Source organism: Nomascus leucogenys, chromosome 5 (assembly GCF_006542625.1).
Source record: "Nomascus leucogenys isolate Asia chromosome 5, Asia_NLE_v1, whole genome shotgun sequence".
Taxonomy (NCBI): Eukaryota; Metazoa; Chordata; class Mammalia; order Primates; family Hylobatidae; genus Nomascus; species Nomascus leucogenys.
The window spans coordinates 67,520,243-67,664,421 of record NC_044385.1 but is presented as its reverse complement, the minus strand read 5'-3'; the positions used below and the strand labels follow the sequence as shown (position 1 = coordinate 67,664,421).

The 144,179-nt window shown below is 39.2% G+C and overlaps 2 protein-coding genes, 1 non-coding gene and 1 pseudogene across 11 annotated transcripts; 3 read left to right on the top strand and 1 right to left on the bottom strand.

Moving 5' to 3' along the window:
* The first annotated feature begins 33,494 nt into the window (after positions 1–33,494).
* On the top strand, positions 33,495–34,163 carry LOC100579959 (tubulin beta chain). The gene has a single exon (XM_012506977.2). The coding sequence runs from the start codon at positions 33,510–33,512 to the stop codon at positions 33,882–33,884; it is 375 nt and encodes a 124-aa protein (XP_012362431.2). The 5' UTR covers positions 33,495–33,509; the 3' UTR covers positions 33,885–34,163.
* A 7,374-nt stretch (positions 34,164–41,537) lies between these two features.
* NAA16 (N(alpha)-acetyltransferase 16, NatA auxiliary subunit) lies at positions 41,538–107,957 on the bottom strand. 9 transcript variants are annotated; one of them, XM_030813322.1, is made up of 20 exons: positions 107,605–107,957; positions 102,596–102,680; positions 100,347–100,451; positions 98,432–98,589; positions 96,075–96,209; positions 93,701–93,854; positions 90,144–90,263; positions 87,629–87,724; positions 81,877–81,983; positions 63,908–63,980; positions 60,759–60,928; positions 60,153–60,305; positions 56,655–56,783; positions 51,121–51,334; positions 49,480–49,673; positions 46,230–46,338; positions 45,707–45,805; positions 44,766–44,909; positions 43,707–43,804; positions 41,538–43,143 (listed from the first exon to the last, which is right to left on the bottom strand). In XM_030813322.1, exons 1-20 carry the CDS (start codon positions 107,656–107,658, stop codon positions 42,946–42,948), a joined length of 2,595 nt encoding a protein of 864 aa, XP_030669182.1. In that variant the 5' UTR covers positions 107,659–107,957; the 3' UTR covers positions 41,538–42,945. The 9 variants fall into 9 exon arrangements, 6 of the variants coding, with proteins under 6 accessions (XP_030669182.1, XP_030669183.1, XP_030669184.1 ...); XR_004030156.1 differs by lacking the exons at positions 46,230–46,338; positions 81,877–81,983 and adding an exon at positions 55,940–56,083 and having other exon boundaries at positions 42,879–43,143; XM_030813323.1 differs by lacking the exons at positions 41,538–43,143; positions 43,707–43,804; positions 44,766–44,909; positions 46,230–46,338 and having other exon boundaries at positions 45,713–45,805.
* Positions 64,468–64,570, top strand: LOC115835273. The gene has a single exon (XR_004030264.1). It is a non-coding gene; the product is annotated as a U6 spliceosomal RNA (small nuclear RNA).
* LOC100579277 lies at positions 107,901–131,184 on the top strand (annotated as a pseudogene).
* The last annotated feature ends 12,995 nt before the right edge of the window (positions 131,185–144,179 follow it).

Sequence of the window (144,179 nt, the reverse complement as noted above, 5' to 3'; positions counted from 1 at the left end):
TGGCTAATATAAATAAAGCTGCTATGAACATCCTTGTACATTTATTTTGGTGCACATGTATACTCACTTCTCTTGGGTTTCTATCTAGGGGCAGAACTTCAGAATCACGGGATAGGCATATGTTTCACTTTCATAGATACTGCCAAACCGTTTTCCAAAGTGCTTGAATGAATATACACTCCCACCAATGTCTAAGAGTTCCAGCTGCTCCATATTTGTGCCAACATATGATGTGTTAAACTCATTAATATTAGCCATTCTGGTGAGTGTGTACTGGTATCTTACTAGGATTTTTCTTCTCCTCCTCCTTCTTCTCCTCCTTCCCCTCCTCCTTACTGTGGCTTTAATTTACATTTCCCTAATAAGTAACAAATTAGCCACCTTTTCACATGCTTCAAATATTTTTGAATAAGAGAAAAGAGCAGTACAGATAAAGTTGAAACCCCCGATCACCCCTTCCCAGTCCAAGTCACCTTCCTCCCCAAAGACAGCCACTACCGTGAATTTGGTAAATACTCTCCATCCATATTTTTATACCTAAACTATATTTATGTTTCCGTAAAAAACCTACAGAATTTCTTTCTGTGGTTTTTCTAGTTTACATAACTGCTTTCATGCTGCAATATGCTTTATTTTCATTCAATATTGCTTTTGCACATATTGAGATATGCACAGATCTAGTTTATTCATTATCTGCCAAATAGAAGTCCATTGAATGCCTACAGCATGATTTATTCATCTACTCTCCAGTTGATAGGCACTTGGGTTATTTCCAGTGTTTCTCTCTCACAGATAATGCTGCAGTTACCATCCTTGTACATATCTCCTGTGCATGCATGTGAGTCCCCTTCTGTATGCATCTTGATTCCTTCCCTAGAAGCAGATAAAAGGCAAAACTTAAACTCATCCCCTTTTCTGTCCCAGGGCCTCCTCTGGTCCTCAGCCACCTGACCATAGTGACAGAGATGATGAGTGACCATCTTGTCCCTCACTGAGAAGGGACAGGGAGCTGTGTCTTTCATCAGCCCTGAGCCTAAATCTTTTATTAATTTTTAATTATAATTGGCATATAATAATTGTATATATGTATGGGTTACAGTGTGATGTTTCAATATATGTTTACATTGTATAATGATCAAATCAGGATAGTTATCATAGCCATCACTTTAAACATTTATCATTTCTTTGTTGTGACATTCAAAACCTTCTCTTCTAGGTTCTTGAAATACATACTGCGTTGTTATTTACTATAGTCACCCAGCTGTGTGATAAAACACCAGAACTTATTCTTCCTGTCTAACTGTAACTTTGTACCCGTTGACCAACCTCTCCCTGTTCCCTCCTCCTCCCTACCCTCCCAGCCTCTGGTAACCACTATTCCACTCTCTACTTGTATGAAATCAACTTTTTTAGATTCCACATATGAGGGAGATCATGTGGTGTTTGTCTTTCTGTGTCTGGCCGTAGGCCCAAATTAACCATCACATCCTTATAGTGGGATTTACACACATTCCAAGTTCCAGAAGGTCATTCAGTCACACAGATCTCCTTCCAGAAAAAGACGAGTTAGCCTTTGATTTGAAACAGGACAACCACGGCTTCTTGTGTTTTTAAAGACCAGTTCTTTTTCTTAATTGGCATCTGTCTTAGTCCACTTGTGCTGCTATAACAAAATACTGCAAACTGGATAATTTATAAAGAACACAAATGTCCCTCGGTGCAGTGGCTGATTCCTGTAATCCCAACACTTTGAGAGGCCGAGGCAGGAGTATCATTTGAGGCCAGGAGTTCGAGATTAGCCCGGACAATATAGCAAGATGCCATCTCTACCAAAAGTATTTTTTAAGAAAATAAATTTTAAAAAAGAAATGTATTTCTCACAGTTCTGGAGGCTGGGAAATCCAAGAGCAAGGCACCAGCATCCAGTGTCTGGTGAGGGCCTTCTTGCTTTGTTCTCACATGGTAGAATGGACAGAAGGGAATTAACCCACCCCCTAAGGCTTTTACACTGGCAATTAAGTTTCAACATAAGAATTTTGGAGGACAGTGGAGACAATAGCAGCATCTCTTCCCCCGCACACTCCTGACCACTCTCTCCTTGAAACCTGTCCTGAGTATCCAGCTCCTGGCCTCATCATTCTTCTCAGGCCCCTGCTGAGTCCTCCTTCTGTGTGTGATCATTAATGTCAGTGGTTCCCTACTTGACCTTTTCTTCCCACTCTACACTCTCTTCAGGCCATCTCCTCCCCTCTCAAAATCTTACCTAACATGCAAGAGCTTTCAAATCTTTATTTCCAGAACTGACTTTTTTTAACTCTCAAGTTTCTTATACCCAATCACCTGATGTTCCTCCACAGACACTCTGTGGAAAAACTTCTAGTTGTTTCCTAGTATCAGGTCTCCCCATCCTGTTTAGTAATGAATAGGTGGACCCATGGATTCCTGAAATAAAGACTATATTCCCAGCCTGTTTTGCAGTTAGATGTGGTAATGTGACTAAATTTTGGACAGCAGGCTGTAAGCAGAAGTATCCTGTGAAACCTCGGGAATGCCTCCTTACAGGAAGGGGACAAGCACCCTCATCCTTGCTTCTTCCTGTTCCATAAAAGACAGACCCGAAGCTAGAGTTCATTCACATCATGGGGTGGAAGCCACTTATTGAGGATGGCAACAAAAGGTGAGAGAATCTTGGATCCCTGATGCCATGAAGCTGCTATACCCACTGTCCCTGGATTACCAACAAGAGAAAGGTAAAATAAAATGTCCACCTTGTGGGCTGGGCATGGTGGCTCACACCTATAATCCCAGCATTTTGGGAGGCCGAGGCAGGCAGATCACCTGAAGTCAAGAGTTCGAGACCAGCCTGGCCAACATGGTGAAACCATGTTGCTACTAAAAATACAAAAAATTAGCCAGGCATGGTGCGGTGTACCTGTAATCCCAGCTACTTGGGAGGCTGAGGCAGGAGAATTGCTTGATTCCTAAAGGCGGAGATTTCAGTGAGCTGAGATCACGCCATTGCACTCCAGCTTGGGCAACAAGAGTGAAACTCCGTTTTAAAAAAAAAAAAAAGTCCATCTTGTGTAAGCCACTATTTAGGGGATTTCTGATCTTTACAACTGAACCTAACCCTGATACCAAATGCCTCAAACAAATCCTGTCTGGAATCTCTCAACCCTGGAATTGTGAGTTTAATAGACAGTCGTTTCCTTATGGCTTAAGCAAGGAAGAGTCCTGTTTCAGTGACTGTATTCTTTTGCTAGGGCTGCCGTAGCAAAGAGTCACAAACTGGGTAGCTTAAAACAGTAGAAAGGTTTTCTCTTACCAACTTTTGAAGGTTAGAAGTTCAAAATCTAGGTGTTGGCAGGGTTGGTTCCCACTGAAGTCTCTAAGGGAGAATCTGTTCCAGGCCTCTCTGATATGGTTTGGCTGTGTCCCCACCCAAATCTCATCTTGAATTGTAGCTCCTATAATTCCCACGTGTTGTGGGAGGGACCCACTGGGAGATAACTGAATCATGGGGGCAGTTTCCCCTATATCATTCTAGTGGTAGTAAGTCTCACAAGATCTGATGGTTTTATAAGGGGAAACTCCCTTCACTTGGCTCTCATTCTCTCTCTTTTCTGCCGCCATGTAAGACAGCCTTTTGCCTTCCACCATGATTTGAGGCCTCCGCAGCCACGTGGAACTGCGAGTCCATTAAACCTCTTTTTCTTTATAAATTACCCAGTCTCAGGTATGTCTTTATCAGCAGCATGAGAACAGACTAACATAGTTTCCTAGCTTCTGGTGGTCTGCTGGCAGTCTTTGGCATTCCTTGGCTGGTAGATGCATCACTGCCATCTCTGCCTCCATCTTCACATGGTGTTCCCCATGTGTCTTTAGCTGTGTCTTTTCTCCTCATTTTAGGAGGACACCAATCATATTATATTAGGCCCACCCGAATTCAGTATGACCTCATCCTAACTTGATTACATCTGAAAAGACACTATTTCCAAGTAAGGTCACATTCACAGGTACAGGGGTTAGGATTTGAACATATCTTGTGGAGTGGGACACAATTTATCCACAATAGTGAAATAAACCCCAAATTGACCTATAGTAACTAAAATCATATTAAAGAAGGATAAAGTTACCCTACATGGTTTCGAGACATACTATAAAGTTACAATAATTAAAACAGTGTGGTATTTGCCAAGGACTGGCAAATGGACCATTGGAACAGAATAAAGTCCAAAAATAGTTATATACATATTTGATTAATTGATAAATAAAACTGTCCATGAAATTCAATGAGGAAAGAAAAGTGTTTTTAAAAGGTGGTGCTGGAATAACTGGCCATCTGTACAGAAAACATTTTACTGTAACATCTACTATATACCCCCCAATAAAAATTAATTTAAAATAGATCATAGACCTAAATGTGAAAGCAAAAACTATAAAACTTTCAAAATAAAACAGAAGAATATCTTCATGACCTTGATGTAGTAAAAGATTTTTTTAGACAGGTTACAAAAAGCACTAATTATTTTTTAAAATTTGAGAAACTAGACCTTATCAATATTAAAAACTTTCACTGATCCAAGAGACCATTAGAAAAAGACAAGCCACAGACTGGAAGAAAATATTGTAATACATATATCTGACAAATTAATCATTTATTTATTTATTTTGAGACAGAGTCTCACTCTGTTGCCCAGGCTAGAGTGTAGTGACACGATCTTGGCTCACTGCAACCTCTACCTCCCAGGTTCAAGTGATTCTTATGCCTCAGCCATCCAAGTAGCTGGGATTACAGACATGAGCCACCACTCCCAGCTAGTTTTTGTATTTTTAGCAGAGATGGGGTTTCTCCATGTCGGCCAGGCTGGTCTCAAACTCCCGACCTCAGGTGATCTGCCCACCTCAGCCTCCCAAAGTGCTGGGATTACAGGCATGAGTCACCACACCCAGCCAGGATTTGTTTTCAGAATATAGAAAGACCCATCTACAAAGTAATCACAAATAGACAACCTGGTGAAAATTAAAAATGGCAAAACATTGAAACATACAACTCACAAAAGAATATATATTAATGACCAATAATCATATGAATAGTCAAATATACAATTACCCTATAAGCTAGCAATTCTCCTACATATTTATCCTCAAAGAAATGAAAAACAATATAAAAAGGAATATTTATTCATAATAGCCAAAAGTTGGTAACAACGCAAATGTTCATCAAAAGAAGAATGAACTCACAACTGTGGTATATTCATGCAGTGGAATACTGCTCGGCAATAGAACAAACTACTGACACACACATGGATAAATCTTAGAAACAGTATGTTTGCAAGAGTGCTGCGGTAGGTGGAATAATGACCCCTCAAAGACGACCATCCTAATCCCTGCAATCAGTATGTTACCTTACCTAGGAAAAGGGACTTCATATGATGAAGATTAAGGATCTTGAAATAGGGCGATATGCCTGGATTATCCACGTGGGCCCAGTCTAATCACATGAGTTCTTAGAAGTAGAAAACCTTTCCTGGCTGTGGTCGGAGAGAGAGATGGCTACAGGGGAATGGTAGAGATACAACATTGCTGGCTTTGAAGACAGAGGAAGGGGCCATGGGCCAAGAAATGCAGGTGGCCTCTAAAAGCTGGAAAAGACAAGAAAATAAATTCTCCCCTAGAGCCTCCAGAAAAGGACACAGACCAGCAGATACCTTGACTTTGGTCCAGCAAAGTCCAACTCTGTTGGGCTTCTAATATAAAAAACTTTATTGTTTATTAAATAATATGTATTTAAATTTGTGTTATTTTAAGCCACTAAATTTGTGCTAATTTGTTACAGCAACAACTAGAAAACTAACAGAAGTACATACTATATAGTTCCATTTATATGGATCCAAAGTCCAGATCTGTAAAACTGATCTGTGGAGCTATGTGTCAGATCAACGGCTGCTTCCAGGGTAAGGTGCTCCCCAGTGGAAAGGGGCACAAGGGAGATTTCAGAAGTTCCACCTTGATTTGGGTGATTGTTACATGGCGGTGTGCCTTTGTCAGAACCCATTGAACTGTACAGTTAAGATTTATTACGCACATAACTGTATATAAATATACCTCAGTAATACTTTTTTTAAAACAGGGGCAGCTATGCAGTTTGCCTTCCCTGATTATCAGGATCTTCTACCCATAAGCTCTATCCTGTTTCCTTTTTCAAAAGCAAGCACATGTGCTTCTTTGCATCCAGACCCATGAAATCACCATCTTCAAGCCAAAATGCCACTGTTCTAACCATCCTAAAAAGTCCCAGAAAAGCCTAAGATTTCTCTGGCAAATGGGTGTCCCTGGCACAGTCTGTAGGAAGGAGAAGCCACCCTGGCACCTGACACATATCAGACCCTTCACATTCACCCTCTGTCCTCCTGATGAACCCATGATGTCAGTATTAGGATCTCCACTTTACAGGGAAGAAAACTGAGTTATATTTCAAAAATAGCTAGAAGAGAGGGCTTAAAATGTTCCCAACACATAGAAACAAATACACAAGGTGACAGATACCCTAAATCCCCTGACTTGATCATTACACATCCTATGCACATAACAAAATATCACACGTACCCATAAATCTGTATAACTATTATGTATCAATTAAAACTTTTTTAATTACAAAAAAATGAAGAAAACTGAGCTTCAAACAGCAAAGAACCCACCTGACATGACCCAGCTAATGGGATACCGTGCTTTGCACCCCATCTGTCTGACTCCTTAGTTGACCTCTTTCCATGACCCCAAGTGACCTTCCTCCCACACTGCCTCCCTAACTCCTGCTAACTGCCTGCTTCCTAGCAGGGACCACCAGTGATTTATAACAAATGAGGGACAAATGTAAGCAGAATGTTCCAGAGGAAAGAGCCCTCCTTAAAGAAAGCCTAGCATGGCTAAGAAGATGGGAGTTTTTAGAGAATGAAAAAGATCTGTAATTTTTTTTTTACAGATTTCTGTGAATATAACTGACTACAACAAACATAATTGGGTACATTCACAAGGTAGTGAACATAACCAACTCCCCGCTCTAATGCCCTCTCACTCTTTCCTGTCCCCTCCCCATTCCCAGGCAACCGATGATCCATTCTCTGTCACTATGGATTGATTTGCAGTTTTTAGAATTTTATATAAATGGAATCATGCAGTATGTACTCTTCCTATAATTAGTGTTTGAGATTTCTCCATGTTGCTGTATATATCAATAGTTCACTCCTTTTTATTGCAGAATAATATTCCATTGAATGAATATATCACAATTGTTTATCTACTCACCTGCTGATGGACATTTGGGCTGTTTCAACTTTGAGCTATTACAAATACAAGGACAGGCAGATGCTATTGTTTTCTCCTGGGTAAATACTTAAGAGTGGAAAGGCTGGTCGACTTTTTAACTCTTAGAGAAAGAAAAGCACTTTATTTTATTATTATTTTTTTTGAGATGGAGTCTCACTCTGTCGCACCCAGGCTGAAGTGCAGTGGTGTGATCTCGGCTCACTGCAACCTCTGCCTCCAGGGTTCAAGCGATTGTCTTGCCTCAGCCTCCCAAGTAGCTGGGACTACAGGCATGTGCCACCACACCCGGCTAATTTTTTTGTATTTTTAGTAGAGATGGGGTTTCACCATGTTGACCAGACTTGTCACAAACTCCTGACCTCAGGTAACTCAGGTATCTCAAACTCCTGACCTCGGCTTCCCAAAGTGCTAGGATTACAGGCGTAAGCCACCACACCCAGCCTAAGAAAAGCACTTTAATGTGATTTTAAGCCAAAACAACCACAGCACTTCTTGAGCAGCCTCAAAACAGGAGTTTCCCCACAGCTGGGTTTTACAACTTCCTGCTGCCACCATCTGGGAATCAAAAAGACAAGCGGTGTCCTCAGGATCCACTCCCCGGGCCCAAGGTCTACCCTGCCCTCTCTGCTCTCTCCAGCAATGCTGCCCACACCACACCACACCACACCACACCACACCACACCACACCACACCCACAGCCTGCAACCCATTCAAAGACCATTTAACTCACTTGGTTACCGGTGATGAATTTCTGAGTGGTTCAGCCACACCCATAATCAATGGGAAGAAGGAGAATAGGACTTAAACCTTTTTAGTCCTAATGTGACAGAGGAAAAAAAAATATTTCAAACGCTAGAAATAAGCTAGCACTCCCTTTGCAACCCAAACCAGCTTTGCAAATTGTGATCTATGTCACTGGTGTTTTTGTACCCTGGTGCCTGCCACTTGGTAAGTATTTAATTTACATTTGTTGAGTGGATGAATGAGTGAACGATCACCACACACATTTCTCTAATTAGCAACAGTAAAGGTGCAGTTGGTTCCTAGTAAGAGCACTCTGAACTAAGGGTCAGAAGACCTGGACTCTGATATTTGCCCGGCCCATAAACTAGCTGTGTGCCAGGATGTGCAACCTTTCTGAGCCTCGGCTTCCTCACATATAAAATTAGAAAACAACCTGGCGACTTTAGCTTTTGGGAACATTTAAATAAGAGCCACATGCAAAAATCCTTTATTAACTATCAGTGTGTCACAAATATACAATATCAACATTTACAAATGTATTTACAAATGTATTCACAAAAATAACTATACAATATGCCTTTTTACATTGTCTTCCAAAAACACAAATCTGTCTCATACATTTAGGGCTGTGTTGTTCGGTTAAGGAAGAGCAAATTTACGCCACCCCTAGTAAGCCAAGACACGGATGCAGAGAGGTTAATTGAGTCTCTGAAGATCACCCAGGGAGTCATTTTTTGGGCAAATTTGAGTCTGTCTCTCCCTTCTGAAGATACACATTCCTCTTTCTCTCCACGTTTCCAGTAGCATTTTTCTGTACTGATGTCTCTGACACTCCTAAATGTGGAGATAGACTTTGTAAGACTAAGTGGAAAGCAAATGCAAATTTCTCCCTTGCACCAGTGAGGATGGTTCATTTGTGTGCTTGGTTATTTTATAAATGGTGTTAAACTTTCTCAGATAAAGACCACCTAGTTCCAATACATAGTCCAACACTATTAGAATACAATAAAGTTAACAGATTGTCAGGCCTCTGAGCCCAAGCTAAACCATCATATCCCCAGTGACCTGCATGTATACATCCAGATGGCCTGAAGCAACTGAAGACCCACAAAAGAAGTGAAAATAGCCTTAACTGATGACATTCCACCATTGTGATTTGTTTCTGCCCCACCCTAACTGATCAGTGTACTTGGTAATCTCCCCTACCCATCGCCACCACCCTTAAGAAGGTTCTTTGTAACTCTCCCCACCCTTGAGAATGTACTTTGTGAGATCCACCCCCTGCCCCCAAAACATTGCTCTTAACTTCACCGCCTATCCCAAAACCTGTAAGAACTAACGAGAATCCCACCACCCTTTGCTGACTCACTTTTTGGACTCAGCCCGCCTGCACCCAGGTGAAATAAACAGCCATGTTGCTCACACAAAGCCTGTTTGGTGGTCTCTTCACACGGACACTTGAGACACAGACTATTAATGCAAGAGATTATTTTCACCACTGTCAGAAAAAAAAAAAAAGATATACAGAAATCTAAAATTCTTCGCTCACCTGACCCTTATTTGTCCTCCTCTGCTCCCACCTCCACATTGCCCATCTGCTCTACCCAGAGCTTATTTTAGATGAACATCTGCTTTGGTTTGGAGTCGAGGTTGGGAATGGAGCAGTAAATCATGACTTTGTAAGGACCAGGCAGTGGAGTCTCCATCTTCTACTATCCCACAGCCCTGTTTTGTACATTCCAGTGTGATTACTTTACTCTTCCCTGTGTTCTAACACAGGTGCTCATGGGGTAGAAATGATTAAATGAACACACACATAAACTAGGCTGACACACTGCCAGCATCGTGTGAGTGGGGAGAAGTAGAAGAATGCAATATTCCTTGCTAAGTAGCATCTTTTTCCAGATTCTTGTGGCAGAGAAAACTTCAAGATGATCACACTAATTACAATGAAATATGAATAGGGTAGTGATCATGTTTTCAATAATAAGAAACAGACTAGCTACAGGGGGTCCCAGGGCTATGGAAGCAGCACTCCTCATGACCCCATCCTGTCACACTTAGAGTGGGGGAGAGGAACCCACTCATTGTACAGCTAACCTCATGGCTTCCTGAATGAGATGTTTATCCTCTTGATTGCTCTTCAGAAAGATGACCTTTTTGAGAAGGAAACATAGTTAACTTACTAACTTCTTAAACATTTAGAGTTTGGGTAACTTTGCATGAAAAAGAAGCAATGAAATATTAAGCTTTATGTTGTCAAGGTAGTAGAAAATCTTAGCGTTCAATAAAATCTACCATAAGTAAAGTTGAATATGGTAACTTATGTTAAATGCAGGGGGGAGGTCAGTGTGAGTACAGAACCTTTAAGCTCTCATTAAATGTGGCCCAACATCAGCAGCTGTTCTTTGGATCATCCCTAGTACACGTGAGCATCACTAGCACCAGGAATTTGTTCTCTAATTTCACTAAAAGGAAAAAAGACTCCCTGGAGAGTAGCAGCTGATTGAATGTCTTAGAGAAGGAAAAAAGATTACTTTGAAACTGGAATATCCTATTGTTTCCAGAAAGCAAAGATGTTTTTTGAAAATGTCTGGAGTACAGCAACTTGGGGTAGGCTCCATCTGCCATGTAATGACAATTTAAGTATCATCATCTGTATATGCAGTGGAAATCAGTGATTCTCAAACCTGAGAGAGTGTCAGAATCCCCTGGAGGGGTTAAAACACACACATGGCTGGGTCCACTGCCGGTTTCTGATTCTGTGGGTCTGGAGTGGGGCCCAGGAATCTGCATTTCTAATATGTTCCCAGGTGAAGCTGCAGCTGCTGATCCAGGGTCCACATTTTGAGAACTGGTATCCTAATTGAATTGAATGAGTATAAAGTATCCTAATTGAACTGAACGAGTCTGTGAGCACCTGTAAGTTCATTATGATACTCAACAGAGAAAAGTCTATATAAAATTTACAGAAAGGTAGTTATGAAAACATTATTACATATGTAAATATATTTGGAGGTTTGTGTCTCCTCTTAAATACATGTTGGCTTACAAAGCATAGTTCTTCTGGAATCTGTGTAAGCAATAAGTGAACACACACACACACATAAATCCACAAGTTAATGAAACAATTCCAGGAAAAGCAGAAACTGTACCAAAAACAGAGAAATCTGATCAGCACCAGCTGTACACTTATAACAAGGTAGAAAGGGATCCAGTTGTCAATCAACACATATTGCATAATAACCAATCAAAATCTTTATATTCCAAAATGATTAACTAGCCAAATGGCCCAAAGAAGAGAGCTAACTTGGTTCCTCTTCTCCTGGAAAAGAAAACCTCCAAATGATTCATTGTAATAAGATACTCATAAGGCAGTAACGTGTTTTCAATTAAAACATCAAACAAGGTGAATATATCATAATGGCAGAACAATGAGTTTGTCAAAGCCATCGGAAACCTAAACCAACATAATTTCTGAGAAATATACCAAATTTCAACAAACCAAAATCTGTGAGAAAGTCATCGACTTAAAATTCCCATTGATTAAACAAGGTGCAACTTAAGTATAAAAGGCACTTGGCTAATGATTCAGGTTTTGCCTTACACTGGACTATGAAATCAAATTGAGGTTTCAACCAAGAACCTCACAGATCTTGAAACTGCAGAAGATCTAATTTTTGTTTTGTTTTATTTTTACCTTTATAATCTGATAAGATTACTGCAACTTTAGGGGGAAAAACAGAAATAAAATTGGATCAAATTGCTGTAATTTCAAATATGTAACTGAGAAGGCATAAGGATAAGAATAAGAACAGAGTAAGAATAAAAGCCTGTATATCTGCACAAAGCTAGCTAGCACATGAATGCCAACAGTCGCTATTTATAATAACCAAAAATTGGAAACTACCCAAATGTTCATCAACAAGTGAATGAGTAAGAAACTTGTGGTATATCCATAGTATGGAATACCACTGAGCAATGAAAAGGAATGAAGTGTTGATACATGCAGAAACACAGATGAATCACAAAAATATAATAAGCAAAAGAAGCTAGACATAAAAGAGTATTGTAAGATCTTTGTGCTATTTAGTATCTGGTTAAGTAGCTTTTTAGGTGTTTAAAACATTTATGAGAAGTTTGTCTACTGGACTGATGACTTAATCAAATATTTAGAAACATTTATAAGATGACTTCTAGTCAATATTGATAAGTATGAGGGATTATAATTGGTAAAAATTCAAGCATTTTTATTTATTATTGTGGAAGTCCTACATACAGATGTAAGGAAGTATAAACTTTAATGAATAGAGGAATGCTAATTGTTTAAAATGTTTATAGGAATATGCATTGTTACATTAAATAAGGCATAATAGAAGAGACTGGTCCTAGCTTGCACAAAAGCCTCTTACACATTCAATAATGCATCAACATACATCACCCCCCATCTTTGTCAGTATAGGCACATGCATATGGCAGGGCTGTAATCAATGTTTACAGACCATCTGTGGTCTGTTGTGTCCACTTAATGATTTTTCACATATGTAATTTGACCTGTAGCATAGCCCACAGCATTGTCAATTTTTGAGATATTGATAAGGCATTCCTAGTATACCACAGTTTGACAGGCTTTTTCTCCACCAAGGGGCTTAAGTTCAAAAGCATGGAAGATTTTTGTTACCAACCGTTTCTTTCTTGCATTGTGCACTAGTGATAGCCGGACCCAGCTCAGAATCCCAGCTTCACCCCGTCATAGCCACGTGACCTTGCCCACCTGGCCTTTCCCAGCTTCACTTATCCCAGGGTTATGGAGAGGATTACAGAGGCACTGCAGCGCCGGGCACATAGTAGCCAGATGTGTTGAACCCTGGATCTAACATAGTTTTCAGATGTTCTTCACTCTCACTAAATATGCTCTTAAGGGCAGCCAAGCCTTTCAATTTGAGTGTAATATTAACAGAGCTTCTGCTTGGGTTGCTTTTTATATTCTAGACGTAATCTGCTCTTCTTCTTTGAGAGTTCATTCAAGCTTACATTTTTCACACCTCAAACCAGTATTTTTCCCACTTTTTTGTTTTTGTTTTTGTTTCTTCACTCCTATGCTTGCCATCTCTGCTACTCCTTCCTGTGGACCTTCTAATCATTTGTGCTGTCTTTTCTATTGGGTACATATCTTTTCAATGTTTTCTTTAGGCATAGATTGGTGCATGTATTTTAAACAGAGTTGTATTTTATATACTGTTTATAACCTATAACCATATGATCAGTTTCCATATCTTTAAATATTATTTCTCATCATTTTAATAGGTATGTGGATAAACTGCAATTTAATCAGTTCCCCATTTTTTAACATTTAGATTTTTACTTTTTCACTATCATAGATACACTCTGATAAATATTCTAAGATCTATATTTTTAGACTCATCTATGATTATTTCCTTAGAATAAATTTATAGATATTAAATTGCTGGGTCAGAGAAAAATATAAAATTCTAAGTCTTTGAGTGTGTATTTTCACATTACCTACAGAAAAATTATACCAAATTATGTTATATCTTTCCGCAGAAAACATAAGGCAATCTTACCATGTTGATGAATTTTGTGTGGACACTCTTGTACTGATCAATCTTTAGAAATATTAATATTTTCAGTAAAATATTAACATTATTTCCTGACTATAAATAAAATGCTGAGCTCACATTTTACCAATCTGATACAAAAAGAAGTGAATACTCTCTGAAATGTCACCTTTATTAAACCAGTGCTCTGTAAGGGCACCTTACAATGTGGTACCTGGTGTTTGTTTTTTTAACTTTTTAAATTGATACATAATATTTGCATATATTTATGGGGAGACATGTTTCATAAAAGCTCATTCAGTTGATTTGGAGATCAGCGTGTGCAGTGACCTGGGGGCATTCCTATCCCCTTGTTGCTCTGATTTGCCTGAGCAATGCCGACTAAGCACTTCGTTTCAACCACAAGGATCTGGGCTCTGCATAGCTATACCATGCCTTTTAGATTAAATCTGATTTCTTCCTTCAAGTGAACACTTTACTCTTACAGCCAACAGGGCACAGAGTTCAGAGAAAGAAGATCATGTTCTATAGTGTTTATTAATACCCTAAAAGCACGTACCCATCTGTTTCCAGTTTGAAAGAAATCAAATTTAGGCTTATAGAAAATCAGGCACTGTGAATCAATCAATTAATTATTGTTGAGTGTTGACAATATGCAATAACAAAATTCTTGTTATTACATAAACAAAATCAGAGGGTAAACTTAAAATACACTGGTAAATATTCTACTTTCTTTTAGGTTTAGTTACTTTTTCTGGAATATTGGATGAATGCTGGTTGAATTTTTTTTCCTAGATGCTTATTTTCCCTTAACCTGGAATAAGAAGACCATAAAATATCCTGTTTTTCCTCAAAAGATGCTTTTTAAAATGATGAAATTAAGTGTCTCATCATATAAGTATTGGCCTTATGTGTTTCTTCTGTGAAATACCAATTTATGTATTTGTATGTAGACTGAGTGGCTTATAAACAATAGGAATTTATTTTGCATATTTTCCTGTTGAGTTGTGTTCTCTTCTTACTGATTTATAGGAGTTCTTAAAATTATTTTGATATAGAATTTTTGTTAAATGTGATACATCCTCTCTGTAGCTTATCTTTTGACCTTATTTAACACGTTGTTGATGAACACAAGTTTTTAATTGTTATGTAATGAAATTCATCACACTTCCATTCTATAGTGGGCTTTTTTGTGTCCGATGTTTAAGAAAGCCTTCCCTACCCTCAAGATCTAAAGATATTCACCATTTCCTTCTGAAAGTTTTAATTGCTTTTGATATTTGAATGGTTAATCCATCCAGAGTTGATTTGCATGTCTGATGTAAGATAGAAATCTAATTTACTCTTCATATGGATAGTAACTTTCTCCAGTGCCATTTATTGAACTCCTCATAAATAACTCTGGAAATGCAAATCAAGCCCATAAAAAGACACCAATTTACATCCATTTGATTGGCAAAAATTAAGTCTGGCAACACCAAATACTAAAGTGGATAGATGAATAAGGTAGCTTAAACATTGCTGGCAAGAGTATAACTTGCTACAACCGCTTTGGAAAACAGTCTGGCATTATCTTGTGAAGTTGACATTCACACACCCTACTAATAACCCTGCATTTCATTCCTTGGTAGAAACCAAGGAAGACTCCGGCATGTGTGCACAAGGAGAGAGAGCCCCTTATGAGAATGTTCACCACAGTGATGTTGATTACAGCAACAAATGGTAAAGCCTACACTCTGGAGTCAAGAAGGCCAGATTAATAAATTATGGTATATTCACACTGTGGAATACTATGTAGCAGTGAAGATGAATGAATCACAGCTAACTACAACAATATGAATGACTCTTCGTCATAAAAAAAAATTAAGTGGGGAAAAAGTCCCAGAAGATTATATATGGCATGATATCTGCAATGGACTAAATTTTCGTGCTTCCCCCGCTGCACCAAGAATTCATATGTTGAAACCCTAATCCCAGTGTGGGCCTGTGGGAGATAATCAGGTCATGAAGGTAGAGCCCTCTTGGATGGGATTAGTGCCCTTATAAGAAGAGGCCTGAGAGCTAGATAGTGCTGCTTTCACCTTTTGAGGATACAACAGGAAATGGCAGTCTGCAACTCAGAAGAGTCTCCCCAGGGCCCCACCAGGCTGGCACTCTGATCTTGGGCTTCCAGCCTCCAGAACTGTAAGAAATAAATTCCTATTGTTTATAAGCCACTCAGTCTACAGTACTTTGTTATATCTGCCCACACTGACTTTAAAAAATCTTTTTTATAAAAGTCAAAAGCAATTAAAATTAATCATTATGTTATTGACATGCCTATATGTGTGCTAGAAATATATTTTAAATCAGCAAGGAACAAAACCACAGAACTCAGAATACACTATGTCAGGCGAGCAGAGGTAGAGGGAGCCCAGAACTTGGGGCTCCCAAGCAAGGGCTGTGACGTGCTATAACACTCTCTTTGGGGCTCTGCAGTTCCTGGCGTCTCCAAGCTTGCAGGCACCACTGTTTCCACCTTGCCCAGACACTAGTCTGGATACAAGCAGAAGCCGCTTGTAGTATGTCTGGTCCAGCCATAGCCTCGCACAAAGTCATTGCCTGTGCCGGTGCCTGGAGCTGCCCACCCTGCTGCAGCTGGCACACCTGGCTGTGCACAGTGGCCAGAACCCGTGATTGCTCATTCACACATTCCCTGCCTCTCTGTGCCTGGCTTGACTTTGGCAGGAGTGGGATCCAGGCTGGTAGCACAAACCAAGCGCAGCCTGACGTGCCGAGAACAAACCCAGTGGATGCAAGCAAAACCCAAGCAGAGGTGCCACTGGCCACAGAGGTTTCCGGCTGGTGAAGCGATATCCTAAGGATCCTGTGACAATCCCAGGAGGCACCAGAGGGGAGCCGGAAGTGACTGTGAAGAGAAGGAAGCTGGTACAGAGTGCCTTACCGAGCACATTACCACTGTGAGAGGCTGGGCCTGAGCTCAGGTAGGAGACTCTGGGAGCTGCTGTGGAGCACTCAAGGCTATCCCACCTGACCGGCTGGGAAGCTGGGGTGTTCATCCTCTAGATCTCCTTTGTCATCCACCGAGGGCTGGTCCCAGGGCATTACCTCCCTGCCCCTCGTCTCCCTCACACTCAGGCACAGGGGAAGCTCTCCCGGGGACAGACATGCGTATTTACAGTCAGACACCCGCCAGCATGTCCTGATATGAGCACTGCCAATAGGAGGTGGGTGGGGCACTGAAGCCTCGGCTACCAGGCAAGTCAGGACACGTCCACTTCATTGCTTCTGTCAAAATTGAAGAAGGCGCTACTCAAGTTGTCCACAGATAGATGATTAAAAAGGCGTTTGATGGACATCACTCCATAATTTTTGGCATAAAATTGAGAAAAGTTTTAAGTTATTGAATGATACACAAATTACTGCTAATCTTCTCTGCCTTTTTATTGATTGATTTTTAATACATACTTAAACATTTTTTTACTGCAGATATTTAAGGTTGACAACATGGGACGTTTTGATATAATGAAGTGGTTACTACAGTCAAGTAAATTAATATAGTCATCATCTCATATAGTTACCTTTTTTGCATATTTATTGGAATTAAGTTAATTAATATATATTGATTACAGCTATATCTCTGTAAAAACAGGGATAATAGGAATAAGTGATAGTCATCAGTATGTAATATTTAATCATTGGATACATGAACTAAAAGTTTAAAAGACCAATAAAATTTTACTTTTATGTTGAATATTTATGAAAATATGTAGTATATTTAACTTGTTTTTAACATGCTTAGAGTCTTATGGTCACTGAAAAATTTTAAATTTCTAATTTCAGTTTACATGGGAATTTTCATTCTGGAGAACCATGTAATTCTGATCAATTAAGGAAATGGAGAATTTGTAGTGGAACTATAGGTTTAAGGAGAAAAAATAATGTGACATGTCCTATTGTAATTCAAAAAAACTGAAATCATACCAACCACATTCTCAGATCACAGCACAGTAAAAATAGAAATCAATACTAAGAAAATAACTCAAAACCATACAATTACATGTATGTAACCAAGCTGTTAATAAAGTGCTCGTTTGTTTTTTTTATGGATGATGAATGGGTGGATTTAATGGATGAATTGAGACTCCACTGGATATGGGTAAAACAGTGATGTAATTATTTTATTTTAAATTGTAAGTATATGTGGAACCCAGGAAATCACCTCTTTTGCTACTAATCCTATATGCTTACAATGAAAAAGTTTAAAAGTCACCCCAAAAATATTTTAGGGAATCGACTACTTTAATTCCCAATCCCAAATTCCCGGAAAGAGGATCTGATTGGCCCAATGTGGACCAGAGAGCTCCCCCTGGTGGGATCAGTTGTGGCCAGGGAGGTGGTGTCACCAGGCTTGCTGCCCACCATAATGAGTCGAGAGTGCATGATCCAAACAGTGCCCAAAGACGAGGCAGGTAGTCCCAGGCAGGCACCCCAAGAAGGCTTGACTATTTAAGAAAGCTTCCTACCTAATATGCTAGCATTTCTTATACATACAACTCCAGTGTACTGATTTTTGTGCTGAAACCATTCTTTTAATATATATTTTATATATTAATATTATATATATTATATTATCTATATATTGAATATATTATATTATATTATATATGTAAAATATAATATATGATATATATTATGTACGCAATATATAATATATGATATATTATATACGCAATATATAATATATGATATATTATATACGTAATATATAATATATCATATATTATATATGTAAAATGTAATATATGATATATCATATATGTGATATATAATATACGATATATCATATGCGATATATAATATACGATATAGTATATGTGATATATAATATACGATATATTATATATGTGATATATAATATAGGATATATTATATATGTGATATATAATATATGATATATTATATGTAATATATAAAATATAAATATCAGCCTGGCATGATGGTGCAGGCCTGTAGTCCCGGCTACTCAGGAAGCTGAGGTGGAAGAATCGCTTGAGCCCGGGAGGTCAAGGCTGTAGTAAGCTGTGACGGTGCCACTGTACTCCAGGCTGGGTGACAGAGGTTACCCTGTCTCAAAAATAAATAAAATAAAATAAAACTAGATTATGGTGATGGTTGCGGAACTCTGTGAATATGCTAAAAAAACATTGAATTGTGCACTTTAAATGGGTGAGTTCTATCTTAATACAGCTGTTAAAATAAAAGTGCTAAGCAGATATAATGAAGCTCATAAAGAGAGTACAGAAGTGACCAAAATGCTGGGAAACTCTGAATTGGAGCGTGACATTCCTCAGGGCATCTCGTGTACCTTTCTGGAGACAAACTGTCTGTATGTGTTTCCTTTCTATTCTCTGTTGTGTTACTCATAGTCACAAGCCTGATCAACATGGTGAAACCCCATCTCTACTAAAAATACAAAAATTAGCCAGCCATGGTGGAGTGCGCCTGTAATCCCAGCTACTCAGGAGGCTGAGACAGGAAAATTGCTTGAACCTGGGAGGTGGAGGTTACAGTGAGCCGAGTTCATGCCACTGCACTCTAGCCTGGACAACAGAGCGAGACTTCGTCTCAAGAAAAAAAAAAAAAACAACTCTTTTAGGCACATTGATTTGCAGAGATACTTGAGGGTGCCACCCATGAGGCCAGCCCCCACTGCTTCTGTTTTTCTCTGCACACAGTGAGAAGCAGATCGGGCTCTGTATTTGAACACTTGGAGCAGGAAGTGGCACATGAACCTCTCTCATGACATAAATTTCCTCCTTCCATTCAGGCACTGGCCCAGCGCGTATTTTAGATTCCTTCTTTTGCATCCATCAGCACCTCTACCACTCATTTCATAAGCCAACCTATATTTTGCTCTTATATTTTTAATCTGATTGAGTAATACAGCTACCAGTCTAGGCCAAAATTGGACTGATTTACTTGTGACTATGAGTAACACAACAGAGAATAGAAAAGAAACACATACAGACAGTTTGTCTCCAGAAAGGTACACGAGATGCCCTGAGGAATGTCACGCTCCAATTCAGAGTTTCCCAGCATTTTGGTCACTTCTGTGTTCTCTTTATGAGCTTCATTATATCTGCTTAGCACTTTTATTTTAACAGCTGTATTAAGATAGAACTCACCCATTTAAAGTGCACAATTCAATGTTTTTTTAGCATATTCACAGAGTTCCGCAACCATCACCATAATCTAGTTTTATTTTATTTTATTTATTTTTGAGACAGGGTATCCTCTGTCACCCAGCCTGGAGTACAGTGGCACCGTCACAGCTTACTACAGCCTTGACCTCCCGGGCTCAAGCGATTCTTCCACCTCAGCCTCCTGAGTAGCCGGGACTACAGGCCTGCACCATCGTGCCAGGCTGATATTTATATTTTTTGTAGAAACAGGGTTTTGCCACATTGCCCAAGCTTGTCTTGAACTCCTGGACCCAAGCAATCCACCCGACTCGGCCTCCCAAAGTGCTGGGATTACAGGCGTGAGCCATCTTGCCCAGCCTATAATCTCATTTTAGAACATTTTTATTCCCCACAGAAGAAAGTTCGGATCGTTAGCCACCGCTCCCGATTCTTCACACCCCGTTCTATACACACACCCCTCAACTCTGAGGAATGATTAATCTACTTTTGTCTCCATAGATTTGCCTATTGCAGATATTTCATACAAGTGATTCATATGATTTGTAACGGGCTTCTTTCACTTAAATAAGGTTCTCAAGATTCATCCATATTTTAGCATGTATCAGTACTTCATTCCTTTTTATTGCCAAATAATATCCTATTATATGGATATGTCACATTTTATTTATCCATCCATCAGGTGTTGGAAACTTGTGTTATTTTCACTATGCGGTTATTATGAATAATGCTGCTATAAACATTTGTGTTCAAGTTTTTGTGTGGACGTAGGTTTCATTTCACTAGGAGTGCATTTACTAGGTTAAATGATCACTCTTTGACTAACATTTTGTGGAACTGCCAAACTGTTTATCAAAGTGGCTGCACCATTTTACATTCCCACCAGCAATGCATAAGGGTTCCAGTTCCTCCACAGCTTTGCCAATACTTATTATTTGTCTTTTTTATTATAGCCATCCCAGTTGTTGTGAGGTGGCATCTCATTATGGTTTTCATTTATTTCCTTGAAGATTGGTGACATCAAGCATCTTTTAATATGATTATTGATTAGCCTTTTGTATATCTATCTTCTTTGGAGAAACACCTATTCAGATCCTTTGTCCATTTGTTTTGTTTTTTGTTGTTGTTGTTGTCTGGTTTTTGAGATGGAGTCTCGCTCTGTCACCCAGGCTGGAGTGCAATGGCGCTATCTTGGCTTACTGCAACCTCCGCCTCCCGGGTTCAAGCGATTCTCCTGCCTCAACCTCCCGAGTAGCTGGAATTACAGGTGCACGCCACCAGGCCCAGCTAATTTTTTGTATTTTTAGTAAAGACGGGGTTTCACCATGCTGGCCAGGCTGGTTTCGAACTCCTGACCACGTGATCTGCCCACCTCGGCCTCCCAAAGTGCTGGGACTACAGGCATGAGCCACCGTGCCTGGCCTTTGCCCATTTGTTAATTGAGTTATTTTTCTTTTTATTATTGAGTTGTAAGAATTATTTATATATTTGGAGTACAGGTCCCATATTAGATACATAGCTTGCAAATATTTTATCCCATCTTATGGGTTGTCTTTTCATTTTCTTGATGGCATCTGATAAGGTTTGGCTCTGTGTCTCCACCCAAATCTCATCTCAAACTGTAATCCCCATGTGTCAGGAGAGGGACCTGGTGGGAAGTGATTGGATCATGGTAGTGGTTTCCCCCATGCTGTTCTCATGATAATGAATGGGTTCTCACAAGATCTGATGGTTTAAAAGTGTATGGCAGTTCCCTCCTTGCTTTCTCTCTTTCTCTTTCTCTCTCTCTCTCTCCTGCTGCCACGTAAGATGTGCCTTGCTTCTCTCCTTTGCCTTCCGTTATGATTGTAAGCTTCCTGAGGCCTCCCCAGCTCTGTGGAACTGTGAGTCAATAAAACTGTTTTTCTATATAAATTATCCAGTCTCAGGTAGTTCTTTATAGCAGTGTAAGAATGGACTAACACAGGATCATTTGCACCACAAAAGTCTTACTTTTATTTATTTATTTATTTTGAAACAGAGTCTCGCTCTGCAGCCCAGGCTGGAGTGCAGTGGTGCGATATCCGCTCACTGCAAGCACTGCCTTCCGAGTTCACGCCATTCTCCTGCCTCAGCCTCCCAAGTAGCCGGGACTACGGCGCCTGCCACCACGCCTAGCTAATTTTTTGTATTTTTAGTAGAGACGGGGTTTTACCGTGTTAGCCAGGATGGAAAAGTCTTACTTTTGATGAAATCCAATGTATACATTTTTGTTGCTTGTGCTTCATATATAAGAAACTGTTGCCTAACCCAAGGTCTCGAAATTTACTCCTATATTTTCTTCTATGAGTCCTAATAGTTTTAGCTCATATATTTGGATCTAATTTTGAGTTAATTTTTATGTGTGATATGAGGAAAGAATCTAACTTCGTTCCTTCACATGTGGTTATCTAGTTAACCCAGTACTATTGGTTGAACTTATACTTTTATTTACCTAATTTTTCCTTAATTCAACTAATCTTTTTCATGTAAAAAAATATTTTGAAGAAAACTTTCTAGCACTACTATAAATGTAAAATGAATATAATATGCCATAAAAAGAAGAGAATATAAATACTAAAAAACAACAACAACACTATGGCCAGGGGTGGTGGTTCATGCCTGTAATCCCAGCACTTTGGGAGGCCAAGGTGGGCAGATCACTTGAGCCCAGGAGTTCAAGACCAGCCTGGGAAACATGGCAAAACCCTGTCTCTACCAACAAAATACAAAAATTAGCCAGGCGTGGTGGCGTGCGCTTGTGGTCCCAGCTACTTGGGAGGTCGAAGTGGGAGGATTGCTTGAGCCTGGGAGGTGCAGGTTGCAGTGAGAAGAACAAAAAAACCACTGTAAGACTTTAGTTAGAGTTGCAAATGACTGTGGAAGGCCTACTTTCTTTGTTAAAAAGGGGGATCAACAACAGTTAGGGAGGCATTAGGGATATACTATCACCAAACTAAGATATTTCCAGTGACAAGAATTGAAAGAGGGAATTAGAAAGGATGCTTGTCTCACTAAATGATTTCATGTGAATTAGGGCCAGGTCCCCACGGCACTAAGCATGGCTCCCTCCTTTTGGGAAACAATTCTCTGTAACACTGGCTTGTGCACTAAAGGAAAGAGCCTGGGCTGGAGAGGCGGCCCAGCATGGGTTTGAATCTCAGGCTCGCCATTATTGTCTGAATCTGGGCAAGTTTCTTAGCCTCATTGAACCTTGTTTGCTCAGCATAGACAATCTTTTCCTAATGGGTGGTGTGAGGATTCTGTGTTACAGTAGACAGAAGGCAGGCCAACATGGGGTAAGCATATGGAAAAGTCAGTGCCCTCTGGGTGTTCTTGATACTTCCAGAGAATCTGATGCCCAAGCAGTGCTCCCCAGAATATGGATGGAGGCCTGAGCCACATAAGAATACCCTGGGGGAGATATCCCCCATCCAATTTGGTGACTACGCTGCACACAATTTGGCAACCACACCCATACACCTGCTGTGGATCTTAACGGCTGTCCTGACAGATCGGCCTTGGCAAATTTTCCCAGCAGAATCTGAATCCATTCCACTCTGAAGACACAACCTCTGATAACCACTTCCAAGTTTCTCTCAAAGCTTGGATAATTTGGTTTTATCCATAATAGGAGAAAAAAGCTAAAAGCACGGAGAATCCAAACAAAAAAGCTGAAAGCATGGAAATCCAAACACATCACCAAATGATCAGCCTTCCCAGAGGCAGTATGGCAGCCTCAGCCTGTCCCACTGTCTTCCCCTCCCCAGCCTCTGCTGGTACCTACTTTCTGCAACCAAGGCCATCCTGGGCTGCAGAAAGGAAGGAATGGAAAATCCTCACCAAGAGTAATCTCCCTGAAAAACCACAAGCCCACTCATGCCATGAAGAACTACTGAGCCCCTCCCATGGCCACAGTGAGGATGTTGAGGGGTATAGATGCATGAGGGGATCCAAGAACCTGCATCTAGAACCTCACTGCCTGGCAAGGGAGAGGAAGCACACATCAAGCTAAGCATTTCCTAAGAGAGGCTTCCTGAGGCATGACATCTGATGTGGTTTGACTCTGTGTCCCCACCCAAATCTCATCTTGAACTGTACTCACATAATTTCCATGTGTTGTAGGAGGGGCCCAGTGGGACATAATTTGAATCATGTGGGTGGTTTCCTCCATACTGTTCTTGTGATAGTGAGCAAATCTCATGAGATCTTATGGTATCGTAAGGGGTTTCTTCTTTTGTATCTTCCTCATTTTTCTCTTGCTGCTACCATGTAAGAAGTGCCTTTCACCTTCCATCATGATTCTGAGGTCTCCCCAGCCATGTGGAACTGTAAGTGCAATTAAACCTCTTTTTCTTCCCAGTTGTTATATATAAAGTTTCCGTGCCCCAAAGAAATAGCACTCAAATATAAAATTTTCTTTTAATTCTCAGCAAGGCAAGGTACTTCTATAGAAGGATGCGCCCTTACAGATGGAGGAATGGTGAGTGCACACCTGGACAAGCAAGGGAAAGGGGTTCTTATCCCTGATGCACATGGGCCCTGCTGCTGTGTCGTTCCTCTATTGGCCAGGGTTAGACCGCACAGGCTAAACTAATTCCAACTGGCTAATTTAAAGAGAATGACGGGGTGAGTGCTTTGGCGGGAGTCAGGGCAGAGCAGGTAGCAACTGGAATGAGTTAGGGTGGAGCAGGTGATCGGAATGAGTCAGGGTGGAGAAGTTAATCAAAAAAGATTGTTTTACAAGGAAGTAGAGATGGTAAAACCCCATCTCTACTAAAAATTCAAAAATTAGCTGGTAGTCCCAGCTACTTGGGAGGCTGAGGCACAAGAATTGCTTGAACCTGGGAGGTGGAGGTTGCAGTGAGCCGAGCTCGCACCACTGTACTCCAGCCTGGGTGACAGAGTGAGACTCTGTCTCAAAAAAAAAAAAAAAAAAAAAAAAAAAAAGAGAAGGATGGCTCCATAGCCCATCACCAAAGTCCCCAACCCTCTAGTTTCAAATATCTCAAATGTGGGTGTTCACAATTATAAGTATTCTGTACTGTTCCTTCCCACCCTGACCCCTTTTCCTTTGGGAAATTAGTAGAGATCTCTCATGTGTTCAGCCAAGAGTCAACATACCCATTTGTTGCTGGCAGCTGGAAATCGGCCAGATGTGCATTATTTTTAGCACAAAACCAGCAAATTCTCCCTAGCAGGGCTTTCTCCCCTCCCATCCCCTACACACTCCCAGAGTGAGTTATTAAACATTTACCAGGTCAGGCATGGTGGCTCATGCCTGTAATCCCAACACTTTAGGAGGCTGGGGCAGGAGGATTGCTTGAGCCTGGGAGCTTGAGATAAGCTTGGACAACATAGCAAGACCCCATCTCTAAAAAAAAAATTTTTTTGTAATTAGCTGAGAGTGGTCGTACACACCTATAGTCTCAGCTACTCTGTAGGCTGAGGCAGGAAGATCGCTCGAGTCCAGGAGGTCGAGGCTGCAATGAGCTAGGATCATGCCACTGTGCTCCATGCCACTGTGCTCCAGAGTCTTGCTCTGTCACAAAAAAAAAATAAAAAATTACCAGCATATGAAACTAAATCCCTTCCTTACACCTTATACAAAAATTAATTCAAAGCCGGGCGCAGTGGCTCACGCTTGTAATCCCAGCACTTTGGGAGGCCGAGGCAGGTGGATCACGAGGTCAGGAGATCGAGACCACGGTGAAACCCCGTCTCTACTGAAAATACAAAAAATTAGCCGGGCGTGGTGGCAGGCGCCTGTAGTCCCAGCTACTCGGAGAGGCTGAGGCAGGAGAATGGTGTGAGCCCAGGAGGCGGAGCTTGCAGTGAGCCGAGATCGCGCCACTGCACTCCAACCTGGGTGACAGAGCGAGACTCCGTCTCAAAAAAAAAAAAAAAAATTAATTCAAGATGGATTAAAGACTTAAATGTTAGACCAAAAACCATAAAAACCCTAGAAGAAAACCTAGGCAATACCATTCAGGACATGGGCATGGGCAAAGACTTCATGACTAAAACACTAAAAGCAATGGCAACAAAAGCGAAAATTGACAAATGGGATCGAATTAAACTAAAGAGCTTCTGCATGGCAAAAAGAAACTGTCATCAGAGTGAACAGGCAACCTAAAGAATGGGAGAAAATTTTTGCAATCTACCCATCTGACAAAGGGCTAATTTCCAGAATCTATGAAGAACTTAAACAAATTTACAAGAAAAAAACAACCCCACCAAAAAGTGGGCAAAGGATATGAACAGACACTTTTCAAAAGAAGACATTTATGCAGCCAACAGACACATGAAAAAATGCTCATCATCACTGGTCATTAGAGAAGTGCAAATCAAAACCAAATGAGATACCATCTCATACCAGTTAGAATGGCGATCATTAAAAAGTCAGGAAACAGCAGATGCTGGAGAGGATGTGGAGTAATAGGATCACTTTTACACTGTTGGTGGGAGTGTAAATTAGTTCAACCATTGTGGAAGACAGTGTGGCGATTCCTCAAGGATCTAGAATGAGAAATACCATTTGACCCAGTGATCCCATTACTGGGTATATACCCAAAGGATTATAAATCATGCTACACTAAAGACACATGCACACGTATGTTTATTGTGGCATTATTCACAATAACAAAGACTTGGAACCAACCCAAATATCCATCAGTGATAGACTGGATTAAGACAATGTGGCACATATACACCATGGAATACTATGCAGCCATAAAAAATGATGAGTTCATGTCCTTTGCAGGGACATGGGTGAAGCTGGAAACCATCATTCTGAGCAAACTATCACAAGGACAGTAAACCAAACACTGCATGTTCTCACTCATAGGTGGGAATTGAACAATAGGAACACTTGGACACAGGGTGGGTAACATTACACACAGGGGCCTGTCAGGGGGTGGGGGGCTGGGGGAGGGATAGCATTAGGAGAAATACCTAATGTAGGTGACGGGTTGATGGGTGCAGCAAACCAACATGGCACATGTATACCTATGTAACAAACCTGCACATTGTGCACATGTTCCCTAGAACTTAAAGTATAATAATACAAAAAAATTACCAACATATACTTCTTCTTGTAGATACTTCTCTACATTTTTTCTCTACACTGCCCTTTACCATGAACATTTTACTTGTGAGAAATGCCAAGCAAAGACACTAAGTGATTATACAAGACTGAGTGTAAGTCACAGCCTCGCTCTTGTGACTTCTTGCCTCTACACCGCATGTCCTGACTTAAGACGCCTCCTCCCACCCACACCCCCAGGTGTGATCAGCACCCCTACACTACTTCTCACCCTTTCCCTTCACCTCTTCCAACTAGATTTTTTTACTCTTTAAAAAAAATTTTTAATTTTTAATTATTATGAGTACATAATAGTTATATATATTTATGGGGTACATGTGATGTTTTGTTATAGGCATACAATGTGTAACTAGATTTTAAGGGCAAGAAAGCATGGTACAAGAGATGAGGTAGGTATAGCTACCTACAGCTACAGCTAGCTACCTCATCTTTTGTGCCATGCTTTCTTGCCCTTAAAATCTAGTTACACATTGTATGCCTGTATCAGTGCAGCAGTGGAAGTGGAGCTAGCTACACCATTTTAAAAATATACTTTTTAAAAAGTAGAGAGCAAAAGTAGCCTATGCCCTGCAGAGCCACACTTGTCATGGTCCCCATTATGAGTCAGGACCCTCTAAGCTCATTTTGAGGATTTCATAGCATGTACTGAACAGGGTGAATTTGGACAGTGGTAATGACAACTCTGAAGACCAATAGGAAATGAGAGATGAGACCGAGTGCAGTGGCTCCTGCCTGTAATCCCAGCACTTTGGGAGGCCAAGGTGGGCGGATCCCTTGAGCCCAGCCTGGGCAACATAGCAAAACCCCATCTCTACAAAAAATGAGCCAAGCATGGTGGCGTGCCCCTGTGGTCCCAGCTCCTTGAGAGGCTGAGGCAGAAGGACTGCTTCAGTCCGGGAGGTAGAGACTACAGTGAGCTGTGATTGTGCCACTGCACTGCAGCCTGGGTGGCAGAAGAAAACCCTGTCTCAAAAAAATAAATAAATAAATAAATAAATAAACGAGAAAGGAAAGAAGTATTATAATAGCAATAGATCATTTATATTTCATATTTCAAACAATAGAGACTACAGGTATGAGAGAGCAACAGACTAGATTTTTACCTATTTCCCCATATCTCTGAATCTGATTTCTTTTTTTTTTTATTTTCTGAGCACCTAAGTGCTGTGAGAAATCTAAAGATGCAAAAGCTTAGAATGCCTGGCTTGAAGTTTCCAGACTGGCTCTAGTTTTAGATGATCAAATTTTGTATCAAAATATGAAATATGCACATCTTTGCATTAAAAAAAAATATGGTCAGGTGCAGTGGCTCACACCTGTAATCTCAGCATTTTGGGGGGCTGAGGTGGGTGGATCACTTGAGTCCATGAGTTTGAGACCAGCCTGGGCAACATAGTGAAACCTCATCTCTACTAAAAATACAAAAAATTAGCTGGGTGTGGTGGTGCATGTCTGTAGTCCCAGCTACTCCGGAGGCTGAGATGGGAGGATCACCTGAGCCCGGGAAGTCGAGGCTGCAGTGAGCTGCGATCGTGCCACTGCACTCTGGCCTGGGCTACAGGAGTGAGATCCTGTCTAAAAAAGAAAGAAAGAAAGAAAAGTTATGAAATGTTACCTAAAGCCATTGAATTTTTATCTTTATCTTTTTATATAAACACTCACAATTTTTTTTAGAGATAGAGGTCTTGCTATGTTGCCCAGGCTGGCCTTGAAGTCTTGAGCTCAAGGCTTCCTCCCACCTCAGTCTCCTGAGTAGCTGGGACTACAGGTACACACTACTGCACCCAGCTTAAACATTCATTATTTTTCATATGCTTTTTGAGGTTTAGTCTGGCTCTTTGGTCTTTGGTTCAGGAAACATTGTCAGGGGTCTTTGGGGCTGTGGGAGGACCCACCTGGAGCCTCTGATTGCAACATCCAGCCCATAAACAAATTGCTTTTAAGATGCAATTGCCTCCTTGGGCTCAGAAGGTTCTAACCAGCTACCTTTCAGATAAATAAATAAATAAAAATAAATTTTAAAAAAGAGGCTCAAATGCTTACTAAACTAAGGATAACAGCTCCTAAGTACAGAGTGCTGCCAGATGGACTACAATCAGACCAAATTCTAACTGCATCACCCAGGAGACACAGTGGATAAATGACTTGACCAAAGTTATCCAACATGAGGGGCAGCACCAAACCCATCTTACTCCAAAACCCATGTTCTTTCCTCCATGCCCTAGTCCCAGATCATGTGCTGGGAAGAGATTCAAGAACTAAGAAGATGCTGCTTTCAAATACAGCAGTGAATGGTCTCCCTTGATCCTCCTGCTACTAACCCCCAACCCAACACAGCCTCTCCACCCTCTGCAAGCTCTTCATCTCCTATCTTGTCACCTCCCAGAGAAGAGAGTCTCAGTCCCAGCTGCCCATTAGAACCCTGGAGGAGCTTTTAAAAACAAACTACACCCAGGTCCCGCCCTGGTCAGGTCAATTGAATCAGAATATCCGAGGGAGAGTCCTGAGCATGATGTATATTTTTTAACTCACTTAAAGAGATTGGAATGTGCAGCCAGCATGAAGAATCACTGTCCCAGAGCCAAACATTGGTTCTCTGCCAGGGCCACACTGGTTTTTAAAAGAAATGTCATTGCCCAGCTTCTATCCCAGGCCAAGTAAATCCAAACCTCTGATCATCATCTTTTAGAGTATTTCTATCTACAGTTTAATGTAGGGTGTTGGTAGAATTGCTAGACTTTGTAAACCCATTTTCTTTAGTTGGCTCATGGAATATAGTTAGACCATTACTACACACTGATAATTAAGAAAAAAAAATAATCTCTGTGAAGGACCCGGTTATGGATTTCTTAAGCTCCCAGAGATGTTCTCACAGTGTTCAGTTTCCTTCCAGGTATTAGAGCACTGGGAGCCTCAGAGGTCCCAGGAGAGGGGCTAGCCACGGAGTTCCTATTGTCTAAAAAAATAATAATAACTCAAGGCACAATGGAAAGCCACCTTGATCTGTAGAATCCATTAGGATCCCAAGTCCTTGTAGGATGCCAGAGCCCTGGCAAGGTGAGGTGGAGATACAAAATGAATAATAACAATGATGATGGCAACTGAAGTGCTTTACATACGTTTAGTCCTCACTGCAGTCCTATGAAGAAGGTACCACTGCCCTATTTTGTAGATAAGGAAACTGAGGCATAGAGATGTTAGAGGCATTTGAACCAGAGCGACTCCATCTTGAGCACGTGCTGGGTAAAATAAGGCTAAGACCTGCTGGGCTGCATTCCCAGCCAGTTTGGCATTCTGAGTTACAGGATGAGATTGGAGGTTGGCACAAGATACAGGTCATAAAGACCTTGCTGATAAAACAGTTTGCAGTAAAGAAGCCAGCTAAGACCCACCAAAACCAAGATGGTGACGAGACTGACCTCTGGTCATCCTCACTGCTACACTCTCACTAGCACCATGACAGTTTACAAATGACATGGCAACATCAGGAAGTTACCCTATATAGTCTGAAAAGGGGAGGCATGAATAATTCACCCCTTGTTTAGCATATAATCAAGAAATAACTATAAAAATGGGCAACCAGGAGCTCTCAGGGCTGCTCTATCTATGGAGTAGCCATTCCCTATTTCTTCACTTTCTTAATAAACTTGCCTTCACTTTACTCTGTGGACTTTCCTCAAATTCTTTCTTGTGGAAGATCCAAGAACCCTCTCTTGGGGCCTGGATCCAGAACCCTTTCCGGTAACAGAGAGATTCACTAACATGCCAAAGATCACACCTCTGCTAAGTGGCAGAAAAGGAATCCAAAGCCAGGCAGTGTCGCTCACCCTGGCTCAAGGAGCTTACAGTCCAGTCGCAGTGATAAGACATGAATCCAGATAACGCCCCAGCAAGTTAGTGTGCCGGAAATGAGGTATATAAGTGCTGTAAGGTAGCTCAACACATACGTGAAGCAGATTAACTCCATCAGAGGCAGCAGACCAGCCTTAAAGGTTTAATGCAGTGGTCCTCAATCTCTGCTCCTGGAGGGTCTGGGAAGGTTTTCAGCTAGATACAAACGTTTGCCAATGAAATGGAATAATGGCAGCCTTACTCTATTGGTGGGAAATAAGCAACTAATGAAGTTTTTTTCCATTTCAACTTTTTCTGCCACAAAATATTCCTGAAGCTTTTATTCCTGCTACAATGTATGTGCTCATAAATTGGGGGAGAAAAAAGTACAAATTAATATTACTGGAAGTCACCAACAGACAGTCTTGCTTAGTTCTCTTAGTGTGTTGTCAATGGTTGCCATTTCACATTATGTAGATAAGGTAGTTATCATTTTTTCTTTTTTAAAAAAAATTCTTTTTTATTTCCCTGTTTGGAAAATACAGTTATCATTTCTGCTAACGAAATGACTCCTCTTGTAAGTAGAGATAAACAGATCAGAATCTTATGATGCTCTCAAAGTATACTCTGACTCCAGGTGCCTCTCCCTGACTCAAGTGAGACCCTCACCAAAGTGGTACAACATGCTCCTAATTAAACCTCTCCCCCACCACTGATGATGGAGGAAGATGAGAGTGGCTAAGAACTCACCGAATGAGTTACTCAGCTATCCTGGCAAACTGGCGGACAATCATCACTTTTGGGAGAGGCTGGGTCAGGTTCACATGACTCTCAGATCCCCCAGAAACTGAAGCTGAGGATGTGCAGTTGTGCTGAGACACATTCCTCAGGACCTGCAGACAGATAGATGCCTTGCAGCAAAGCCAAGACGTAGACCTCGGGATGCAAGGGGGAACCTAGAACCCCCATGTGCAGGATAACTGTTGGAAGCTAAATTCACATATACAGGGTTGCCATATTCTTCTATGCGGAACAAGTCACACTGCTGCATTAAAAGTCTTGGTTTACTTTTGTCACATTTTCAAAACTCCCATTGTCTAAACGCAGGAGCCCAGGATGAAGGCTGAGTTGACTAAACGGTGCACAGAACCATGACTGGTCCTACTCCTTCAGTTAGGAGATGGCTGCTCAGGCATAACTCTTGGGGATTGTGATTTTGTAAAATGTAAATAGTTGTTCTTTGTTCCGTTTCCTGGCACACAGTCCCTAAAACTCTTGAAATCTCTAAAGTGTTGTGTCAGCGTCTTCTTTATGCTAATGAGACGCCTGGTGGGCGGGGAACGCTGGTTACCAGCCACGTGATTAGAGGGCTGGAACTTCCAGCCATCCTCCACCTCCAGGGATCGGGGAGGACTGAAAGTTGAGTTAATCACTAATGCCAAGGATGTGATCAATCATGCCTAGTAAAGAAGCCTCCATAAAAACCTAAAATGCCAGGGTTTGGAGAGCTCTCAGGTTGCTGAACACTTGGAAGTGTTGAATGAGGCACCCAGAGATGGCAGGGAAACTCATGCCCCTTCCCACACAATTCACTCTGTGCATCTCTTCATCTGTATCTTTTGTAATATCTTTTATGATAAATGGGAAATATAACTGCTTCCCTGAGTTCTGTAAGCCATTCAAGCAAATGATGGAACCCAAAGAAGGAGTCATGGGAAGCCGTGATTTATAGCTGGTCGGTCAGAAGGAGCAGAGGTCTGGACTTGGGATCGGTATCTGAAGAGGGGACGGTCTTGTGGGACTGAGCCCTTCACCTGAGGGGTCGGATGCTGACTTCAGGTAAACAGTGTCAGGATTCAGTTGAATTGTAGGACACCCAGCTGGTGTTGGAGAATTGGTTCGTGTGTGGAAAACACCTGCACATCTGGTCACAGGACTGTTCTGTGTTGAGGGCTCAGTGAACTGTGGCAGGGCGGGGATTTGTGGGGTAACCAAAATGGGTCTGACACAGTCTTGGACTCTCAGAGCCTTCTGGTTTGTGGGTCCAGAATCATGGGATGCTGTAACCTAGATAACCCGCCTCACGCTACAGGCAAGGAATAGGGGGCCAGGGAGGGCGTGACTTGCCTGCGACCAGTCCCCATTCTTTCCACTCTTGTATCAGGGCCCTCTCCCACACAAAACTGCACTCAGACACACTGGCCAGGTCATGGGCTTTACACATAGCAAAGGCTGTATCTGGGATTTTTAACCTCTGCAGAAGGCAATGATCAGGACATATTGGATCAGAAATCTATATATTACACAAGGAGGAAATACAGACACTTCCAACACACGGCAACAATCTCATTTCCCTGAGACAATTAAAACAAAAATCAACTCTGGCCAATGTACGGTCCTTCTTTTCATTCTCAAGAAATCAGAAAAGTAAAATTTGAGTTGGAAAGCTTGCCCTCCAGTGGAGAAATAATGAACTAACCATGCACTTCAAAGTTTCAGAAAAACAATTACCATATGCTAACCAAGTGTTAACTGGAAAATAAAAAAAGTATAAATAAAAGCCAAGGAAAGAATATGAGTACCTGCTGTGAGCTTAGCCTGGACCCTGCCTTTAGAGAACCTATTTTTGAGAACATGATGGCTGCCTCTGACCCCCACCACGGCTGATACCTCACCGTGGCTGCTGTCTTCCATAGTCGGATGTCCATGAAGGAGGTCGATGAGCAGATGCTTAATGTGCAGAACAAGAACAGCAGCTACTTTGTGGAATGGATCCCCAACAACGTCAAGACAGCTGTCTGTGACATCCCACCTCGTGGCCTCAAGGTGGCAGTCACCTCCATCGGCAATAGCACGGCCATCCAGGAGCTCTTCAAGCGCATCTCGGAGCAGTTCCCTGCCATGTTCTGCCGGAAGGCCTTCCTCCACTGGTACACAGGTGAGGGCATGGACGAGATGGAGTTCACCGAGGCTGAGAGCAACGTCAACGACCTCGTCTCTGAGTATCAGCAGTACCAGGATGCCACTGCAGAGGAGGAGGAGGATTTCGGTGAGGAGGCCGAAGAGGAGGCCTAAGACAGAGCCCCATCACCTCAGGCTTCTCAGTTCCCTTAGCCATCTTACTCAACTGCCCCTTTCCTCTCCCTCAGAATTTGTGTTTGCCGCCTCTATCTTGTTTTTTGTTTTTTCTTCTGGGGGGTCTAGAACAGTGCCTGGCACATAATAGGCACTCAATAAATACTTGTTTGTTGAATGTCTCCTCTCTCTTTCCACTCTGGGAAACCTAGGTTTCTGCTATTCTGGGTGACCATGTATTTCCTTCTGGTGCCCATTCCTTCCATCTGTCCAGTTAATATTTCCCTCTTAAAAATCTCCAAGAAGCTGGGTCTCATCCAGATGCCATTTAGAACCAACCAGGTGCTGAAAACTCAAGTAGATAATGGCCACCATCCTATGCCCAAAGTAGAAAATGGTAGAAGGTAGTGGGTAGAAGTCACTATATAAGGAAGGGGATGGGATTTTCCATTTTAAAAGTTTTGGAGAGGGAAATTCAGGCTATTAAAGTCACTAATTTCCAAATATGTCCATTTCCCATCTCAGCTTCAAGAGAGGTGTCAGCAGTATTATCTCCACTTTCAATCTCCCTCCAAGCTCTACTCTTTGGAGGGGTCTGTCCCACTCTGTCAAGTGGAATCCTTCCCTTTCCAACTCTACCTCCCTCACTCGAGCTCCTTTCCCCTGATCAGAGAAAGGGATCAAGGAGGGGGGGAAAGAGTCCAGCCTTGGTCCCTAAGCCTCCAGAAATGTCCTCTTAATCCCCACTTTTTCTTACCCCCTAAAAAGAATGAACATCCCTGACTGTAGAATGGTGTATACTGCCACATCAGTGTTTGAGTCAATCCCCAGAGGAGAGGGGAACCCTCCTCCATCTTTTTCGCAACATCTCATTTCTTCCTTTTGCTGTTGCTTCCCCCTCCACACACTTGATTTTGTTCTATCCTACATTTGAGATTTCTATTTTGTGTTGAACTTGCTGCTTTTTTTCATATTGAAAAGATGACATCGCCCCAAGAGCCAAAAATAAATGGGAATTGGAAAAAAAAAAACAAAGAGAACCTCTTGTCGAGGAAACAAGACTTTAAACACACACAAGGCCAGGAAAATGAGTAAGACATGGCATGATTGCTGAGCATCTGACAGAGAGGAAAGAACACTCAATTCAAAATTAGAAGGAGTGGGTTTGGATCCTGCTTTGTACTAAGAAACTGTGTGGCCCTGAGAGAAGCTTACATCCTATCAGCTGAGTGTCATGGAAAATGGGGATGATAATACAACCTCTTTCACAGGGAAATGGTGAAGACAAATGAGAGATCAGAGAAAATACTTAGTGAGTGTTCATCCATGACATTTATGAATATTTATTTTGCACCGAGCTCTGTGATTCCTACTCAAGACAGACATGGTTGGAGACCTTACAGAACTTACAGTCAAGCTAAATAAGTGGTCATCACAGGGCACCCAAATAGCAGGCAACTGCTAGCCCACATATGTCCTTGCAAGATTTGAAAACAAACTGCAAAACGATGCCCTTTCTGAACATGCTTAAAAAGCTCATGCTTCCAGTAGAGAGGAAGAGACTGAAATGGTACAGGACGTGATCAAGCCAAGTAAGTACCCTAAGACCTGAGGGAAAGAAATTCAGAACACAGGGAAAATTACCCTTTTGGGGAAGAAAAATGTGACAAGATGAAAGGAGGAAAACATTCTGCAATTGGAAATAAGTTTATAGATGTAGTACAGGGAAGATTAAGAATTTGTATCTGATGGCTTCTATTTTTTGTTTAAATGGGAAGTGAGGTTATAATTTCCTTATCAATTACCCAGTCTGTGGTATTCCATTACAGCAACAGAAAACAGACTAAAACAGATGGAGATGAAAAGTATTGATACCAGGGAGATCAAGAAACTGAGAGGCCAGAGTGTTGAGTGGTGCACCAAATAGATGCTGAAACCACCTGGAATTTCAGCATGATTGGAGAGAAGGGAAAGTCTGTGAGTCAGAGAGGTGTATAAATGACAGCAACAAAGAGGTGTCAAGAGTACAGCCCAATAGCATTACCCTCAAAGGAGCATGGATCTATTTGTACAATGGTGGAAGAGTGATGGGCTAGAAATGGTGGAGAGTGAAATGCTCTGAATGCTCTTTCCAGGGAGATGGTGAGAGAATAAACAGTCTCCACTTGAAAGGGCTGCATAATGGGTAGAGATCTGTGACGATTTTCAGTTAAAATTAAAAGATAAGGGGAAATGGTGAAGGCAGAGAAAGAAGACGTATGGAACTGTGAAAACGTAGATTTAGTACAAGGAAGATTAAGAATTTGCATCTGCCAAAGCCATGCAGTTGAATATTTTTAGAGGGTAAATTGCAAAGAACACAAGGAAAGAGTATAGAGGGGGGCTGACCTAAGGAAGAGAAAACAACAGATGGGGATGAGAGGATGGGAGAGGAAAGGGAACCAGAGAGCGCTTACACCTTGAGTGGAACTCAGATGGTCACAGGTCTGCCAGAAGTATGAATCCCTACAGATCCCTGGTGGATTAGGAGTAGGGGGTGGAGGATAAGGGATAGGGGAGTAGTTCTGAATAAGCTACGGGGTGGGTTGATCATATGGCTGTAGGTTCACAGGCTCCCAGAGGCTGGGATTGAGCCGAAGCCAATATATGATCCTGTTCAGGGGCTATGAAGCCACTTTAGCTACTTTAACATAAAGAACTTTCACTTATCACATGGCTATCCTAAAGATGTAAAGTCACAGAGTGCTGCTAAAATATTAACAGACACCTGTCTTCTAGAACTAACATCTACACATTCTAGGAAAGAAGAAAGGGCTAGTAGGCTTTTCCTACCATCAAAGATTAAAGTAATTTTCTTTAACAAGCTGTTAACCAAATCTATTAATGAGACTATCCTCAAAAGAAAAACTCAGATCTCATGATTATCCTCTCAGAGAATAGGAGCCAGGAGGCACTGAAATAAATTGTAATTCTTATACTAAGCTTCTTAGTTACTTAAATTTGCTGTCCAAATGTTTTCATTATACTGCTTATTAAGGAACTTAAAAAGACACACTGCAGGCCGGACGTGGTGGCTCATGCCTGTAATCCCAGCACTTTGGGAGGCCCAGAAGGGAGGATCACGAGGTCAGGAGATCGAGACCATCCTGGCTAACACTGTGAAACCCCGTCTCTGCTAAAAAATACAAAAAAATTAACCAGGCGTGGTGGCGGGCGCCTGTAGTCCCAGCTACTCGGGAGGCTGAGGCAGGAGAATGGCATGAACCTGGGAGGCAGAGCTTTCAGTGAGCTGAGATCGTGGCCACTGCACTCCAGCCTGGGCGACAGAGTGAGATTCCATCACAAAAAAAAAAAAAAAAAAAAAAAAAAAAAAAGGCCCCCTGCAATAGTAAATATGGAAACAACCCAAGTGTGCATCAACAGATAAATGAATGAAAAATATGTGGCATATATATCAATGGAATATCGGCCTTAAAAAAGAGTGAAATCCTGCCATTTATGCCAACATGGATGAATATGGAGGACATTATTCTAAGTGAAATAAGCCAGTCACAGGACAAATTCTACATAATTCCACTTACCTGATGTTATCTGTAATAGTCAAGCTCATAGAAGCAGAGAATACAATGGTTGCCAGGGGTTGTGAGTGGGGGAAGTGGGGAGTTGTTCAATGGGTTAAAGTTTCATTTATGCTATAGATGAATAAATTTGAGAGATCTGCCGAACAACATAGTGCCTACAGTGAACAATATTATATTATGCACTTCAAATTTTTTAAGTGTTAAGAACACTTCGTGTTGTGTTGTTACCACAACAAAAAGGACACAAGGGAACTTTGGGAGGTGCTGCATGTATCTATTTCTTTGATTGTGGTGATGGCATCGCAGTGTTTGCATATGCCCAAACTTAACAAATTGCACACATTTAATATGTGCAGTTATTTGAATATGAATTATACGTCAATAAAGCTGTAAAAAAAAAAAGTGACACATTGCCACCAGGTCACCTATTCCCATCTCAAGACTTCGGCCCCTCCTAGTCCTTCTGGAACACTCTTCTCCTAAATATCTGATCTGCAAAGCTGGCTTCATTTAGATATCTGTTCAAATTTCATTTCATTAGACAGGGCTTCTTGGACCATCCTACTGAAAAACAGTAAACTCAATCACTCTATTTTGTGTAGATATTTTAGTATTTTATTATTTTTAATTATTATTAAACAGATGGGGTCTTGTTAGATTTGAACTGTTGGGGCTCAAGCGATCCTCCCTCATCAGCCTCCTGCGTAGCTAGGACTCCAGGTGGGTGTGCCCACATCCAGCTTGTGTAGACTTCTGTATAAATACTAGCTCAAGCTAATTGTACTGTCTTCAGCAACTCTACTCTCTGCTTTGTTGTGGTCTGCTTTACCTTCCAGTCGAGAGGGAAAGGGGCGTATTAAGATCCTCAACTACATTGTTGGCATTTCTATTTTTGTCTTCAGTTGTCTGTTTTTGCTTGATATACTTCACTTTGTGAAACATGATCTCATTCTGTCACCCAGGTTGGAGTGCAGTGGCAGGATCACAACTCACTGCAGTTTCAACCTTGTGAGCTCAAGTGATCCTCCAATCTCAGCCTCCCAGGTAACTGAGATTATAGGCATGAGCTACCACACTCAGCTAATTTTTTTGTAGAGACAGGATCTTGGTATGTTGCCCAGGCTGGTGCTTGATATACTTAGAGGCTGCAAGTACACGTAAGTTAATGATGGTTTCTATCTTTTGGTTTTTGTTGTATTTTTTAAAACCAATGTACAATGTGTCATATTTTGCATTAAATTCCATTTGGACTATTACCTCAGCTTTATTCTAGTTCATATCAGCCTTGTGTTGCTACCCTTTTATTTCAGTTTTTGCTTTCAAGTATGCATCTTGCAAAGAATTTTTAATACAGCTTGAGAATCTGAGTCTTAATTGGCTAACGTCTAATTAACGTTTATTGTAACTAGCGCTACGTCAGAATTTTTGCCATCTTATTTTCTAATTGTATTTAACAATGCTCCAAAAGTATTTTCCATGAAGATCTTGGTATGTCAAATCTCCTGAGACTTATATGCATGAGTATTTTTAATGTGCTGTCACAGTCTAAAGTTAATTTAATTGGATTTAAATCTTAAAGTTATTTTTCTTCAATGCTTTTTAAAAACCTTCCATTTTCTTTTTTTTTTTTTTTTTTGAGATGTATTTTCACTCTTGTTGCCCAGGCTGAGTGCAATAGTGCAATCTCAGCTCACTGCAACCTCCGCCTTCCGGGTTCAAGTGATTTTCCTGCCTCAGCCTCCCGAGTAGCTGGGATTACAGGCATGTGCCACCATGCCTGGCTAATTTTCTGTATTTTCGGTAGAAATGGGGTTTCTCCATGTTGGTCAGGCTGGTCTCGAACTCCCAACCTCAGGTGATCTGCTGGCCTCAGCCTCCCAAAGTGCTGGGATTCCAAGTGTGAGCCATCACTCCCAGCCTGAAACCTTCCATTTCCTTACGTTCAATGCTTTAGATAAATCTGATGTCACTGATTGTCTTAGAGAGTAATCTGTTACATTTTTAGACGGTTGATATTCTTGAATTTCACTATAACCACGTTACTATCTACACTCACACTCTGCTTATCTTCACAGAAATGATTACTGCTTGATATTATATATTTGTTTCCCTCTCACCCAAATGGAATATAAACCCCAGGAGAATACGGGCCTAATTTTGTTCATTACTGTATCTGTCATACCTAGAACAATGTCTGAAATATAAGTACTCAACAAATACAGACTGAGTGAATGATTCTTTCCCTCTTATCACAATTTAATAGAATGTGAGCAATTTCAGTGATGTTGTCTATTTTTCACTGTTATTCTCGACATATAGGAAACCGCCTGGCATGTAAAAGGCACTCAGCAAAACACCTGTAATCCTTATCATATAGAAAAGTACCTGGCACATGAAAGACACTTTGTTAGGATGAACATACTGAATAAAAGGAGAGTTCTATAACCTAGCAAAAGTGTCAGGATGCTTGGATTAAAATATACATAAAATTCATCCTGGCTTTAGGCAGGAAAAAAATGGATTTCACAGGTTATTTCTAATATTTCACTTTGCACAAACTTTTGTAGCTTTAGGGCCCACAAACTACAGCCTAGTCTGAAAGTCAAATCTGGCCCATACCTTGTTTCTAAATGAAATTTTATTGGTAAACAGTCATACCCATTAGTTCTGGCTAGGCTGCTTTTACAACAGCAGAGTTGAATTGTGACAGAGACCAGTATGAGACCTTCAAAGCCTACATATTTACTGCCTGGTCCCTTACTGAAAGTCTGCTGGCCCTTGTTCTAGCTAACAACTCAATCCGAGATCTACTATGGTTCTTGACTCTGTAGACTCTTGCCCATTAAATTCATTCAGTTCCTCAAGAAACAAATCACAGGAAACCTGAAGCCAAATTCTTAAATTATCACCCTATGCCTGGAATCTTTGTGCCTTCTCCCATCTGTTCTGGTAAACTTGACTGGATCACCTGGAATAAACTTTTGTTTTTTTCTCGTGAGACTAAAGACTTCTCTTAAGTGTCTGGCTTTCGGATGCTTCTCCTTTGGGGTTGGCCTATTCTCCTTTAACTTTCTGGAGACTAAAAGGGCCTCTCCCAAGGTTGGGGGAATGGTAAAGGTACAGGGTGGAGACACACGACACACCCTGCCTTCCTTATCCTAACGAAGATTCCTGCCCATGTCCCAGGTTTATGATGTTTATTTTATACTCAAAGTGGAACGCAGACAGGAAGGAGAATGGAACCAGTATATACTGACCAATACACTACTGTTTTCACTAATTTCAGTGTCCCTTTACCTTGCCTTCCATGCATGTACCTCAAATTTTACTACTCACATCTCAACTGCATCTGCCCCAGAACTCTCAAACTCTAAATGGCTCCAATGAAATATTTTTTAAAAGGCTGTTGCTGAACGCACAATTTCCACATTATGAGTGGCATATTTTATGCAAATGTCATTTTGCTGAAAGTAACATGAATTATGTGTCAGGATACTTCATGACAAAGATGAACTACAGATGTTCCTCGACTTATGCTAGGGTTATGTCTCAATAAACCTGTTGTGAGTTGACAAATTCATAAATCAAAAATGCATTTAATATACCTAACCTGCTGAACATCATAGCTTAGCCTCGCCTACCTTCAATGTGCTTAGAACACTTACATTAGCCTACAATTGGTCAAAATCATCTAACACAAAGCCTATTTTATAATAAAATATTGAGTATCTTATGTAAAAGTATTGTATTGTATATCATAGCCCAGGAAACGACCAAAATTCAAAACTCCAAGTACAGTTTCTACTGAAGCATATCACTTTCGCACCATGGTAGAGTTGAAAAATCTTAACTCAAACCATCCTAAGCCAGTGATCATCTGTAGTTACAGAATTATTAAAATACTAAAAGACAAGCTACTGCAGCACAAAAACATACTTTGTAGGTAGTTACTGAGAATTACATTTTTCATAAAACCTGAAAAGATTAAGGTGATTAAGTTACTTCCTCAAAGAACATTTTGCAGAAAATACTGGTAATGTGAAACAGTAACAAAACACAAACATAAATAAGCAACTGTGTACAAAATAATTTATTATAGCATTATCTAGGTGGGCATTATTTTACAGTGAGTTTTTCCCGTCTCAATAAGTATGAATCTAAATAGATTAGGGTGAAAAGAAAACGTGTGTCTAAATAAAATCTCCCTTTTTGAATGTATATTTGTCTTAATAAAGGGAAGCATTAATATTACAGACATATTTACAAGGTTCTGAACATGAGTGATTCCATTACTGTTTTCTGTACAAGATAGAACAAAAAGCTATCCACCCGCCCCCAAAAAATACTGTTTAACAACACTATGTTTTAAGAGTTAAACTAATGAGTTTCAAATCTCATTTTGCTGAGATATTAAAAATGCATTTAATAGTCAATGCATGGCTGTAAGAATAACAATGTTTCATTTTAATTTGTTTTCTGCCCTATAATGCTCCTTGAAGCACACCTCAGTATAAGCTACTTGTTAACACTCGAAGTAACTTAGTTAAGAAAGTATTAATTCTTGCCTGTGTGCTTTTAAGACTGGGAGAGAGAGATATGCAACAATTTTACCAGTGAATTTCCACAAACCAGCCTTCACATTCTGAAATCACCTACATAAAACTAGAGTACCCTTATTTAACCAGAAAATACCATTTTCGTGAATACTACAAAGGAAATAGTAAACCATGAAATATTACAATGAAAAAAGGACGAATTAAATTTTAAAATAAACTTCAGTATCTGCCAAGAGGAATTCCTTTATTCTGAGATGGAGTCTTGCTCTGTCGCCCAGGCTGTAGTGCAGTGATCTCAGCTCACTGCAACCTCCACCTCCCAGGTTCAAGCAATTCTCCTGCCTCAGCTCCATTACAGGTGCGTGCTATCACGTCTGGCTAATTTTTGTATTTTCAGTAGAGAAGGGGTTTCACCACGTTGGCCAGGCTGATCTCGATCTCCTGACCTCAGGTGATCCGCCAGTCTGGGCCTCCCAAAGTGCTAGGATTACAGGTGTGAGCCACCACGCCCAGCCTCCATATTGTTTTCAACATATAGTTAACACTTTAAAACTGATGTGCTTTAATTAAAAAGCAAGCAAATAAACAATAAAACAGACAAGGACTCAATGCACAGATCCTGAAATCAGAATCTAAAGAAAATAATACAGTGGAGTTGTATACAACTTAGCTTAGTAAGAAATTACCATAATTATACAGAAGCAACAGGAGCTACCACAAAACTGTGAGAATGAACAGGTAATTTTAACAGATGGTTATGTAAATTGGCAGGTCAGGTAAAGAACAAAATAAGCTTACAGAATATGCCATTTAAAAATCCTAACCAAATATTTCATTTCATACGTATATTAAAATGCACCCTGGAAAAGAAACCCTGATCTCAATTCAGCTTTGAGTCTATAGGCATCTACTTTCTAGAAGATTTCAAATTTCATTTGCCAAGACATCATAATTAGCTGTATGGTTCAGTACCACATTAGGATTGTCGACTTCATTCACAGCAGGCAAGAAGGCAGATGTAAAAGGAAGCAGGTTATGACAGGCCATCCTATATTCTTCATATTGGGAACTACAGTTCCCAAAGCTGCCATCAAGCAGTGCTTCAGAAACCTTTATTAATGTCTAGTGAAACAAAAGGAAAACACAAATTATTTAAAAATAATAAGCTCGCAGTTAATAACCACTTTAATCAAAAGATGCAATGTGTTAATCAAATTGAGAAAGCTGCCTCAGTCTAAAATAATGCCTTACAATCTACACAGTAAGCAATCACCTCAAAAAAGGCACATTAAAAAATCAACCCCGAAAAAGGCAGTAAAATTCTAATAACTGAAAAAGAGAACATTTTAAAACTGTGATCACTAAAAATCAGTGTCCTTTACTAACAACAGCTCACATTTACTGAGTATTTAACAACGTGCCAGGCACTAAGCACTTCACGTTTTATTATTTCAGTTAACTCTCACATGGATTCTGTGAGAGCAGTAGTATTTTCACCCTCATCTTAAAAATGAGGAAAAAGAAGCTAAGAGACATAACTTGCCTAAAGTTACACATCTCATAATTGATAGAGCTGGGATTAACATCCAGGCATAATTCTGAAGGCCTACTTAAGAATTATGCTGTAAAGACACGTTTTGTTAGATCACTGTGTAAGCATAAATTAGCCAATGCAAAAAACTTACCTTTACATCTTTATCTTTTATAGCTTCATCTAGTCTAGTGGCTACAGCAATTGCTTTCTCCTGCCTTGACTTGTCCAGAAAATACATCATTTTAGCACCTGAAATACCAAGGCATTTCAAAATGAATAAACACCTATACTTTACATTTTATGTGATATCAACTGGCCAGTGACTTAAAATATGGTTTTAAGTGTTTAATCAGTGGTAAGCTGGAGCTGGCTCCTATCAGCTCAAGAGAGTCAAGTGTGACATTTCTTCCCTACCTCCTATTCAGTAGCATCCCATTGATAGGCCATGATCAGAGTATCTATATCATGAAAATACACTACAAATCAGAGCTTTTTCCTTCACAAAAAGATGGTTATTAAACATTTATCAGATGAACAGTGACTTAACAACTTCCTCCCCTTAGAAATAAAATTCAGAATGTAAATATGGACTGCCCTGTGGCATCAATCAGTATTTCAGCCAAAACTATGAAAAAAGATACTCTAAAATAAAACATCTAAGGAATAAATTACTGTCATAGAGGAGGAGAGTAGGGGCGGGGAAAACAGGAAAATGTTTGCATATTCAAAAAGAAAGTAAAATTTTAAAAAATGAAACACAGTTTATATTTCTCCTATAAATTAGAAGAAAAAACATACTCCAGCCTGGGCGACAGAGTGAGGCTCCATTTCAAAGACAAAAAAAGAGAAAAAAATCATTTATAACCACACACCCCAAATCAACATTAAAGCTTTCGCAGACACTTCCTTTCAGCCTTTTTCCCATGCATAGTTGAGATTATATTGTATGTTCAATCCCGCACATTTATTATAAAAGTATTTGCCCGTTATTACAAACCCTTTGAATAAACATCACTTTAAATCTGGTATTACATCCTATGAATCCATCCCTGCTTCCCCTATTATTGAACATAACATTAAATTTGTCCACATTTCTCTCCTCATACTTACACATAGTACTGTTCATTTGCTTTAAATTTTGGGGGTGTCAAAACTTTCTCTTTGTTCGCTTTTTCCATAAGTATTTTAACCCTGGGGGCTACATACAAACCTGAAAGTAGATGCTGAAGAGAGGTAGTGTTACGTTTCAGAAAATCCTCATTAAAACTTTCCAAATCCTTGTTGACAAATATTTTCTGCATTTCTTGAGATAGAACTTTGCTCACAATGTCTGGAAGATTACTATGATTAGACACTATAAAAACAAAAACATTTGGATTTTTTGTTTTTGATCTATCCTTTGAAAAGAAAAACCCATTGAAAACCCTTTATGGCTGGGCGCAGTGGCTCACGCCTGTAATCCCAGCACTTTGGGAGGCTGAGGCGGGCGGATCACTTGAGGTCAGGAGTTTGAGACCAGCCTGGCCAACATGGTGAAACCCCGCCTCTACTAAAAATATAAAAATTAGCCGGGCGTGGTGACACACAACTGTAGTCCCAGCTACTCAAGAGGCTGAGTCAGGAGAATTGCTTGAACCCGGGAGGTGGAGGTTGCAGTGAGCCAAGATCGTGCCATTGCACTCCAGCCTAGACAACAGAGCAAGACTGTCTCAAAAAAAAAAAAACAAAAAACCTTTATTATTAAACTTGATTTTACATAGTACAATTATTATTCTTCCTTTGGAATATAAATACATCCTAGCCTAAAAATGTACTAATTTCTACCATCTCTTGGCTAACATGTTTATTTTATAGACACATGTTCATTTAACTACTATGTAAATCATTATTATTTATTTTGCTTTAAGTTATTGCAAATCTCTTTAATGTCCACCAGCTTAATGTAAGACAACTTATATTTGCTTCTCTCAGTGGCATCCCATTGACAGCTTGGGCCATGATCAGAGGATCTGTATCATGAAAATACAAATCAGGGCTTTTTACTTCACAAAGAGAGGGTTATTAAATACTTATCAGATCAACAGTGATTTAACAACCTCCTCCCCTTAGAAATAATTCATAAATGTAAATATGGTTCTTTTTTATACTTACCAGATTTAGAAAATCTAATTAAACATTCATGTAACCATGGGTTATTACTGTTGATGGCAAAAGCTCGTTTGACAGACTGCAGCATTAACAGAAACTTTCCTGTGTCAGAAAAAATACAAAAGTAATAGCATTAATACTTACACAGTATTTTCCTCACTTTATTTTAGTCTCACTTAAGTTCAACAACAAGACGCTACCTTTTTTATAACACTTGTAAGCAAAATTAAAGTTGACGCTGGCTATCAAAGTCAATTATGGCTTTCTAAAGAAAAGCTTGAAAAATCATAAAAATTGCTTCAGGTAGACAATTTGTACGGTTGTTCAAACTATTCTTACACTGGATTTGATAGTACTATTGTAATTTATTACCCACCTAAGTTTTGAGTAGCCAAGGAAAAGAGCCTTTGTAGAAGGCTAAAATGAAAATCTAAGAAACAAAAATAGATCTAACTGACAAAGATGACACTGAATATGGTCACAAATATAATTAAAGATTAAAAACTGAACTCAAACTATTTATTACCTTTTCTAAAATATATTTCAAATGCTAACAGATGAGTGTCAATGTTATCAGCAACAAGGTTCTTAAGAGGTATAAGGAATTTAACGGCTTCCTCTAATGGATTTTCTACCTATTTTGAAACAGAAAGGAAAATTATTTAAAAAACATCAGCACAAGTCAAATTTCCCCTAATATTTTATATTAACATATGTCTAAAGTAATTTAGACAGCTTTCTTTATAAAACCCAATAACAAGAAAACATTTAACAATCATCTGTAAATAAATTCAAAGTACATAATCAATACTTTTCAAAACAGAAATAGCTTTTTTTCTGGTTACAGAATCAAGATCATTTTATTAAAACAAAAAAATACATAAAGTTATTCCACAGACTTAAAGAGATGGTACATCATGTACTGACAATCCCCTATACACTATAAACATTTAAAGTAAGGAGACAAAATGGCATCAAATAGTAAGGAGATGGTAATAAAATTTAAAATGCTTATAATACAGTTGACCCATGAACAATATGAGCATTAGGGGAGATGACCCCCCCCCCATGCAGTTGAAAATCTATGTGTAACTTCTGACTCTCCCAACTTCACTACTAATAGCCTACTGTTGACTGGAAGCCTTACCAGTAACATGAACAGCTGATTAACACATATTGTGTATGTTAAATGTATTATATACTGTATTCTTACAATAAAGTCAGCTATAGAAATTAAAATGTTATTAAGAAAGTCATTCGAGACCACGGTGAAACCCCATCTCTACTAAAAAAAATACAAAAAATTAGCCGGGCGTGGTGGCGGGCGCCTGTGGTCCCAGCTACTCGGAGAGGCTGAGGCAGGAGAATGGCGTGAACCCGGGAGGCAGAGCTTGCGGTGAGCCGAGATTGTGCCACTGCACTCCAGCCTGGGTGAAAAAGCGAGACTCCATCTCAAAAAAAAAAAAAAAGTCATAAGGAAGAGAAAATATATTTGCTACTCATTAAGTGGAAGTGGATCATCCTTGTCTTCATGTTGGGTAGGCTGAAGAGTGAGGGGCTGGTTTTGCTACCTCAAGGATGGCAGGGGTGAAGGAGGTGGAAAGGGAGGCAGAAGAGGCAAGCACATTCCATCTAACTTTATGTAAGTACATTACAATTTTTTTGCTTTTTCATTTATTTAAAAATGTTTCTGTCCAGTACCAATCTTTCCACTGTTTGCTTTGGTTTCAATGCCTGTATCACAGAAGGGTCCATGTCATAAAAGTCAAAAAATAGTCTTGAATAATTGGAACCCTTCTGCCAGAATGTCTAATGTCCATCTGTTTTCTGGCACTACTGCTTCTATGTCTTCTTCCTCATCAACTGGCAATGGTTTGGAAGCACTCATCTCCATCAAGTTGCCTTCTATTAATTCCTCTGGTGTGGCATCTATTAGCTCTTGAATTTCTCCAGGTTCCCTAATCTTGAAGCCCTTTACCGCCATCTCCACTTTTTTTATTTGTTTGCCATATCCACAATCTCTTTTATGATTTCCTTGATTGGCTGTCATAAATCCTGTGAAGTTGTACACAACACCTGGATACCAGCAGGGATTTATTGTTTCGGGCTTGATGGCTTTCAAGGCTTTTTCTGTTAACAATGATGGCATCCTTGATGATGTAATCCTTCCAGACTTTCATAAGGTACTACTGGGGTTCTCTTCCATAGTGTTGAAAATCCTTTCCATAGAGTACCAGGCGTAATGAGCCTTAAAGGTCCTTATGACCCCTGATCTAAACTAGAGGCAGAATTAGAGACATGTTTGGGGTCAGGTAGGCCACTTCTACACTTTCGGAGTTGAATTCATGAGGTTCTGGATGGCCAGGGGTTCTGTCCAGTATCAAAAGAACTTTAAAAGGCAGTCCCTTACTGGCAAGGTACTTTCTCACTTCAGAGACAAAGCATTGATGGAATCAATCCAGAAAAAGGTTTCTCACTGTCCAAGCCTTCTTGTTGTGAAACCAAAAGACTGGCAGCTGTTATCTTTTCCCTTCAAGGCTCAGGGCTTAGTAGCTTTATAGATAAAGGCAGCCATGGTCATAATCCCAACTGCATTTGCACAAAATGGTGTAGTTAGCCTATCCCTTCCTGCCTTAAATCCTGGTGCTCGTTTATTTTCCTTATTAATAGATGTCCTTTGTGGCTTTTATTTTTTCCTGTGATAGAGCACTTTTTTTCTACATTAAAAACCTGTTCAGGCAGATACCCCTTCTCCTCAATGATTTTCTCAATGGCATCTGGAACTTCTCTGCTGGCTCTTGGTGAGAAGTTGATTCTTCTGTTATCTGGACATTTTTTAACCCAAGCATCTTTCTAAAATTATCAAACCATCCTTTGCTGGACCCTCAAAGTTCAAACCTATGTTGTTCAAAGGCCAACTGTACTAGACTTACAGTGAATAAACTAGAAAACTAAATATTTCCTTAAATCTGATCCCAAAACAACTATTAACACTTGAGAAAATCCTGGAGGTGCTATCTCTTTGTAGCTAAAACATTTCTAGTAAGACATATAAGGTGAGATGATTCCATATGTAATGGACAATTGTATTGCTGCTGTAACAAATTACCAAATATTTATTGACTTAAAACAACACACTTATTACGTTATAGTTCTTATAGGTTAAAAGCCCAACACAGTCTCACTGGGCTTACAATCAAGGTGTCAGCAGGACTGCATTCTCCTTTGGAGACTCGAAGGGGGAATCCGTTCAATGCCTTTTTCAGCTTCTCTAGACTGCCCACATTCCTTAGCTTGTGGCACCCTCCTTCCATCTTCAAAGCCAGAAACAGCAGGTTGAGTCCTCCTCACATTGCATCATTCTGACCTCTGCTGCTGGTATCCTCAACTTTTAAGGTCCCTTTTGATGATATTAGGACCACATGGACAATCCAGGCTGATCTCTCTATCTTGAGGTCAATTCATTACAACCATAAATTCCACCTCCCACCTTAATTCTCCCTTGCCATGTAAGGTTACATATTCACAGGCTGGGGGGATCAGAACAGACACCTTTGCAGGGCCATTACTCTGCCTGCCACAATTGCAATTCTATGTATAACTTGCATTAGCCAAAATTTGTATATTGTCACTCAAAGATAATTGACTGCTATTGTAAAAACCTTGAAATATTTCAAATGGCTTCTTACAGATTTAAATAAATCATGTTAACTGTCAGAACGGAATCAAATAGCATAAATTTTACCAAATAACAAAGATAGTAAAACCCATCTCACCCTTTCTAATTTTTCAGGTATAAGTTCTTCCTTAAGGCCACTGGCTTCTTCTTCTTCTTCATCTCTTTTTTTCTTTTGATTTTTCTGTTGACGTTCTCTTTCTGCATGCTTTCTTTCTTCTTCTAGTTTAGCCTTTTTCTGAGCTCTTCTCTGCTTGCTAAGCATTTTCTTCAATTCTTTGGCTGACAAGTTTTCTACAAATATCCAAATGAACAAAAATTCTGAGTCAATGTTTGCATTTTCCTCATATTCTTCTGTAATACATACTGTTAGTATTGTTGTCCCTTGGTATCAGTGGGGGATTGGTTCACGACCCCCACCTCCACAAAGTCCACTGATAACTCAAGCCTGCGATATAAAATGACACAGTATTTGTATACAGCCTATGCACATCCTCCTGTACACTTTTAATTAGATCGCTTTAAATCTTTCACCTTCCTTTTGCTTTAAGTTGCATATAATGACTTCACTTTTTCATAAATTATATTATGGTCTATAGGTATGCCTAAAATAATGTAAATGCTATGTAAATAGCTGTTACACTGCATTGTTCAGGAAATACTAATAATGACAAAAAAAAAAAGTCTGGACATGTTCAGTACAGATGCAATTTAAAAAAACATATTTTTGGTTTGTGGTTGATTGAATCCACCCATGTGGAACCCACAAAAATGGAGGGCCAGCTGTATACTTTTTTTTTCTGTTTTTTTGGCTGGGCAAGGAGGGATGCAGAGGCAACCCATATAAAAGTTTTTAGAAAGTGTTTCCCCAGTGACTAGCACAAAATCGGGCACACAAAGGACAGCCAGTAAATGTTGCATTAATTAAAATTGACCAGTTGTAGCCCAGTTCTGCCTCCTACACAATACATGACTCCAGGCAAATCACTTTGTCCTTCTCCGTATCAAGTCTTTCAAGAATAAGTGAGATAATACATATAAACACCTGCGATCTCTAAATACTATATAAATATTAGAAACGAACAGTTACCTAGGAATATCTGAGATAGTTATCTAGGCCCATTTCATGCTAACTATTTCTCAAATATTCCTAGATATTAACATTCTAGTGAATAAAAAACTGTACAGATATTCTGATATTCTTATTTTTAATAAGGTAGGAACTAGAAATTTTAAGATTATGTATTTTTCCCTAAGGAGCTCAAAGCTATTTTCAGTTACAATTTTTTAAAAAATAAAGAAAAAAACCAGTCCACAGACATTTCTATGTTTCCTAAACTCATCTTTTTAAAATTTTTATAGAAACAGAGGTCATGCTATGTTGCCCAGACTGGTCTTGAACTCCTGGCCTCAAATGATCTGCCTGCCTTGGCCTCCCAAAGTGCTGTGATTACAGGCGTGAACCACCATACCCAGTTCTTAAATTGGTCTTTCTGAAGACAAAAATAAAAAAAATTCCAAGTTGTTCCATTAAAGTAATTTAGAAGCATCAGCTACAGAATATCATCCCACTTTTTTTAACTCTCTCTGCAACATTTTTGTTTTTTGGCATATGGGTTATCTAATGTTTGTCTTCAACTCCAACAGACAATATATTAATATTTTTCTATGTATTGTTTACGCTAATGGCATTCTGAAATTTAGTGTCCTTTTAAAATCTTTTAAGTTCCTATTCAGTTACCTGAGTTTATTTCTTGTTGTTTGCTTTCATTGGTTAAGGGATTATCATACAATTTCAAGTATATTTCAATCGCTGATCTAGCAGCCTTGAAATAAAAGGCATGTCTTCTGAGTATATCTTCTAATCTCAAAAGGTCAACATAGGCACGAAGGGTCATCTTTCTCATGCAGTATGTATGGAAGTCGAATTGGTCATCAGTTATCTCAAAAAAATGCTTAAAAACAAAAATCACAAAATTAACCTTTACATTTATGTCAATATTGTCTACCTTTTGAAAAAAAAAAAATGTAAAAAGCCCAAAAAACAATTTAAACAGTCACAATTTTCACTTAGCTGCCCTCTCCAATGTTTAACACTATAAAGGATATGAATTTTTTTTGGCATTCAACTTGAACTTTCTCTTCCTACAAACCATGCCCATTCCCTACAAATCATGTTTTGTGATGATACTCAACTTCTACGTAAGTCAAAAGATCAGGTTATTTTTTAAACCTGAAAATTAGTATGTATTAATATTTTAGTTTTAATGAAATACTCTTTCTCCATATTCCCTAAAAACCAGCATGGCACAGTTAAACAGAGCTCTGAATGAAGACTAAATATGTGTAGGTTCACACTAAATATTTACAAATCTGACTGCTCTACTCAACTCTACCCTTTTCAAGGGCAATCCTTACCCACTGCCTGCCACAGGGCCTAATACATAGCAGACATTCAATAAGCACAGTATCTGCCCACTCAAGAGATAAGCTTCTTATTAGGGATGCGACCTTGAATAAGCCTTTTAATTTCCTAGACACTTAATTATTTAATCTAAGTTAAGAATAAAGAAATCCATACAGCCAATTTCTTAAGGTTAAGGATCAAATAATGTATTTTAAAGTTCATTTTCAACAGTAAACTGTTATATAAATACAGAACTTTATGGTTTTCTCTTACTCAATAAGCTCCCATTAACTACCTACATTCCATTTTAGCAGAAGTTCTAAAACTGGAGTCTATGTATAAACAAGCATAAAAACTTCTTCCTAAGGAGACAGCTCAAAGCTTTCATCCAATTTTCAATGGATCCATGGCCAAAAGAGGTTAAGAACTAATCCCTTCCACGAAGGTTAACACTAACCCTCTGCCCCTCCCCCAACAAAACAATCTTATAATACTGTTTCCCCTGCATGCATTTCCATCTCTGACTTCTCTCTTTTTTCATACTTCAGTTTTTCTAAAATCATGTAGAAAAATGAGTGATTCAATATACCAATATAGATCAAGCTTTCCTACTAGTTCATGTTCCCTCTGTCCTGGGGATAGTTAAGTCACTCCGCAGAGGACATATTAGTAATTGTCCATAATCATCTGATAATTATCTTGGTAATTAGAAACACACTACATACAGAATTACATTAAGTACTTGAGACTTTAAGAGAAAAATTATAATAAGAATAAAAGTACATAGTATGGAGGGCAAGAAACAGAAAAAGTGAACATTTCACATTAGTTTATGACTAAAAAGCCATGCTTTAATGATGTTATATTTGAAAACTGCATCTTTCCCACCAATAAAATCAAATAGTAAATATTAACACGAACTTTTTTTTAAATCAAAGGATTACATATTTCATAAAGTTGTTAGTGGTTTCTCTTAATGTAAATCAAGTTATAACTAGCACAAGAATATTTTAAAAATTCAATACAGTTAACTAAGGAAAAATGGCGGCGCTAGAAGTCCTGGAACACATAATCAGATGAAAACATCTAAGAGATTACAGGACATTCTTTTAGGTCGAGAAACATCTGAAAAAAGGCAGATGACAAACTTCAAGAGATATTCCTAGCAGCATTAATAGACAGAGATTTTAAGTCAAGTCTTGGAGGGGGCCGTATGTAACCATAAATATTTAAGCCACCTCTTTATCAGTAACAGCCCATAGGCTGCCTCTCTCCAGTTAATGTCTTCCATAAATTGGGTGACCAACTTATCCTAGTTTGCCAGAGGCTCTCTCAGTTTTCCCACTGCAAGCACTGTGTCTTGCGAACCCACTCAGCCTCAAGCAAATCTGGCTTGTTAATCACTCCATAATAAACTAATGGTGATAAACAGAATATGGCTAAATTAAAAACAAGTGGGACACTGCAGCTACAGGTGATTGTAATATTTGCTTTTGGAAAAAACAGTGTATTGCAGAATACTATATAGAAACAACTAAATAATCTTGGGTTGAATTTTTTTTTAACTTTTTGTTTTGGGTTATAGATACAAAGTAGTAAAGGTCCTGTATACCCTTCCCTCAGTTTCCCCCAAAGGTTACAGCCTACATAACTACAATACAGTATCAAAACCAAGAAACTGACATTGGTACAATGTGTGTATAGTTCTATGTGATTTATCATTTGTAGATTCATGTAACCACTACCATAAGAAACACAGAACTACTCCAACACCATGAAGCCCCCCCTTGGGTTGATTTTTTAGTCTCTAAATTTGTAAAACACAAAAATATGCTACACAACACCAACAGATAAAGTTAGTTTCCCTGTACCTTTTGGCCAAACATGAAGGGCATGACAAAAACCACTTAGCTCACTGCAGAAAACTACATATTCAAATCTTAACATACAGCTCATGCCCTTAACTCTCTCCCCCAAGCAAGAATTAAGAAAAGCCGTTCACAGCTTTAGAGTGTAGTGTTTTTATTTTTTTAAGGAATTCCTTATTATGCCCTCTCTTCTAGACCAGATTCTCCTTCCCACTACCTCTCAGAGTTCCCGGATGTGACTAATAAGAGCTTACACAGAGAACGGCAACAAAAACCTCTGGATTTAAAAAATAATAACTAGGTCAACTAGGAAAATAAGCAACTCAATTTACTTAATAGAGAATCTGTTGTTACAAAGCATGTTATCAATTTGATAAAGATTAAGATACAATAGAAGATAAAGTTATGATCTTCCTATAGTTTAGATCTATCAGAAGTCCTAGGTCTTATCAAGAGTTAGAAATATATATATTGTTGCCCTGTTTCATATCTAAGTCAGTATTCTAAAATAATGATAATCCAATCACCAGAAGTCTAATAGTAAAAGAAAAAAATGGAAAGAAAGAAAACTCAATTCTTGAAAGATAAAATAGATTAAAATGTTATTCTGAACCACAAGTTTAAATCTAATATTTTGAAGAAGGTTGTTTTGTTTGTTTTAATACAAGTCAAGTTTCAAACATCAGATTGGGTTGGACTACAAAACCTTAAAATATAAACCCTAAAATCTTATGGGGGGGGGGGCAAGATGAAAACAGAAAAGATACTACACTAGCTTATTCTAGAATTCTAACTTTTCAAATCCAATTACTAAGAGCTCAAAGCAGTATGTATCCTGACTGAAACTGCCTTCAACAAAAGAACTCTTGAATGACTTCTTCAAAGCAGAATAAAGACCTAACCCTTATTTGAACTATTTCGCAGTTCACTAACCTTCTATTTAGAAGGTAAACTGCAAAGTTTTATTTCTGAAAGGTGTCCATGTCCTTATTAAAATATTTAAAACCCAGGCATAAGGTAACTCATGTAGATACCTATTATAATAAATCTGAAGCTTGTAATTACTCCTAAATCCTTCCAATTAGATACCATTAAGAATTTCAGATATTAGAAAATTTAGATTATATTAAAAATTAAGAAGCATTAATCATCCCATCAACCTAGTCACCCTATTTATATGAAATACATTTCTACTACATATAAGCACACATGTAGAATATACATAATAACTATAAAAGAGTTGTCTTATTTGCTTTTAGTAGGGATATATTCATTTTAGACTAGCTTACAATTGGTGTAAGAGTAGATTCTTTTCTTGTTTATGTTTCTACTTCTTTCTAATCTCAAATGTTAACAGTAAACCCTAAAGTTTCTAGCGATAATAATTATGTAACATGACCAGAGGGTGATGATTTCTGCCATTTTAATCTGTGACAACCAATGATTTTCCTGTAGTTTCTTTCTTCAAAAATGCTTTTTACCAATTAATTTCTTGAACTCTGTCAGTAGATTTTCTGACATTACAGAATTTTTTTTCCATGCAACTCAGCCGAAATCACTAAAAATTTAAGGGAAAGCATAATCTAAATGAAACTTAGTCATGGAAGATCCACTTATCATATTCTAAAAATTCTCAAAAATTATTTAAAAAAATAAAGCAATATAGTCATCAATGTTAGAAGAAATGGAATTTAAGTTCAAGAAGTTCACAACTATAATGATCTTTAGGATATTCAAATTCCATTTAAACAAAAAATTTGGTAAGTTTCTAGTTACGGTCTTGCTGAAATTACTAATTCGTAAGTGCCTAGCAGCCTCTTCATAGGGCAAACAATTTACCTCTCACTGGGAATGTCCTAGTTAATAAAAATGTATCTTTCCTTAATAACAAGCAGAATGCTCTTAAAATAATGGTCCTCTAGGGAGTGTAACAAGCTAGTGATCTGTGTTTTTATGAAGGAAACAAGAGCCTGATTTAAACTAGAATGCTTGCGTATTTCACCTATCATCCCAAGGGCTTTATATTTTTCAAGGAGAAGATGAGGAGGATTTTCCCCAGAGATACAGCCATCAAGCCCAGGCTTAAGAGGGCATGAAAAACAAACAAACAAAAAACAAAAACAGAACAAAAATTAGGTTATTTCTAAAAATGCTTGGGTATAATCCTAGTTCCAGTCCCCATCAAAAGCCACCCCCTAAAATTTAGCCTTCCTTGTGGGTAATCTCAGAAGTTTCACATGGGAAAAAGGCCAAAGTGACTGCCATGGTGCAGACATCAGGCTCACCTGACTACGATGCCTGTGGTTCTATACTGCGTCAGGATGGGAACAGTGGTGCCGATTGCCCCCAACAACTGAGGGCTGCTGAGGACTGCCTCAGGGGTGCATTTGCGGCTCTTTTCCTCCTGTGGTCCATGTGGAAGGAGAGTGCTTCAGAGATGACAAAGAACAGGAAAACAAAAATTCACACAAAGGAAAAGAAAAGTCCCCTCACTAAGGCACATCACACACATAATCCTAAAAGCAAGCAATAAAATAAGCCTGCAAACTGGCCATAGATTGTTATACAGAATACTGAATGTGAGAGCAAATATCCTGGGAAGACGAACTGGAGAGAGGCTGACTGCGGACCAGATCCTGATGTTTTAAAGGGGAAAGAGGTTGCCATCAGCTGTGTGTCCTCTTAGGGTGGTGATGAATATCAAATAATGGCCTAATTAGGGAACAGAAATTTTGAATTTATGTTAATAGCAATAATCGTTTACTAACAATCTTTTTCCTTCAGACAAAAATATAGACATGTCAAAAGCAAAATCACTTGAGGATCAATAAAGCAATCCATTGTTTACAACTTCTGAACGTAAAGAAGGTTAAAGATCAAGAATTTTTTTCACAATGAAGTTCCCAGAGAAGTTAGAAGAGGCAGATGATCCTGTGTAGAAATCTACCTGCTTTTTATCACCTTACAGAGAAAACTGAAGTCAAAATTCTAACAACTTACCCTTTCTACTTCATGACATTTTTTCAAGGCATCCCCGTATCTCCCCAGACGCTGATAAGCTGAAATGCATTCTGTCTGAAACCACATACACTGCATTTCATTTAGATTTTCCATGGCAGATGTTCCTTCCTGAAATAGAAGCATTCAAAACTATAGAGAGCAAACAATGAAACAGATACTAAAAATCATTTCCTCTTTACAACTAGGGCTACAGTACTATTATGACAATAGCAGCAATTAGCAAATATATCAGTGTGTTTCCAAACATGGTTTTATATTACAATAGTCTCTCCTTATCCAAGGTTTCACCTTCCATGGTTTCAGTTACCCACAGTCGACCATGGTCTAAAAATATTAAAGGGAAAATTGCAGAAATAAACAATTCATATGTTTTCAACTGCATGCCATTCTGAATACTGTGATAAAATCTTGCACCATCCCACTCTATCGAACCCGGAATGTGAATCATCCCTTTGTCTAGCACATCCACACTGTCTGCTACCTGTCACTTAGGAGCCATCTCAGTTATCAGATGGAAAACGCACATATATATAACGTCTTATTTACCCAGCTCTGCTGGGGTATTTAACACTCTTCATAAAAAAGACTCCAAATTACTAAATCTTAGTTTTTAAACACCAAATTTTTTATTTCAACTACTTAAGAAAGTAGTCATATGAAGTATTGTCTATCTTCTGCCTTTCAAGCAAAAGCTATTTCAGCCTTCCTTGCTGACTCGGGGTCACTGTTATGTATGTTCAGTATTTGTCAAATCTGTTAGTAATAGTTGCAGGCCTGTTTTTTGGTTTCCCAGTGTCCCTCCTCCATTGTCACTTTCTTTGTGCCCATGTGTCTGCTTCTATCAGCATCACCTGTTTCATGCCAACTCTTCTACTTTAATATTTCTCCTCTGCAGTCGGCTGACAAAACCAAATAACTGAATTTGTTAATTCAGGCTCAATAAAAATTCTGAGAGGAGTGTGAGACATAAATTAACGAATTTTAAGTGCAAGGATACTCAAGTTTTGTCACAGTTTAGAAGAGACATTTAAAATATATTTTATATGACCCCAGGAAAGGATGGCAAAGGTACACTTATATAAATGATTTCAGTCTACAGTTTTTACTCACATTTTGTGTATCAGTTCAATTTTCAGAACACATTAAAAGTCTAAAAACTAGTTATCTCTGGGTGAACAGAATTATTGATGTATTTTCTGTCTTCATTATGGTTGTGTTATATTTTCCATTTTGTTAATGGTCACATATTTTTATAAGAGGAAATCTGTATTACTTTTCATTTCAAAAAGTTTATCAACTAGAACTGTCCAACATGCATCAGCAACTTTGTACAAAAATTCTAAACTGAAAAATCTGCGAGAAGGAAATATGCGCCCTTCACTTATTTATCAGTAAACAGATATATCCTGATTATTCAGGGTCATTTGCAGTTTTCTTCCCCTGCCTCATTATGTTGTTCACCACACATTATGGATTTGCCTGGCTAACAAACTAGTGTGGATAAAGTGAACAAGCTTGCCATACAGCATGGCAACTTGTCAAAAGTGGATGATCAGAGGCAGTTATGATGAGCAAGCTGAGCCACAGATTTTGGTGACTACTCTCCTTAAATAACCAACTCCTCTCACCTTCTTTCTCACTCTCCTGTGCCTTTAAAGACACTTCCCGGTGTCACTGGGTTTTTTGTTTTCTTAAAAATCACGGAACTTCTTTAAGTTTTGCATAGATTTAGTATCGCTTATCAGAAATGTCTGGAACCAGAAATGTTGCAAAGCTTCTCGATTGTGGAATATTTGCATTATACTTACCGGTTGAGCATCCCAAACCCAAAAACCCAAAATCCAAAATGCCCCAATCAGCATTTCCTTTGACCATCATACCAGTGGCTCAAAAAGTTTCAAGTTTTGGAGCATTTTGGAATTTGGATTTTAGATTTGGGATGCTCAACCTGTATACTTCATATTTAATTGCATTTTACTTCCTATCGCTACCTTGGCCTTCCATGTGGTACTTTTCTCTGAAACCATAATTGGTTTTATGTTGATTCCTTGTACTCTCTTCTTAATTTCAAACCTGTGATACAGTGGAAAGGGCATTGAAGACTTTGAACCTACTGCTATTTACTATGTGGTAGCTGGGACTATAGGCACATGCCACCATGCCCACCTCAATTTTTCTTTTATACTTTAGGCTTTTGGTGTCAAGAAATGCTTCCTACTTCAAGCATAAAGAATGCTTCTTTATCCTAAAGATAAACTCCTATATATTTTCTTCTATAAGTGTAAGGTTTGCGTTCCATATTTGATCTTTAATCCACTTGGAACTGATTCGTGTACAGTGAAATTTTTGATTATATTAGATTATATTATAATTAGTTTATCCTAAAGATAAACTCCTTTATATTTTCTTGTATAAGTGTGAAAGGTTTGCTTTCCATATCTGATCTTTAATCCACCTGGAACTGACTCGTGTACAGTGGACAGAGAGGGATATTGGCGGCTTTTTCTCGAACAGGAGTAAATAATTGTCCCAGCAATATATTTTCATCTCTGATTTTTACAGTATCTCTGGGTATATCCCATTTTCCAAATATGTGTGAAATCTGTTTCTGAGCTTTCTACTCTGTTCCATTAGTCTACTTATATATATATATATATATATATATTTTTTTTTTTTTTTTTTTTTTTCTGAGACGGAGTCTCACTCTGTCGCCCAGGCTGGAGCGCAGTGGCGCAATCTCGGCTCACTGCAAGCTCCACCTCCCGGGTTCACGCCATTCTCCTGCCTCAGCCTCCCAAGTAGCTGGGACTACAGGCGCCCGCCACTACGCCCGGCTAATTTTTTGTATTTTTAGTAGAGACGGGGTTTCACCGTGGTCTCCATCTCCTGACCTCGTGATCCGCCCACCTCGGCCTCCCAAAGTGCTGGGATTACAGGCGTGAGCCACCGTGCCTGGCCGTCTACTTATATTTTTAACCATAAACATGTATTATAACAGAAAGTCTATGTGGAAAAGGATATAAAGGGATGGTGAAGGAGGGAAAAGGGATGGATGTGTAGCCCATCTCAGGAAACTTAAATTCCTGAATGTCACAGAGACTAGTTCAGAGCAATTAGTTCCACAAAGGAAGAACTCTATGAGCAAGTTAAAAGTAAGACAGAATTAAAAAGCAGTCACAAATTACTAGGGGGACAAAGGATTTGAGATATAAATCAAATTTTACACGTAAGTGCTAAAGTATAGCATACTGTTTATATATGTACCAAGATATTTTGCTCTTGCTATTGTTTTTTAACCATCCCCTGCTAGAAACACATACACAGATACACAACCACAGTAAGAAACCATTCTTAGGATATGGGTTAAATGAGATTTTAAAAATAATAATAAAAATGAATTTTTATAAACTTCCACTGAAGTTCTTCATAAACTGTCTTAATTTAGACAATTACATGCTCATGCACGCTATTTCTTACCCTTGTGAACTTGGAGCACATTTCCTCTGCTTCTTTTATCATATTTGCGCGAAGCATGTATTTTGCACATTTGGAATTGATGAATCTATCAGCTGTGTCCAAAGACTGTGCTTCATCCATCCACTTTGCAGCTTCATTGAGATTACCTATATGCTATAAAAGATAATTAAAGGAACCACAATTTATAATCAAGAGAATATGAGTACAATAAAATGGAAAATAATTTACAAATTTACACAGACAAAAAAGAAATGTCACCATTTCTGTCAAATTTACTTAGAAATCAAAATTACAGTTCACATTTACTAAGAGCTCAAATGATTACACATCTGGAAAATAATTTACACAGACAAAAAAGAAATCTGTCACCATTTCTGTCAAATTTATTTAGAAATCAAAATTACAGTTCACATTTACTAAGAGCTCAAATGATTACACATCTAATTACACATTGATTATACAATTAATATAACATGAAACTACACAGAATTATTAGAAAAAGATTATCAGGGTGCCCTAGAACTTGTTTCCACAAAGAAAAAACTCCAAGGATTCTTACAGTAGCTGAATTCTTCAACTACTCAAAAAACAGGATTCAGATTTTACCTTGTAAATTTTTGCTTTCATATAGAATAATTCTATTAGAGTTGGAGTACTAGCAATTGCAGCATTAATATAATCCAAAGCCAAAGAATACTGTCCAAGTTTATCAAAGTGCTGTGCCAGGTAATACTGAACCCAGAGTAGTGTTGTCGGGGGTTCCTTCTCCCCATTCTCTGCAATCAAACAAATATTAAATTATTATAGGAAGAATGTAAAGCAAATTGCATACTTTCCTAATTCATAATGAAATGACTATTGCAATAATAATAAGCAAGAAAAACTCAGCAAAAACTACTAATTTCAAAAGAAAGAGGTATGACTTCATAAAGTTCAAAAAGTGGCAGCCATGTAGAGAAACAAGATTGTACTTTGACAGGCTTCTAACCCCAGTCTCACTACAAAGAAATAATGCTGGGGAAAGGACATACATCAATCTAATTCTGTGAACTCTCAGCCTGAAAGCAAAAGGGCAGCAAGACCAGGAAAAGTCAAGGAAAATAACTTGGCAAAGAGATTTCCTAACTACCACTGCAAGATTTCGGCAGAGGTAAGAACTGCCAAACTGCCATGGCTTACCATTTTCCAGGCCTCAATACTAAATCAGGGATACCCAAAGTTGAAGACTATGACCTATAGGAAGAAGATACACCTGACAAAGTAGAAACAACCCTACCATCTGACAAAAACCTAATTAGAAAAAACACAGCCCAGTCCTCTTAAAAAAGCAGTCACATATATACACTTACCTGAGTTTTATCCTGTTCCCCATCCTGTACCCTCTAACTACAGAGGAGTAGAAAAGAAATACCAAGCTCTCAAAATGGATTTCAGAAGGGAAGACATACTGGTGTAAAAATGAGGAGGAAAGAGTGAATATACCCACACTACATCAAAACAAACAGGTTTCCTAGCGTAGCTGACCAAATGACATGCAAACATACTATAGCACACATTAAAACACAAATAATAAAATAAAGGCAATGAGTTAAGCATCTATTCTGTTCCTCTTATATAAACTATATTTCAAGGGAACCAAGTATTTGATGAAGGAAAGTTCTTTATAAGAAAAATTCCAGCTAACGAATGCAGAAGAAATTATTAGAATCAACAAGGGATCTAGGCAATGATCCTCAATTGCTGAGAGGCCAATGAGGAATTTTTGTCTTGTTCTGTCACCAAGGCTGGAGTGCAGTGGCATGATCATAACTAACTGTAGCCTGGAACTCCTAGGCTCCAGTGATCCTCATGCCTCAGCTTCACAAGCAGCTGGGACTACAGGTGAGAACCACCGAACCTGGCTAATATTTTAATTTTTTGTAGAGACAGGGTCTCACTTTGTTGCCCAGGCTGGCCTCCAAATCCTGGCTTCAAGAGATCTTTCTGCCTCAGCATCCCCTACAGTGTTGGGATCACAGGTGTGGAGCCACCATGCCCCCCCGCCACCCGCTGTCATGAACCTTTTTAATGAGTATAACAGGCTGACAACATCTGAATCTTAATCTTAACATCAAAAAAGAGAGACAACCAGAATGTCTCAAGCTTCCTGATATGATACAACAGGAAGCACAAAGCACCACCCGTATTTAAACAGAACCTGAATCTAATCCAGTAGGCAAACCTAACTATAACTTACAAGAAGTATGAATGACAGTGAAATACAGCAAATGATACCATGAGAAAGGCAATCAACCAAATCCAGAATATGGGATATGTAAGACAAATGACCTTTCAACAAATGACTGTTTTTTTTGAAAGGAGGGGAGAGTTATTGTTCTAGATTAAAATAATGAGACATAACCATCAAATTATGGAGATATAACAACCAAATATTTGGTGTGAACCTTAACTGGATCTATACTCAAATAAACCAAACACAAAGACTTCTTTTGGATAATGGGGGAAATCTGAATGTGGACTGGCTATCAGATATTATGTTACGAGGTTTTGTGTGACATGGCACTTGATGACTTCTTCTGTTTAAGTGTTTTAAATAGAGATGCACACTAAGGTACTTACAAATCAAACAGTAAGTCTGGAATGTGCCTTAAAAAAACTCAAAGAGGGTGTGGCAGCTCACACCTGTAATCCCAGCACTTTGGGAGGCTGAGACAGGCAGATCGCTAGAGCTCAGGAGTTCAAGATCAGCCTGGGCAACACGGCAAAATGCCATCTCTACAAACCTCCCCCAACCCCCTGCAGACACACACACACACACACACACACACAATTAGCCAGGCATGGTGGCACATGCCTATAGTCCTTGCCACTCAGCAGGCTGAGGTGGGAGGATCACTTGAGCCCAGAAGTTCAGCTTGGGCAACACAGTGAGATCCCATCTCTTAAAAAACATTAGAAAAATACTCAAAGAGTAATGATATGTAAGAGACACATAAGGAACCCGCAAGTTACTATGTGCATGACTGAAAACATTCTAGTGTTTTCTAAAGTAAATTGCCTTGATTTATATATGCTCCTACAAATACAGAAACAAAGGACCAAACTAAAGAGGATCAAAAGTAATAAGAGGGTAGAAAAAGCAGAGAATTTAGGGATTCAGGAAAAATAGGTTCCAATATAAACTAACTACATGGTCTTAGGCAAGCCATTCAACCTCTCAAGTCTGTTTCCCCATGTTAAAACAAGGTTAAGCCCAGGTGCGGTAGCTCACGCCTGTAATCCCAGTACTTTGGGAGGCCGAGGCGGGTGGATCACGAGGTCAGGCATTCGAGACCAGCCTGGCCAACATGGTGAAACCCCATCTCTACTAAAAATACAACACTTAGCCAGGCGTGGTGGCAGGCACCTGTAATCCCAGCTACTCAGGAGGCTGAGGCAGGAGAATCACTTGAACCCAGGAGGCGGAGGTTGCAGTGAGCCAAGACTGTGCCACTGTACTCCAGCCTGGGTGACAGGACGAGACTACATCTCAAAAACAAACAAACAAAAACCACACAAGGTTAACTCCCATCTCACAGGATTACGGAAAATTTAAATTAAGTAAGATTGAAAGTGCTCTCATTTCACTCACCAATTTGAAAGCCATTTATTAAGTAGCCATTAGGTAGCACACACATAATATACATAAAAGAGCATTACTGTGATTAAAAATGAAATGAGTAATCAAATTCCAATTCAATCTAATTTAAACTTACCATATGGGCTAAAAAAGTCACACGTTTTAAGAGAGGCTTCATAATTAGTAACAAGTTCCTGGATTATAGAAACCTGTTAAAGAAACATATTTTTAAAATTTAAAAATATCTTATTGAAGATATTTTTACCTATTATGGTTTAAATTACATTTGGAAAATATACAGCTTATTTCAGAACTATAAATTAATTAAAATACTAGGGTATCTGCTTTGTCCCCATTCCTAACATGAATATTTCCCCCCTTTGGAGAAGGGGTGGAAAAAAACACAAAATAATGGACATTGCTATATATATGGACCACTCACAAGACAAAAAAAAAAAAAAAATGGACCACTGCTATAAGGGACAAATTATCCACTATATAAATATTCAGATTTTCTAAAATGTCATGCATTACAAAAAAGAGAAATGATTCAAGGTTTGAAAATAAGTGAAATTAAAAATGACTCTTCTGCTTATTGTTGTTAGCAACCTACAATATAATAATTGTATTGTACTTACTATAATTACGGGGTTTCTTAACCAATTTACTTATCTACCTACTACAAAATAAGGTTTGGTGCTCACTTCAGCAGCACATATACCAAAATTGGAACAGTAAGAGATTGGCATGGCGCCTGTGAAAGGATGACACACACATTCATGAAGCGTTCTATATTTTAAAAGGAATATTTCTTCACTGTTTTGTGGAAACTGGGGCTTTGACATCTTTATTTTCAGAAAAACAATTATATTTCTCTTATTTCCCTACACCTCTTTACAAACTAACCAAAATTCACTATGGTTCCCCTGACACTGAAGTGGTCATGTGTCACAAACTCAACAGATTTCTGCATATATGGCTACAAAAGAAACCTCTTCACGCATACCATTTAATATCAGAAGGTATAATTTAGTTAGCTTTATTTTGAATCCGGATTACTCCTCATGCCACAAAGACACAGGACAGTGCCCATGAAACCACTGATCGTCCTAGACACTAGTCAAAACACAAGGCCGAATTGTAACACTTTTCAGGCCTACATGATAGCTTTCTCACATGATGCTGCAGTAATAACAGAAAAAGGAGAATGTGAAAAAAATTTACACATACTATGACTTCACTAAAACATGTATGTACAGATACCACATACTCAACGAAAATATGACCAAAGACATTAGGGTAGTGGAAAATGAGTATATTCTGTGTTTTTTTTTTTTAAAAAAAAGATTGTTTAATTTAAAAACAGTGGTTCTGAAAGTGTTATGTTCAGATCATTAATAATACTGTCAAACCTTAGTGTCACCATCACGTTGCAATTTGTTAGAAATATTATTCGGTACAATCTGTTCTGGGGCGTGTGTGTGTGTGTGTGTGTGTGTGTGTGTGTGTGTTAGAGACAGGGTCGCCCGCTGTCACCTAGGCTGGAGTGCAGTGGTGTGATAGTCGCTCACTGTAGCCTTGAACTCCTGTGCTCAAGCAATTGTCCCACCTCAGCCTCCCAAGCAACTAAGACTACAGGCATGTATTACCATGCCCTGATACATATTTTTTTTTTTTTTATGAGACGAAGTCTCATTATATTGCCTAGGCTTGTCTGGAACTCCTGGGCTCAAGCGATCCTCCCGCCTCCACCTACCAAAGTGCTGGGATGACAGGTGTGAGCCACCATGCCTGGCCTGTACAGTCTGTTTTTAACAAGCCATCTGTAAATTCTGATACACAATTAAGAGTTTGAGAACCACTGATAAAAAAAATTGCAAAAAGACTTTTATTATAAAGCAAAATTAAACAGACATTTTTAACCCACCATAACCTCCCCACCAATCTCACCTAGAATATCTGTAACTTAAAAACCTTTTTTACAAACTCAGAAATTTAGTACTCAAGTTGTTAAACTTATAAAGGCAAATAATTTTTTTCAGGAACTTGCGCCTTCTACTGGTAGTTGCTAAAACTGCAACTAGAGGTGGTTTTTAAAAGGGCGGACCTTTAGGCATCTCTAGGGTGAAACCTATGTTTTTTTTTTGTTGAGATGGAGTCTCGCTCTGTCACCAGGCTGGAATGCAGTGGTGCAGTCTCTGCTCACTGCAACCTCCGCCTCTTGGATTCAAGCAATTCTCTGCCTCAGCCTCCCGAGTAGCTGGGATTACAGGCACCCAGCTAATTTTTGTATTTTTAGTAGAGATGAAGGGGTGAAACCTATTTTTAAAGAAGTCAATTTTAACAATAAAGGGTACCACAAAACATACACTGAAGTTACATATAATCCTTCATAAAAGAATATAAATACTTCTGAATAAAACAGATCTCCAGATTCAGAACTTCAAAACAAAATCTGATTACGGGGGAAAAAAGATAATGGAAAATTCACAAGAAATCTCCTACATTTAAAAAAACAACAAAAGGGACTGACCGTTCTGGTTCATTAGGCATACTTCTTGAATATATTTTATATATATATATATAAATTTTTGTTTTTTTGAGACCAAGTCTCACTCTGTTGCCTAGGCTGGAGTGCAGTGGTGTGATCTCAGCTCACTGCAACCTCTGCCTCCCAGGTTCAAGCAATTCTCCTGCCTCAGCCTCCTGAGTAGCTAGAACCAAAGGTGTGCACCACCATGCCTGGCTAATTTTTGTATTTTTAGTAGAGAGGGGGTTTCACCATGTTGGCCAGGCTGGTCTCCAACTCCTGACCTCAGGTGACCTGCCCACCTCGGCCTCCCAAAGTGCTGGGATTACAGGTGTGAGCCACTGTGCCAAGCCAAAATTTATAGTTACTTTATTTTTATTTCTTGAGATGGGGTCTCACTCTCTCACCCAAGCTGGAGTGCGGTGGTGTGAACTCGGCTCCCTGCAACCTCCACCTCCCAGACTCAAGCCATCCTCCTGCCTCAGCCTCCTGAATAGCTGGGACTACAGGCATGCACCACCACACCTGGCTAATTTTTGTATTTTTTGTAGAGATGGGGTTTTGCCCTGTTGCCCAGGCTGGTCTCAAACTCCTCAGCGCAAGCAATCTGCTCACCTTGGCCTCCCAAAGTGCTGGGATTACAGGCATGAGCCACCACTCCCGACCTTATGGTTACTTCTCATTCAGTAATTAAGTGAACAATTTCCTAAATTTTCTATGAAAGTTAATCTAAGAAGTTTTACTCAAGTATAAGACTTATTTCGCTCAAGTTTACTTACCATTTATATTTAATTAGGTAGTGTGTAATCTGACAAATATGTAATAGCTATTCTTCTTTAAAATGGTGTTTTGCCTCCGTTATTTTAAAATCAAGAAAGCCAATCCACTTAAGTATCTGAGATCACAACAAAAACATAAATGGCCACCTTAAATTTTATGGCCCACATTTTTCTTACAATGTGAAAAATTTTCCAAGTTCAGCCACCTTCTCCTGATTTACTTTCTTCTAACAGCCACATTAGATCAAGATGGAAGAAGCTTTTTATCTTTAACAAAATCTAACCTAAGATAATACTATAACTGTTATAATTTCCTAAAGTATGTCCTTGGTGACCAGCTTTTCTTATGTAAGAGTTAAAAGAACTCTTTATTAACCTTAAAGACAAAGTCCCACAACATCGTATCCGATACACATTTTTTTCACAGTAAAGAGACAAATCACAGGTTTAAAATGTCACTGCAATATGAAAGTTACTAATTAAGTACACTAGTTTATCAATAAGGACTAAAATTGCTGAATTAGGTTCTGATACAAGCACAATTACTAGTGATAATTTTGGTGCTAAAGGGGCTAGTTACAGAGGTAAACTGTCCAAGAACAATGACAATAAAATAAAAGTAACTACAGAGACGAGGTGTGAGAAGGGTGGGACTTACCATCTAATTTAGAGAGTAAGGGAAAATTACCATTTCTTGAACATATTCAAACCAAGTACTTTACAAACTTTATCATTTAATTAAAACACACACCAATGCTTTACATATTTTCCCCAACTTTATGAAAATACAAATATTCATATATTCAAAGCACATGAGCACTGGACTGATGTCCAACTTCAATGGAATCAAAGTGTACCAACCCAGGCAAACCTGGATGTTGACTCACTGAATGTCTTCACTTAAGAGCCTGACACTCACAAACGAATGGCTAAAAAACAAGTACTTTCTATCAGCGAATATGGAAGTCCCAAATTAATGTACACCTCTTCTTAGAGCCTTTAAACATTTTGGGGCTGGGTGCGGTGGTTCACGCTATAATAATCCCACAGCACTTTCGGGGGCTGAGGCAGGCAGATCACTTAAGCCCAGGAGTCCAAGACCAGCCTGGGCAACATGGTAAAACCCCATCTCTACAAAATAATACAACAAAAAGTTAGCTGGGTGTAGTGGCCCGTGCCTGGAGTCCCAGCTACTTGGGAGGCTAAGGCAGGAGAATCGCTTGAGCCCAGAAGGTGGAGGTTGCAGTGAGCCAAGATCGTCCCATTGCACTCCAGCCTGGGCAATGGGAGTGAAACTCTTATCTTAAAAAAAAAAAACTGATTTCCTTTTTTGGCCAGGGAAGAGGGGAGACAGGGTTGTTACCCAGGCTGGAGTGCAGTGATGCACTCTCACTGCAGCCTTCACCTTCCAGGCTCAAGTGGTTCTCCCACCGCAGCCTTCCAAGTGTCTAGAATGCGCCACTGTACTTGGCTGATTTTTGTATTTTTTTGTAGAGACACTGCCTCACTACATTGCCCAGGCTGAGCTCCTGAGCTCAAGCAATCCTCCTGCCTTGGCCTCCCAAAGTGCTGGGATAACAGACATGAGCCACCACGGTGGCCTGGCACATTTTGGTTTTATGTTTGACTTTTTTTTTTTTTTTTTTTGAGATGGAGTCTCGCTCTGTCACCCTGGCTGGAATGCAATGGCGCGATCTCAGCTCACTGCAACTGCCGCCTCCTGGGTTCAAGCAATTCTCCTGCCTCAGCCTCCCAAGTAGCTGGGATTATTCCACCACGCCCTGCTAATTTTTTTGTATTTTTAGTTGAGATGGGGTTTCACCATGTTGGTCAGGCTAGTCATGAACTCCTGACCTCGGGTGATCCACCCACCTCGGCCTCCCCAAGCGTTGGGATTACAGGCGTGAGCCACCACACCTGGCCATGTATGACATTTTAAAAAGTATACAGACTGTTACCTTTAGTTGAACAAAAATTAAACCAAATTAAACTAATTTTACTAATTATCTTTTTGAATAAATACAGCTTTTTATCCTTCAAGAAAACCTGTTTTTCCTCACTAAATCAGCAAAATAAAAGACAAACATATGTAACGTAACACATAGCACACATAAGATTAAAAAAAAAAAAAAAAAGGACCAGGCACAGTGGCTCGTGCCCGTAATCCCAGCACTTTGGGATGCCTAGGTGAGAGGATCACTTGGGCCATGAGTTTGAGACCAGCCTGGGCAACATAGCAAGATCCATCTCTACAAAATAAAAAACTTAGCCAGGCATGGTGGTACATGTCTGTAGTCCCAGCTACTTGGGAGGCTGAGGTAGCAGGATCACTTGAGCCCAAGGGTTTGATGCTACAATGAGTTACAATCTCGCCACTACACTCCAGCCTGGGTGATAGAGCAAGACCCAGTCTCTAAACAAAGATTTAAAAAAGAAAAAGAAAAAAAAATTAGAAAAAAGACCAAACTAAACCTAAAACAAGAAGGACACAATAAAGTGAAAATTAATGAAATAGAGGAGGAAAGTCAACAAACCCAAAACTTGGCTCTTTAGATCAAGAAAATTGGCAAACCTTTAGCTAGACTGACAAAGTAAAAAAGAGAGAACACTCAAAATATTAAAACCAAAAATGGTAAGGGGGGTATTACCACTGACTTTATAGAAATAACAGACTATGACACACATATGCCAATACTGTATAACACAGATGTAGACAAATATCTAAAACCATGAATTTCCAAAAGCCAGTCAAGAAGAAATAGAAAACCTGAATAAACCAGTAATGAAGAGTTTGAATACATAAAAAAAACTACCCACAAAGAAAAGTCCAGGCCCATATGACTTCACTGGCAAATGGTAAGTTCTACCACACATTTAAAAAAGTAATAATACCAATTCCTCACAAACTTCCAAAAAAAAAAAAAAAGGAGAGAACACTTCCCAATTCATTATGAGGCCGGTATCACCCTGATAGCAACATCTGATAAAGACATGAAAAGAAAACTAGACCTTTATCTCTTAGGAATATAAATGCAATATCCTAAACAGAACATTAGCAAATCGAACCCATCAATATGGAAAAAGAATTACCCACCATGACCAAGTAGGCTTTCACCCAGCAATGCAAGACTGGTTTAACATCAGCCAGGAGTGGTGGCTCACGCCTGTAATCCCAGCACTTTGAAAGGCGGGTGCATCACCTGAGGTCAGGAGTTCAAGACCGGCCGGTCTAACATGGTGAAACCCTGTTTCTACTAAAAAATAGAAAACCTGGCCGGGCATGGTGGTGCGCGCTGGTAGTCCCAGCTACTTGGGAGACTGAGGCAGAATAGCTTGAACCCACGAGGTGGAGGTTGCAGTGAGCCAAGATCGTGCCACTGCACTCCAGCCCGGGTGACAGAGTGAGATTCCATCTTGAAAAAAAAATAAAAAATTGGTGTAACATCTGAAATCAATTAATGTAAATATACCATATATCAATATATTTTTTTAAAAATCTACATAATCATTTTAACACAGAAAAAGCACGTGACAGAACTCAGTAACAGACTTTCATGATAAAAATGCACAATAAACTAGGAGTTGAAGGGCACTTCCTTGACATTACAAAGGACATATATGAAAAACCCACAGCTAACACAATACTTAATGGTGAAAAATCTAGATGCTTTTCCTCTAAGAGCAGGAACAAGACAAAGAACTCTCACCACTTCTAGTCAATATTGTACTGAAGGTACCCAGGGAAATTAGTCAAGAAAATGAAATAAAAAGGGTATGGATTGGAAAGAAAGAAGTAAAACTTTCTATTTGCAGATGACATGATCTTGCACATAGAAAATCCTAAGGAATCTATTAAAACATCTATAACAATGAATAAACAAGTTCAGCAAGGTTTCAGAAGACAAAATCAACATATAAAAATCAACTATATTTCCATATATTAGCAAAGAATAATCCAAAAATGAAATTATAAAAACAATTTCATCTAGACTACCATCAAAAAGAATGGCATGCTTAGGAACAAATTTAACATAAGATGCATGAGACTTGTACAGTAAAAATTACAAAACACTGGTTGAAAGAAATCAAAGACCTAAATACAAAGAAAGACATCCCATGTTCAAAGATTGACTTAATATTGTTAAGTTGAGGATACTTCCAAATTGATCTGCAGATTCAACAAAATCCCTATCAAAATCCCAGATGGCTGCTTTGCAGAAATAGAAAAGCCAATCCTAAAATTCAAATGGAAATAAAAGGAACCCTGAATAACCAAAATAGTCTTGAAAAACAAACATAATAAAAAAATAGTCTTGAAGAACAAAGTAGGAGGAGTCACACTTCATAATTTCTTTCTTTTTCTTTTTTTTTTTTTTGAGACGGAGTCTTGCTCTATTGCCAGGCTGGAGTGTAGTGGCTCAATCTCTGCTCACTGCAACCTCCGCCTCCTGGGTTCAAGTGATTCTCCTGCCTCAGCCTCCTGAGTAGCTGGGACTGTAGGCGCCCGCCACCACGCCAGCTGATTTTTGTATTTTTAGTAGAGATGGGGTTTCACCACGTTGGCCAGGATGGTCTCGATCTCTTGACCTCATGATCCACCCACCTCAGCCTCCCAAAGTGCTGGGATTACAGGCGTGAGCCACCGCGCCTGGCTCACACTTCCTAATTTCAAAACTTACCACGCTGCTACAGTAAGCAAGACAGTATGGCACTGACACAGATGGACTTTTAGCTTTTCTTGTATACTGATGTTTAACATGTTAAAGAAACTTTCTAGCTATTTGAGAAACTGTCCCTCCAGAGTCTAGCCAATTCTTAAAGATAACAAAGGGCCCAGCTAGGAGTACGTCTTTAATATGCAAGCTATTCAAAATCCAGAGCTGTATGTCCTCTATCTGGCCCTTATACCCCAAGAGGCACTATTCCTCTGCCTAATCATCCCAGGGCCAGGTGCCAGGCAACTAGAGACCACCCCACCAGTCTAAAGTATGCCAAAATTATTCAAACTAAACTGTTCACCCTGCCCTACCCTAAGGAAACCTTGATGAAGGCAGTAGCCTAATCCTTCCCCTCCCTCCTAACCACCCTAGTGTCTTCCCCAAGTGGCCCAGCATGGCATGGCACAGCATGCCTCGTCTCTAGGACCTGTATGATAAACTTTGTTTTTTCCTGAGCCTCTCCAGTGTCTCCTATTGCGGCTGCACCTGAATAACAATCTCACAAAAGAATAATACAAAACAATAGACAGTCATACATATCAGTGGAACAGACTTGAGAGTCCAGAGGTGAACCCTTGCATTTATGGTTAATCTTTTTTAGACAAGGCTGCCAAGATCATTCAACAGGGAAAGAACAGTCTCTTCAACGAATGGTGCTGGAAAACTGGATAGTCACACACAAAAGAATGAATTTGGACTCCTACCACACCATATACAAAATGAACTCAAAATAGAGTGAATGCCTCAATGCAAACTCTTAGAAGTAAACATGTTTATAAATCTTCATGACGTTGGACTTGGAAATGGTTTTTAGATAAGACACAGAAAGCATGAGCAACAAAAGGAAAAAAAAAGATAAGCTGGACTTCATCCAAATTAAAAATTTTTGTGCATCAAATGACACCATTAAGAAAATGAAAAGACAACCCGTAGCAGAACAGAAAATATTTTCACATAATGTATCTGATGAGAGACTTGTATCTAGAATATATTTTTAAAACTTCTGGCCCAGCGTGTTGGCTCACGCCTGTAATCCCAACACTTTGGAAGGGTGAGGCAAGCAGATTGCTTGAGTCCAAGATTTTAAGACCAGCCTGGGCAAATGGTGAAACCCTGTCTCTACCAAAATGAGCCAGGCATGGTAGCGCATGCCTGTAGTCCCAGATACTCAGGAAGTGGAGGTGGGAGGATCACCTGAGCCCAGGAGGTCAAGGTTGCAGTGAGCTGAGATCGCACCACTGTACTCCAGCCTGGGTGACAGAGTGAGACCCTGTCTCAAAAAAACAAACAACAAAAAAACCTAAAAAAAACCCACAAAAACAAAACTTCCTTAAACTGAACAATAAAAAGAGAAATAACCCAATTTAAAAATGGGCAAAGAAAATGAATGACATTTCCCCAAAGAACATATACAAAGGCCAATAAGCACATAAAATATCAACAGTAATCAGGAAATGCAAAGCAAAACCTCAAGAAAATTACCATTTCACACCCCCTATGATGGCTATCATCAATAATAAGTGTTAATGAGGATGTGCAGAAATCAGAACCCTCATATACTGCTTGTGGGAATGTAAAATGGTGGAGGAAGTTTGGAAAAAGAGTCTGACAGTTCCTTTAAAGTTTAAACATAGAGTTACCATTTGGCTCAGCAATTCCATTCCCAGATACACACCTAAGAAAAATGGAAGCATGTCTACACAAAAATTTGTACACCAAAGTTCACAGCAGCATTATTCAAAATAACCAAAAGGTAGAAACAATCAATGTGGTACATCCATACAATGGAATGTTACTTGGTCATAAAAGGAAATGAAGTACTGATTCATGCTACAATTATGGATGAAAATATTAAGTAGGGCCGGGCACGGTGGCTCAAGCCTGTAATCCCAGCACTTTGGGAGGCCGAGGCGGGCGGATCACAAGGTCAGGAGATCGAGACCATCCTGGCTAACACGGTGAAACCCCGTCTCTACTAAAAATACAAAAAATTAGCCGGGCGTGGTGGCAGGCGCCTGTAGTCCCAGCTACTCGGAGAGGCTGACACGAGAGAATGGCGTGAACCCGGGAGGCGGAGTTTGCAGTGAGCCGAGATTGCGCCACTGCACTCCAGCCTGGGGGACAGAGCAAGACTCCGTCTCAAAAAAAAAAAAAAAAAAAAAGAAAATATTAAGTAAAAGAAGCCAGACCCAAAAAGACTATATATTAGATAAGTCCATTTATATAAAAGGTCCAGACTGGGAAATCCATAGACAGAAAGTAGGCTAATGGTTGCCTATAGCTGAGAGGGACATGAAGGTTGTGAGAGAATTACAGCTAAAGGATATGGAGTCTCTTTGGGGGATGACAAAATATTACACTGCAGTGATGACTGCACAACTCTGTGAATATACATTGAGCTCTATACTTTTAATTGGTAAATTTTATGATATATTAATTATATCTCAATAAAGCTGTTACCAAAGCAAAAATACTGGTGGGGAAGCTACTGACATCTTGATGGTAGAGGTCAGGGAGTTTGCTAAACATCCTACAATGCACAGGACAGCCCTACGTTACAAAGAATTATCTAGCCCAACATGTCAACAGTAGAATTCTTTGTCAGGAAGGCTGTCCTGTACCTTGTGGAATGTTTAGCAGCATCCCTGGCCTCCACACACTGGATGCCAGTAGCACACCTCACCTCACTGCAGTGACAATCAAAAACCTCTCTAGACACTGTAAAATGTCCCAAGGGGAAAAAATCCACTCCCCAACACCCTCATTAACAAGTACTGCTCTAAAGAGGACTTTCCAAGATGGTTTTAAAACAACAGATGAACTTCCACAACAGAAATAAAGATCACCAAATCTGGTTCCACTAAATTGTTAACATTTCCACGTTAAAACAAAAACAGAAAAACAAACACACGACAGGAAATATTTCAGGCACACTGCTAGTTGGAATACAAATTGATGTTTACAACCTTATGAAAAACTAATTTATCTGTGTTTATCAAGAACCACAAAAATGTTCATGTCCTTTATCCACTGAATGACTCTGAGAGAAGAAAATATGAGAAGAAAATAATCCTAAGCAAAGCTAGTATAAAGATATTTAATAATAACTTGAAAAACCAAATTGAACAATGGAGGGATGGTTCTAAAAGGTTATGTAATAACTAAAAGGGATAATGAAGATTATATAACAACACAGTAAAAGCTTATGAAACTGCTGGGGCAGGGAGATAGGTGTAGGTTCACACCTACAATCTCAGCACTTTGGGAGGCCAAGGCAGGCATATCTCTCGAGTCCAAGATTTTGAGACCAGCCTGGGCAACACAGTGAGACCTCATCTCTATAAAAAAAATGTCTAGGCTGGGTGCAGTGGCCCACGCTTTTAATCCTAGCACTTTGGGAGGCCAAGGCGGGCAGATTGCCTGAGCACAGGAGTTTGAGACCAGCCTGGGCAACATGGTGAAACCCCGTCTCTACTAAAATACAAAAAAATAAAATAAAATTAGCCGGGCATGGCGGTGTGCGCCCGTAGTCCCAGCTACTCGGGAGGCTGAGGCAGGAGAATCACTTGAACCCAGGAGGCGGAGGTTGCAGTGAGCCAAGATGGTGCCACTGCACTCCAGCCTGGTGACAGAGCGAGACTCCAAAAAAAAAACCAAAAACAGAAACAAATTTTTAAAAAGAAACTGCTAGGGGGAAAACGACGAACAAAATTTATGGTCAAAATGACTACAGCTGCATAGATACACCACAGTTAAATTCACAGTAAAAAAAAAAACTGTGAAAGGAATTCCATTTAAAATGCTCTTAGAGCTAGGCGTGGTGGCTCACACCTGTAATCGCAGTGCATTGGGATTCTAAGGCAGGAGAATCACTTAAGCCCAGAAGTTTGAGATCAGCGTGAACAATACAGCAAGACCCCATCTCTACAAATTAAAAAATTAACTAGGCATCATGGCACACATCTACTCAAGAGGCTGAGACGGAAGGATCACTTGAACCCAGGAAGTCAAGGCTACCGTGAGCTATGATTGGGCCATTCATTGTTCTCCAGCCTGGGAGACAGAGCAAGATGCTATTTCATTTATTTATAAAATAAATAAATAAGTGTGTAAATGCTCTTAAATTGTATAGTCATGTGGCAGTTTATAATTGGGTTTTGTCTGGGCTTCCCTTCCACTTTTTAAGATCTTTCCTCTGTTTTCCAAACTTTTCTATATTGTAATTATAGCACTTTTTTGATGAAAAATTACTTCTAAACTCTTGTGCCAAGTTACTCAGCACTTTTACTATTTGAGAACGTGGAAACTGATGGAAGACTGCTACAAACTTACACAAATGCCAACAGAAAAGTGAGGAGACAAGATTCCTTATAAATATCATCAATGTGAAAAGGTAATACACAACACACATTAGTTGTGTACCATATGAAATGGCTGGTCAAACATCTAACTCACTGTCCCACTGGACAACTTATCTATGGGCATTATAGAAATAATTTGCTGGCATTATGACTCAGACCACCAGCAGACTATGGTACATATAAAATCTTCTCATTAAACTGCTACATATGTTGTGAATACTATGTTAGTTGTTTGTTTCTAGTTTTGATTTTTTATTATTGCTGTTATGCCAACTCTGGAACAGAAGGATTCTGAGACCCAATCAAAAAGATTACTAGGCAAGGTTCTTTATTCACACTTAGAAGAAATGGACACTATTTTACAGAGCCAGTAAGCAATTATTCATAATAAAACTTTGGTCTGGGCCGGGCGCAATGGTTCACGTCTGTAACCCTGGCACTTTGGGAGGCCAAGGATGGCGGATTGCCTGAGCTCAGGAGTTCGAGACCAGCCTGGGCAACATGATGAAACCCTGTCTCTACTAAACTACAAAAAATTAGCCAAGCATGGCAGTGTGCGCCTGTAGTCCCAGCTACTCGGGAGGCAGGAGGCTCGCTTGAACCTGGGAGGCGGAAGTTGCAGTGAGCAGAGAGCACGCCACTGCACTCCGGCCTGGACGGCAGAGCAAGACTGTCTCAAAAAAAAAAAAAAAAGAGAGAGAGAGGCCGGGTGCGGTGGCTCATGCCTGTAATCCCAGCATTTTGGGAGGCCAAGGCGGGTGGATCACGAGGTCAGGAGATCGAGACCATCCTGGCTAACACAGTGAAACCCCGTCTCTACTAAAAGTACAAAAAAATTAGCCGGGCATGGTGGCTGGCGCCTGTAGTCCCAGCTCCTCGGGAGGCTGAGGCAGGAGAATGGCACGAACCCAGGAGGCGCAGCTTGCAGTGAGTGGAGATTGTGCCACTGCACTCCAGCCTGGGCAACAGAGTGAGACTCCACCTCAAAAAAAAAAAAAAAAAAAAAGTTTGGTCTGATACAATGTGAGAGACTAAAATATAAATAGACAGATGAAAACATCTATGCACTTCAAGTACTTAACAGTTATTCTCTAAAAGTAGGAGGTGTTCTTATTTTTTTTTCCGTAGACAGGGTCTCAAGTCTGTGGCACAGGCTGGAGTGCAGTGACCTGATGACAGCTCACTGCAACCTTAACCTCCAAGGCTCAAGAGATCCTCCCACCTCAGCCTCCCAAGTAGCTGGGAGCGCAGGTACATGCCACTATGACCAACTAATTGTCTTCATTTTTTGTAGAGACAGAGTCTTGTTATGTTGCCAGGCTTGTCTTGAACTCCTGATCTCAAGCGATCCTCCCACCTCAGCCTCCCAAAGTGCTGGATTACAGGCATGAGCCATCACGGCTGGCAAGTTGTCCCCTTTTTCTTTTAATCACTCGTAAGAAGAAAACACTACATATTACCAGAACATTTAAAGGTGGTTATTACCTATAAATACACAACTGATATTTTCAATGAGATGATATCCACAAAAAATTAAGTTAGAAATATTCTTACCATTATCTTCAGTAAAAATGATACTATTTCAGTAAAGCATGAAAGATACTGGAATCCCTATGCTATATATAGCAACCTAAATATCCAGGACTTGAACTCATCTCTTTAGCAAGCAGACCTAATAGACATCTACAGAACTCTCCACCCCAAATCAACAGAATATACACTCTTCTCAGCACCACATCGCACTTATTCTAAAATTGACCACATAACTGGAAGTAAAGCACTCTTCAGCATTTTATAAACGAACACATATCACAACAAACTGTCTCTCAGACCACAGTGTAATCAAATTAGAACTCAGGATTAAGAAACTCACTCAAGCCGGGCGCGGTGGCTCACGCCTGTAATCCCAGCACTTTGGGAGGCCAAGGCAGGTGTATCATGAGGTCAGGAGATCAAGACCACAGTGAAACCCCGTCTCTACTAAAAAATACCAAAAAAAATTAGCCAGGCACGGTGGCAGGCGCCTGCAGTCCCAGCCACTCTGGAGGCTGAGGCAGGAGAATGGCGTGAACCCGGGAGGCGGAGCTTGCAGTGAGCTGAGATCACACGACTGCACTCCAGCCTGGGTGACAGAGAGAGACTCCGTCTCGGGGAAAAAAAAAAAAAAAACTCACTCAAAACTGCACAACTACATGGAAACTGAACAACCTGCTCCTGAATGACTACTGGGTAAATAACAAAATGAAGGCAGAAATAAAGATGTTCTTTGAAACCAATGAGAACAAAGACAAAACATACCAGAATCTCTGGGACACATTTAAAGCAGTGTGTAGAGGGAAATTTATAGCACTAAATGCCCACAAGAAAAGCAGGAAAGACCTAAAATCGACACCTTAACATCACAATTAAAAGAACTAGAGAAGCAAGGGCAAACAAATTCAAAAGCTAGCAGAAGGCAAGAAATAACTAAGATCAGAGCAGAACTAAGATACAGACACAAAAAACCCTTCAAAAAAATCAATGAATCCCAGAGCTGGTTTTTTGAAAAGATCAACAAAATGGATAGACCCCAAAGCCTCACTCATAGACTGGCAATTTTTTTTAAGTACTTTTCAAAACAAGTAAGCAAATGTATATCATCTCAGCAAGTTATCTGTTACGGACAGGACACCTATATTTGAATGGATAATAAGAAACCAAACAAGATTAACTTTAACAAAATCTAACTTAAACGGGATATAAATATGTTTTTAGTAACATTTTATTCTTATTTACAAAAGACAAGAACACCTTGATATCAGAGTTTATAGAAGATTCTATTTCAAAATTAAAGAAAGCTGGGAAAATGAGAATTTCTCCTTTTCTTCACCAAAGATTTCTCCAAAACCTCACTGACAAAAGTAAAATGAGTGCCATTTCAAATACCTACCTATGCTTTTAAAAACCTTATGGAACTTAGTCGGGCACAGTGGCTCACACCTGTAATCCCGGCACTTTAGGAGGCCAAAGTGGATGAATCACTTAAGGCCAGAGTTCGAGACCAGCCTGGTCAACATCATGAAACGCTGTCTCTACTAAAAATACAAAAAATTGGCTGGGCATGGTGACAGGCACCTGTATTCCCATGCTACTTGGGAGACTGAGGCAGGAGAATCATTTGAACCTGGGAGGCGGAGGTTGCAGTGAGCCAAGATCGCACCACTGCACTCCAGCCTGGGCGACAGAGTGGGACTCCATCTCAAAAAAACAAAAACAAAACAAACAAACAAAAAAAGTTATGGAATTTGTCTGACAACCACTCATTGCCTTTTACTCTACCCAAACTCTAGTTTGCCAAAAAAATTAAAATGCTGGAGACATTTAAGAAATACATTTCTTGCAACTGTACTACATTCTAAACTAACTTCAAAAGACAATTTCATTTTCATGCTACCAACATGAATTACTCTTTAATATTTGGAAACTTACAAACAATGGCTGTTTATCAGACTTCACCTCCTTGAAATCCTTCCTCGAAAGTTAAAAATCCAGCTAACTGGATTTTAAAAACAGGTCTCACTGCTGGTTAGAAATGTGCAGTTTTTAAAATGGTTTCATGGGGTGCAGTGTACACTGCTCAGGTGATGGGTGTACCAAAAATCTCAGAAATCACCACTAAAGAACTTATCTGTGTAACCAAACACCACCTATTCCCCAAAAAATAGTTTTTTTCAAACTACAAAAAAAGTCAAACACAAAACTTACAAAATTTAATTGAAAAATAAGTACTAAAAAATAAAATAAATTAAATGGTCTCATGAGTAATCACAGATACATGTGGCCAAAATTATTTGAGAAACAGTTCTTAGACTTGCAAATTTTTTCTCACTATACTAAATTCAGATAACTTGAGCTCAATTTTCTGCAGTTTAATTCATCTTGCAAACACACTTGGTCTTCTGGCATTTCTAATAAAATAGCATTCCTGTTTCTTGCTTTAAAATTAATACTAAAGAGATGGTTCCTATATGAATTAGTGTATTCTCAGTGCCTTATTCAAAAATATAATTTTCATGCTTTATATAAAACACCAAAAAAAGTTTAGCATTTTTGTAATGGCAACTTTGGATCAATATTGGAAGAATTTTTAAAAAGTAAAAAGCCTATGCCTATGAACAACACCCTGTGAAAGCCCTGCGATAGCTTGAGAAGCAAATCCTTTAATGTGCACTGTAGTCAGTAGCTGCTGCAAGATTGTTATAAAAGAAGTACTCTAATTCACATACATAAGATTTCTTTTTATTTCTGACATTTCATCTAACCTTTCTTCTCTGTCACCCTCACCAAAAAGAACAAAAGAATTTTACCCCAATGTTAAATAATCTAGAGAAATTATTGGCAGGCACCGGGTACACGTTTACACAGGAATCAATCACTATCTCTCAAAAAACTGACAGCAGAAACACTGCAGTCAAATAGACGATACAACAGACATTAAAGAATTGTTAAGGGTTTTTTTGTTTGTTTTTGTTTTTTTAACATAAATGATGTTTTTTTCTAACTGGGTACTAGATATCATCAGTTGTTTCTTTTGTTTATGAAACCTGCTGCCACAGGTAGGAAAATGCCAATCAGCTATATCTATAACTGATGTTTCCAACATTGTATTATTCACAATTACTGCTAATTTACAAATTATTATGAATCAAAGCTAAATAAATATGACAGAAGCTTAACTAAAAATTTTTTGGCATTTCTAATAAAATCTTTTCCTTATCCAGTAGTAACTTTAAAAAACTGACTATAGAAAAGACAACAAGATTTTAGACTTTAATAAGAAGGAACACTTGGAAATAAAAGTATAACTTGCTTTCTATTAACTTTTCATTATCTTTCTAATTTAAGACCAAGATTTAAGTGCCTATTTTCTAAATTTTTTTTTTTTTTTTTTTGAGACAGAGTCTCGCTCTGTTACTCAGGGTGGAGTGCAGTGGCGCGATCTCGCCTCACTTCAAGCTCTGCCTCCCGGGTTCACGCCATTCTCCTGCCTCAAGCTCCTGAGCAGCTGGGACTACAGGCGCCCGCCACCACGCCTGGCTAATTTTTTGTATTCTTAGTAGAGACAGGGTTTCACCATGTTTGCCAGGATGGTCTCAAACTCCTGACCTCGTGATCTGCCCGCCTCGGCCTCCCAAAGTGCTAGGATTACAGGCGTGAGCCACCATACCTGGCTTATTTTCTAATTTTAAAAAGCAGAAAGACAATTCTTTATTCAAGAACTAGCTAAACCTATATTTATTAAAATGTAGCCTACTGATTAAAACTAGTAATTTGTACCAGTAATTTGACCAAATTGCATTTTACTGTTGCACTAACTCAATTATCCAAGCTCTAACTTTAAAAGCATGCATAACTAATTTAAAAATCCATAATTGTACCATAAAATAATAATTACAGAATAAATATATACCTTTGGTAACAATGTCAAATTTAAAATCCTACTAAAAAAAGTATACCCATTAAAAATAAACAACCTTTATAATCTTAGTGCTTTCATAAACTCTTTACTTTGATATTACTTATACTATAGGCATGTAATTTCAGTACATTAGACTGAAAGTAAAGTAACATTACTAAAACAGAGAAAATGATTAAGTAATAGCACATTATTTACATGGACATCTTTCTACAATTTAGTAAAAAGACTATAGCAAATCTGAATAAATACCAAATTTTACCTTTTCTGTATTGTAATATAAAGATTTCAAAGTAGTAAACAAGGGTGGGCAGCCTTTACTGAAGTTAACCCTCAGGAACTTATCCATTAGTTCTCTAAATCTTTCACCTAGAAACAAAAGCGTACTTTGTTACTCTTTGGTTCACGCAAACAATTCTTAAAATGATTTTCTGAATAAAAATAAAGCTCCCTCAGAAACAATTACGCTCCTATCCAATTTATAAACCCAAAAAGTCATAGTTTTAAGTAAAAGTTATCAACTATCCATTCTGAATTTAGCACAATATCAAATATCTTTCCTAATCTCTCACTGACTAGCACACTCAGTCTACAGCTTAAAACCCTGCAGATATGCATAAAGCACTCTGCAGCAGACTACTGCAACCAGCACTATATTCAAGTGATAGCCGAAAGATCTTTTTAAACACTAAGCTGGTATTTACAAATGTTTTCCCAAATCAGCTTGTCATTTACTTCAACTCTCATTCATTCATTCATTCCACAATAATGTGTCAAGCACTTAATACATGCCAGGTACTGTTCTAGGTATTGGGGATATAGCAGTGATTAAAATTTAAAAAAGAAAAAATTTTTTTTTCAATAGAACTTAACATCTCAGTGAGTGAGACCAACAATAAAAGTAAAGTAAATTTATGTTAGATATTAGACTGAGCCATGGGCATTCTAACATTACAGCTAAAACAAATACCCTATTTGCAACATCAAGTAAATAATTCTTTCATTGCTAAACCCCTACAAATGATTTTTGTCGTCACCTTTTGAAAGCAGAGAATATTCAAAGAATTTTAATTTTAAATACAAAGATACAAGAACTTTTTGACAGTATGGACTAATACCTAAGGACATAGATTTACCTAATCATTTGGAAAAAAAAAAAACACATGTATGTCATGAATGATTTAGCCTCAAGTAAGATGACTGAAATGACCTAAGGTTTCTTAATCACAACACTGCACAACAAAATCTAACAACCCAAAATGGTTATTTTTATTTGTTGTGACTGACCATGTTGAACAAAACATGCATGCATACTCAATATAATTAGATGCCATAAAAAAATTTAACTCCATTAACTATAAAGATTGTATTCAGATAATCTCTAATCTCTTATTAGATCATACACAAAAAATACTGGTCTTTTGAAAAATCATAGATTACGAAGACAATATAAAACTTCATCCTGGGTTAAATTATACACCATTGCTTCTTTAAAAATCAAAAATAGTTTCAGAGACCGAATCTTTCCAGTACTTCCTCTGGTATACAACGAAATTAACAATATTGTGGTAGACAATAAGAGACACTGCTTCTTAGAGGAATGCAGACTTCTCCACTTATTTGTGTGCAACCTTGGGCAAATAACTTGTCCATTAAAAACCTCAGTTTTATCACTGTAAAATGAAGGCAATACCATCACTGACCTCAAGAGTACATTTGTATGGCTCAAACGAGGTAACAATATAACAGTAAACAAAGTCTTCCACATAGTAATCACTCAATAAATGTCTCTTATCTTCTCACACATCTGACAGTTTTTATATTTCAAATATATATATAAATATATTTTTATATTTTATTTATATTTTGTTTTCTATTCTTGCAATCACCGCTGAGAAAACAAGCCTTTTATCTTCATGGCAGAAGCCACTCTGAACTCCTCCTTGGTCAACTTTCTCAGTCTATTCAGATCATATTGACAAATTTGGTTAGATTGTGTTAGGTATGAAAAAGAATGAGGAAGCTCTTTAAGTGCTGATCCACGACTAATCTCCAAATACGAGGTTAAGTGAAAAGAAAACCCAGGTGCACAGCAATCCATCAATCCATGCTACTACTGCACTTCCGCAAAAAGCACAGCGGGGGTGGGGGGTGACCTTAAACAAATCTCCCACACATATTTTGGCTCACACATGCACAATATATTTGTAGAAGAATACACCATCAGCTGATCACAATGGATGTCTTCAGGAAAGCAAACTTAGTTGCCAGGGGACAGACAAGAAAAAGACTTCACTTATAAACTCTTTTTACCTAATTTGCAACTGTGTGAATGTATCACCTACACAAGAAGCCTACACAGCTACCCAACTGCTCAGTCACACACCATACTCCCAGATTACTTACGATTTTTCCATCTCATTTTTTCCATCAATTATTATGTGTCTGTTTAGCATTACTGCTCACAAAACAGGTTACCTGAATAATTCTCATCTAGATACATTAGCATGATGTCCCGAAAACATGATGTCCGTATTTACATGAATTCCTAAAATAATTAGTGTAAACAGCAAGAATAGACTGTTTCTTATTCACTGGAAATCCGTTCTATATAATGGACCAAAATTTAATTAGTATTCTATGTTTAATACTCTGGATTATTTCCTTCCCTCTCTCTACCCTTCAGCCAGTGCATAATAGAACATGATGAACTGAACTGATTATTCTGAAAAGTAACTTTATCCCTTCATTATTTTTAGAGTGCTTAATATTTTTGGGTGTTAGAAAATTTCCTTATTGTTCTGTAGGTATGAAGCCCTTTTATCTAAAAAATGGAAAGGCTTTTTCAAAACTTTCACCTTGCGTTCTCAAGATGCATCACATTTCTTGAGGAAGATCTTACTGCTTTTGATAATGCCAAGATGGCTTCTAACTGCACATAAAAGCACTTCTAGACAGGCAAAAAAAATCATGGAATATTCGGCTTTGCACAGAGAAAATTAAGTATCTGCATAATTTTATATATATTCACTGGAGCTTTGTAAATACACATTTGTCAGAACCTCAAAGCGATGATGACTTTGAAAGCCTATGCCATCAGACTCCTCCACTGAGGCCTGTTTTGTAAAAAGATTTTTATGGCATTTCAAAGACAGCATGTCCTAGAGAGTCTAGGATGGTTCCACTTTAACCTAAATCACACTTTACAATAAAAAAAACTCTAGGCTCTTCCAGTAAAAATTTATTTCCTACCCTATACTGCCACATATTGAGGGCTTTTAGCAAACTTATATTGTCTATGGAAATAAATGTAGACAGTATAAATCTGAAGCCCCATGTTCCAAATGAGAAAAAGAGAATAAAGAAGTCTTGTTCATAATCTTAAAGCTAAGCGAGGTTTCTGTCTTTCCTAATAAGCATATGAATGCATTTTAAAGCTCCTAAAGAAATATCCCCCCCACACACAATATATTGTGAAACACAAAATATACCTTGAGACCAATAAAAGGAGGAGAAGTCAGACACTAAAGACCACATATGGTATGATTCCATTTATTTGAAATGTCCAAAAACAGGCAAATCCATAGGTACAGAAAGTAGATTGGTGGTTGCCAGGTGCTGTGGCTGAGGGGTGACAGGGAGTGAAATAGGTATGGGGTTTCTTTTTGGGGTCATGAAAAATTCTGAAAGCAGACAGAGATGATGGTTGCACAACATGATTAATATATTAAAACACTGAATTGCACACTTTTTAAAAGTGAGTTTTATGGTATATGAATTATACTTCAAAAAGCTATTATTTTTTAAAACAAAGAGGAGAAGGAAGAAATACAGAAATGTAAGCCTAAGCATCTTCCACAAAACACTTTTATTAGGGAAAATACTCCTCACTACGCATATGCTCCCATCTTTGAAATTCACAAAGTGTATATTAAAAGCTCTGAGAAGTCCTATAGAAACCTGATAGCTGTGTCTAACCCAGTTTCCCAAACTTACTTGGCTGAAGAACAGCAAAAGCACACCAACACCCTCCCCACCAAGCCTATTAATATCCACTTGGACTTAATGTTCCCTGGAAAACATTAGAGAAATCTGCTCTATTCTACAAAAACAAAACAAAAAAAATGGAGGATCAGAAGAATACTACTCTTCATACGTGGAATTGAAATGCAATAGCATAAAATGAATTTTTAAAATCAATTTCTATCTACTGTCTAATCAAACACATTTCTAAAAGGTATTTCACAAGTCAGTCAACTAAAAATTTTTAATTTTCATCAATATTTTGGTAAAAATAAACTTATAACCCAAGTATTTATACAAATATTTGCCACTGTGAGAATAGAAAATATACTCCTTGCCTCTCCAGAATACTTTTAAGTTATATTAGCTTTCTAGAGTCTGACTTGTGTCAAAAGAAATACCAGAAGTCCCAATATACAATTCATAATCTACAGCACTTACAACTAAAAATAAAGACTTCAACAAAAACACATAATTTTTTAAAAACTCAACAAAGAGGCTGGGCGCGGTGGCTCACACCTGTAATCCCAGCACTTTGGGAGGCCGAGGCAGGCGGATCACGAGGTCAGGAGATCAAGACCATCCTGGCTAACGCGGTGAAACCCCGTCTCTACTAAAAATACAAAAAAAATTAGCCAGGCATGGTGGTGTGCGCCTGTAGTCCCAGCTACTCGGGAGGCTGAGGCAGGAGAATGGCGTGAACCCGGGAGGCGGAGCTTGCAGTGAGCTGAGATTGCGCCACTGCACTCCAGCCTGGGCAACACAGCCAGACTCCGTCTCAAACAAACAAACAAAAAACTCAACAAAGATATTAGCTACCTGAAGAGCTAATACACTGTCTACCTCCTATGTAGCTCAAAAGTAAATGAGTTCAGCTACATACAATAACTCAACTCAAGGTCATGAATATACTATTGTACAATAAAAGCAAATCACAGAATATATACCAGAGTACTCCTATTTATATAAAGTACAAAAGCTGTTTTTGTTTTCAGGAATACAAAATACATGGAGCTCTAAAAATAAAAGTAATGGCAAGATAAAAAGCAAAACTCAGGAAAGTGGTTAACTCTGAGGGAATGATGACGTTCTGTTCTTAAAACACCATGGTGGGTGCAAACAGCTCACAACTATTTCTTTGAATTTGTGCTCAAAAAAGAAGATATAAAACTTCAAAACTATAGCTTGAGCCCAGGGGTTTGAGGCTACAGTGATTGCGCCACTGCACTCCAGCTCCAGCCTGGTAACAGAGCAAGATCTTGTCTCGGAAAAAAAAAAACAAAAACAAAACAAAAACTTCAAAACTTTTACCACTCAAATCATTATACCACATATAATTTGTCACTAATTATAGGGAATTTACCTTCTAAATATGGTGCTTTTTAAAAAGTCACATAAGAAAAGCAGTTTTTCTAACAATACATATTATTTGTATATATTTAGGCAGTACATGATATTTTGTTACCTACAGAGAATGTGTAATGATCAAGTCAGGGTATTTAGGGTACCTATCGCCTCGATTACTTATCATTTCTATGTGTTGGGAACATGTCAAGTCCTCTCTTTTGCTATCCTGAAATATACAATATATTGTTGTTAACTACAGTCCCCTTACTCTGCAAACACTGAAACTTATTCCTTCTATCTAACTGTATGTTTGTACCCATTAACCAACCTCTCTTCATCTCCCCGCCACACCCCCCTTGCCAGCTCTGGTATCTATCATTCTACTTTCTACCTCTATGAGATCAACTTAAGAAAAGCAGTTTTATATTTCTATAGATAACTTCAAATATTAAAATCAACATTTAACTACACATTGAAGTATCACACGCTTATTAACATATAAATAATAAACTCATAACTGTTCATTCCCAACTCCAAGATTGCTGTAAACATAAACTCTATACCAGAAACACGTTTCTAAAATATAAATAACACTGAGTAATTTTGACAAATAATTAGTATTATAAAAGACATCTTAATATTACCTGGGACAAGAGTCAAAGGTAATCTTCTGGGTGTAATTGCTTTGGGGTGCTGCTTACTAATTTCTTCATAAATCTGAAGCCTCTCTTCTAAAGTGCCTATTATCAGTAAATATGGGTGAGATTTATAGCATCAAAACTTTTATCTATGGTAAAATGCTAACAAACTTCTAAAATTTTGTTATAAATAAAATTGCATTAACAATATTAAAGCTGCTTTCAATTTTGGTTAAAATGACATTTAAAACTCTGTGGTGGCAAAATACTATAATCAGTTAAGTCACTGTTTTAAACTCATCTCCGGAGAAATCCAAAACTTCTCTCATCGCAAGATTCTAAATACAACCCAAATCACATATACAAGCCATCACAGACTCAAGATATACTGCACTTCTCTATATTCCTTTAGCATACAACTCATGGAAAAGAAAATCTTTTTATAACGTATCTCTAATAACATATCCTACGTAAACACGCTGAATCAAAGAAACGTACATATATCCCCATAAAAGCCTATAATGTCTGTTGATCAGGCTCAAAGGAGCAACAGTTTTAGGATTACGATTGCAAATGTTTAAAATATAAAAAGATAAACTAAACTTCCATGTTAACTTTAACACTTAAAATCTTCCATGAAACTCCATTATCCTTCCAAAAGATATAAATTACACTTCTAACAGAAAGTTGTATCTTCCCACCCAAGAGCCACCTAATTTTATAGTACCACATAAAGGATGTATCTATACATTAACTACATGTTACTCTGAAATAACAATAAGCAAGCAAACAGGATCTGGGTATAGTTTATCTTTCTAAAATAATATCCTGCATAATTCACAGAGAGATTTATAAGCAATAAGATAATTAATAGTGGAATTTTAAGAAAAAGCAAACAAACCTGTTTTTGAACTATCAAGTTTTAAGTAGATTTTAATCCAAATTCTGTGGTCTAAACCATAGAAAAATAACTATCCTAAGAATAACCCTGGGTGCTAGCAGACAAGGTATCTCTGTAGTAAATGTAGTGTTTATAAGTATTGATATTCAAGATTAATATCAAGCATCAAGATTGTAAACACCACATTTGAAGAGGTGTGATCTTGTTTAGACGCATTCCTTCCCCCAGTAATATGTTTTGGAGCTCCAATGTGGTTGGATTTTAAGACCAAGGATAAGGGGGGGGGGGGGGGAGAACCTCGCTCTCCGTTAATGATTTGGAGACTTCACAAAATATTAAAGACCCTTACACTAACACATAAATGAACTGCATATAAGTATTTTAAACATACTCTCATGTTCGTGCCTAATCTTAGAGAACAACAAGCGCCAAGTATGAAAAAAAATTCTCCACTACCCTAGATATAACAAGCCGTATAAATCCTACTTAAAGTCACAAGTTGGAGCTCCAGAACTTACCACAGGGAAGGAAAGGTCATAAGTTACCTAAAACAATAAAGTAGTATAATTAGTTTTGTAATCAATACATTTTATAGTAACCAAGAATCCTGACATATGGAACATATTATTCATTTTAGTAAAACATGAAAATATTTTTATAAATCGTAATGTTAGTAGTTTAAAGAAAAATCATAGTTAACCCACGTTTTCAACCTTCACACAAGTGAGTTTTGCTGTTTTCTTCAGATTATTACTTTAATCAATATTGTGATTTTCATCATTTTCTTAAAATAAATTTTTAACAATTTGTAGTGTTAAATTTTAAACATAAAAAGAACACCAGAATTAATTAATACCAGTAAGGATACAACAATTAAACTTTTCTTGTAGCTTATACTACTATAAATGAATGTGGGTAGCTACCTATTTACCAAACTTTTTAAATTTAAAAATTCTAAAAAAAAAAAAAATTGCTGTTTCACCATCTTTGAGCCAATTTCATAATTTTTTCAGGAATATATTTATTCATGAGTAAACATGATTTTAGGAATATTAACAGTTCCTACCAACACTTAATTATGAAAACATTACAAAAATCTTGGACCAACACTAGATTTCTGAAAAGGGTCAAAGTTACCAAATTTCAAAGGAAAATATGTAACATTTTGCTCTACACAAATTAGCCTAGTTTGAAATCAAAGCAAATATCCTCAACAATAATTATATGGCCCAATTCTTATATTTAGAGGTTGAGGGTAATGAATCTCTAATGATTTTAAAATATTAAATAGTTACTACACTTCCCAGAAAGGGAATGTTCATTTTCTTCCCTCGTCTCTAAATTGGTATGGTTTGTTTTGTTTTGGTTTGGCTTTATTTTTGCCTCACCTTCCAATACCATCACAGGTAAGGGTCAAGGAACCTAACATATCTGCAATCACTTACACTTAAGTGTAACTATTTGAATTCATTTTTACTCCCATGTTTAACCTATAATTTTACTAAATGGAAAAACGAGTACTAATGCTAAAATTATTTGTTCTCAAGTATTATTACAACTTCACATTTTATTATACTTCAATCAGTAGTTATGAGGAAGAGGAGAAAAATCATTACATACTAATTTGTAGAGCTTTTTCCAAGCCTTCATAATAACACCAATTTTCTGCATTCCGATCAATCAAGTTTTTGAACACTTCACTGGCTTCTTTTAATCTTCCCAATTTCAACAGTATTTCCCCTGAAATTAAGTTTAAAGACATATTCATTTTAAACATTAAATATCTATCTGACCCCAGGGACTTCACTAAACATTATCAGTGAACAGATGGTTAAAAAGACAGAACTCTGTATGCTTCCTCTTTGGGCATGTTGCAGTTTATGTAACTAAGCATAGCTTGCCTTCAGAAGTGAACCTTCATTTGTACCTTTATTTCTGGCTCCCTCTTACACTCCAAACACATACATAGGACATTAATTTGTTAGTAAAAAAACTTTTGCATTACACACATCTTATACTCTTTGAAATAACTAAAGACACACACAAACACATCAAAATTAGACTGGCAAATAATTCTAGTGAAACATTCCTATCTTCCTACTACGAGATTTAAATATATCTTTCCTATCAGTTCATATATTAATTCTCCACTCAATTCTCATTGTTTCCTTTCAAGGTCACTAAAACTGGAGAAGTTTAACTCAGTGAAATTATAACACTAACCGCTTTATAACATGAAACCACACAAGCCATGTTCATGTACAGGTCAGCTCAGCGGGTCGGTAAAAGGTCAAATCCTTTTACTAAGCCACACAAATTAAGAGGAGGTGTGGAGAATGAGGACCCAAGACCTCTCAAATATGATGGAAACACACCTAATCCAAGATAAAGGGGAGATTCTCAAAAAAGAACATACCTCAGCTTCCTGCCCTCAAGATTACCCATTCCTCAAATAATCTATTTCAAACAACCCTTTAAAATGTCTTCAAGTCATACTATTTCTCCTTTCATCATGTTGGAGGAGGCAGTATATTATAGCAGGTCTTATGTACTATTTTTTTTTACTATTTTTATATTATATATCACTCAAACTCTAGAATAAGACTGAACTAGGAATAATTACCAACTCCACCACTAACTAGCTTTGTGATGTGGAGAAAGTGGGTAGTCAGCACCCTGCCTGTCACAAAATGAATACATATAAATGTCTGCTACTTAAAACTTTAAACATGCCCCATTCCTCCACGATTATCTTCTGGCCAATTTTTACCCTGCTTATCCCAGATATAACAGACAACAGCATATTTTTCATTTTCAAAAAACATCTGTTATTTGCTACTACCATGAAGCAAAGGTTATTACTAGAGGAATGCATAGGACAAATATATATATATACCTACATATTCATAAATAAGTGGAAATCTCCAACTTTTAAAGCTTTTTAAAGGATCGTAAAAAGTTAATGACCACAAAGAAAACTGTGTGAATATCAAAGGTCTCTGGACCTGCAAAGTTCAGTGAAACACTAAAAGTAATACCATGATCTGTCTCTGTAGATAATAAAGCATGGGCTACGTATTCAAATTAATGGCCCCCAAATTACCCTCACTAACAATATAAGGATAAATGTGACTATGAGGCAATCTGCAGACTTATTTTTGTTTTTTGAGACAAGGTCTTGCTCTGTCATCCAGGCTGAAGTGCAACTGGCACAATCACAGCTCACTGCAGCCTCAACCTCCCAGGCTCAAGCAATCCTCCCTTCTCAGTCTCCCAAGTAGCTGGGACCACAGGCATGCACCACCACACCCAGATAATTTTTTAGTTTTTTGTGGAGATGGAGTCTCACTATGTTGCCCAGGCTGGTCTTGAACTCCTGCACCTCAAGCAATCCTCCCGCCTCAGCCTCCCAGTGTTGGGATTACAGGTGTGAACCACCGTTCAAGGCCTATACTAACTTGAATTAGTTTCACTGTACCATATTTACTTTTCAAAAACTGCATTCCCTATTTGTTTTTATTTTGAAGATTAAATAATTTAACCTAACTGCATTCCCTATTTGTTTTTTTTTAAGATTAAATAATCTAACGTATGGATTATATTGAATGCATTTCCTATCGATGCTACAGGACAAATACCAAGAAAGAGAAACAGCAATCTGAGTTAAGATTTAATCAGGAAACGACAATAGTATTACAGAAAGGAAAAATAATTGCCTTTTTTCCTCTTTGTTACCATCAATAAGTAACAGAACAAGATAGAAACCAGAATATTTAATTATTTACTCATATTTTATCAATAACTTTTAAAAGTGTCATTAATATGAATTACAATAAAAACTAAATCACTCATGTGCTATACATTAACCAGAAAGAGTATAATAGTTAAAAGTAAGATACTCATGAAAAAGGTATGGGAAAAAGAACATATACTACTAAGTGAAAGAAGCCAATCTTTCTCAGGCAAGAGATGATTTCACAAAAATAAAGCCGATCTGAAAAGGCTACATACTGTATGATTCCAACTACATGATATTTTGGAAATGGCAAAACTATGTAGAGGGTAAAAAGATCAGTGGTTGCCAGGGGTTTACAGGAGTGAGGGATGGAAAGGTGAAACAAAGGGTGTTCAGGGCAGTGAAACTGCTTTGTATAATACTACAATGGTGAATACATGTCATTATACATTTGTCAAAACCCACAGGGCATGACAGTGGGAAAGGCTGTGGGTATACAGGGATATATGGGAACTCTGTACCTTTTTCTAGATTTTACTGTGAACCTAAAACTGTCTTGAAAATGTCTATTTTTTAGAAAAAAGTAAGGGCTCTGAAGTCAGAAGGATGTGTTGATGTGCTTGGAAACTATAACTCTACCACTTAAAAAGCTGGATGACTTTGGGCAAGTCCTTAACCTCTGTAAGTCTCAGTCTGTTCCACTATAAAATGGGGTTAATAAATAGTATCCATCTTAAAAGTGCTAAAAAATTAAATGAAATAAAGCAATTTAAGCAATTACCATACTCAAATAGAATAAGAGTTTTAAAATCTATATTAGCTATTATTTTTATTAAGCTTCAGACTCCAGAGGTCCTACAACTGTATGGAACTTTAGTTCTAAACTATTATTTTAGCTGGACATTCAATTTAATACAATATTGCTCAGGGAAAGGGAATTAATGAGCAAAGATTTGTGAAAATTTTTGTTTGCCCCCTTGTTGATGAATGCTGTTAAAACTATAGGGATCCTGTCTTCATAATTAGCCCATAATGAAAATAAATGACCTTTGTGTTCATGATGATCCCAATATCAGTTATGGTTCTCATTGTATTTAATTAACTATATATGGATATACAGAGATACATATTCAATATGAAGGCAGTACTGCTTACGGGAATGAAATCTGGATTCAAATCCAGCACTCTCCCGTTTACTAAACTGTATGATTTGGGGCTACTCAATCTCTCGGTTCCTCAGTTCCTCCATCTCCAACATAGATACAATAACTACAACATAGGGTTGTTAGGAGGATTAAACTAGTTAATAATGGCTTAATAATAAAGTGTTTGGAACCTTGTCGGATACATAACAACTGTTACGTAAGACTTAGGAGAGAATAAAATACATAGTTTTTTTGTTTTCTGTTTGAGGCCATTAAAAAAAGGCAAGCCAACTTACCTTTAATTTCTGCCACCAGAAGTTTATCACATATTTGTTTCTCATATGTTTCTATATGTTCCAAAGATTCCTGAAACAGATCTGCCTCTCTCATCACTTGATTCTGGTATAATATCAGTTCACTATATTCATAATCTATTTTGTTTGGAGGAACCTGAAAAAAAATGACCAAATTATTTGTATCACTATATAAAGCAGTTACAGACCTTTAATTAAACTGCCTTCTCAGGAGTCATTCACACAAACAAGAAAGCAACCCACAAGCAGATACAAACAGAAGAGTGATTAACAACACCAAAAATGAATGCATTATTTAAAACAAATAATAGGGTGGGACTTCTGTCTATCCCCAAGTGACACAGGTCAACAAATCCTACATACAAATATAAAAATGGTTGAAATACTACAGAATCTACAAAAAAAAAAAAAAAAAAACCTACTAGGGTTAATAGAAGTGTTTACCAAGGTCACAGAATAAAAGATCAATGAAGAAAAATCAATTACAGGTATACCTTGGAGATATTGTGGGTTTGGTTCCAGACCACCACGATAAAGTGAGTGACACAATTTTATTGTTTCCCAGTGCATGTAAGTTCCATTGGCCAGGCACGGTAGCGCACATCTGTAACCCCAGGTCTTTAGGAGGCTGAGGTGGGTGGATTACCCGAAGTCAGGAATTTGAGACAACCTGGCCAACATGGTGAAACCCCGTTTCTACTAAAATACAAAATTAGCCTGGCGTGGTGGCACATGCCTGTAATCCCAGCTACTCAGGAAGCTGAGGCAGAAGAATCACTTAAGCCCGGAGGTGGAGGTTGCAGTGAGGTAAGATTGCGCCACTGCACTCCAGCCTGGGCAACAAGAGTGAAACTCAGTCTCAAAAAAAAAAAAAAAAAAAACTAAACTAAAAAAGTTATATTAACACTACACTATAGTCTATTAACCATGCAGCAGCATCATGTCTTAAAAACAACATTGTCAGGCACAGTGGTACATCTGTAGTCCCAGCTATCCTCCTGCCTCAGTCTCTGGAGCAGTCCTAGCTAGGAGTTCAAGTCCTAGTCGTAGCCTAAGAGTTCAAGACTGTAGTGCATAGCCACAGCACTTCTGCATGGGCAACACAGTCAGATCCTGTCTCCAAAAAAAAAGTAAAGAAAAGAAAATAGAAATTGGCCGGGCACGGTGGCTCACACCTGTAATCCTAGCACTTTGGGAGGCAGAGGCAGGTGGATCACAAGGTCAGGAGTTTGAGACCAGCCTGGCCAACATGATGAAACCCCGTCTCTACTAAAAATACAAAACTTAGCCAGGCCCAGTGGTGGGGGCCTGTAATCCCAGCTACTCGGGAGGCTGAGGCAGGGTAATTGCTTGAACCTGGTAGGCGGAGGTTGCAGTGAGCCAAGATTGCACCACTAAACTCTAGCCTGGGCGATAGATGAAGACTCTGTCTCAAAAAAAAGAGAAAAGAAAAGAAAAGAAAAGAAAGGAAAAGAAAAGAAAAAAGAAAAGAAAGAAATTGCAAACACCTAAATTTAACCATCAAAATGTCATAATTTTGTGTTTAAAGGAAAGTTTTTTATCAAGTCCACCAAACGTGATACAGTACTATCTTTTGGTCAGAACTTGATTCTTGGATAAAAACAAAGAACTAGTCTAATCAATTCTCTGGTGTGAGATAAAAAGCTAAAAACCTAAGTAAAGACGGTGGCCTTACTACAAAGTTTATTTCCTCCCTTAAGAGAGTAAAAATAGCGGATTAAAAAATATAAAAACCCATAAATAGGAGATACTATTTAAGATTTCAACAAATTTCTAGAAAATAGAATGCAAAGGAGGAGTAAGTGAAATAGGATGGAAGAAGCTCAAGTCTAGAGTATCTATAAAGAGGAAATTACTATGGAGAATGCCTATTTGTCCTGGAAAACTCCAGACAGGGTCAAGATTATGAAATGACAGATAAACAGAGGAGTGGAAAAGAGACTCAAGGTTGGGGGATTAACTCTAAGTGAAGTGACTCAATCCACACCATCTCCATCAACTTGCAGCTGAATCCACATGTAGAATATTTTCCATTGAAACGTGGAGGCAGGCGTGGTGGCTCATGCCTGTAATCCCAGCACTTTAGGAAGACGAGGCAGGATGATCATTTGAGCCCAGGAGTTCGAGACCAGCCTGGACAACATAGCAAGACCCCGTCTCTTTAAAAAAAAAAAGAGAGAGAAAAAATCCTACATTTTAACTGTTTCCAATTAAGTCAAAAAGTTTTCCAGTTTTCCATAGGTTTCAAATACTTTAATTCACATTTGAGAGCAGGGACAATTTAGAAGTCAACTACTCCATTTGGGAAGGTAGAAGGAAACATTAAAATTCTTACTTGCTGAGTTTGTCTAAATTCTTCCAATAGTTTTAGGGCCATATCATAATCTTTCAGCAAATGGTATGCAATAGCATATCCAATCCAGGAGGCACGCTGTGTGGGGCGCAACTGAAGAAGCTGGTATCTTGTCTCCTAAAAAAAAAAGTTTTAACTTGTTAAACATTCTCTAAAACATTATTTCATCAGTTTTAAGAAAACAATCTAATCTTTAACACATTTCTAATGAACTATATCAACAAAGATCAGTTTCAGAATAAAATAGAAGTATTTTTTATGTTTCTTACCTAAATTACTAAAGTTCTAGAATATCCTGTAATACTCACTGTGAGGCTGTCATTGAAACATCTTTGGGGCCCATGCCTTTGGACTGCCTTATTAAATTATCTTTAAATAATGAGAATTGTTTTTGGCAACTAAACATTCTGTAAGAAGACTAAGATGGTTTTTTATTAAACTACATTTTGCTACTTACAAAACTATTATATGAATTACATGTATTTACAGTATAAACACATTGTAATAATTGGCCAGACACAGGACAGACACAGCCAGGGGAAACACCCAAACATCTGATTATCCCTTATTTTTACTGTTACTTCTCTGTCATTCCCAAATCCTTTATTAAAGTCTAGCTCAGTATTATTTTCTCTGCCAACTCTTGACGTTACCCTGGGCAAATGCAACACTAATGTGTATCACCCATCCCACAACCTATCCTCTAAGTCCCAAGATTTTCTAATCATTAATGATTTTCTCCTCCACTCCATTCAGAGGCCCACTCCCACAGCCATATCCTAGAAGTTACTGCCACGCAGAAATCATAAATTTAGGTATCTCACTCTCTACCCACAGCTCCCATGCTGCCAACACTATCATTTGGTGACATTCCTACCCTTGTTCTTTGACACCACCAGCATCTGTACTTCCTGGGTCCTTCACACTTTCACCACCAGCTCTCCTTTTTTTCTTTTAGAGACAGTCTCCCTATGTTGCCCAGGCTGGACTAAACTCCTGAGCTCAAGCGATCCTCCTACATCAGCCTCTCAAGTAGCCAGGACTAAGACACATAATACCAAGCCTAGCTCTCTTTTAACTTAATTTACTTCAGAATCCACTTTAGCAACCATTGTTTTGCCAATATTCTGAATTTCTATGCCTCATTCCTAAAGATAACTGATTTTAACTCCAACCGCATCTAAGCTGCTAAACACAGCTGAAGAAAAAAATACACACTTTGAAGAGTGGTGCCATTATTATTATAATAAGTTCAGCAGAGCCCTTAAAGTGGCTGCAAAAATCTAGGCATGGGGTATGAGGGCTTATATGGCAGTAGAGAGCAAAAGTAAGAAGTATATAAATAATGGATTTAAAGATAACTGTTAGAACCTAGTGGCCTCCTTCTCATAAGAAAGTAAGAGAATTCCATGTTGGACATACTGATTCTAGGATACTAAGTGGAATAAGCACATGGAAATGTCCAGGAGAGAGTTGAAGATGCAAATCTGAAGAGGTCTCAACTACAGAAAGACTGATTTATGGCAACCCTTCTCACATTTTTAAAGTATTTATTAACCAATAATTTTTAAAAGCTACTTTTATGTTTAGGTTTCAATTATAAAAGCCTTATTAGTTTACCAAATTTGTAAATATCAAACCCACAAATAATCTAGTACAGCAGCTGCACATAGATATTCCAGTTAAACAGTTATGGCCTGGCGTAGTGGCTCATGCCTGTAATCCCAGAACTTTGGGAGGGTGAGGTGGGAAGATCACTGGAGCCTAGGAGTTCAAGACTAGCCTCGGTAACATAGCAAGACCTTGTCTCTTTTTTAAATACTTAATGAATTAAGAATGTTTTAAAAACCAGTTTTTTTTGTTTTTTGAGAAAAAGTCTTGCTCTGTTGCCCAGGCTGGAGTGCAGTAGCATAATCATGGCTCACTGCAGCCTCAACTCTTAGGTTCAAGGGATCCTCCTGCCTCAACCTCCTGGATAGCTGGGACTGCAGGTGTGAACTACCATACTGGGCTAATTTTCTTATTTGTAGAGACGGAGTCTGGCCTATGTTGCCCAGGCTGGTTTCTAACTCCTAGCCTCAAGCGATCCTCCCATCTCAACCTCCCAAACTGCTGGGATTATAGGCGTGGGCCACCGCACCCCACCAGTTATTCTTTTTGGATATTCAAGTAGAAAGTGCCACAACTATGACTGAGGAGGAAGGTCCCAAGCGACATACACCTTCTAATGAACAATCAAATCTACTTGATCTTGGCTTATGCTCACCTCATTCTGAATTGACACGCTCTTAAATTTTATCTACTGTAAAATCATGTACATTTAAGAATGAAGTACTTACTCGGTAACCTTCAAGGTCTCTCATTTGGATCTGCAACAGTGAGAGATCCCTCAAAATTTGCAGGTTATCTTTATCTAATTTGAGGGCATTCCGGTAACATTTTATAGCTTCATCATATTTTTTATCAGAACGCTGCAAGAGTCCATATACATGCCAACCTATTAAGTTAAGGAAACAAAGACATACACAGACACTAGAATATACTATGCTACATATCTAATATAAAACTTACATTAAGGAAATGGTATTTTGCCTAGGATTTGTTTCAGAATGACCTGGAGTCTGGGGGAGGGGAATGGTGAGGGGAAGTTAAAGACAAAACCAGAGCAGGCTGGGTTGATAATTGTCAAATTGCTGAACCTGGGTAATGGCCACATTGGGAGGGGGTCATTATTCTGTTCTCTCTACTTGTGTACATGTTTGAAATTTTCTGTAATATTTTAAGTAACCTTAAAGAATTCTTGGCAAAAATTCTTCACATTTTCTACCCTCTATCCCATCACTTTCCTACCCCAGCAACCTCAACATTCACCTATTCTTCATCATGATGTCTTGAAACAGTATACAAAAACTGCAACTACTTTTTGAAACAAATTTACAGTCAACCAATTCTAAAGTAATGTGTAACTATCACCTACTTCCCTAGTTATATTAAAGGCCACAAAAAATAAGTTGTATTTCTTATAAATTAAAGTCTTAGCATATCTTGGAGCCAAAAGCCCCACAAAACTATCATACTTACATGCCCTTCTCTTCACTCTGGGGTAAGCACTGGCATAAAGAAATAAGAATTTAGTAATTTGAGAAAACTCTAAGCTAAATATGTGAAAACACTACTAAGATTATTCGTGTTCAATACCAGTACATGGCTAAGTGAATTAAATGTAACAAATTAAAATGCAAGGGCAATATGTGAAAAAAAAAATGCAGATAAACATACAGATAAGCAAAACAAATGAAAATCAATTTCAATGATCCATCCTTTAAAAAAAAATTTTTTTGGCCGGGCACGGTGGCTCACGCCTGTAATCCCAGCACTTTGGGAGGCCGACGAGGGTGGATCACCTGAGGTCAGGAGTTCGAGACCAGCCTGACCAACATGGCGAAACCCCATCTCTACTAAAAATACAAAAAGTAGCCTGGCATGGTGGTGCACACCTGTAGTCCCAGCTACTTGGGAGGCTGAGGTGGGAGAATCGCTTGAACCCAAGAGGTGGAGGCTGCAGTGAGCCTAGATCATGCCACTGCACTCTAGCCTGGGTGACAGAGTGAGACTCCCTCCCCCCAAAAAATAAAAAAAACAAAAAAACTTTTTTTTTACACACTGGGATATTACCCAAAGAAAAACACAATTATAAAGATCAAATTAAGTAACAGCTATGTCTCTGTGTTAACAGAAACCAAGCTCAAGAACCAATATCATACTTAATATTAAGTAAAATCTGTTTTAAAATAAGTTTAAAGTTTTTCTTCTCAAATGTCTAAAAGAAAGTTTAAGACACACAAATTTTAACATATGATTAACTAAAAGTCAGTATTTGGAATAATAGGAAAGTATTACCCAGTTAATTATGTTTAAGAAAAAAATGGGCTTCAAGTGACATACAATTATCAAAGTAACTTTTCTCCAACACTAAGCACAACAGAAGTAAGCACATTTTATAGAGATTTCCTTTAAAATACTTCAATAAATAAACACAGGGTAGGGAACAAATGAAACTAATACAGGAGGAGGGGCACGAGCAAAAAAGAAACTAATATTACAAAATGTTGATAATGATTATAGTTGAGTAATGGATACACAGAGTTCATTAAATTCTCTCTTCTACGTAGGTTTGGAATTTTCATAGTACAAATTTAATTTGAATTAGGAAAAAACTAGCTAAAACATAAACTAACTATTGCAAAAGGATACAGACATGACTCTTGACATCATTACGAAGTCCTTTACGAACAAATTCATAAGCTTCTTCTTTTTTTCCTAAACAGTTCAGTGTTAATCCTTTCATAGCCAAAGTCTCTGAAAAATAATTTTTAAACTCTATTTACAAATGACAGAAAATTATTCTCTTAATAGTACTTTAATAGTTGAGATCTGAAGGATTACTATGGCTCCAATTCATCTTTTTAATCTCACAGTTTGAACTTCTCTCCAAGTAGAAAACGTAAAACTACATTTAAATATTTACTTAAAGCTTAGCAGCCCAAGTCCTTTTCTGAAATTCCTTAGTTTCAAGAGTTGCTAAAATGGTTTCTGCCCTTCACAAGACTCTGTAAAAGTGGTTGATATTATTCTGCTGAAAAAATTAACAAAGCAGGCCAGCTGCAATGGCTCACGCCTGTAATCCCAGCACTCAGGGAGACTGAGGCGGGTGGATCACCTGAGGTCAGGAGTTCGAGACCAGCCTGGCCACCATAGCAAAACCCCGTCTCTACTAAACAAAAATTAGCCAGGCATGGTGGCATGTGCCTGTAATCCCAGCTACTTGGGAGGCTGAGGCAGAATTGCTTGAACCCAGGAGGCAGAGGTTGCAGTGAGCCAAGATTGTGCCACTGCACTCCAGCCTGGGCGACAAGAGCAAGACTCTGTCTTAAAAAAAAAAAAAAAAAAATTAACAAAGCAGACATGAGTCTTATGGAATTAAATCCACCATAGCAGTTCCACAGCTCTTACCTAAGGTCAGTTCTAATCAATCATCAATCTGATTTACAACCACACAAAAACACTCAATCTACCTTAATAAAGACAAATACATAATTTAAAAATCACTTTATTCAATACTGGAACAGACTTCACTTTTGATAGCAAGTTTATTCTAACAAATTCTACTTAGGCTAATTAACATCAGTTCACATTTCAACAGCACAACACTGGATGATGGTAGTGGCAACAAAAAATATGTAAGGAAGTTAATAAAAGATGGTTTAGGATGAAATAATTCTCTGAATTACCCACAAGAAGGGAGTTATGCAAGAAGAATTATTTTCGAACTCTATGGTATTCAGAACATGGTGATCCTGTGGCCCAAACCCCCCTCCAACATCTTTTATCTGTTTTACATATTGAACTTTCCCACAGGCACCATTTGGATAAAGGTTCCACAGCTAAAAAGCTTGAAAACAAGCTTTAAAATTAATTCTATGAAACGAAGATTTCTTTCCATTTCCTTCAAAGAATCTTTTAAATGTTGTTAGAAAAGTGAGCAAGGTCAGCCTATTTTCCCAATAAGATGATCTCAACCATTATCCAAGTCTGATACTGAGTAATCTCAACCAGCTTTGCTATACTATAGGATCGTAATTTTCATGTCTATCCTGATCCACCCTTCTAACACTGGCTGTTACTGAAAAAGGACACAACAAGAAAATACAAACTTTATTAACACCGGTGTTAGAAAAACAACTCAAAATATACAATCTAATGGTAAATTAGTAATATCATATGGAAACGTCAGTACATATTAAAAAAAAAAAACACATCTACCAAAGAATAAAGTGCAGGTGACCATATCTTCATACTTTTATATTGCAAATTTGGTCCTAATTTTACACACAGGAAACCAAGGTATAAATTCTATTCAAAGTAATAATAAAGGAAATCAGGTCCATAAAAATACTGATACATACTGTCTCCAATTTTTTCCCCAATAGATAAATGAACCATCCTAATCTTATCCTTAAGTATATATACTTGGCCAGGCGCGGTGGCTCACGCTTGTAATCCCAGCACTTTGGGAGGCCGAGGTGGGCGGATCACGAGGTCAGGAGATCGAGACCACGGTGAAACCCCGTCTCTACTAAAAATACAAAAAAATTAGCGGGGCGTGGTGGCGGGCGCCTGTAGCCCCAGCTACTCAGAGAGGCTGAGGCAGGAGAATGGCGTGAACCCGGGAGGCGGAGCTTGCAGTGAGCCAAGATCGCGCCACTGCACTCCAGCCTGGGTGATAGAGCGAGATTCCGTCTCAAAAAAAAAAAAAAAAAAAAAAAGTATATATACTTAAGGATAATACAGGTAATCTAGAAGACTCATATAAAGCATTTAAAAAATGCTGAACATTTATGCACTCTAATAGAGAACTTCGAGGCCTTGAAATCTGGGAAATAATCTTCTTTCACTGTTAATCCCTGGTTTTAGAATTTGATTTCTCTCACATGAGACAATACCTCCATGTTCAGCAAATTTTGGGTTCGACAGAATCATCTTGCAAAACTTGAGGCCATTTTTGTACTGCTTCTGTTCATAACATTTCTGTAAAGAAATATGAACAAAAGTTATTTTATCAAATGAATACACAACGGAGCAACTTTTCACAGCATCATATATTCTAAATTCAAGATCCAAAATTAGGTCTAAAACGTGATGGAAAGGATATCACTTACAAACATGCAGTGTACTTTTGTTACCTATTCTTGTCAAATTGTTCTAAAACCTACATATTTTCATTTTTATAAAAGACCATGAAAAAAGACATTTAAAAAACAGGAAATGTGGCTGAGCAAGGTGGCTCACGCTTGTAATCCCAGCACTTTGGGAGGCCAAGGTGGCAGATCGCTTGAGCTCAGGAGTTTGAGACCAACCTGGCCAACATGGTGAAACCGTCTCTACTAAAAATACAAAAATTAGCTGGGCGTGGTGGCACATGCCTGTATTCCCAGCTACTCAGGAGGCTGAGGCAGGAGAATCGCTTAAACAAGGGAGGCGGAGGTTGCAGTGAGCATAATTCCAATGCTTTGGGAGGCCAAGGAGAGAGGACTGCTTGAGCCCAGAAGTTCAAGACCAGCCTGGGGAATAAAGCAAGACCTCATCTCTACAAAAAAATTAAAAATTACTCAGACGTGGTGGTGCACATCTGTGGTCCTAACTACTTGGGAGGCTGAGGTGGGAGGATCACTTGAGCCCACAAGGCTGAGGCTGCAGTAAGGCATGACTGTGCCACTGCACTCAGCCTGGGCAGTAGAGCAAGACACTATCTCAAAAAAAAAAATTTTAAGCAAAAACATACGTGGCAACAGAAAAATACCAGAAACTGCACTAAAAGCCTTTGCTACTGCAAGAATGAAACCAAAGTGCATGGGTGTGTGCACACACACACACACAAATACTACCACTTATTGAGCAGCTACGATATGTCTGTATAAAATCTGTAATCTCTTACTTAATACCAATTCTTTAATGTAGGTGTCATTACTTCCACTTCAGAGATGTCGAAACTGAAACCCCAGAGGTTCAAACACTTGTTTATAAGCTGCTCAGCTTAGCTGCAAACTCTGGTCTCACTCCAAAGATAAGCAACATCTTTATTTCTGAATGCCACCAGCCAGGGTACGCAATTAACATCTCTCCCTGGCAGCCACTGATGCAGAGAACACCCCATTGCTTTCCACTCTTCCCTGGCTTACATTGTTCAGTCACACTGGGTATTACATTACTCAACATGCCAAGCTTATCCCCACCTCAGGCCTCCTACACTTGTGTTCCTTCTGCCCGAAATGCTTTCCTAAATCTTCCCATGGATGGTTCCTCATTATCCAAGTCTCACATGTCCCCTACTTGCCCACTTTATCAAATACTCTCATCCTCCTTCCTTCCCCAACATATTCTCTACCATGTTACTCTATTTTCCACACAGCGCTATCATTTCCTGAAATCTTATTTATGCTATTATTTAGTGCCTGTCTTCCCCACCATCATATAATGGATCCTTAGAACAATGATCTCACCTATCTTTCTTATTTATTTTTTAGAGACAGTCTCACTCTGTTGCCCAGGCTGGTGTGCAGTGACACAATCACCATAACCTCAAACTGCTGAGCTCAAGTGATCCTCCCACCTTAGCCTCCTGAGTGGATAGGAAGGACTACAGGTGTGTGCCATCACGCCTGGCTAAATTTTTTTTTTTTTTTTTTTTTTTTTTTTTTTTGGTAGAGATGAAGTCTCGCTATGTTGCTATGTTGTTCTTTTGCTCCTGGACTCAAGTGATCCTAGCTCCCACCTCAGCCTCCCAGAGTCCTGGGATTACAGGCATGAGCCACTGCGCCAGCCTTAGCCTATTTTAAATACTGCTGCATTGCCATGGCTAAACAAATAAGAAACTGCTCCATAAATACAGCCTACTAAGTTCAAAGCAAAATGCCACTAGCAATGGATGAGACCATCATTAAGCCTTGCAGCAGGGGCTGGATGTGGAAGGAATTAGAAAAGTCTTCATGGAAAAAAAGTTTATATTGAGGCCTCTTGACAGCCTCTGGGGAAGGGAACTAGGTGGTTCTGAGATATGGATAGAAGAGAAACCTAAATTTTGAAACGTGAATATACTGCCTATTCCAAAAATATTTTAAAATAAAAAATGACAATCTGAGTTTGACTACAGGAGTCTGTCTCACAAATGACAAGAAAAAAACAAGTGGAAGAAACTACTGAGAAAGACAAATAGAAATACTAGTTTTTCTGACTTACCAAGTTATCTGAAAATAATAATCATACTGCCAATAACAGTAATAATAGTTAACACCTATTGGAAGCATTTACTATACGTCCAGACACTGTTCTTATTTTTTTCCTTCATCCAATGACAGCTTATTTACTCTTTATTTAAATCCCAGGAAAGCCTATGAGAAGCATGATATCCCCATTTAGATAGAGAAACTGAGGCATAGTTATAGAGTTTATTAAGTGCCAGAGCCACAACTCTTAACCAGGTAGTCTGGCCCCGGAATCCAAGTACTCAGGTAAAGACAAGTCTACCTGTAATCTCAGCTACTCGGGAGGCTGAGGCACGAGAATCACTTGAATCTGGGAGGCAGAGGTTGCAGTGAGCTGAGATCTTGCCACTGCACTCCAGCCTGGGCGACAGAGCGATACGCTCTCGCAAAAAAAAAAAAAAAAAAAAAAAAAAAAAAGACAAAATCTACATTCACTCAGGAACAATTATATACTAAGTAGAAACGACAGATTCTGGTCTCAACTTTGCTACTAACCAGACAGAGAACCTTAGCCACTTGGTCATTTACCATTCTTAGGTTTGTCTCTTTCTAAAAGAAGGCATGGAATAGCTCCAAAATTCAACAAACTGTAATGCTAATTAATATCCAGTCTGGGGAATAAGACATGCAGATACAAGCCACGTGGAGCATGTAAAAAACCAGCTGGTTACTTTGTGTGGATGTGTTTGAGTTTTTTCAATAGAAAAAATTTTACTGTTGGGGCAAAGCACTTTAATCCACTAAACTTTAAAGATAATTTTATTACAGAGACTTCTGTTTGCTATGGAATTTGTTGTAGCCAAATTTTACCCACATTTATTGCAACTGCGAAATGATAAAATCACTCGTTTATGCAGAATCCTCCTAAATTCACGCAACCTTGTCAGAAACATTACATACCTAGATTTACAAATGTTTAGCTTGGCTGAGCACAGTAGCTCACATCTGTAATCCCAGCAATTTGGGAGGCTGAGGTGGGATGATCGCTTCAAGCCAGGAGTTCGACAGTCGCCTGGCCAACAAACCGAGACTTCCATCTCAAAATAATTGGTTTTTTTTTAGTGGTTACCATTTCCAAATTTATTTGGGGATAAACTCTACCTTTTTTGTAATTTGAGAATAATAATGTAACTTTTTCCTTATGACACTGATCCATGATTTGAACTATAGAGAGAAAAGGAGTGCTGTCATCTTTAAAGTATGATGCCAAATGTCCTGAAATCCAACTAGCGATTTATAAATGATATTATCATTAATGTTTCAGATTCCATGGGCAAAAAAAAATTAAAAATAAAAATAAATAAATAAGTTACTTCTCCAATTCCATGCTGTGTAAAATAAAAGGGCATGAGAAGTAAAATAAAAAAATACAAGGCCCAATGAAGCAACCTGCCACGTGCTTTCATTATTCATATTTTTAATGTTCTCACATTTGTATCTTATTATTGGTTCAAAACTAAGCACCACATAATATTTAAAATTTTTATCCCATCTACTATGTATCCTAATCTGAAGACTAAGTGTGAAGTTTCTATCGGCTTGAAACAGAACAGCTACTATGAATTATCTGCCGCTGTTAATACTTAAAATTACTCTAAAATTAGTATTTTATTTATAGTAAAGTTAAGCAACAACTAACAGCCATATAACCAACCCAGCTTTCAATAAATTCACCTTTAAACCTAAATGCATGTTTAGCAAATAAAAGCTTTTTTTAGGTGAAAAGATAAACTACAAAAGACAGTTACCTACTAACAATATTAGTTTAAAACCTAGGGTAGCCAGAGGATACTGAGGAAAGCAAAGGAATGCTGCCTCTTCTCCTTGAAGAACAGAACCTGGAAAGCCACCAGGGACGCTGGCACACAGCCCACAGAAAACTGCCCACCCGGCTCCGCAGCGGTCATCACTACGGGGCCATTATTCAGGCTTCCGCTCCGCAATAAAGTAAAAATGCTCCCCTCAAATGCAAAACCAGCCAGTCCACGCGGCTTTAATTACTCAAGCAAGGCCTGTGCGACTAGAAACCAAAGAGCTGTGTTGAAGTTGGTGACAACTCAGAAACGCACTTCAAGTCAACTATTCACTTCCAAAGAGGGTAAATAAAGTGCACTACAAACAGGCAAACTTTTTCCCAAAGGGAGGTGGTGCCAGGCTTGGCTTCCTAGAGTTGCCGGTTTTATTTCCTCGTAACCAGGAAAAATTACACCATGGCATCGATCCCGCTTTAATAGGTATGCGGGTGCGCTGTGCAATCTAATTAAACGCAAAGCAGAGAATACAGAACGCAAAACACCTCGCCGAGGGGAGACTGGCAAAATAAACCAACCGGGGAGGATCCCTGAGGGGCTGCTGCGAGCCCGGCGCGGCAGAGAGCACGGCAGCCACTACCGGCAGAGGCGGCTGTGCCCGGGCACTGCGGAGGGCGGCGTGAAGTTTCTGGAAAGAGTGCGGCGGGGGTGAGGCGAGCCGCCGCAGACCGAAGAAAGGAAGCGTGCGGAGGAGCGGCTCGGCGGCCCCCGTGGGCCGGCCGGAGCGGGAAAGTGGGGACCCGCGAGCTCCGAGGTAAACAAAGAGCGGCGGGCAGCGGAGGCCAAGCCCGGCCCGCGCCGGCCGCCGCCAGACCGCTTGCCCTTAAGGCCCGAGGACCCGAGGACCGGGGGGCGGCAGCGCGGCCTACGGCCACTCACCAAGATGCGTTTGAAGAGGTTGCTCTCCTTGGGCGGCAGCAGCACGTTCGGCATCGTGGCCGGCGGGGAGGCTAGGTGCCCGGGCGCTCCGTTTCGCGGGGGTGGGCACCGGGACGAACCGCTGCTGAGAGTCGGGCTGCGGGCGATTGATTAGTTCATTGGTCTACAGTTGCAGTTGGGCAGCCTGGTTGTTCGGCACCGGTGGCAATGGAGAAGGAAGGCGGTCTGGGCAGGACACGCTTTCCCTGGCCTCCGCTTTTTGGCCAGCGGCGGCGGCAGTTCCCGCGCGCTGCAAGATGGCAGCCAGGGTCCGCCTCCCGAGCCGGACCCTGTGCGCGTGCGCGGAGCGCCCTGCGGCGAGGGGCTGCGGGTGACTACGGGGGCGTGGCGGGGACCAACTGCGTGGATTTGCCTTGGGCTGCGGCTCCCCTTGCCGCAATCTCGGCACCCCGTGGGGCTCAGGCGAGCTGTCACCAAAACCTTGGAGTCCCATGGGGTGGTGAGTCACCACCCTCATTCACCATTGCTCCTACGCATCAGAACGCCTAAGACTCCTACTTATTGTCTGCTTCTCCTTGCAATAAATAAATAAAAATGAGAATTTTCTTTTAAGTAGAAAAGAGAAGACACTGACTTGTATTGCACTCTTGATAAGCTTGTGGCCCAAGATAATGTTAGGTATGACTCTGAAGAGTCAGAGTTTTTTGCATTTCTCCCCATTTAGGAATTTAAGTGTCCGACGCAAAGTAGACTTTTGATGTAAGATGAACTTGTTTTCCTTCCTTTTCCTCCTTGATTCAGACTCTAAGGAGAAGCCTTCTCTTTCCAGTGCAAACCAAACAAATATTTACAATTTTTGTTTTTGTTTGGTTGGTTGGTTGGTTGGTTGGTTTTGAGATGGAGTATCGCTCTTGTCGCCCAGGCTGCAGTGCAGTGGCGCTATCTCGGCTCACTGCAGCCTCCGCCTCCCGAGTTCAAAGGATTCTCCTGCCTCCACCTCCCGAGTGGCTGGGATTACAGGTGTGCGCCACTACGCCCGGCTAATTTTGTATTTTTAGTAGAGACAGGCTTTCACCATGTTGGCCAGGATGGTCTTGATCTCTTGACCTCGTGATCCGCCCGCCTCAACCTCCGAAAGTGCTGGGATTACAGGCGTGAGCCACCACGCCCGGCCGGAATTACAGTTTTATAAGGCCACTGGTCTTCTCAGTCTACCTGCCCTTTCTCTTCAGATGGTTCCCCTTCCTACAAGCCATATAATAATGGGAGAAACAGGCTTCAAATTCAGGATCTTCCAACTCTGGGATACTTTCTACAACAAATAAAAGGCAGCAGATTGATGGTAATGTGTGAGTCTAGAAAGGTACAACGGTGGCAAGAATAAACCATACAGTGTAGGGTTAGTATTAAGGTATGTGTAAACATTAGGTACATAAGTTTATTTATACATGTGCTGAATCTTAATGGGTACATATTTATGAAACTATAAAGTAATTGATGAGTAACTGCATTTAGTCGGCTGTAATCAGAACTGGGCTGCCCTTTTTTATTTTCCTTTTTTTGAGACGATGTTTCGCTGTTGTTGCCCATGCTGGAATGCAATGGCGCTATCTCAGCTCGCTGTAACCTCCGCCTCCCAGGTTCAAGTGATTCTCCTGCCTCAGCCTCCCCAGTAGCAGGGATTACAGGCATGCACCACTACACCCGGCTAATTTTGTATTTTTAGTAGAGACAGGGTTTCTCCATGTTGATCAGGCTGGTCTCAAACTCCCGACCTCAGGTGATCTGCCCACCTCAGCCTTCCAAAGTGCTGGGATTACAGGTGTGAGCCACAGTGCCTGCCTATTTGATTTTCCTTCTTTCTAGCCTAAGTTGGTTGGAGATGAAAGAATCATAGGAGTCTTTTTTTTTTCTTTCAATCTCCTTCGTTTCACACAGGATCATAGGAGTCCTTTAAAATAGGGAAAGTACTGTCATTAAAATTGGGGGTCCACAGCAATCCCTTTGCTGGGTATATACCCAAAAGAATATAAATCGTTCTAGCATAAAGACACATGCACAGCCAGGTGCAGTGACTCACGCCTGTAATCCCAGCACTTTGGGAGGCTGAGGCAGGCGGATCACCCTGAACTCAGGAGTTGGAGACCAGCCGGGGCAACATGGCAAACGCGCGCGCGCGCACAAACACACACACACTCACACACACACACACACACTAGCTAGGCATGGTGGCAAGTGCCTGTAGTCCCAGCTACTTGGGATGCTGAGGTGGGAGGATCAATTAAGCCTGGGAGACAGGTTGCAGTGAGCCAAGATCATGCCACTGCACTCCAGCCTGGGCAACAAAGTGAGACCCCTGCCTCAAAAAAAAAAAAAAAAAAGACATATGCACGTGTATGTTCATCGCAGCACTGTTCACAATAAAAAGACATGGAAATAACCTAGATGCCCATCAGTGGACTGGATAAAGAAAATGTGGTACATATACACCATGGAATACTACACAGCCACAAAAAAGAATGAGACCATGTCCTTTGCAGCAACACAGATAGAGCTGGAGGCCATTATCCAAAATGAATTAATGCAGGAACAGAAAATCAAGTACCACATGTTTTCACTTACAGGTGGAATTATAAACACTGAGTACCCATGGACACAAATAAGGGAACAGTAGACAGTGAGGCCTACTTGAGGGTGGAGAGTAGGAGGAGGGTGAAGACTGAAAAACTATATATAGGGTATTATGCTGATTACCTGGGTGACAAGACTATTTGTACACCAAACCCCCACAACATGCAATTTACCCGTGTAACAAACCTGCACATGTACCCGTTGAGTCTAAAATAAAAAATGGAAAGAGAAAAATAAAAGTGGGGGTTCAAGGGCCTATGTGTACTCTGCAGAGCTCCCAAGCTGCCCAAGCTGTTAGAAAGTAGGCAAGTATAGCTGTTTTGGGAGCTTGCCTGAGTTGCACCTGAACTAGTGGCAGTCCCCCACCCAGAGAACTGAGCAGGCACACAGAAGTGCCTCCTCTCAGCACCCTCATACTCAACCACTGCCATAATTCCTAGCCACAGTTTGCTTACCACGGCATTACTAATTCCTGAAAACCTTTGGCTCCCAATTTATCTACATCGTCATTTATCTACATCATCGGAAGTAAAGGGTTACTCATGGGAAGAGCCAAACCTTCAGTGCTTCAGTCAAGCCCTCACTCGACCCTCATAGGACATGGACTTTTCTAGACCTATGTCAAAATGACAAATTAGATTTTTAAAAGAAATATACAAGAGAAGGAAAGAAAAGCATAGTACCAACTGTAAATATTTTGAAGACAAGGAACATTTATCTTTTATGAAAGTTTCCTGTGGGCCTCTTCCAGCCTTATTTACTACAAATCATTAACTATCTTCACTCTCTGTGGTAGCAGCTAAATCATCATCCTCATTCACCATTGCTCTCCCCAACCCCTAAATCAGCAGCCCAGGAAGGTTCTTCACGTGCACTCTGCATCCTCCTACCCACTGCCAACTTCCTTTTCCCAGGACACACAGCTCCGTGCCAGCATCTCCCAGGGAAGCAAGTCACGCAAAGAAAATCTGCAATCCCAAATACTAGAAAGAAGCACTAGTTCGCTACTAGTTATAAACTATAGTTATATATAGTTATAAATACTCATATTTAATATCTTCGTCATCTGTCTTTCACACACCATACACACATACCTTTTGTATTAGTCTGTTCTCACATTGCTATAAAAAATTACCTGAGACTGGGTAATTTATAAAGAAAAGAAGTTTAATTGGCTCACAGTTCCACAGGCTATACAGGAAGCATGGCTGGGGAGGCCTCAGGAAACTTACAATCGTGGTGGAAGGCAAACGGGAAGCAGGCACGTCCTACATGGCTGGAGCAGGAGGAAGAGAGTGAGGGAGGAGGTGCTACACACTTTTTTTTTTTGTTTTTTTGAGATGGAGCCTCATCTGTCGCCCAGGCTGGAGTGCAGTGGCATGATCTCAGTCACTGCAACCTCCACCTCCTGGGTTCAAGCGATCCTCCTGCCTCAGCCTCCTGAGTAGCTGGGACCACAGGCATGCACCACCATGCCCTGCTAATTTTTGTATTTTTAGTAGAGACGGGGTTTCACCATGTTGGTCAGGCTGATTTTGAACTCTTGACCTCATGATCCACCCACCTCAGCCTCCCAAAGTGCTGGGATTACAGGCGTGAGCCACCATGCCCAGCAGTGCTATACACTTTTAAACAACCAGATCGTGAGAACTCACTCACTATCATGAGAACAGCAATGGGAAAATCTGTCCCCATGATCCAGTCACCTCCTACCAGGCCCCTCCTCCAACACTGGGGGTTACAATTCAAGATGAGATTGGGGTGGGGGGGGCACGAATCGAAACCATATCACCTTGGTTGTCTACACTAGTGTGGGGGTGAGGGGAGAGGGAGGGAATAGAAAAGAACACCAATCATGGTGCTGGTAGTTGCCATCCTGAACCTTATGTGTTTAAAAGATGTAATGTATGCACAATCAGAAAGCCTGGATTAACCAGTAACTATAATCTTATTACTGACTTCCTGTTTAGTCTGGAACGGATCTTATTTCTACCTTTCAACAGAAAATGGGGTTATAATAACATTATTATAATGTGTTTCACAGCAGGGTTATGTGAATTTAATGCTTAGTCATTTCAAAGCCTGTGATAAAAAACAAATACTGTGTAAATCTGAACTCACTGTTTCTCATGAAAAATGCTGAAATCCCTTTGGGGCCATCATGGACATCCACCCAGATGCTCCTTCCTGGCACTTCAGATAGTGCATACCTCCTTTAGAATCATGCATAAAGTAAAATAACAGTAACCACATCTGTAAAGACCTTTGCAGTTCCCAAAGCCCTTTTTACATACGTAATATGGGCCACTGATTCTTCTCATTCAGCCTACTAAAAACAAGGAGAAAAGAATCTGGAAAAGGATTTTCTCCACCCCATATACATGCATGTCTTCCAGAGCCAGCTGGCAACCTAAAATCAAATAGTTTGCTGCTATTCCTACAGCCAATTTAACTATGTAATTAAAGGCTGATGGGAAAATAACTTATCAGGTTACACAACGTGTTCTACCCCAGACTCCCCAATGTTTCTGCTCTCTTCTATGTTCTTGGCTCATCTTTCTTTTCTTTTCTTTTCTTTTTTTTTTTGAGATGGAGTCTCACTCTGTCTCCCAGGCTGGAGTGCAGTGGCGCGATCTCGGCTCACTGCAAGCTCCACCTCCCGGGTTCACGCTGTTCTCCTGTCTCAGCCTCCCGAGTAGCTGGAACTATGGGCACCCGCCACCACGCCCAGCTAATTTTTTTTTGTATTTTTAGTAGAGACAGGGTTTCACCGTGTTAGCCAGGATGGTCTCAATCTCCTGACCTCGTGATCTGCCCGCTTCGGCCTCCCAAAGTGCTGGGATTACAGGCCTGAGCCACCGCATCCAGCCGGCTCTTTTTTCTGAGAAAGAAAGAGTTCCTCCCTTTGAGTTCTTCATCTCATCTCTTTTTGCTTTTCCTCAAATTTTATTCGTCAGTTACTGTCCTCCCAGTTTGCATGTTCTCTCTCTTTACATAGTTTATATCCTAGTGGGAGGAGACAGATTATAAACACATAAACAAATAGATAAGGTAATTCCAAACTGTATGAAGTCCTATGAGGGACTTAAAGCAAGTCCTATGAGGGACACAAAGCAAGGTCATTTGAGAGCAATGGGGGCTGAGGGAAGGACTACTTTAAACCAAGTACACAGGAATGAGAACCCTTTGGGGAGGTGATAATGACAATTGAACAGAAACCTGAGGATGAGAAGGAAGTTTGGCTGGGAGATCCTGGTGGGGGACCACATGTCATGGGATGGCATATTCTAAACAAAGAGAACCACGTGCAAATGCCCTAATGCAGGAAGAAGATTGGTATGACGAAGGAATAGAAGGGAAAGGTAAGAACTTGTCTCTCTTCTCTGGTTAAAGGACGTGGCTGGAGTGTAGTGCAGGAGAAGTAAAGTGGTATGCGGTACAGTTGAAAATATAGACCAGGTTGTGCAGAGTTCACGGTCTCAGGCAATGTGTTTTTTTTTTTTTTTAATCTTAAATTCAATGGGAATCCACTGAAATATTTTCAGAAGGCAAGTTACATGATCTGATGATTTAATTTTTTAAAAGTCATTCTGGCCAGGCACAGTGGCTCACACCCATAATCCCAACTCTTTAGGAGGCCAAGGCAGGAGGATCACTTGACCTCAGGAGTTCAAAACCAACCTGAACAACATAGTGAGACCCTGTCTCTACAAAAAATTTTAAAAATTAGGCAGACATAGTGGCATACGCCTGTAGTCCCAGCTACCTAGTCGGCTGAGGTGGGATAATAGCTTAAGCCTGGGAGGTCGACGCTGCAGCAAGCCACTGTCACACAACTGCATTAAATCACTCTGACTACATGGGGAAAACAGATGAGAAATAGTTGGGTATTTTTTAGGAAAATGGCAACTCTATTGAATACTTAAGATTTGGCTTCTGTGCCCAACAGTTTTCTGAAAGTGTTTTCTGAAATGTCACCAGTTCATTTGTTCTGCGTTGTGAAACCTGAAAAAGCCAGTCCTTCAAGATAAATCCTTAGTGTCTAACTGGGCCTGAATTGAAAATAGAGCCAATTGGCCATTTGCTGATTAGAGATCACACACGTACTCTGAGTTCCTTACAGGCTTTTGCTTAACTTTGCAACTTTCATAGCTGCCTGTTCCTGTTTAGGCACCTGAACCAACCAATAAGCTGTAACCTATGTCAACCAATCAAAACTCAGCAAACATCAACCAATCAGATCTAAGCAAGTTTGCATCCTTCATCTACATAAATGGAGGAGCACGGGAACCTGGGTAGGTACTTTCTATATAAAAACAATCCCTGCCTTTGTTCTCTGGAATGTACCTTCCTTTTGTACCAAAGGCTGTGTCTCCCCAATTTGCAAACTGTTCATTGGAATAGTCTCTTTCTTCTAAATTCCTTTTCAGAGAATTTTTGTTCACAGTATTTATTGTTGAGTACCTACGATGTTACAGGCAGGCTTCTAACAGTCAAAAATATCTGCTCTCAGCGGAAGCCCGGGCACACATCTGTAGTTCCACCTACTTGTGAGGCTGAGACAAGAGCCTCACTTGAGCCTAGGGATTTGAGGCTGCAGTGCACTGTGATTGTGCCTGTGAACAGCCACTGCCCTCCAATCTGGGCAATAAGTAAGATCCTGCCTCTAAAAAAACATCTGCCCTCATGGAGCTTATATTTTTAAGAATTGGCCAATTCCAAAAAGTTTCTCAGTCCACAGGGTCCTTAATCTATCATTGGCATTTCACACAGTAGACCACCCTCTCCTTCATGAATTTCTCTTTCTTATGTTACCAGAAAGGGCTCCTGATCCAGACCCCAGGAGAGGGTTCTTGGATCTCACCGAAGAAAGAATTTGGGGCAAGTCCACAGTGCAAAGCAAAAGCAAGTTTATTAAGGAAGTAAAGTGGTGAAGGAATAGCTACTCTATAGACAGAGTAGGGCATTCCTGAAAGTAAGAGGAGGAAAGTGCCCACCCCTAGGTACAATGCTTATTTATATATAGGATAACAAAAAAACATGGGGAGATTTGCTCTGCTACAAGGGTTTGTGATTTAAACAATTAATTTTCTTAATTACTATATTTTGCAAGAAGCGATATTTATCTTTAAAGCAAAATTAGGAGTGCTTTTGTTTTCAAGATACCAGGATATCAGGACATTCCTGAGTCTGGGTCTGTTAGTAAACGTTATTAATCTGTTCCGTTAACCTAAAGGCTAGGAACACCTACCCTCCTGGGAATGCAGCCCAGCAAGTCCCAGCCTCAGTTTTCTTAGCCCTCACTCAAGATGGAGTAGCTCTGGTTCAAATGGCCCTGACACTTGCATCGCCAAGACCCTGCAGAATTCTGGGTTTTCTCCTGAACCTCTTCTTGGTCATCCTTTGGGTCCTCAGTCAAGTCCTCGTTCTTCTCCTAAATGTAGATTATCTAGATAATTCTGTTTTCTCTTCAACAACAACAATAAAACACGTTCATTGAACACCTGCTATGTGCAAGACCAGCATGTACAGAATTAATACACTAGCAATACAAAATTAATAAATTCTCTTGCTCCCATAGCGTCATTATTAACACCAAGTAGATTATTTCAAATCTGTCTCCAGTTTCAAGTCCCCTTTTGATCTCCTGGCCTTCATTCTCATTGTTTAATATCTCCATCTGGATGTCTTATAAGCATTTCCTACTTTAACAGTTGAAATAAAATTTATTATCTTCCCATCAAAGTAGTCCAAAAAAATAGAGAAAACTACTTCTCTGTTTTTGTTATTGACACCACTCTTGCAGTTAACATCAAATATATATACATATAAAATAAAAATAAATCAAAAATAAATAAATAAATAAGAAAGGCTCTTTCTGGAATTTCTTATCTGGAATATATATATTCCAGCCTCTTGAGTAGCTGGAATTACAGATTCCACCTACTCAAGGTGCTCTCTTGAAAAGCTGGAATTACAGCTTCCAACTACTCAGGTGCCACCACACCCAGCTTGCCTCAAAATTTTATAATCAACTTTGACTGCTCTTTCTTATTCTCAAGTTGCCAAGTGCTTTAGATTCTAGATCTAGGCCAGGCGCAGTGGCTCACGCCTGTAATCCCAACACTTTGGAGGCCGAAGCAGGAGGAACACTTGAGCCCAGGAGTTTGAGACCAGTATGGGCAACATAAGGAGGCCCCATCTCTACAAAAAATAATTTAGCCAGGCGTGGTGGTGCACACCTGTGGTCTCAGCTACTTGGGAGGCTGAAGTGGGAGGATCACTTGAGCCCAGGAGGTCAAGGCTGCAGTGAGCCATGATTGTGTCACTGCACTCCAGCCTGGGTGACAAAGCAAGACCCCATCTCAAAAAAAACATTAAAAAAAAATCCAGATCTAGTGTGTTTCTCCCTTTTCTTCCCTGTACTGGGGCACAGAAATGATTCCCCAAATGTAGCCATGCTGAGTGCTTTTGAAAATCCTCAAAAATAAGCCTGAGAACAAAGATCTCTCTTTCTCTGCCCCTTCTCCCACCTTCCTGTCTCTCTGATCCTGTTTCCAGAAGCACTCTAAGAAAGACTCTTGGCCAGGCACGGTGGCTCGCACCTGTAATCCCAGCACTTTGGAAGGCCAAGGCGGGTGGCTCACCTGAGATCAGGAGTTCGAGACCAGCTTGGCCAATATGGTGAAACCCTGTCTCTACTAAAAATACCAAAATTAGCCAGACGTGGCAGTGGTGGGTACCTGTAATCCCAGCTACTCAGGAGTCTGAGGCAGGAGAATCACTTGAACCCGGGAGAGGGAGGTAGCCATGAGCCAAGATCGTGCCACTGCACTCCAGCCTAGGCAACAGAGGGAGACTCCATCTCAAAAAAATAAAAATAAATAAATAAATAAGAAAGACTCTTTCTGGAATTTCTTATCTGAAGAAGAAAGTTTTAATACAATTGTCTTAAGACTCCCTCCCTAGGAATCTCATCAAATAACCAGGAAAGATCAACCACCAGAGAAGAGAAGAGACTGGGAGTCATCCCCACACCCAGACAGACTTTTCGTCTGTTCTTCTGAGAGCAGCACCGAGAGGTTTTATCTACATAAAATCTTTATCTACATAACAAGACAGACTTTGTTTCTGTGCAGCTCTGGTCCTTGCCTTTCTTTTTTTCTTTTTCTTTTTTTGAGACAGAGTCTCGCTCTGTTGCCCAGGCTGGAGTGCAGTAATGCGATCTCGGCTCACTGCAACCTCCACCTCCTGGGTTCAAGCGATTGTCTTGCCTCAGCCTCCCGAGTAGCTGGGATTATAAACGCCCACCACCACATCCGGCTAATTTTTGTATTTTTAGTAGAGTCAGGGTTTCACCCTGTTGGCCAGGCAGGTCTCAAACTCCTGACTTCAGGTGATCCGTCCACCTCGGCCTCCCAAAGTGCTAAGATTACAGGTGTGAGCCACCGCCCCTGACCTGTCCTTTGCCTTTCTATATCATCTGCCTCCCACCTCCCAAGTCAATACATCTCTCCCCTCTGAAAACAGGTACATAAGCTTCTGTATAATAGTGTGTTGTTGGGTCACCATTCTGCGATTCCCCCAGGCTAGCCACGTGAAAATAAAATTGTGTATGCCTTTTCTACTATTAATCTGCCTTTTGTCAGTTTTCAGTGAACCTTCAAAGGGTGAAGGGAAAAGTTTCCTATCCCCTGGTGAATGCAGACTTAATTCCACTACCTGCGCTTAGGAGGGTATACATCTTTGCCTTCTTAGGGAACTTTACTCCTCTCTCCTATCTCTCCTTTCTCTTCTCAATTACTGTAATCATTTCATCATAACTGTTATTGAACACTTACTCTGTACTAGACACTATATGCAATTTGCTATTTCTTATTTAATCTTTATGAAAACCCTATGAGAAAATACTATTATCCATGAGAAAAAGAGAAATAGCTCAGAGCAATCTGATCTATGTGAGGTATGCAAAATGTATCAGGCCCAGAGAGACATGAGTATGGAACTTCAGTCATGCCCCCTGCACCCAGGCAATTGTTTAAAGGCATTTTTTTCTTGACTAGCTGCCTCACCCATTATCTTCATGTTCCTGAAATTTGTGATACAAAGAACAATGTGTAGCCAATCAATAACTTATGTCATTTTAATGTAAAATCTTAGTAAACAATTTAGGAATTGCCTCTTTTTTATTTTTTTCCTTTAAAAACCACTGGTAAGGCCGGGTGCAGTGGTTCATGCCTACAATACCAACACTCTGGGAAGCTGAGTCAGGAGGATTGCTTGAGGCCAGGAGTTCAGGCCCAGCAAGACCTTGTCTCTAATTATTTTTTAAAAATGTTTAAATCACTTGTAATTACAGCAAACAGAAGTGTGTATTCAGGGAAACTTGAATCTATGCTTTTGGGTGGCCATCTTCAATCTTTGAGCTCAAATAAACTCTATGCTTAATCATATTTTCTGCATCTCATTCTTAAGGCTGACATTTTGGTGACCCAAACGGGACCTAAAGCAGACCTCCAGTGATCACTGTCACTTCACTGACAACTGGAGAACTAGTGCCAGTAGTTTATCCAACCTTGCTGGAGTCAACAACGATCTCTGGAAAGGCTCCTCTCAAGTCTGAATCTTTCTGGCTTTCTTGAGGATTGAGACATTATTTGAGCTACACACATTCCTAAATTGATGGAGCTGAAATTGAAACTCTGCTGTTCGGTAGGAGTTTCATTTGTTATTCTTTAGTGATTTTGCTGACCACAGATTTGTAAGTTTCACTTTTTCTCTGATATTAAGGTCTTATTTGAATTACGCCTTAGAGCTTTTTAAACATTTCTCTCATTCAGAATTTTGGTCAGGGAGATATCAGTTTATCACTGAAAAAAAAAAAAGCCTTTCAAACTGGCCAGATTGTGAAGCTCAGTTCAATTGGCAAATTTAAACTTTTCTTCTTGAGTGATCGAAATTCTTCCTGCTAGGTCTTTTTGGTCATTCAAAAGGAAAGTCTTCATTATGGGCAATCTTACTTCTATAACTAACTCTTCCTCCTTAAGTAGAGATCCACCAGTAGAAACACCAGCTGGATTCCTGTTTAATATTCACAGCACCTCCTCATGCAAATATCTAGAAAAAAATGGATCTCATATTACTCAAGATGACCCCAAGTTACAGTGGCCAAAATGAGGTACCTTTGAAATACCTAAACTAGTTTTTCTGCATGATTCATTAGTAAAAGCTAACTCTAAAAGAAAAGAAAATAACTGGGAGCTATTTTCAATGGTACTTAGCTTCTAAAAGAGGTTGTGATAAAGCCAGTTCTCTGCAAGAGTAAGACAAAAGTACAAAACAATTTCTGAATTTAAAAATACTACCAAAATTTCTCCCCCCCTTCAGCTCCTCTTTCTCTTTCTCTCTCTCTCTCTTTTTTTTTTTTTTTTTTTAGATAGAGTCTCACTCTGTCACCCAGGCTGGAGTGCAGTGGCGTGATCTCGGCTCACTACAACCTACACATACATACACACACACACACACACACACACACACACACACACACCCAGGTTGAAGTGATTCTCCTGCCTCAGCCTCCTGAGTAGCTGGATTTACAGGCGTGCGTCACGCCCAGCTAATTTTTGTATTTTTTAGTAGAGACGGGATTTTGCCATGTTGGCCAGGCTGGTCTCAAACTCCTGGCCTCAAGTGATCCGCCTGCTTTGGCCTCCCAAAGTGCTGGGATTACAGGTGTGAGCCACCGCACCTGGCCTCCTCCTTCTCTTTTGACAGAATTTCCTTGTCCAGATTTACCTCCCCTTCCTCCTCTTCCTCCTTCTACTGCTGTTCTGGCTCCATTTTGGAAATACCTTGTGTCCATTAGAGGAGAACCTGACTTGATATGTCAACCATGGTTCAAAAGTAAAACTTAAAGGCATAATTTAAAAGTTCCCAGATCCTCTTCAGGACCCCATTGAATTTGCTAGAAAATGTGATTTAAATGTTTGATCTTATAATCCCAGATTCTCTGGTATATACCAAGTGATTCGCATATTAGCATCAGAAAGTAAAGCCAAAGATTAGATTGCAAAGGCAAACTGGAGAAATTGTTTAAAGGACTTCCATAAATTTTCTGAAGCAAATCATGAATGGGCCTGCAATACTGCCAAAGCTTTGCTAAATCCTATCCCCTTCGTTTTCCAAAAGTAGTTAATTGGAACAAAATATAACAATACAAACGAAATCTTGATGAGCCTGTAATGTTATACTATGAGAGTGTGAAAAAAAAAAACTATTTAAACAATATTCAGACCTATCAGAATAAATGTATGCTAACTTACCAAAATGATGCTCTCCTTAACTAAAACTTCTTAAATGGATCAGATGAAGAACTGGCATTTGTAACAAAGAGACAATGCCCCAGTTGGACTGCCTCTCAAACTCATGAGCTAGTTAATTTTGCTGATCAAATATCCCATACCTTACCTAAGGAAGAAAAAGAAAAGAAAGCCAAACAGAGGGGAAAAGCAAAAAAGATCATGAGTTTGCAACTAAAACAATTATCTAACCTAGTAAGTTCCAAAACCAATCTAATCCTCTGCTTTGCAATTGCTGCAAAAATCCTGGACATTACAAAAAGGATTGTGGATTATATCATATTCACAGCTCCTTCTCTCAAAAAAAAAGGGAAAATGTATTTAGAATTAAAAGATAAGATTGAATTATTAGGTTCAAGAATTTTTTTGAAATCTGATTCTATTAATTTATAAATTGCAGTTTATATTGTCATAGAGGAAATCAAATTGTTAAATAATAAACAGTTATAAGAGGAATAAAGGCCTGGCATGGTGGCTCACGCCTGTAATCCCAGCATTTTGGGAAGTCGAGGCGGGCAGATCACATGAGGTAAGAGGTTTAAGACCAGCCTGGCCAACATGGTGAAACCCCATCTCTACTAAAAATAAAAAAAATTAGCTGGGCGTAGTGGCATACACCTGTAATCCCAGCCACTCGGGACGCTGAGGCAGGAGAACCACTTGAACCCGGAAGGCGGAGGTTGCGGTGAGCCAAGATAGTGCCACTGCACTTCGGCCTAGGTAAAAAAGCAAGACCCAGTCTCAGAAAAAAAGAAAAAAAAAAAAAAAAGCAATTAAAAGTAGTACCTGATCTCTTTGGCTTTTGGAGTACCATGGATTACTTTGTATTGTGAGAGAGAACCTGACTTTTGTATGTGTAATGGCAAGTTACTGGCAAAAGCTACAGTTACTGGCAAAAGCTACAGTTACTGGCAAAAGCTGCAGTTTTGGAAGTGGCAGCCAGTGGTTGCAGTGAGTGGTTGTTACTTCAGGGGGCTTAGATAAAAAGGAAGTTTTGAAACCTTGGAGATTGTGGGAACACTCAACACCAAAAGATAGGACTATGGTGGGCTAATCACAGAGTGGGCTGATTGGCACTGGGTCACCCACTAGCCTTGGGGAATGTCTTTGTAGTGAGATGTACTGTGGAAGTGTTGACTTTGGAAAACAAAATACAAAAAGAATCAGCAGTATTTCAAACAAAAATTTATGTAATCATTTTAGTGCTCCATCAGTTCAGTCCCTTGTAATTCTTTTTCTACTTGATGTTGACTTAACGATCCTCATGAATGAGTCAGTCTTTTACTAGAATTTTGGGAGTTTGTATTTAGTCCATTTATCTTAAAGTTATCAGAAATCAGTGTTCAAGAGTACTTGTTAGTCTTTTCCATGAAAAGCAATTTTGGACTAAAGCTGATTGCAAATGCTTTTAGAGAAGAATTCAAAACAACAGCTGTGGATGATAAACACTTAGAATAGTCATGATTAAAATCTGATGAAAGTTCCAATTGACCAGGAAATTTAGTTATTGTTATTACATGCAGCATTTAAAATATCTAGTAGATGCAACCAGAATTATGACTGATAATGTCACATCAGGACCATCAGAATTTTATAACTTTTATATAATTTTTGGAATATTTAAATTAATAACATATTCATACAAATATAACTTTAACATAGCAATCAAAAATCATAATAAAATTATGACTGACAAAATATTATATTTTTATTAATTTGTATGATTTTGGAAACATATCAATAACATACCCATAAATGTAACTGAGAGATCTAATATTCTTGTTATTTGACAATGCCTACCATACAATTTACCGAATAATTTAATATCTCTACAAAATGAGAGATACATTCTTTGATGTTTCCAGGGGCCCAACTAGAATATCCCAAAGTTAATTTTAAGCCAAAAAAAAGTAATTTAGAATTTTGATCCTAGTGAAATCTGCCAAAGATGTCAAAAGGTTTGAAACATTTGATCAAAAGAGAATCATGGGCTGGGTACAGTGGCTCAGGCCAGTAATCCCAGTGCTTTAGGAGGCTGAGGTGGGAGGATTGCTTGAGGCCAGGAGTTTAAGACCAGCCTGGGCTACATTAGCAAGATCTCATCTCCATGAAAAGTGTTTACAGCATGGTGGCTCATACCTGTAGTCCCAGCACATTGAGAGGTCAAGGCAGAATGATTGCTTGAGGCCAGAAGTTCAAGACCAGACTGGGCAACATAGGGAGACCTGGTATCTACAAATAAAAATGAAAAATTAACTGGGCATGGTGACACACACCTGTAGTCCTAGCTACTCAGGAGACCAAGGATTGCTTGAGCCCCAGAGTTCAAAATTACAGCAAGTTGTGATTGTACCACTTGACTCCGGTTTGGACAACAGAGCAAGACCTTATCTCTAAAACAAAAAATGAAAAAAAAAATTTAATTAGCTGGATGTTCTGGCATGCATCAGTAGTCCCAGCTATTCAGGAGGCTGAGGTGGGAGGATCACTCGAGCCTAGTTTACAGTGAACTACGATCACACAACTGCATTGCAGCCTGGGCAACAGAGCAAGATCCTGTCTCAAAACAAAAACAAAAACAAAAATCTGAAAAACAAAACATAATCACAGGTCACTGTTAAATAATAGTTATTCATTTAACAGAGTGATAATCATAAAACTTCAAAAGCTATATAGAAGTTACATGGTTGTGAAAACCTTAACCCATTTAAAGCTCAGTTTTCCTAAGTAACCAAAATCCTAATAAAAACAACACAAGGATTATCTTGATAAAATGTAAAATCTTTTTTTTTCAGACCTGTTAACAAAAAGGAAAAGAAAAACCTTCTGTAGTGTAATTGCTTTTCCTCATGAGAAGCCCATTTATATAACCTGGAAGTCAAACCTGATGAAAAAGGTACTTGAATTTAAGCAGACAGAGGAAGAGTTTGTCCAGGATTATGATGTACAATTTATTATGGAGAAATGTAAACAAGAAAACTAGTACCTTGTGTAGGGACACAAAGTAGGGACTCTTAGTAACAACATGGATGTTTCCTGGTTATACTGAACAATGCAGACCTATAAAGAAAACCCAAGAGTATAGAATCAAGTTATACTGAAGGAAAACTTGCTTTTCTACACCTTCAAGATAAAACATTTCAGTGTCAGGCCACAACATCAGTGTTAGAACCAGAACAAAAGTTACGGGAATTGATAAAAACATTGAAGGAGAGAGTTACCATCCCAGCCAAGCAAAAAGATGTACCTTTCCCGGGGATAAAAAAACAGAAGGCAATGACATGTGACCTGCAAATCACATGCAGCAAGGTACAGTAAAAGTTGTACTTCCGAGATATAAGTCTGAGAAGTTTTAAAAAGACACAGATTTCAGAATTAAAAATTCAGAACCTCTGAATTTTACTAAAAGCAAATTGATACTTGATGAAAAACTTGTTATTCTAACATAGGGAACCAAAATTTTAGTTTTGTATTAGTATAATTTAATATCAAAGCTCAATGTTTAGAAAGCCTTATAAGTAATTTCCTTTTAATTATAGCCAACTTGATCACATGCAAATTTCCTTTCATAAATTTTCTTTTCACAAACCTTATCACAACATACTCTGACAATATGTACCATTGACAATATGCTTGAAAGTTCTGCTTTATCCTATACTTTTGCACTCTTAAATTTTACCTCAGGACACAAATTTACCATATAAAGTTTTTTCTCATATAACATTATTATCTTTTCTTTTTAACCTTTCTTACTAAAAATACATTTTCATATCTATACTTTCTTCACATATCACTCTCCTACTTACTGGTTCTTTCCTATCTGTTCTATATTTTGAAACAATGTTTAATTAACCTCCAAATTAGACAAAATTATTTTTGTCTTAATAAAGAACACAACTTTATCCCTTTCTTTCTTTCTTTTTCTTTTCTTTTTTTTTTTTTGAGATGGAGTCTCACTCTGTTGCCAGGCTGGAGTGCAGTGGCACAATCTTGGCTTACTGCAACCTCTGCCTCTTGGGTTCAAGCGATTCTCCTGCCTCAGCCTCCCCTGATTACAGGCACGTACCACTACGCCCAGCTAATTTTTGTATTTTTAGTAGAGACGGGGTTTCACCATGTTGGCCAGGATGGTCTCAATCTCTTGACCTCGTGATCCGCCTGCCTCGGCCTCCCAAAGTGCTGGGATTACAGGTATAAGCCACCATGCCCAGCCACTTTGTGACTTTCTTATAATTTTTTTCTATCAAAAATACATTTTGTATATATATGTACTCTTTATATACAGAATTCTATATATTGATTATAATTTTTAACTCTTAAATTTAGTGAAACCTAGGAAGCAAGATCTTGAATTGTCTGTCACATATCAGTATTTTACTTTTCTTTTCTTTTTTTACCTACCTGGTTCATTTTCAATGTATCAATATTTATCACAAGAATCATTTTGTAATTTTTAGAAACATGTTCCCTATAACATAATTTTAAAATCTCATTTGATAATAACTCAGATTTAATTAGTATCTATTAATTTAACACAATTTTAAGATATCAAATTACATTAAAATTTCATTTATGGAAATTTATTTCATTTACCTAATTTATTTATTTTAGCAGATAACCTAGATTATTTCTGAAAACTGAGATATTAGACAAAGTTAGTCATGGCATCAAATTATTTCCTTGTTATCCATTTTTATGGCCTGTGACTGTCAGGTGTTCACTTAAATAAGAACCTTAAAGTTAAGTATATTGGTATTTTGCTGATAAGCCAGAAGATACGGCTGTAACAGTAAATTAGTCTTATCACAAAATTACACAAAGATCATTCTGTTTTAGGCTGAGTTTATACTTTTATAACCTTTGTGTTAAACCATGACAGCTTCAGATATCTAGCAGAGAAAGATATAAAACTGTCTGACCAGTAAACCCAGGCAAAGTGTATGCTGACAATTCTGAAGACATTTCTATTTTACCAATAATTTTAAAATCATCTTATTTATTAATGCTTTACTCATTTCACATAAACTAAAAGCCATTAGGGTTAATTACTGTATATTTTATATGAGCACTTATTTATCCTTAAGAGATTTCTGGTCAACTATGCCAGATTTTACCATGTAGACACAGCATATAATACATGTATATATGAATAAATACATCTAAACACACACACACACACACACACACACAAAGATTTCACAGCTTTTGTTTTAGAATTTTAGTCATGAGATAGTAATAAAAACTCACTGGTTCATAAAAGACAATTGGATCCAAATTATATTTCTGACTAAATTGGAATGTGTTCACATGGCTAAAATTTAATTGCCCTTACAGATAATCTAATGAAGACTGTGGACCAAAATTTCAGGCAAATAAATTTTTGTGGCAGTTTTGATTTTAGTTTTTTGGTGATAGTGCCTCACTCTGGCACCCAGGCTGGAGTGCTGTGGCATAATCATAGTTCACTGCAGCCCTGAACTACTTGACTCAACCAGTCCTCCCACCTCAGCCTCCTCCCAAGTACCTAAGGCTACAGGCACATGCCACCACCTAGCTAATTTATTTTTATTTTTTTTTATTTTCATTGAGATGAGGGTCTCACTATGTTACCCTGACTTGTCTTGAACTCCCTGCCTCAAATGATCCTCACGCCTTTGCTTCACAAAGTGCTAGAGCAGTTTGATTTTTGTAAAATCAATTTTACCCTTTTTTTCAGTTTCAAATGAGTTTAAGTTTAAATTTTTTTTTTTTTTTTTTTTTTTTTTTGAGACAGAATCTCCCTCTGTCGCCCAGGCTGGAGTGCAGTGGCATGATCTCTGCTCACTGCAAGCTCCGCCTCCTGGGTTCACACCATTCTCCTGCCTCAACCTCCTGAGTAGATGGGACTACAGGTGCCCACCACCATGCCCAGCTAATTTTTTGTATTTTCAGTTGAGATGGGGTTTCACCGTGTTAGCCAGGATGGTCTCGATCTCCTGACCTCGTGATCCTCCCGCCTTGGTCTCCCAAAGTGCTGGGATTACAGGTGTGAGCCACCATGCCCAGTCATGGTTAAATTTTTAATGTTTACATTTTGGCTAGGACTGGCTGAATTGAATAAGGAAAATAAAATCCCCAATTATCCTTGAATTAGTAACAAATCTATCTTTCGTTTACCAGTCTGGTTTGCTTGATTAACAAATGTGGACAGGAAAGATTAGAGCAGTTTCTCTCTCGCTCTCTCTCTCTCTCTTCTTTCAGCTTTTTGTTTTTGTTTTTTGTTTTTGTTTTTGTTGTTTTTTGTTGGTCTCTGCATAGCAGAAAAAGTAAAACTTTTGTTATTGAACAGAGATTCCTTATATTATTGCTCCAAGCTCAAGATTTTGATCTGTTTGATCTAAGAGCCTAACTTTTATAAACACTTATATAGTTCTTTCTCTTTTAGATTTCTAATTTTTCAATTAAGTGTTCCATTTTAATGGGGCAGCTGAATATATTTTGCCAATGACAGTGGAAGACTAAGATCACAAAAGGTTCAGGAATTCTTGCAGTAAATCATAAGTGGCATTTTTCGATCCCAGTTTAGAAAAAAATTTGTTGGATCTGTATTTTAACAATCTCAGCAGTTTTATTCTTGTTCTGTAGCTGTTCTGTTTGCTTATCTGTTCTACATTTAAATACCTTTCCCTCTTTTGAGAGAAAGAAATGTATGCATTGTGAAATTCCAAAAGTCTCTACCTAAGAAATATATGAGAGCTAAAGGTAAAAGCAGAAAGGAATGAGTTCAAATAAGGGAGTGGGGGTGGGGAAGGAGCCAGAAGGATAGGGAGAAGCAGTTGGAGGTGAAAGGGAGAAAGGTGCTAAATCTTTTTCAATTTAGAAATAGTTTCAGGCTGACCAGGTGCAGCAGCTCACCTGTAATCCCAGCACTTTAGGAGGCTGTGGCGGGTAGATCGCTTGAACCTGGGAGTTCAAGACCTCCCTAGGCAACATGGCAAAACCCTGTCTCTGCTAAAAATACAAAAATTAGCCAGGAGTGATGGGGTGTGCCTATAGTCCTGGCTACTCGGGAGGCTGAAGTGGGAAGATCACTTGGGCCTGGGAGGGCAAGGTGACAGTGAGCTGTAATCATGACATTGCACTCCAGCTTGGACAACAGAGCAAGACCCTATCTCAAAGAAAAAGAAAAGAAAAATAGTTTCTGGTATCCTTTTATTTACCTGTTGAATAGTGGCAACTTTTTTCAAAATTTCTTTTTTTTTTTGAGACAGAGTTTTGCTCTTGTTGCCCAGGCTGGAGTGCAATGACACGATCTCGGCTCACCGCAACCTCCACCTCCCAGGTTCAAACAATTCTCCTGCCTCAGCCTCCCGAGTAGCTGGGATTACAGGCATGAACCACCACGCCTGGGTAATTTTTTTTCTATTTTTAGTAGAGATGGGGTTTCTCCATGTTGGTCAGGCTGGTCTCAAACTCCTGACCTCAGGTGATCCGCCCACCTCAGCCTCCCGAAGTGCTGGGATTACAGGCATGAGCCACCACGTCCAGCCTCTATAAAATTTCTTTTATAGGTTGGTGCAAAAGTAATTGCAGTTTGGGAGGGTGAATTTTAAATCATTATAACTAGGTTCAAATATATCTTTATTAATCAAAATAAGAACCATTACAGGCCAAGCACAGTGGCTCACGCCTGTAATCCCAGCACTTTGGGAGGCCGAGGTGGGTGGATCATGAGGTCAGGAGTTCGAGACCAGCCTGGCCAACATGGTGAAACCCCATCTCTACTAAAAATACAAAAATTAGCTGGGCACTGGGGCATGCGCCTGTAGTCCCAGCTACTTTGGAGGCTGAGGCAGGAGAATCGCTTGAACCCAGGAGGCGGAGGTTGCAGTGAGCCGAGATTGCGCCACTGCACTCCAGCCTGGGTGACAGAGTGAAACTCCGTATCAAAAAAAAAAAAAAAAGGCTGGCTGTGGTGGCTCACGCCTGTAATCCCAGCACTTTGGTAGGCCGAGGCGGGCAGATCACGAGGTCAGGAGTTCAAGACCATCCTGGCTAACATGGCGAAACCCCGTCTCTACTAAAAATACAAAAAAAAATTAGCCGGGCATGGGTGGTGCATGCCTGTAGTCCCAGCTACTCAGGAGGCTGAGGCAGGAGAATGGCGTAAAACCTGGGAGGCGGAGCTTGCAGTGAGCCGAGATCACGCCACCGCACTCCAGCCTGGGAGACAGAGCGAGACTCCGTCTCATAAAAAAAAAAGAACCATTACAATCAACACATTTTTGCCAATGAGAAATAAGTTTGTTTCTTCCTGTAGCATAAAAATCCGTGCTTCGGGATTCAACAAACTCTTGGAAAGCATTTTCTGCATCCTGCTAGTTGTGGAAGCGTTTTCCCTGCAATAAGTTGTTGAGATACTTGAAGAAGAGATAGTCAGTTGGCGGGAGGTCAGGTGAATATTTTGGATGAGGCAAAAATTCATAGCCTAATTTGTTCAACTTTTGAAGCATTGGTTGTGCAACGTGTGGTTGGGTGTTGTCATGGAGAAGAATTGAGCCCTATTTGTTGACCAATGCCAGCTGCAGGCTTTGCAGTTTTTAGTGGATCTCTTTGATTTGCTGAGCATACTTGTCAGATGTGATGGTTTCGCAGGGATTCAGAAAGCTGTCGTGGATCACATCGGCAGCAGACCATCAAACAGTGACCATGACCTTTGTTTGGTGTAAGTTTGACTTTGAGAAGTGCTTTGGAGCTTGTTCTTGGTCCAACCACTGAGCTGACTGTCACCAGTTGTCATATAAAATTCACTTTTCGGCTGGGCATGGTGGCTCACGCCTGTAATCCTAGCACTTTGAGAGGCCAAGGTGGGTGGATCCCCTGAGCAGGAGTTCGAGACCAGCTTGGCCAGTATGGCAAAACCCCATCTCTACTAAAAATACAAAAATTAGCCAGGCGTTGTGGCATATGCCTATAACCCCAGCTACCTGGGAGGCTGAGGCAGGAGAATCACTTGAACCCAGGAGGCAGAGGGTGCAGTGAGCTGAGATTGCACCACCACTGCACTCCAACCTGGGTGACAGAGTGAGACTCCATCTCAGAAAAAAAAAAAAAAAATTTAAATCCACTTTTCATTGCACAAATCCAATCAAGAAATAGTTCATTGTTGTTGCATAGAGTAAGAGAAGACAACACTTCAAAAAAATTATTATTTTTTAAATTTTTGCTCAGCTCATGAGGCACTCACTCACAGAGCTTTTTCACCTTCCCAATTTGCTTCAAATGCCAACGACCATAGAATGGTCAACGTTGAGTTCTTTAGCAACGTCTTGTGTAGTTGTAAGAGGGTCAGCTTTGATGATTGCTATCAATTGGTCATTGTCAACTTCTGATGGCTGGCCACTATGCTCCCTATCTTCAAGGCTCTTGTCTCCTTTGCAAAACTTCTTGATCCACCACTGCACCGTATGTTCATTAGCAGTTCCTGGGCCAAATGCATTATTGACATTGCGCGTTGTCTCCGCTGCTTTACAACCCATTTTGAACTCGAATAACAAAATCGCTTGAATTTGCTTTTTGTCTAACATCATTTCCATAGTCTAAAATAAACAAAAAATAAATATCAAGTAATGTCATTACAAAAGAAATAAAGTGAAAAATACTCACTAAAATGATGTATATCATAACCACATTATTTAAGAATGTATTCCAATACCAAATGGCAAATTCCAACAATGCAAAAACTGCAATTACTTTTGCACTCACCTAAATAGAAGCTTCTAAGTGCTGGTGACAGTAAGTCTCCCACTCAGTTTGTCTAAACCCATCTTTTTCCAATTGTGCACATGAATTAATTATTTTAGCATTTTCAAAAGATTCCCATTTTGGGCTAAGGGTGAGGTGGCATGGACAACGACCTTGGGACCCCATCTCCTGCCACCTGCAGCCATGCACCTGCCTACCATGCTTCTATCCCACCACTTCTTGCCTTAGTGCCTGACCACCACTGCCAGGGCCTAGCGAGTGACCCAGGTGCAAGCCATCAAGTGTGTGGTGGTTGGAGATGGAGCTATAAGTAAAACTTGCCTACTAATCAGTGTTACACCCAGTGCATTTCCCAATGCATTATCACTATTGTCTTTGACAATTATTCTGCTGCCAATGTTAAGGTAGATGGAAAGCCAGTGAATCTGGGCTTATGGGATACATCTGGACAAGAAGATTATGACAGATTATGCCCCCATTCTATCTGTAAACAGACGTATTTTTAATATGCTTCTCCCTCATGAGTCTTGCATCATTTGAAAATGTCTGTGCAGAGTGGCATCCTGAAAGGCAGCACCGTTTTCTCAACACTCCCATCATTCTTGTGGGAAGTAAAGTTGATCTTAGTGTTGTTAAAGACACAATTGAGAAACTGAAGGAGAAGAAGCTGACTCCCATCACCTATCTGCAGTTTTTAGCCAGGAACAAGGAGATTGGCGCTTTAAAATACTTGAAATGCTTGGCTCTCACATAGCAAGGGTTCAAAACAGTGTTTGACGAAGCTATCTGAGCAGTTCTTTGCCCACCTCCTGTGAAGAACAGGAAGAGAAAATGCCTGCTGTTGTAAATGCCTGGAGCCTCTCATTCTTAGCCCTGCCCTTTGAAACTGTTTTACATTTTGCTTAAAAAATGGTAGCGCCTTCTCACTCAATGCCAAGTTTTAGTTACAGATTAATTTTCCGTAAAACCGTTTTGAACCACTCAGTCACTTTAAGATTTTGTTTGTTCTATAGATAAAAGTTGAGACTCACATTCTTTAAAATTTAGCTCTAAAATGACAAGACTTCTTAAAGCCTTATTTTTTTAAATCCCCTTAATATGGTTTGAATATGTGTCCCCTCCAAATCTTATGTTGAAATGTAGTCTCCAGTGTGGATCATGGGGGCAGATCCCACATGAATGGCTTGGCACCATCCCCTTAGTGATAAGTGAGCTCTCGCTCTGAGTTCACACGAGATCTGGTTGTTTAAAAGTGTGTTGCACCTACTCCATCCTCCTTACTCCTGCTCTGGCCATGTGAGGTGCCTGCTCTGTCTTTACCTTCCGCCATGAATGAAAGCTCCCTGAGTTCTCCCTAGAAGCCACACAGTTGCTGGACCCATGCTTGCGCACTGCAAAACCGTGAACCAATTAAACCTCTTTTCTTTATAAATAACTGAGCCACATGGTTGTTCTTTATAGCAATGCAAGAATGGCCTAACACACTCCTATTCTTACTTAGATTAAGAGTTGACAAAATACCTTCTCAACTAAGTTGCATTGTTATGTTAAGAACACTAAGCATTAAACTATTTAAAGACTTTTGTCTTTGGGAAAACTGTAGTTTCTAAAATAGGAAATGCAGACATTTTCTAAGTAATTTTCAGATAGGTAAAGCAGAACAGCCTCCTTAATGAAACATTGCCATTTAATGCACCAATAATTTATCAACCCATGTTCATTACATAACATCATACTGTATATCATAATGAAATGAGTATAACAAACTCAGCTCTTTGGATCAGTCTTTTTTATTTTATACTGAATTTTTGTTAAAAAAACATTGACCAGCTTTTGCTAAGATTCACGTTTCCTGTAATGAAGTATTCTGCTCTTAGTTGTGGGTGTACTGGAGTGTAGTGTGTGAAACACTCGATGTGATCAAAGGATGAAGATCGTATTTTGATAAGATGACAGAGAGATTAATTTACACTCATTTCACAAGGAATAATCAAACTGAATAAAAATGTCATGGGTAAAACAATTGTTTTTAAATCCCCATTTTGGCCGCTGGTGCTTATGACTATCCTGGGTTAGCAGGTCCACTTATCTAAGTACTTGCAAGTAGAAGGACCATAAGTTTTATACATAAAACCATCTGGTCTTGACAGAGATGGCGCACCTTCAGTCTTAGAAGACCCATTTTCTATCTTGGTTGTTTTGAGCAAGACAAACTATGTAGTGGATCAAGTGTTCTGGCTAGAATCTTTCTTCCTATATATTTCACCCAACAGGCTGAAAAGATTCTTTCATGTATCTTGAATTCCCAAATCACTTCCAAAGAAGTGGCAGGATGCTCACTGGCAAGAGATGATCAGTCTTTAGAAAGCCTGTCAACGAAGCAAAAAGTTGTGTGAGGATTCTCCTATAAGACTGCTACATATTTTGGGTAGTATGTTTGACACCTCTGCTAGTTCCAGTTTTCCCATTTGTTTTTTGTTGTTGTTGTTGTTTGTTTTTTTGAGACAGAGTCTTGCTCTGTCACCCAGGCTGGAGTGCAGTGGCTCGATCTCAGCTCACTGCAACCTCCGCCTCCTGGGTTCAAGTGATTCTCCTGCCTCAGCCTCCCAAGTAGCTGGGATTACAGGCTCATGCCACCACTCCCGGCTAATTTTTCTATTTTTAGTAGAGACGGGGTTTCACCATGTTGGCCAGGCTGGTCTCGAACTCTTGACCTCAGGCAATCTGCAGGGTTGGGATTACAGGCATGAGCCACCACGCCCGGCCCAGTTTTCCCATTGGGCTGGAGGCAGTGAGTGTCTCAACTTTGCAGCAAGCATGCCCTCATGCAACCAAAAAGGAGAAAGGAAAAGGTTGTCTCTCCCCAAAATTCCAGGACAACAATTCACAGATCTCCTATTTTACCCTGCCCTAGAATTCTACCCTTACCTTGAACTTACAGCAGTAACTCTCAGTCTGAAAGAGTCTTTGTACCTCCTAGCCAAGGAGGATACCAGCTTCAATAAACCAGAACTTTGACCAAGATGGGAAGTTTATTGATTCTGAAGGAACTTGTCTGTAGCATCCAGCAGGGCCATCAAGTTCAGGAATGCAATGGGTTTGTTGCCAGTACCTGCAGAGAGTCAGAAGCCATGCTGGGTGATCCAGGGAAATCACTCGGAATTCCTGCCAGCTACACCAAAAATGTCAGCCAAAATTAAGGCTGTTGGAACAGGAATAATTTGATAAAAGTTTACTGGAAGACAAATGTGAAGATCAACCCAGGAAGACACGCCAACCAAGCTGAAAGCTAAAGGCAAGAGAGGGGTTGGCTAGATCAGATCACCTCCACTGCCATAATTTTCTCACTGTTATAATTTTTGGAAAGGTGATTTCAGTAAGTGTAAAAAAAAAAACTAACTAAAAGATGATGACAGTTGGAATGACATCTGCTTTCCTCACCATTGAGCCCCAGCACTTAGCAGAGTGCTTGGCACATGGTAGGTATTTAATAAGAACTGATTTGGCCAGGTGTGGTGGCTCATGCCTCTAATCCCAGCACTTTAGGAGGCCAAGGCAGGCGGATCACTTGAGGTCAGGAGTTCAAGACCAGCCTGGCCAACATGGTGAAACCTCATCTCTACTAAAAGTACAAAAATTAGCCAGGTGTGGTGGCACACACCTGTAATCCCAGCTACTTGGGAGACTGAGGCACAAGAATCACTTGAACCCAAGAGGTGGAGGTTGCAGTGAGCCGAGATCAATGCCACTGCACTCCAGCCTGGGCGACAGAGTGAAACACCGTCTAAAAAAAAAAAAAGGAACTGATTAGATGAAGAGAATTTTAGTGACTTGCAATCTAGGCAGAGGAATTAGTAATGTCAAGAAAAATTGTTAAAGACTTTGAAATGGATGAAAGATTATGGGATGTCCTGTTATGTAAACTGCCTTTAAGCCATTTTACAACTCCTGTAAGTTGTAGAAAACTGATAATAATGCAAATGATTATTGTCCATAGAAATGCAAATTGTGTACAATGGAAGGGCAAGTGATTATGGCCTTGCAGTTGTTCATCTTTTAACCATTTTCCTATTTAGGAAAAAAAAAAAAGTGCAGCTAATGCTCGTTTAATTTGGCATAAATATGCTCTTTGAGCCTGGAGCAAATCTGACTGATTTTCAATGTGAAAATAAAATATAAAAACTGTTCTTAGGCTGGGAGCAATGGTTCATGCCTGTAATCCCAGCACTTTGGGAGGCTGAGGTTAGCAGATCACCTGAGGTCAGGAGTTCGAGACCAGCCTGGCCAACATGGTGAAACCCTGTCTCTACTAAAAATACAAAAATTAGCCAGGCATGGTGGCACATACCTGTAATCCCAGCTACTCAGGAGGCTAAGGATGGAGGATCGTTTGAACTTGGGAGACAGAGGTTGCAGTGAGCCAAGATCACACTGTTGCACTCCAGCCTGGACAACAGAGCAAAAACTCTGTCTCAAAAAAAAAAAAAAAAAAAAAAAAGCTGGGCACGGTGGCACACGCCTGTAATCCCAGCACTTTGGGAGGCTGAGGCAGGCAGATCATGAGGTCAGGGGATGGAGATCATCCTCATCCTGGCTAACATGGTGAAACCCCATCTCTACTAAAAATGCAAAAAATTAGCCGGACATGGTGGCGGGTGCCTGTAGTCCCAGCTACTTGGGAGGCTGAGGCAAGAGAATGGCATGAACCTGGGAGGCAGAGCTTGCAGTGAGCTGAGATCGCGCCACAGCACTCCAGCCTGGGCAACAGAGTGAGACTCCGTCTAAAAAAAAAAAAAAAAAGTTATTGGAGTTATTTCTAAACAGAACTGACATCGGAATTGTCTGAATCATCAGAATCAAGTAATTTGGAAAAACCTGATTCATCAAATGAATCTTCAGCCAACAACTGCTCGAGAACAATGTTAACATCATGCATAGGAATGCTATGTTTTCTAGGATTTGACATTTTCAGTAATCAAGAATTACTATGTTTTGTAAATGGAAGTACCACAACTAAAAACAGAATGCTATAATAAAACGATGTCTTTTGTTTCTAAAGTCCGTAAACTAGAGTGATATGAAAATAATAATAATAGGCCGGGCATGGAGGCTCATGCCTGTATTCCCAGCACTTTGGGAGGCCAAGGCAGGCGAATCACTTGAGGTCAGGAGTTTGAGACCATCCTGGTCAAAATGGCAAAACCCTGTCTCTACTAATAATACAAAAATTAGCCAGGTGTGGTGGAGCGTGCCTGTAATCCCAGCTACTCGGGAGGGTGAGGCACAAGAATCACTTGAAAACAGGCAGCAGAGTGAAACTGTGTCTCAAAAAATAATTATAATTATTATTATATATTTATTATTGATAATAAAATCAAGATATTTCATGTCAAAGTTATCATGGAGTAAACATTCCAGCCGCAAGCACTGCCAGCAAGTATTCTCAGGGCAAACAGGAAAGGGGTTCAACAAATTTGTTTCAGAATTCCTTATGGTGTACTTATGTGTCTTGGCATTTTCTTTAACCAGTTATAACATCTACCGGTTTTCTGATTTATTAATAAATTAATCATTTTCGCACATGTTCAACTTCATATTTGTACAAGGGTCATAACTTTACCTTTTAAAAACATGCTTTAGCAGTATGAACAAAAAAATAAGTTTGAAAGTGTGTTTTCAGGAAATAATTCATCCTCGAGCTGAAACATGAGGATCTTGGAGGATGTCATTAAAGTCACCTCACAGTGTTAACAAGAATTCTGGACAGAAATATAGTTACAATTAACCATTAATCCAGTAGCACTTTAGCCTACTTCCTTGTAACCAAAAGTCACATAGCACCAGATAGTGACCCTTTGTGTGTATTCCCATTGTTCCTGTGAAAGTAAAATAAATCTTGAGGCCCCCAAATCACTAAGCTAAAGGGAAAAGTCAAGCTGGGAACTGCTTAGGGCAAACCTGCCTCCCATTCTATTCAAAGTCACCCCTGGGCTCACTAAGACAAATGGATATCTGATTGCCTCCTTTGGAGAGGCTAATCAGAAACTGAAGGAATGCAATCATAGGTCTCTTATCTACCTATGACCTGAAAGCTCCCTCCCAGCTTGGAGTTGTCCCACCTTTGCTTTGAGTTGCCCCACCTTACCAGACCAAATCAATGTTCAGCTTACATTTTTTTTTTTTTTTTTTTGAGACGGAGTTTCACTCTTATTGCCCAGGCTGGAGCGCAATGGCGCGATCTTGGCTCACTGCAACCTCCGCCCCTCAGGTTCAAGCAATTCTCCTGCCTCAGCCTCCTGAGTAGCTGGGATTACAGGCGTGCACCACCACGCTAGGCTAATTTTGTATTTTTAGTAGAGACAGGGTTTCTCCATGTTGATCAGGCTGGTCTCAAACTCCTGACCTCAGGTGATCCACCTGCCTCAGCCTCCCAAAGTGCTGGGATTACACCCAGCTCATCTTACATATGTTGATTGATGTCTCATGTCTCCCTAAAATGTATAAAACCAAACTATGCTCTGATCACCTTGGGCACTTGTTGTCAGGACCTCCTAAGGCTGTGTCACAGGTGCATGTCCTCAATCTTGGCAAAATAAACTTTCTAAATTAACCGAGACCTGTCTCAGATATTTGGGGTTCACATTTTGGTAACCATGGAGGGCTTCCAAGTGAAGATGCCTCTAACCTTTGCCAAATTTCCTCTTGGTGCTTGGTACCAGCATGAGCTAATTTTATGGCTCAAATCCATGGGACAATTTGCTGAGGTCTGGGAGCACCCATCCAGAAAATCACTGATCTCCAAAAATTTGGTCAAGATCTAAAGTTTATTTTGCTGTGCAACTACCCACCCCCTGCCCCCGCCTGCCTTTTTTTGGCATTTTACTTGCTTCCAACAAGGAAGGCAAAATTTTCTGCTTCCATGACGATGGAAGGTAAGTAAATCCTTTATGTAGTTTGAACTCGCACCCAGCAGGGAGGATGAGTTCAAGTGTTTTTCTTGCTTCTAGGATGGTAAAAGGCAGTCTTTAGCTTGAGACCCATCCCTAGGTAAGTTGCTGAATTGGGATTTTGTCTTGACTGAAGTTTAACAATAAGCTGGTCTCAATTTCTCCTTACCATTAGAGTGCTCAGTGATGTGATCATATTGTTGGGTTTTGTTGTTGTTGTTGTTGTTACAGTTTTTCTCTCATCAGATTTGACCAACTCTACCTCACTTGGTCAAATCTGAGTGAGAATTCCAAGATATGGGTAACAAAGCCTCTCTAATTTGGCTAAAATTCCTCACAACTGCAAAAGAGGAAAAACAAAAATCAAAAAATCATGCACTTCGTTTCTGTGTTTGCTTCCTATCTTTAAAACAAACAAACAAACAAATGTTATTTCATTTACTTTTCTTCCACCCTATACCTCCTTCCCCTTTGCCATCTGCAGTACCAAAAAATTTAAAGAAGGCTTTTAATGACTTGAATCCCTGTAAAGAATTCAGAACAAAGGCACCACTGACACTTTTTGTGGTGTTCTGCTTTCTTTGTAAAGTTTCAAGAGTCATGAGCAGATTGTTCTTAGGTCTCAAGCTCTGTTTCTCTGTATTACATGACCTGATCTCTTTGGTTTTGGGGGTACCAGAGATTACTTTGTTCTGTGAGAGGATTTGACTGTGGCATGTGTAATGGCAGATGATGAGAACTACAAAGTTAGGGGTGGCTGAGCACAGTTTACAGGAAGTGGTCTTGGCTGTTTTTTTCTTTTTTTTTTTTCTCCTAGGAAGTTGTTGGTTAAGGATCCTGATTCTAGTTCAGAGCTGCTTTCTAAAGGGTCTTCTCTATTCATTTTTCTCCCCAAGTTGATCTCAATTCAGCTTGTCTGTGTGCATTTGCATGAGGAAATGAACGGTTGTTTTCACAGGTTAATAGGAGACTGAGTTTTCTCAGTTCCAAAGAGAAAGGGCTTTTGCTCCTCCCAGCAGAATGGCACCCTTGGGTGACCAGGGGCCTTGTGGGAGTGTCTTGGGGGTTGACCCCTGTGATGTGCAGTGGCCCTACTGGAAAATCCCAAATAAAAATTAATTTTTAAAAAGGCTCATCCAGGAAATGCATATAAGGGCTGATCACCAGGTGTTTTAAGCCCTCTCGGAGATCATGGACCTCTGGAGAGAGAAACTAAAACATGAAAGAAGATGGAAATGACTCAGTGGTGACACACTGTGTTGTCCTGCCCACAAGCAGCACGTATCGATCCACTACACAAAAACCCTAGGCCACAGCTCAGTTCCTCCTTTTAAGAAAAAAGGTGGGAAACAAATAATCTTCTTTTTTTTTTTTCTTTTTTTTTTTTTTTTTTTTTTTTTTTTTTGAGACGGAGTCTTGCTCTGTCGCCCAGGCTGGAGTGCAGTGGCGCAGTCTCGGCTCACTGCAAGCTCTGCCTCCCAGGTTCACGCCATTCTCCTGCCTCAGCCTCTCCGAGTAGCTGGGACTACAGGCACCCGCCATCACGCCCGGCTAATTTTTTGTATTTTTAGTAGAGACGGGGTTTCACTGTGGTCTCGATCTCCTGACCTCGTGATCCGCCCGCCTCGGCCTCCCAAAGTGCTGGGATTACAAGCGTGAGCCACCGCGCCCGGCCCAAATAATCTAAGAATGAGGAGAAAGCAAGGAGAATGACCCCCTTTTGAGCATTCTGTAGGTTTCATGGTGTCTATACTTGCCAGAGTTTACGTAAAATGGAAGTAGTATGGTCTTTGTGCACATTTACGTTAAGGAAAAAGAGCCCTAAGGTCAACCTGCAAACTTTAGAGTTCCTAAGTTCTCTTTTCTATTTTCTTTTCTGCCTGCTTTAAATCTGCTGTTATTTGTCTATTAAGATAAAAACCACTGTTTGGATCCAACAGATTTTTTGCAAGCCAGTGAATTTGTATTTATCTCATGTCTAAAGTTTTGAAGTAAAAGCTATATGGTGTGTGTGTGTGTGTGTGTGTGTGTGTGTGTGTGTGTGTATGTGTATTTAAAAGGCCTTTGGGCTGGGAGCAGTGGCTTACACCTAGAATCCCAGCACTTTGGGAGGCCAAAGCAGGTGGATGACCTGAGGTCAGGAGTTCGAGACCAGCCTGGCCAACATGGTGAAACCCCATCTCTACTAAAAATCCAAAAAATTAGCCGGGCATGGTGGCGCATGCCTGTAATCCCAGCTACTTGAGAGGCTGGGGCAGAATAGCTTGAACCGAGGAGGCAGAGGTTACAGTGAGCTGAGATCACGCCATTGCACTCCAACCTGGGCAACAAGAGTGAAATTTCGTCTCAAAAAAAATTAAATTAAAAAATAAAAAATAATAAAAAGCCTTTATGATTTATATAGTTTTATGTTTAATTAGCAATTAAATTCATTTTAATTTTTCTCTAGCACGTGGGACTTTTTCTTTCTGTACCTTTTCATGTAAATTTTGCTGTTTGATTTTCACCTAAGTTGTTTCCTTTAATATGCAAATTTAAAGCTATTTAGCTAACAACTGCCTAGGGTAGTGAGACAGGTTATCAAGAATTTGAAAGTATAAGAGGAAAAAGAGCTTAAGATGTACTTCCATCAGCATCCCTAATATGTCTATGTATTTATGTGTTATGTACACAATGTTTCACTACTGAAAATATCTAAAAGAGCTCTAATTAATTAACTTAAGAAAATAAAAATATGTGAATCAAATATTTTAACCAGGAAAAAAGACTAGTTAAATGCTTTTTCAAGTTTATATAACTTAAGTAAAATCTTTAATAAATAAGCTAGCTTTAAAATTATTGGTAAAGTAATATTAGAAATGTCACAAAAATTGCCAACACAAATTTTTGTTTGCATTTATTAATCAAGAAATTTCATAATTATCCTAACCAAATACTATAAAGTTTCAAAATTTGGCATAGGGGTTACAAAACTATAAACCCAGCCCAAGATAGAATAGACTTTGCTTATGTAATTTTTATTAAACAAGACATTGATATTGGTTTAATGGAAATAGCTACATCTTAAATTTAATAAGATTACTATAACTTCTAATCTTGTGGCTTTAGGCAGTCTAGTCCATAGGCAGTAAAGTTTGTTTTGGGAAAGGACTGTTATCTTTGTTTCAAAGCTCAACTATAAACTAAGTTCCTCCCAAAGTTAGTTTGGCCTACGCTCAGAAATGAACAAGGACAGCTTGGAGGTTAGAAGCAAGATGGAGTCAGTTAGGTCAGATCTTTTTCACTGTCCCAGTTATAATTTTGCAATGGTGGTTTCATAACTTTAAATCATGACTATCACAGTTTTCATAACTAAAATAGGTAAATGATTAAAATAAAATAATTAGGTAAATGTAATGGGATAAATGTAGAAAAACTCATCATAATTTAGAATATAAAATTATATTAAATTAAATAATAGATATTTTGTTGTTTGGGTATTTTCTAATAAAAATATATTGTAGGAAATAAAATAAAATAATAAAATAGTGTATCTTTTAAAAAAAAGTGAACAATTTTTGTCTAATTGAAAGCTTATTTAAAGGTTATGTACAAAACAAGGTAAAAGGGCTGGGCATGGTGGCTCATTCCTGTAATCCCAGTACTTTGGGAGGCCAAGGAGGCAGGCAGATCACATGGTCAGGAGTTCAAGACCAGCCTGGCCAAAATGGTGAAACCCTGTCTCTACTAAAAATACAAAAATTAGCTGGGTGTGGTGGCGCACACCTGTAATCCCAGCTACTTGGGAAGCTGAGGCAGGAAAATTGCTTGAACTCGAGAGGCAGAGGTTGCAGTGAGCCGAGATCATGCCATTGCACTCCAGCCTAGGTGAAAAGAGTAAAACTCCACCTCAATAAAAAACAAAAAAAGTAAAAGGAAACAGGAAATAAGAGGGATGTAAAGAAAGTTATAAAAATAAAGAGGTTTTGTTTTTGGTAAGAAAGCTTAAAGAGAAATAATTTTATATAAGAAACAATCTTGTATGGTAAATTTAGTCCTAGAATAAAATGACTGGTTGTTTTTTTTAAAAAAAAAAAAGGGATGGTCACTTCAAACCAGAAAGTCCAAGCATGTCATGAATGGTCTGTGTAAGTCACAAGAAGAGGATTTGTAAGAAAAAAAAACCCCAAACATTTTTATATGATCAAGTTATCTAAAATTAACCAGAAATTATAATGGTCTCTCTAGGGATTGGGCTTGATGTAAAAAAAGAAAACACTTATACACTAAATAATTAGAACAATAAAATTAATTTTCTTAAGGGATTGATTTACTCAATAAATTACAGGAGATTATAGTTTTCTTAACAGGAAGTTCAACTTTTATTGCATCTTGTTTTTGGCTTTCTCTCCCCTTTTAAAAGGGGACGTGAAATAGGAACACTCTTCTTCAATTCCTTTTCAGCTCATATAAGTTTTGTTTCCCCTTGAGTTCTGTTTGTTGTAGCCTGATGCTAAAATGTTTTCTTAAAGGTCTAAAGGAAATGTTTTCTTTTTCTTTTCTTTCTTTTTTTTTGAGACAGAGTCTTGCTCTGTCACCCAGGCTAGAGTGCAGTGACGTGATCTCAGCTTGCTGCAATCTTCACCTCCCAGGTTCAAGCAATTCTCCTTCCTCAGCCTCCCGAGAATGACTTACAATGATCTGTGATATCAAATGTTTTTAAACCTTCAATATTTGACAAACTTTCTAAAATCAAATTATAAATTATGTCTTTTTTTGATCTAATTAATCCTTTAAGATATTAGTTTCCCTAAAGTCCAAAAATGACATAATTTGGCTTATTTGGTATAAAAATTACACAGGAAGCATTGTCAAATATGAAATGGTGTTTGGTTACTCCCAAACCCTTACTATCTGCCTAAGTGATTTCTTCTTAATTCCTGAATCAATAGCATTTCTGATGTTAGAATTATAAGGCTTTTGTTTAAGGATTAATTTACATCCCCATTGCTCTTATAGATAGGATCTCTGATGTTAGAATAATAAGAAATTTGTTTAAGGATTGCTTAATATGGTTTTCAGATCCTGAATTTCAGTGGAATAGCTGATGCCAACCAGTTTGAAGATGCTGGGCAACATGATGAAACCCCTTCTTTACAAAAATACAAATAATAAGACTAAAATAAAAATTGGAAATCCTAGAAATTGTTCAGAAAGCAAGCTTTTTAATTTGATCACCATTTTTTTTTCAACAGTATCTCACTCTGTCGCCCAGACTGGAATGCAGTGGTGGATCACAGCTCAGTACAACCTTGACCTCCCAGGCTGAAGTGATCTTCCCATTTCAGCCTCCCAAGTAGCTGGGACCACAGGCACACAGAACCACACCTGACTAATTTTTTTATTTGTAGAGATGAGGTCTTGCCATGTTGCCCAGGCTGGTCTCAAACTCCTGAGTTCAAGCAATCTTCCCACCTTGGCTCCCTAAAGTGCTGGGATTACAGGTGTGAGCCACAGCACCTGGCTTTTGATCACTTTTTTACTTTAGAAAAGCTTTTATTTTTCCTTTTAAAAATGACAAAGAAAGGCAAGCAATAGCTGATGAAGCAAAGTTTCTCTTTATAGAGGTTCTACCTAATCAATGAAGAATGAGTCATAAAATATCACCATTTTGCCACACCTAGTGAAAAAATGGATCTAGGCAATGAAGAGCTTCTAATATCATTTTAAAAGACATAACTTTTAAGAGACTCCCATAAGCAAAGTACACATAACCACAGAGCATAACCACAGCTATGAAGTAGTTTTGCCAAAAACAATTTAAACCTGAATTTGATCAAGTTTCTAGACCAGTTTACAGGAGATACAGGGAACAAAGGACACATGATATACCACAAGTCTAGAAAAATCTTAACTGTGTGAAACTCCTCGGGGCTAAGGATCCAGTTTCTTCAACAAATACATTGCAAGGAAAAAAAAGAGGAAAAGGAGAATCTAAAGATTAAAATAAACCAACAATATAACAACCAATTGCAATGTATGTACTTTATTTGAATCTTGATATTAACAAACAAAATGTCACAAAAAAAAGAAAAAAATCTGACACAGGGAAATTTGAACACTGACTGGATATTAGATAATATTAAAAAGCTGTAATTTTCTTAAGAGACAATGTCTCACTGTTTTTTGTTTTGTTTTGTTTTTGTTTTTGTTTTTGAGATAGCGTCTTGCTCTGTCACCCAGGCTGGGGTGAGGTGGCACGATAGCTCACTGCAGCCTCTACTTCCCAGGTTCAAGTGAGTCTCATGTCTCAGCCTCCTGAGTAGCTGGGATTACAGGTACATGCCACCATGTTTGGCTAATTTTTGCATTTTTAGCAGAGAGGGGGTTTCACCATGTTGGGCAGGCTGGTCTCAAACTCCTGGCCTCAAGTGATCCACCTGCCTTGGCCTCCCAAAGTGCTGGGGTTACAGGTGTGAGCCACCACGCCCAGCCCGAGTTCTAAATTTCTAAGTTGTTCTGCATAGTCAGAACAACTTGGCTGCCATAACCAAAAACCATAGACTGGGCCAGGCGCAGTAGCTCACACCTGTAATCCCAGGATTTTAGGAGGCTGGGAGTTTGAGACCAGCCTAGTCAACATGGTGAGAACCCCATCTCTATTTAAAAAAAAAAAAAAAAAGCCAGGTCTGGTGGCTCATGCCTGTAAACCCAGCACTTTCGGAGGCTGAGGCGGGCGGATCACAAGGTCAAGAGATTGAGACCATCTGGCCAACATGGTGAAACCCCGTTTCTACTAAAAATACAAAAATTAGCTGGGCGTGGTGGCACGCACCTGTAGTCCCAGCTACTCGGGAGGCTGAGGCAGGAGAATTGCTTGAACCCGGGAGATGGAGGTTGCAGTGAGCCAAGATCA

Coding starts and splice junctions, on each gene's coding strand:
- NAA16 (XM_030813322.1), bottom strand. CDS start 107,658: ATGCCGAACGTGCTGCTGCCGCCCAAGGAGAGCAACCTCTTCAAACGC. Junction 49,674..51,120: donor ACAACAAGAAATAAACTCAG/GTAACTGAATAG, acceptor GGATATTTGTAG/AAAACTTGTCAGCCAAAGAA. Junction 43,805..44,765: donor TCTTCAGCATCTACTTTCAG/GTTTGTATGTAG, acceptor TTGGTATTTCAG/GTGCTAAAATGATGTATTTT.
- LOC100579959 (XM_012506977.2), top strand. CDS start 33,510: ATGTCCATGAAGGAGGTCGATGAGCAGATGCTTAATGTGCAGAACAAG.